The sequence below is a fragment of the Mchenga conophoros genome, linkage group LG4, assembly GCF_057382185.1.
Source record: "Mchenga conophoros isolate Kocher_MC1m ecotype Shallow Benthic linkage group LG4, M_conophoros_male_GT1.1, whole genome shotgun sequence".
Taxonomy (NCBI): Eukaryota; Metazoa; Chordata; class Actinopteri; order Cichliformes; family Cichlidae; genus Mchenga; species Mchenga conophoros.
In genome coordinates this window covers 11,671,323-11,815,501 of record NC_140529.1, presented here as the reverse complement: position 1 = coordinate 11,815,501, position 144,179 = coordinate 11,671,323, and the positions used below count along the sequence as shown (strand labels likewise).

At 41.4% G+C, this 144,179-nt stretch overlaps 1 protein-coding gene across 3 annotated transcripts; it reads left to right on the top strand.

The window, feature by feature from the left end:
- The first annotated feature begins 24,997 nt into the window (after nt 1-24,997).
- On the top strand, nt 24,998-112,479 carry plppr2a (phospholipid phosphatase related 2a). Of its 3 annotated transcripts, none has more exons than XM_085270312.1 (8): nt 24,998-25,433; nt 34,734-34,861; nt 61,435-61,623; nt 96,447-96,567; nt 98,272-98,522; nt 104,923-105,099; nt 107,457-107,584; nt 108,628-112,479. In XM_085270312.1, exons 2-8 carry the CDS (start codon nt 34,769-34,771, stop codon nt 108,734-108,736), a joined length of 1,068 nt encoding a protein of 355 aa, XP_085126438.1. In that variant the 5' UTR covers nt 24,998-25,433; nt 34,734-34,768; the 3' UTR covers nt 108,737-112,479. The 3 variants fall into 3 exon arrangements, with proteins under 3 accessions (XP_085126438.1, XP_085126441.1, XP_085126440.1); XM_085270315.1 differs by having other exon boundaries at nt 107,457-107,600; XM_085270314.1 differs by having other exon boundaries at nt 107,457-107,600; nt 108,338-112,479.
- The last annotated feature ends 31,700 nt before the right edge of the window (nt 112,480-144,179 follow it).

Genomic DNA, 144,179 nt, shown 5'->3' with positions numbered 1-144,179 from the left:
TCAATGATGACACCTATTAGACCTCAGTGGAAGGAAAACAAACCGCAAGCACAAACTTTGTATTCCATATTAATGAGAAGGCAGATTCAAAGAATTATTGATTGCTAAAGAGCAGGCTTGCTCTGAAAGAAACTAAGGGGAAGGGAAGTGATAAAGAGATTGTGCTGTACTACATAGATATTGATTAGCTCGCACCCTGACTCATAAATCAAACATTTAAGCCCTTGCCAGGACCAGGCTCAGCTAAGACAGGTGGAGTGGGAGCAGGTCCACATGCGTTGTGAAGCTGTATAAAAAATTGGTGCTTCTTGGTTTGTAATTCAATGACAGACTTCAGATTTAGTGCTGTCAGGTTAGATCAAACCTTTGCACTGCAAAGGACCTTTGAAGTCAGTGTGCTTAAAAATCCTTGCAAACGTAACATAATTTACCGTCACTGTACTCACTGCTTGTTAAACTGAGAGATCATCCCCAGAGAGCTGCCTCATGAGTCAACGAACCACTTATCTGAAGAGGAATGACTTCAGATCGCCATTACAGTGCGATATGTCCTGAGGTCCTGAGGGAAATTTCTTGAAATTTGGAAATTATTCAAGATTGAACTATTCAGAATTTGGCAATTAAAGGTCCCTGTTAAAGCAGCAGGTTTTGCCTGTCCTTTACACTGAGATGTCCAGTGGAAAAGGCCACGAATCAGGTGTAGAAGTCTTGTTCAACAGGGGTTCATGATGCAACACAGTCCACTAGGATATAGATTAAGTCACAGTACTGTGTTGTCTCAATGTTTGACATATTGCGGAGTTTTCAAGCTAATGGAATAAATATCTATATGAGAATTTTTCTGTAGTAGTTACTGTTGTACATGTCAGGGTCCTGGGTCTGAGCGACCCAGGGTCCCTGAGCAGTTATGGACTTATCTTTTATTTTATGTATTTTTGGTAGTGCTGTCCCTCTTCTCCCTATTTGCAGATATGTGTGTGTGTGGGTGTGTGTGTGTATGGATGCAGGTGTTTCTGCGAACACCTGTTTACAGGCGCCTTCAGGCCTGGTGGCTAGGGGACTGGCTGCAGATCGTGTGTGCCCGCGGGGGTCAGTGTTTAACGGCTGCTTCTATTGTTTTCCTGCAGGAGGAACGTGGAGAGGAAGGACAGATTGTGTTAACTGGGAAACACACACAGGAGTCTTGGGGAGCAAGGGGGATAAATTGTGCATCTATTGTTAACCACGCTGTAAATAAACGCACTGTTTGAATCGGAGAGTCCTACATCTTGGGTCCTCCTTCCCACATCCCCACGGTTTGCCCTGGCAAACCCTGACAGTACATGTGTGTTACTTTACAGACTCGCTATCAGAACTTTGTCACTCTGAGTCAAACGATTTGATACAAAGAACAAAGCACAGCAGAGATCACAGCAATTGCTAAGATCAAGACAAATTAGATCTGTGACACAGAACAATGTCCGTCTAGGCCACTGGTGGAAGAGTCCTGTCTTTGTGACATGTGAAGCACGAGTAATGAAGAGTTGTGCCCATTCGTGAATGAGATGGCACCGCTGGGAGATATTGCTCTGTTTCAATATGACAAGCTCACTGAGAGGCACAAGGTCACTGACAACCCCTGGGGGAACTGCTATCTCCTCATGACGGCAGCTGCAGTGCTATACATGCACAAACACAACACACAAACACACTGCATTGGAGTGAGGGAGTATGAATATGATACCTTATGTGTTATGCTTGAAGGTTAATGAGATGAGAAATGGTTGACAAAGGGTGGATGACTTTTTGTTGGCAGTCTAGCTAATGTTTCACAAGCAGGAAGCAGGCTTACATGATGGGTGTTAAACATTTGAGAACACACATGCTACTTCCTGTGGACACAGAGAAACAGTGAGACGATGCAGTAACATGTAACAGTTAAACATCCCAAAGACATAAAGATCAGGTACTAAAGTACAAGGATGAAGAGGTTTCAAGCATAAAAATGAAGAAGGGGCGAACAGATGTGGATTGAATTCCATGGAGGTTTATGACCCAGGAGAAATCCCTACAGTGAAAGGAACAGAACAGAAAGTCTCTTTGAATCATGCACATGACTCATATTTAGAGCTGCAGCCACTCGGTGGGCTGACACAATATTTCTATGCAATAATATCACTTGAGTATTATAAGAAAAAGACCAGATTAATTACAGTATTTCATTGAGGAACTGTGTGGTTTTTTAAAAAAATAAAATAAAACAACACTGACTATTGTCAGTATATAACTTTTGTGTTTGTTGAGCATGCATTACCAACTTGAATATATTTTGTCCACAGTGACAAGACCTCCTACTCCTCTCTGCAATAATATTCTCCCAAGGACATAACGTTTTTTGGGGGGCTCCAGCTGCCAGTGTTAGTAGGGGAGACCGGGGATAGTTGTAACATGGGTCAGTTGTAACACTTCCAATTTCTCCAATCAGGGCTAAGTTTCAAATGATGTGACTCATCCTGTGCATGCCCAATTCAGTTCTGCTATCACATGTGAAAAATCAGCACATTTTGTCAAACACAGACAATTTAACATGAAAAAAAGTTATTTGTATGCCAAAAAGTAAGTTTTTCTACTTTATTTCAATTTCTAATAGCATTATCTGCTTTGCAGTTAAACTCATCAAACTTAAATTATGTTATTTGTATGTCTATGGGGATATATTCTGTGTAGGTCTTTAGTGCTAATGTTTTAGCCGTTGGCTGTAATGTTAGCTAGTTCATGGCTATAGGAGTCTGGGTCAGTTGTAACAGCAACAGTCTGGGTCAGTTGTAACAATAATGCAGATGTTACAACTTACCACACTATTACTTTAACTTATATTAAACAAGTTGGGGCAACGACATCAGCAGAGAGAGGTTCACTGGTCGCTTTTGTATATGCGGTTAATGCCATTGGCAACACAATTCCTCCACTGTTTGTGTTCCCACACATACATTATGCAGACCTCTGTGTCAGAGATGGACCAGTAGGAAGTACTGGTAGTGGAACTAAATCAGGATGGATGCAAGAAACAGATTTCCTCATCTTTCTGAAGCACTTTGCAAACCACACCAAGGTAAGCCATGATAAAAAGTAATGGAATTGCGATGCTGGTGAACAACTACATTTTTTCAGCTTCATTGTTATGTTCAAAATTGGTGCAAGAGTTGTAGGTTATAATGCCCACTGAGCCAATGAGGCCAAACTCAAGGAAGACCAACCAAAATTAATGAAATATTCAGTTTCAGAAAATTCCATAATTTGTCTTTTTTGGGGGGCTGGAATATGTTCAAAAGCTAGATTTCTGCATTCTGTCACACACACACAGCTACATAAATGGATGTAAGTGCATTCATGTGTTGAATAAAAAAGATTACATGTTAATGTTTTGTTAGTACCCTTATTTCATTGTGTTACATTTCACCCCAGGATATGTTACAACTAACCCAGACTATGGGGTTAATTGTAACATTTCACTCTTCGTGTTTGAGACCATACCATGCAATGGGTAATTGTGCTGCAGAGAAAATAGCTGCACTATTTAATAGCAGAGACATGTAAATACTTTGCATTACATTTTGAATACACTACCTTAAAAGAGCTCCAATTTACAGACAGAAATGTCAAAAATGTTACAACCATCCCCGGTCTCCCCTACTGCGGTACTATACTTAATGACAGACAACATTAGTCATCATTAAGTCATTAAGTCCCTGAATCATTTTACTTTTAACATCTATGCAGGCAGTGGTGTATAAGACTGTGTCAAAAGGGATGCAGTGGCAGACCTTATATTTCTTTTAACAGACCCAAATGCAGACACACAAGACAGGGCCGGGCTTAAACAAAAATCGAGCTGTTTATTAGGCTGGAGTAAATAACAAGCAAGAGCAGGTAGATGCAAAGGCAAAACTTAACTAGAGCTACACTGGGAAAAACTAAATACTAAACTCAAGGGACAAAGAACATCAAAAGAAGATAATGAAAACCTGAAGACGGATTACAGAACATGGAAACCAGGAAACATGGAAGCTAGGGAACTCAACGTGAAGACAATGACAACGAATGACAGAAAACTCACACACTAAATACACAGAGAGGAGACGAAGGGAGTGGCAACACCTGAGGAACACAGCTGAAACAAACGAATGTGATGCCACAGGGGAAGCAACACAGAACGTGGACATGAGACAGTCAAAATAAAACAGGAAACACCGTGAGACGTGGACTTGTACATGAAATTCACACAGGAGGAAAGGCAGACGAGAGAGGGAACACAAGAGAGCATACATGAAAGCACAACACACAGCACAACACTACAACGACGCGACGGGAAGCTGTGAAATGTGTGTTTCTGTTTTATTCTGTTAGTATATTGTCTTTCTTGTGCTTTTATTTGTTTCCAAATTATTATTCCTAGTTTCTGGTCCCTTAGTACCCAGTTATATGAATTTCAGTTTAAGATTACTCAGCTCCCACTGTTGAGACAAGACTGTGGTTATCAGGAAAATTTACTATTACCAATGAAATGGTAATAACATGATACTTGTTTAACCTGATACCCCAATATTACAACATTATAAGCTGTAATTGCAAACGTGAATACTGTTGCACACAGATAAGTATGAATTCAATCTTTAATGGTAAAATTAAAAGGTAAAATAAAAAATTCTATTATTCGCGTTGCTGATTTGAGTTTCTCTATAACTGCTTTTAGAAGTTAATGTGAATTGCAAGGGAAGGAAAATAAATAATGGATTTTTTTGTTGTTGTAGAATTTAAAATCCCTCGCTAGATATTCTACTGTCCATCCATAATGCATCGGACTTTCTGTTGCATATGAAAGCCATTTTTTTTAGCAGGGGAAAGAAAAGAAGGAAAGAAAGGCGGGCACAAGAATTTCACATCTGTATCGCTTACAGGATGGTTGGCGTTTTAAGTTTTTCTGCCTTATCTTCTCCTCGGGGGCTCAAAATGGCCTTTTACTGCTGTCACTTTCTTTTCTCACAGTTGAGGTCTGAAGTGACAGCACAGTTGTGCAAGTGGTGGGAAGGAGTGGGTGTGAAGACTTTGCACATCAGTGGTACACAAGAGATGAGACACAGTATGCTCCTGATTTTCAAAGTAACAAAATAGCAAAACTGCCTTCTGATTTTTATCATGATCATTAGAGGGGCACACACACACACACACACACACACACACACACACACACACACACACACACACACACACACTCCTCGTGCCTATGGTACGACAACTTTTCTCCGTGCCCCTGGTACACTGCGTAGAAGCACTTTGCCACCCACACACACACACACACACACACACACACAGTTTAGGAGGCAGAAATAAATCTCGTGTTTCAGCAGGATCACTCATATCACACACTTTTTTTCAGTATAGCTTTTGTACTCCTTCTTGACAAAGTGAGAACAAATTTGTTCGCCCAGCTGAGCCAGGTCAGTTAGGAAATCAGGGGCAACGCCCCCGTCTTACTGTGGCTTTAATTACCATCTGTGACAGCTAGACTGGTGTTGTTTTTTACTGTGTCTATTTTATTCTCAGTTTGTGGGAAACACAGATTTCTTGAGTGTCACAACATCTTAACTGAACAACACAGTTACAAAACTACAGACCAGGAATGAGGCCAGGTGAGCAGACACGGGTACACAAACAGACGACCTGACAATGAACAAAGGAAGATAGAGGACTCAATTTCACTTAAAGGCAATGAGGGAAGTGGAAACACATGGGAAACACAGCTGACACAAATGAACATGACGCAAAACTAAACACACCGAACATGAAACACAAAACTATCAAAATAAAGCAGGAAGCACTGAGATGTAGACTGACACATGAGCTTGACACAGGAGGAAAGACAAATGAGAGAGTGGAGGAGATAGAGATATGATGGTCTGTTGAAACATGGAATTACACACAGGAAAGGGAGTTAAGACATCTCGACAAGACAACATGGAAATGGAAATGTTTCCTCATAGCTGGCTATTTTTAGAGGAATGTATTATTTTGTTTGTTTGTACCACTTAACACTGAACTATGAATCAAAAAAATCTATTTTAAATCATATATTTAGGCACTTTATACTAGAAGCCTGTCTCAAACATGTAATTTGTTCCCATTTCTTCTGTTGAAACTATTTAAAATGTCAAACATAACACATTTAGACAAGGATAAAATGAATTTTTTTACACCAGTAAAATCGTGGCATATCTCAGTATGATGTGCAGTGTGTCCTTAAAAATTTCACGTGTTTGGACAAGTGGAGGACAAAAGAAGAAGTGTCAGGTCTAAAAAAAAACATCTAAAGCAGGTGAATAATTTCTGAAAGTAATAAATGCCCTTAAACACTAGTAAGGATCTGACACAAAACTTAAGAGATGCATCTCGCTCTTCAGTTGATGCATTTACTGTTCACTGAAGCCTCATCAGAAATGGTCTCAGTGGAAGGATGGCTGTGAAGAAGCAGTTCTTAAGGAAGTGAAACAGGAAGAAAGGGCTAAGGTATACCAAATTTAAACAAGAAGAGGACTGAAAATTCAGTGGCAACAGGTCTTATAGATGGATCCAAATTTGGTTCTGTTTTTAATAAGGTCAGCAAAGAAGTATTACAGTGATTATCTATTGTCAATGGAAAATTGTATTTAGTAGTCAGTATAATCTTTTAGTGATATAAGTTTGCTTATGGTAGGATGCTGTTTGTAGTTATTTGTATTAGGAAATGTTTAACCATGTATACTTAGAAGCATATAATTAATTGTGTAGTGACAGGATGTGTGCACCCCAGGAATGCACCCCCACGTCCTGGGAGCATGAGAGCTCGTACCTTGTCTTATTGCTTTACGGTAGGATTAACGTAGCTATGTCTGTTTTAGTTTAAGTGCTTCTTTACATATAGATGAACTGTTGGACTTTCCAGACCAGCAGGTTAAGGGAAGTTGTTTATGGGGCCACACTCTGACCCCACACACACACATACACACACATACGCTCAATGGAGTATAAAATAAAGACCGGGGCAGTTCTCTCACTGGAGTCTCTTAGAGTGGAGGCTGCCCTTGCTAGCAAGAAGTTCTGTGTGTTTCTCTTCTCTGAGTCTTTACTGAAGAAGTGTTTTAGAACATTTTCCCTAACATCTATAAAACATCATAAAGCGTTACTATCAGCAAACATACTCTCAAAAGCGCCAGTTTGTTGCAGTTTGTGAGTGCGGATCCCACGTAGATTACTTTTTTTTTTTTTAGTGGTGGAAATGGGGTTCAATAATGGTTTAGAGCTGCATTTCAGCCAGTGATTGAGATATTATTAAAACTGATGAAACTATGAACACAGAAAAATATCCTCCGAGTTTGAGCTACCATGCACCTCCATCTGGAAAGTATCTGATTGGCAGCAGCTTCATTTTTCAGCATGACAATGATCCCAAACACACTGTCAATGCAGTGAAAGCATACCTAGATTGGAAAACATGCAATGACCTCCCCAGAGCTCAGGCCTCAGTATTATTAAAGCAGTATGGGATCATTTGACAGAGAACAGACGAAAAGGCAGCCAACATCTAAAGAAGAGAAAAACGTCCTTCAAGAAGTCTGGAGAAGTATTCATGAAGACTACTTAAAGAAATGATAAGAAAGCTGCTTAAGAGAGGTCAGGCTGTGCTGAAGAATAAAGGGGGTCATACCAAATACTGACAGTGAAGCTTGTTATTGTACAAACACAGTTTTTACCTCATACACTGCATTTCCATGTGTGCTTGCACTTGTTTCAATAAATTGCTGGACCTATTTCCTATTTTCTAACAAAGCATAAGAGGATAGCTCAAGATGTTTGCACATTCCTCTGTCTGCTTTGCAAATTAAACCATGCTTGTGGCTTGTGCTATGACACCAAAAAGAAGACATCATAGTGGATCTGTCAGAGTGCAAAGATTAACTTTGAAAAGTAACAAAAGAGCAACAGATCTCTTGCTGTATGACATAGATTGTTATGTTTGGCACAAAAATCAACACAACAGTTTTTTTTGTAGAGAAAGTAATGTTTGAGTGTTTACAAGTAATGGCAGATCATCGTGTCCGCAGTGGATGGAATTTGTCAGACACAGGGGGAGACTGCATAACTGGAAGCCTCCTGCCAGCTGACACCAGAGACCCTTGGGGTGAGGGGCCTGATTCAGATCAATATGCTCTATGTTACAAACTTGCCTGAGGCAGACTCATGTATGACACATCGCGGTACATTCAGGTATTTGCGCTCACACAGAAGTGATCACTCTGTTTTTATCTCAGCCTTTGAGTCTCTTCTGCAGTGTCAGATGTTTTTTTTTTTATTTCTGTGGAGTCGTCATCTTGCAGCACAGATTGTTAGCCATCGTGCGCGGCTCCCTTCAAAGGCCTGCGTGCAGCCTGATGTCAGCGTGACTTACTTCATCATTGGCTCAAATCAGCATCAAAGCCCCATCAAACACGAGGCTGTTGCAGATGGCGGCTGTGTGCTCCGTTGCCTTGTTTGTTTGAGTGGCTCTGTCAAGTACTTGTTAATTAGGAAGAAGGGAAACCCGTGCTTCCCAGCAGGCTGAATGCTGCCCTCAACAGCTTTCAATGATTAACCCCTTCCATCTATCCAAATAACAGATCAGTAAAAGATGATGTTGCTCACTGTTGCACACTATGTGCTGAGCACATTTCTCTCTGTGTGTTTTCATTTGATCCCCTGTGCGCACTCAGACTTTCTCAAAGTACTCCTCAGTGCACATGCTGCCATGCTCGGATGCACTCTCTGTTTGGCTAGAAAGGAAAATGATGTACTGTCTAGAGTTGTCTCAGTTCCTACTATAGTCTGTGCTGAGCTGGGGAGCATCTGTGGGACTAGTAAAGAATGAAAGATATCTGAACAAACATGAACACACTAGTATCAGCATGGCAAACAAACAGTTAGTTACTTAGCCATTAACGATTTGAAGCGAGCAGTCGCTGAGTTAAACTAATGTTAACTTTGAGCCAAATGGTTTTGGCGATAACCACTGGGAATGAAAAATACTTTTAACTGACATATGACAAAGACGGTTACGTACACAAACGGTGCCATTGGTAACTTTATTCCTTGCATCGTCGTCTGAATCATGTAGATGTCAAGTTACCCACGTTACACACACTCTGTGAAAAACTTTACAATCTACTGACCCAACGTAATCCCTAAACAAACAAGCCGTGTTTTTTTTTGTTTGTTTTTTGGGACAATCAATTAAGCGGAAACAGGGTCCAGAGTGACCAAAGGCTGTCGTGTGAGATTTAGTTCCACCCAAGATCTATCCTAACTAAAACTGCTGAAAATGCAGTGCCTTGCAGCTTTGTTTCTGTACAGCGTTCCCATGGAGACACCTGTCCACCAACTACCAAAAGCACCTACAATGGGTACACCAGCAACAGAACTGGACAGTGGATGGGTGGCCTGGTTTTCTTTTTACATCATGTGTCACTGAGGAGGAGATAACAGCAGGTAGAGGACAAGCTTGTGGAGGCAGTTTGACGCTCTGGCTGATGTTCTGGGAAAGCTTTGACAACTTAGCTCCTATCTAGAGATTGTTGCAGATTTCCATATTAATGGTACTCTCTGATGGCACTGTAGTCTGTGCCAATCCCCCAAAATTAACATAGCTGGCAACATGTGTTCATGTGTCCACTGGGGAATGTGGATGGGGGAAATTACAACTTGAACGCTTTTAATGGCTTAATATTAATCAAATTACTATATATCTATATCTACTATAGCCTTTATAGTGAATTTATCTAGTTTGTTAAGGACTACGTGACAACATTACTTCAAGTAGACTGACACCTCAGACGTTAATTAAGTAAAATATGTGTTGCTTAGCTGATATGTAAGCTAAACAGTTCCAGAAAAAAAAATGGTGAAACGTTTATGAATACATTCATCACATGTCCTCATACCTGAAATGTCTCTAGTGAGGTTATCTCGAAAATTAAAACACTTTTGGGGGTTCTCCCTCTAGCCTAACCTAACACTTTAAAAACATGAAACTCATTCTGATTAAGTATCTGTGGGATGGGCTGCAAAAAACAGTCAGGTCCATGGAGGCTTACACTTACACGATCTGGTGCTAACTGAGCTACCCAAGTCATTTTAATGTTTCAATGCCACATTCTAAGCTTACCTTAGCTTAGGAAACATGAGAAAGAAAAAGGTTGATTTATCTGAAAGTGTTGCAGTATGCCAATTTTTAATAGTTGTTGCTCAGTTTAAACACGTAAACATGATAGTTAAAGCGCTGTAGATGGTAGATGAATTTTGTAACTCCTTTATATATTAACTGAGCACAGAAACGGTTCCATCCTTTGTGCAAGTTTAAGTGCAAATGTTTAAATTTGTGTTTACAGCACAAATGCTTCCTTCTTCCCATTAAACTCTTAGCAAGAAAGCAAAAAAGCTTATTTCCCAAAATACTGAGCTTGTGATGACAATTGTGTACAATATCAGTGCTGTGACCAGCCACAGCTGTGGGTGCATGTCCTCTTGGAGAACTTCAAGGGCCTGAAATTACATGGCTCGAGTAAATGTGTCTGCAGAAATCTTTGATTTGAAATGAGTTGATGTTTCAGCTTCAGCTACTGTGCAGCCCCGTTTTGTGTGTGTGGTCTGAGAGTTCTCACACTTAACATGCTCTGGCAGTAAGTCAAAGTGGTGGTGTCAAAACGTATGCAGAAATCGCAGCGTTTATTCTGCCATTATTTAAATGTTGCCATTGTTGCATTTTTCACTTGCACCTCAACTGCTGTGACACGCCACAGCAACTTCAGCTTAGTCCCATTTGTGAAACGCCCTGAAGATAAGAGGCATATGTATAAAGTATAAAGACTTGGACTCAGTGCGTTGCGATGATCTCATGAAGCTCATGAACCCAATTTTTTTTATAAAAGGAAGTCTGCTAAGAGTTGCCCTGTATTTATAGAAAAGAAAACTACAAGATTATGAGACCTACATAGTGAGCAAAGGGATGAATAGAAAATGTCCTGTTTGGAAAGCACTTCCTCTGTTAGACAAACGTAAACTTTCTGGGGGGAAATGGAGTAAACTTTCTGGTAAATCAATTTGCATCTTTGGTGAAAAAAAATGACATCAGTTTGATTTGTGGGAACATATTTTTTTCTGCCTCCACGTTTCCTAAAATAACCACAGTTTTGCTTTGGTCATGAGAAGCTGACCTCAGCAGCACTGCACAAATCTCATATACTAGCCCTTCGCTCACAATCCTCCTAATCCTTTTTCCCCACACTGCTCCTGCTTTTGCTGGATTTGGCTGAAAACCTCCTATGAACTGCAGCTCGGAGACTTTACTGTCATATTACTAACTGCTAGATACACTTTTAACTTTCTTAAAATCGACTTAGAAAAAAATAAGCTATGCAATGGAGCAATATTGATAAGCCAATCAGTAGTGAGCATATTGATTGGCTCCAATTAACCTCCATTTAATGTAAAGTGCGTTTATGAAAGTACAGGTAGTTAAAAGCAGTGTTAAAGATAAAAGTTATGTTTTCGTTGTTGTTGTTTTTTTAACTGCACTTTAAAAAGCTGCCTTGCCTACGTGACTCAGTGTTCAGAGGAAAAATTGTGCACCTAGTTAGCTCAGCAGCCCTTTCTCACTTTCCACAGGACCCTCTCATCTTGCTCACAGCTGTTTCCCAGGCTGTAATCTACTTTGACAAATTACTTTCAATTAAAACATACAAAGACAACAAAGTCTGATTAAAGCAGATTTAATAAGACATCTGCTGCTTGTTTGTGTGAACATGTTTGTAACATATGCGCAGTCACACTGTGGAGACCTCCTTCTAGCTCTTTGGCCTTTTGCTGACTTCTGCTCTGCACTCTGACCCTTTTTTTTTGTTAATGAATGTTTCAAATCCAAGATAAAAAGAACTGGAGTATTTACCACGGGCAAAATCAAACCAACGATTACACTACAAATGAAAAGTGTTTTTTCAGTTCTCACAGCCAGTTAAAATTTTAAAGCCAGACACCCTCAAAACACTTCTATTTACTGCGTCCTAAAATGGTTACAGAATCCATAAATATGCACAAATGTGTCTTTCGTGTACACAGCTACACTTTTTCCCCCAATAATTTGCTTTTGTGGCGGTTACCTTAACTTGGCTCTCTTTTTTGTTAATATATAATACTTCTGAATTGAAGATACCTATAAAAGTGTTTATTATTATACCTGTAAAGCCTGAACCTTGAAATAATTGACAGGAAATACACTTTTTTTTTTAAACTGAAGTGTTTATTGGACCTTTTGGAAAACTTTCAAACAAAAATTGAGTTACAATTTTCCATATATATATGTTTTAATTGTTATCAGTCTTTCCACAACTGGGATTTGTGCAATTTATTGGGGGGAAAAATATTAATCAAATATGATATACTTGACATTACAGCATTATGTTCATTCTTCTCCATCATGTCCAAATCAGCCTGATAAAGTTCCTTAATACATGTGTTATGTATGGCCCAAAATGGCCTCCATACAAGAACGTAGTAAGCTCTAATGTTGACCAACAGGAAATCACCATGCTCACAATGCAATGTGAGCAGTGTGAGCGTTTTTTCCCTCCAAGTCAGACTACTGGCTGAAGACACAACTTCGGCTTGGAATCCAAGAGGTCAGGGTTGTAACCTTATCAGGCCTGGCGTTGTTAGAGGGTGGGTCTCCACACCAGATCCCGGGGCTTCCACTCTCAAGCTCAAACTTCTCCAAATCTTGACCAATTTCCTTTCCTTGGGCACAGAGGGTCTCCAATCCAGTCTTTTTTTTATCCCAGCAGATCCACATGAATCCTACTTAAAACGATTCCTCCCCCAGCATCATCAGATTACCTCAAAAGCTAAACCGGGCCAGGTTAAAAATCCTTTCCTTTAAAATGTGCACTTTTCATCCTGGAGTCTCTAAGGTCAACTGGCTTCCTTACTTAGAAAGCAGTTTGCTAACTGTAGCATGGGAGATGGGTGGTCTCGTAGGTTGTCTTGCATTGAAATCTGCTGCAATGACCCGGTTACTGCGTTCACCAGATATCAACACAATTTCGATCCGCTCCTCACGTGTTAACCTCTTCGACATGTCAATGGCTGTGAACAAAGAGAAACTTGTAAATAACTTATGGAAGAATAAAGTTACATTGAAACCAAGCACACCATTGTTTTTCTTGTGACATCACCAATAAGTTTGATGTGTCACATGGCCCTCTTCCTATTGAAAAAACAAAAGTTGTATCCAAGATGGCCGACTTCTAAATGGCCACCATGGTCACCACCCATCTTGAGGAGTTTGCCCCCTCACATATACTAATGTGCCACAAACAGGACTTTAATATCACCAACCATTCCCATGTTATTACGGTGTATCCATATAAATGGCCCACTCTGTAGAACAAGAATAGACCTCAGCTGCGTAGTTCAGTAATAACAACCGAACACATCATGCTTCCTCTATCGAAGAGTAAGTATAACAGAGAAAAACAGCTGTTTGTTTAATTTTAATATAAATGAAACAAACATTTTTCCATTTTTAAAAGAAAATCTGATGGCAATGGAAAAGCTAAATTCTGAAGTAGACAGATGTGTAAGGTGTCATGTCTAGGTTTGCCCAGGAATTACTGAATTGCTATATCCACCCCTGCAAAGAACACACGGAAACGGCATCTCTGTATTATCGTATGCCAAGCGTTGGGTTGAACTGGAGCATTCAAAGGTATGTCTTCTTTAATCAGGCATCTTCCATTTTCTCGCTACCGAATAAAGCTAATCTTTTGAGCTAAGACGTTGTAAGCTTACAGTTACTCTCCATGGGATCTTTCCCCCCTGCTGAAACAAATCAAAGAACTGCTGAAACCTACACATTAAGAGCGGATGCACAGCAGCACCCACATCCTCAGAAAGAAATGTATGATTTCAGCTAGTTTGCACACATTCATCTGCCCACAAAATAGCCAGAAGGACATCGCATGCTGACACTTTAACCAGCTCAGAGCAAGACCTTGCAGCATGCATAGAAGTTTATATGCATGACACAGATAAGAAGCAATTATGCAACATTGCCTCTCTGTCCTCCCTCTCGGACTGCAGCTCTGTCTTATGCTGTCTGGCAGCATTGCATATTTCTTGTTTAGCCATCATGGGACATGAAGCGCTGGGGTCACACACGCAGATTTTTTTCTACTGTAGCCCATAACAGTCCCTTCTGACTGTCTCTGATCTATGTCCACATAGCTACAGCAGGATGACCAAAACAACAACATATTTAAGGTTAAAACACTTTTCTTATTTACTTCGTGCCTATTATCAAGGATGCCATCCTTCTGTCCTTCTGACTTTCACAGAGTCCCTGGAGAGTGTATGAAAAGAGGGGAGTAAAGGATCAGCGATAGCAGATATACGGGGTCACAATACATGAAAAAGGATTAGCATTCAAGCTCATATATGGTGCAACTCACAGTACAAAACATATTTTTCCTTAGCAACTGGTGGAAACACATGTAATGTGATGTAATGTGACATAATTTAAGAAAGCTCAAAATAACTTGTGATGACAAACATCATGTGGTGATCAAAGTCATTTTAGTCATTTTGATATCGAGGTTGCATCTTAACCCCATACATTACTCTGTGTTTCAGTCAGGTATTGTCATCCTGCAGGAGCATGCTGTCTGCCTGGAATAATAAAATGTCTGACTAAACACAAGTTTTAATCCAATATTTTGACTGCTGTGACAGACAAGGGCAGTGCAGCCTGAGGACAAAATTGGATTTAAATGTAGGTTTTTGCCCAGGCTTCTTCGCTAGTCCCACAACACTAAAACATTCTTTATATAATATGAAATCTTGCAACAGTTTTGTGGTTCTAAGGCCCACACATGATAAATCGGCTGCTTACTAAAAAAAATCTCTAGAAAAGCCAATCCTTAATCTATTTTGCATTAACAGGCAATACGAGTTAGAAATAGGAGAGAGGAGGACTATTTTTGGCTGGAACAAAGCTATTTCTGGCCTCTGCTGAGGCACTTTCTCTAAATAGCCGTCTGCTTTGTGATCCTCAAATCATTTCCTATTTCTGCTTCATTTACATTTCTGCCTTCGTTCCTTTTTTAATCGTGAAGCTTAAATGATCCCACTACTTGGCCCTGAGATCAATAAAATATACAAATGGCTACATCCTTCTGAGTGTGACCCATTTTTTTTTCTTTTAGACTCTTGCTTTAGAAAAGAAAAGATTCTACGAGGTTGCAGAGCTGATCGAGTTGAACAAAATGCAGGTAGGAAGCACACGCTATTTGGTCCTTTTTAGGATGGAGACCTTTAACCCAAAATGACACGCAGAGCTACAAACAAAATCCTATTTTATCTACTTAAAATCTCACAATGTATACAATTATTCAAACCGTCTTTCAAACAAATTCAATATGCGGGTAAACGTTGGTGTCTTTTCTATGATATACTTTGAATGAAATATGGATTTATAAGTTTTTTCAAATCTATTTTAATTATTATTTGCATTTTGCACAGGGTCCCAACTTTTTGAAATTGTGGTTATAATAATTTATAAATGTAAAATTCTAGAATTCAAATGATGAACATAAACAGATTGACAGCTGTAGTAGATTGCCACAGTTGCCTGTGAATAAGCGTAGCTCTTCAAGGTGACTTAAATCAAAGGTCTGTATTCTGGTTATATTCTTATATAAAAGCAACACTGCTGAGCACCTATGTCCGTCTGCAGTATTAGTGACTATTTGTGGAGGAATTTCCCCAAAAAAGCTTTTAATTCTATGAGCTTCTGGCAGGACCCTGAATATAAGAAATTAATGTTAATTTTTTTTGTTTACTCTAGTGCGACTGCAGTATAAACCACCTTAAAACCTTAAACACCTTAAAATGTATAAGGACCAAAACCAGTAGTGGTTCAAAAACTCTTGATATGTTATCTTTACCTGGATCATGCCACACTGGTTATACAGCAATGTGTTATTCTACAATCAGTTAATTTCTACAGTTACAAAAATAAACGTTATCTGGTAGATTTATTGTTTCTTAAATACTATCCACTATTGCACCAGCTTTTCTGGGCTCTGGTTGCACATTCAGCATCCTACCGACTGGGCAGCGTTCCAATGTGAAGATTTATGGTCTCCAGACTGATCATATCTGTGATGCAGGCTTCCCCCCCATAACTGGGTCACCTGATAAGACAGTAATGGGTCTGAGGGACAGAGCCCCTAATAAATTATGCAAAGGGTGAGATGAGACAAGACTGTTGTTACTATAGATGGTGGTTTTGAAAAGCAGCTTGAAAGGTGGTGGTGGTGATGGGGGGATTAAGTGGAAGAGACATATATTTCATAGTGGTTTATGGTAAGTCAGAAAGGAGTTACCTGAAGAGTTACCCGTCTGTGTCCCTCCATGTTCACAAAGCTAACTCAAAGTAAGAAACTCAGTATTCTGAGTTCTACCTTCCAGGCTCCAGCAACGCAGGACTCGTTTTTTCCCCCAGCTTGTCAGCATGGATCTCCATAAACCACTTTAATCGTCATGATGGACAGACAGAGTTTAAGCTAGGGCAGAACTGAAACAGGTGAGGGAGGGCCTTTAAGGTTAGAGCTGGCTGCAAAGCTGAGTGATTCATCGATGTCACTGTGTGAGAAACAGTCAGCTTTCTCATCCCAGAAAATCACACATTAGAGCCAAGCGAGGTGAAGAAGAGGTGATGATGGAGTGGATGGCAGAATGTCACCATGATGGACAGAAACCCACTACGACGTGTTTATTTATTGTTGAACAACACTCATTAATGCATAAAGGAGTCTCTGTATATATCTGGCTGTGTGGAATCATTCATCCCTTCTTCTTTGCCTATATTGCTGGGTGACCAAAAGTAGTGCCAAACTATGGAGGCACTTGGATGAGATGATCTCATATTTTGGCTGAAAGTGACTTGTCCAGCGTGTATCCTTTCTCCTGCCTGGTGCCAAGTGCCCCTCTTAATCCTGGCTGGATAAGCTTTTAAGAAAATGAATTTTTGAATGGTATTTTACATAGTTAGCCACAAATCTCCGGGACTGAGTGGCAGAAATTTGGACTACTCCTTCATTCAAAATTCTTTACTTGTTAGATGTTTAAGGTTTTTCTTGGATGGACTCTGTACTTTAGGGAGTCTCTTGTCTGTGCCAAATATGACCCTTTAACATTCAGAGTGCATTTTGTCAAAGAAAACTGTTAGTACCCCTAACAGCCTCCCAGATCCCATAGCAAAATTACCCCAATTAATTTGATGTTTTTGGCAAACTTTCAGTTGTCTGAAATCTGCTACACTAATATTATATTGACAGTGGCCGTATTTACTTAGTGCATTTTAACTGATATTTGACGACACTGACTGTTGTGCTTGATGGCTTTTTGTCTGTGTTTCTGTGTTGACATGATGTAGTTACGTTTGGACATAATAGCAAAAGAGACAGCCCTGAGCTTATGTCTCTGATTCCTCCAGCAGAGTAGTAAAATCTTGCCAAGAAGCCAAAAAAAAAGAGTTCTGGAGGTTTGCCTGCTTTTTTCTTTCTCACGTACTCACACATACTCTTCTTTTTACACATTCTAGACGATGAAATAGCTTCACAAAGCTGTCCAGCTGAACTATTCCCAGATATTCAAAACTATCAAGCACAAAGGGTTGCATGCAAATTTTAAGGACAAGAAACTCAGACTTGCTATATACAGTATAACCTCACTTCTACTACTACTCTCGCCCCATGAAGTCTGCTACTACCTCTGCTTGACATCTTGGCCTAATAACCCCTATGTGCACTTGCCCGGCCAGCTGTAGCCAGTCATCATTACAAATTAAAAAGCTGTGGGCAGTTCAAGTCTGATAGTGCAGATCTTTTCACTATCAGTAGGACTCACATTCGGAGAATTTTATGGTTTTATGTAACCCTCCACCCATCTACGATGTCACCAACACTTTGAACTGCCAGTGCAAAGTCCCGACACCGCAGGAGCATTTTTAAAGATTCTACCCAGATGGAGTGTGAACAACTATTCCCTTCATCTCTCTCGTCCTCCCACCCATCCTCTCTTGGTCCTCCGCCCCCACCGTTGCATGTCCTACCTAATGAGGCGCTCTGCTTCAGCATGTGGGTGTCTTATCGCAAGTCTCACCAGCCTTGGGCTCCAATCTGGATTTGTTAACACCATCAGACCCTCAGCGCTTCACTCTGCGTCTCTCTCTGCTTTCAGAATCTGAAACGCATATAAACACATAAAACTAAATGCACTAAATGCACCCAATCACACATTTATATATATATATATATATATATATATGTATATATATATATATATACATACACACATTTTTTTTTTCATGGGGTTTCTTTAAATTTCAAAAAATAACAGACAAACAATTACATTTTTTCCAGTTTTGTTTCTGGATCCAACTGTATCTAAGCTGTAAATAGAAGTTAAGCAAAACCCTAGAAGTTGATTCTGTTCATCTGGATGTAAAGTTTTCAGTAGGTAAAACGTTTCGTCACTCATCTAATTGACTTCTTCAGTCTCTTGTGTGACTGTAATGTTTGATATTTTGAGTATTTTAGCATCCTATTTCACAACTGATGGATTATTGACTTTGACATCGGGCGAGGAAGCATTTGGAAAAGTGGCAGTGAGGAAGTCAGAGAGGAACTGGTGGCAGCAGGGATAAGGATGATGACAGTGATGATGATGGGTGGTCGAGTGCCTGGACTTCAGCCACCACTTTTAATAAAAGCAACCTGACTATAGCTATTTGTCTCCTTAACGCTTGGGTCATATCATTCCTGTTTCCTGCCATGGACTGAGCTCTTTGTTGTTAGTGATGTGTCCGCTGAGGATTCATTGCAAATCATGCATGAATGACTTCTTGTTTACTACATGTTTTGAATTGCATATAAAACAGCTACTTTAGATGCAGACTGTTGTTTTATTTTCATTTTATTTATAGGATATGCTGAAATGTTTATATAAAATAATTTATATTCCACATCCTTTGCATAAATACATCACTAGTACATTAGCTATTCTTTTTTCTTCCAAACAAATATTAGTTTGGATATATTACTATAACATATAACGTTACTATAATGATCCATCCATCCATTTGCTTCCGCTTATCCTTTTCAGGGTCGCGGGGGGTGCTGGAGCCTATCCCAGCTGTCATGGGGCTGGATACACCCTGGACAGGTCGCCAGTCTGTCGCAGGGCCAACACACAGGGACAGACAACCATTCGCACTCTCATTCCCTCACACATTCACACCTAGTGGCAATTTGGATTATCCAATTAACCTATCCCCACAAGTTGCATGTCTTTGGACAGTGGGAGGAAGCCGGAGTACCCGGAGTGAACCCACGCAAACACGGGGAGAACATGCAAACTCCACACAGAAAGACCCTGGCCTGATGATGGAATTGAACTCAGGACCTTCTAGCTGTGCGGCAACAGTGCTAACCACCGTGCTGCCCACTATACATATATATGCATATGTCTGTACGTACCCTATCTCCTCCTTAACAGGTGGGCCGATCTAAACAAAACTCATCAAACATGCAGTGATTATTAACATTTATACTTAAAAAAAAATTATTGTCTATTATATAATCCTAATTATTTTGATTTGCATAGATATTATGTTAATTTCATCATCCCCCTGCAAATGAGGTGTTACTTTCTCCTTCATGTGTCACATACAACTTACACGAGCAAAACGGACAGATTTCAATCTAAAATGTACACAGAATAAAAGAAGAATAATGTGTAAATGATGCTGAATCTACAGTATTTAAGATTAAGATTACATTAAGTAAATTAATGTAAATTAGGATCTTAGCCTTTTGTAGTTTTTGGTATAGGAAAGGGATTTACAATAGATTTTCCAAGTATTTTTCAAGCAGTGTTATAGATGTGCTTATAAAAAGCTGTGGCACTAAGGAAAACAACAAAGGTAGATGATAATTATGGGGTTCGTGACTCATTTCACATCACATACAGTCTTCTGAAACAATGTTATTGTTAAAAATATTGATTTTAGAGACTTTAATGTTGACTGGTGGGACTAATAATAGGTTAGATTCTGAGAGGAGCTGTGTGCTGAGCATAATTTAACAAATGTGATTTATTTTCATGCAGGTTTGCTACCTGTCACTTACATTACTTTGCACTGTTATCCATTAAAATGAGCCTGTCACTATCCCTAGCTTGGAGTTGCCTCCATTTACATCTCATTATAGAAAGATTGCTGCTCTACCTTCACGTTCTCTGCTTCGGGACCCCATCTGGTTTGTTCACAATAACATGCATCATTTCCCTCTGTGCCCGAGGGGTTTATAGCATTCCGACATGAACAAGGGACCACTTCAGTTGATCCTGTGTAAAGAGGTGGGGGTGATAATAGCCGACCGCAGCTCAAGAAATCAAATCGCATGAGATGGAATTTATTTTCCAATCACTGTGAAAAGGAAGGAACACCTGCTGTAGGCCCCACCTTGATATTTGCAGAAGCATGCTGTAGTGTTGATGGTTTGTCACTAATGGTGTTTTTTTTTTCAGGCAATGGGACATTTCTTATGACTAACAAGAAGCCATACAGTTCCATGGTAAAACCTCTGATAAGAGGCTATGGTATGAAATGATTATTTTAAGGGAAATCCTTCATATAATTTAAAGAAGACTCTTGAAGAAGCCACTCAGTATCTGTGTGTCAACACTTGAGCTGCTAAACATGCCACAAATCTACTGCATGATGAGTGGTTAATTCAGTTTAATTCTTCTGGATACTTTTTTACAAATATTGGAACAGCTGCTAAATACTGTACTTCCTTATGTTTGTCCAGCTGTGTTTAAGATAAATGTACATTACCAAGCACAAATCAAACTATGCACCAGAATGATATCTACTATTTATTCATGTGTTTAGACTTACAGACTGTCAAAGTTGCCATATTCAAAATAATTAATATACAGATGTGATCTAACTGGTCTGGTTCAAGACTGAGAAACAAAATTAGAGCTTTTTTCTCAGTTTTACTGGAAGAATTAGCACAGGATCAAGTGGGATGAACAGACAAAGGGGGGATAGCGGAGGAATGTGGTCCTTTGTTCTAAGGCTGATTAATGAATTTTCCTTCTCGACCACAGCTGGAGCTCTTGGCATAATGATACAAGGAGGTATTTGGGGGCTTCTGTGCTGGTGAGTTGATGTTTGGGGAGCTGTGCAGGATGATGTTTGTGGTAATAGAGGGATAATGTTTGTCTCTATTCATTTATGTTTAAATGATGGGTGTAAAATGAGTTATTAATGTTATGTAGCCTACTGATGTGCCCCACTTTTCCCCAGTATGTGGCTGGATACTTTAAGCATGGTTGTCTTGTATGAAAAAAGCCATTTGTATCCTTTGAATTATTTTCTTGTAGACATTCATACCACTGTCATATGTGCAGAGAAAATATAAATATATTATATTATCTTTATAAGTATAAAACAAAACATTAAGAACAATCTTGTCAGAATGCAAGTTTCACACCTCTGTTGTTTTAAACGTATTAAGCCCAACTTCTTATTACCTTGTTAGTGAAATTACAGTAGCTTCATTTTTACTACACAAACTCATCAAAGTCTCCAGCATTATTATATAATGTCTTACTGAAACACCGCAGAGCCACCATGGTATTTAGTAAGTGAGTCATTTGTATAAAAAAAATGATAAAGGATAAATGACTGCAACAGCTAGCTACAAGTAATAGATTGACTGGTTGGATAGATGCAAAAACAGATGGTGTTTATCCATTACTAAGAAGATGGATGTAGCTACTGTCACTTCACCTACTGAAAATAAATTTCAAGCCTTGTGTTTGGCATTTTATTGTTTCCATCTTGGTTTATTGAATTCTGAAGTGTTGCAATTCGACAAGAAGATAGAAAGGTTAGTTATCAGCTAAAGCTAGCAACCCTGCTGCTAATCCGCTAATTACAGCTAAGTAACTGCTAATGAAATACCAGAAATCCAGTTACCAAAACTGAAACACAAACTTCAAACCAGGCTGTAACACTTCTTTGATAATTGTGTTGAAAAGAATCTAAAATTCAACCCAACACAACAACCACAATCAAGAGGTCTAGTTCAGTCATTCAGATTAGCTGAGGTAAGGCCTACAGCTAGCAGCCTAACAAAGCAGTCACAGCCATCTTCAGTCATGTATAACTTTAAGACAAAATAATAATATAATATTAACCACAACACAGCAATAAAATTCTGGCAAGGGACCAAAATCAAGCTGTAAACATTTTTAATTCTGCTGTAACAATGGACATTTTAACATGGGAGTTAGTGGGAATTAATTCTATTTTTGAGTTAGCCTCAAGTGGCTATTTGTGGAACTGCAGTTTTGTTTGTTTGTTTGTTTTTTATTTCTGCATTGACTTAACTTTTACCACCAGACTTTGATACTTTAAATTACCATAATGCTTACATAGCTAATTGGTTGCAGCAGTAAGACATATGAATGCAGGCAAGTAGCACACATATAAACTCCAGACGCTTTACTGGATTCTAACTGCAGTGCGCACGAATAAGTAAATGTGCATACAGTATCCTACATCAAACCTGATTCCAATGACTAAATGTGCGTTTTCCTGTGTATGGTTCTGATTGCAATGGTTTCCATGGAAACACCCAATTCATACACAGAAACAGCTCAGTCAATTCTCCTTGAGGTCTGGACCTCTTTCGTTTTTGGCCTTTCCTCTTCTTTCTTTTGCCCTTCTCTATCCTTCACCTTCTCAGACTTCTCTCTCCATCAGTCATGGACATAGTTTAGAATAGAATAGAATAGAATTCAACTTTATTGTCATTGCACATGCACAGGTACAGGGCAACGAAATGCAGTTTGCATCCATCCAGAAGTGCTTAGTGATATAGATATATTACAATATATATTAGCATTAGTTTGTGGGGTTTCCACTGTAAGCTTGGCGTGGGTGAAAGCAGTCAGAGAGGGGGTTGGACAAAGAGAAAGGGAGCAGGGTATATGGGCGGGAGGAGAGTAGACCCATGGGACAGGCATCCAACCTGCTGTAAACCATAATGGCCCCATAACAGGCAGATTTCTCATTTCTAAGATGCTCAGCCCATATCTCATCTACCACTATGACAATCCCACTGAGACCCCTACAAGTCAGGACAGTGCACTCAGCACTGGAGGAGGGGAAGTGAAACCCAGTGATGAGGTAATTTGAAAAGAATGACAGAGAATAGTGATGAATTTCACAAACTGTTAGATTTGATTTCCACATCTACTTGTAGGTAAATAATTGCACAACAGGAAGGTTATTTGATTAGTCCATGCCCATTTGTGGCCTTTATTCTTACTTACTTACAATGCTAACAGTTTCACCAGCACGAGAAACTAAATCACCATTGGGTTACTGGTGTTCTTCGCCTCTTTTTTTGATGGATTGTCAATCCTAAAATAGGTCAGGAGCTGTGTGCATAAAATAAGCCTGCGGGCTGTTAATGCCCCAAAGGTAATGCTATATTAATGAAGACTGGGCATAGCGGAAGCCACTAGGAGCCTACCACACAAAAAGACCTAAGACCTCAACCAAGAGCAACCTTGATTCCTTTTGCACCTCTGAGCTGCAGACACCAACATCCTATTAATGTCTAAGTGGACAAAAGAGTGAAAAAACCTGACTTTTGAAGCTTCTAGCAAAAGGTAATCAGATCTGAGATTTTTAATGCTCATCCAGTGACTTAAAGGGGACCAGCTATACTTATTCCCCCAAAACATATTTTTATTCTTGAAGACCCACCAGCTCTCTCATTCATATTATACAGAAACAGCTGTTTTGGACACTACCAACAAGAAAGCTTGTATTTTTTTGTTATGGTGCCTATGACGCTTATAATATTTGTTGCATTTGAGTAGCGAATGCCAAAGAAATGGCTCTGGAAATTTGTTTTCTTGGCATTCATTTGCTGCTAATAACAACAATATGTTTTTTATTTTGGGAAATTTTAAGATATTTCTGTCTCATCCAAAAGCGATGAGAGTTCTCTGCAACTCTCTTCATTACATTGCCACTGCTGCTCCTGTCTTCAGCTGTCAGTATGGCATTTTCCTGACCCTTTACAGAGAAGCATTGCTTCAGAACTGGTGGGCTTTATGAAGAAGGGGCCGTCAGATGCTTGTTTTGCTGTTTTATTGTCTGTTTCTTTAAAATCTACATGAAATACTGATTGCTAAAAACATTTTGCCAAGCTTGTATTGCATTTCTGTATTTTTTTTCTCTGCATAACAGCAAACTTTCATTCACCTCTGGGGTAAACGTGCACTAGTGTCCAGCCTCGGCTACCAGCTCTGACCTAGATCAATAGCCAGCCATGTATCATTAACCCACATCCAGAGTGTGCTTTGCTGGAGGCATGCAGCTGTGAAACCTTATAAACAAACAAACCCCCCCCCCCCCCCCCCCCACACACACACACACACACATGAGAAACCTTCCTTTCCACTTCCATCCCATTTTTTAAAATCTGTGGAATTCCTTGACCCCTCTTTCCTCTGATGTTCCGGTCAAGTTTGTGTCCTTTACGTGAATGCACAAAGGACAGAACAGTAAAAGGGGAAAAGAAGAGAAACCAAGAATGGATGGAGGGAGTTAGATAAAGGAAGAGATGGATGGATGGAGGGAGAGAGGGAAGGGGAGGGATGGAGAGGCAAAACAAGCTTTGAATACAAATGAGCTGACACACAATGCATGCCCTCCCTTCCTCTCTCTCCTTCTCTCTCTCTCTCTCCCCCTCTCTCATGCTCTAGATCACTGTCTCTCTCTCACACACACTCTTACTTCCTCGAACACATGTGCTTGCACTCTCTCCCTGTCCTCTGTGTCTCCTCATCCGATCAGCGGAGCACAGGAGGTGATTTCTGCCACTTGATTTATTAGTCATCGCTGGTTGTTGGAACAAGCTAATTAAAAGGAGCGTGAGCGTGTGTGTGTGTTTGTGTGTGTGTGCATGTGTATTTGTGTGTGAGATTTAGAGACTGACGCTGCTGCTGCTGCTTCTTCTGCTGCTGTTGCTGCCGTCCCCTTCATCAGCTCTCTCACGCTTTGCTGTGGAGCAGGCGAGAGGAGAGGAGAGAGAAGAGGAAGAAGAGGAAGAGAAGGAGGAGAAAGAGAGAAGGGGCAGACACCTGGGTGGAAGGACATTTTCACACCACTTCCCCTCATCATCTCTTCTGACATGGCCACTGCTTAGGAATCTGGTGCCGTGGCAACCGTCAGATCCAAGGTAAGGAGGGAGGGGGAGTGGTGAATGAAGAGGCAGACGGGGAGGCTTTCCTCTCCTCGCTCCCATGCCGGGATGATTTGAACAGCATGCCTGCCCGGGATGCTGTAACGGAGCAGCCGCTGTTGGATTTTCTGCACCCTAACCGGTCAAAGACCCGCTGTTACGTGCTTCTTCTAAGAGTCGTGTGAATGTGGGGGGAGTGTCTCTCGGTGGTATTCCCCAAACAGAAGCCCTAATTATTGAGCACCGGGCAAATCCTATTATGGTTTTACTCTCACCCTTTTACTTTGTTCTTTTAATAGTATAAGGGATTGCCCCTTAGTCAAAGGAGTGGGATGTTTGCTGTTTGTTTGTGACTCAACTCAGGTGTCAGGATAGGTGCATTGTTCACACATAGCCTCTATGTGTGGAAGAAGCGTGCTGAGTAGGACTGTGCATGCAATCTGAACTGCAAGTGAGTGGTTTGACAATTGCAGGACAAAAAATAAATAAATCTCAACACACTGAACACACACAAAAGCGAGCTGAGGTATTCGACAGTTTGCTCTGATCGCATGTTCTGGCACCTGACTCCATGCAAATGGTCCAAAACAGTGTCCAAAATACAGAGTAATACTCTGCTGACAAAGTCTTGGATATTTCGTTTGCAGCTCGTGTATATCTTTGGCTGTGGTGCAGACATGAAATAGAGGAACGGGTGACTGACAGTTGGTATTTTAACGCTGCATTGCTGCTGCACATCCTCTCATGTTACCGCTGCACAAATGTGGATTTTTGCATAAAAAGACATGCAAGAGCATGCTTTGGTAAAGCAGGAGTGAGCATGATCCAGATTGTTTTACCCAATTAGCTTTTGTGTGTGTGTGTAATAGAGAGAGAGGTTGTGTCTAAGTGTGTGCTTACATGCACAGGGATGTCCTGGGGCAGGGTGGTGGACTGCAGAGGCAAAAGAGAGGACATATGGCTGCCTGGGTCTCTACTCTTTGACGGGAGTCCTCAGAGCAGCAGACGATTCAAATGTCCTGCTCCCCCTGAAGTGCAGGCGTGTGTGTGTGCTTGCTAGTGTTAATTCAACTTTCCCCTCTGCTGCTCCCTTTGCTTCTCTCATCTCCACCATTTTGATTTCAGTTCTCTCATGTTTTATATTCCGATGGGTGTATTGCTGGTGTGTGTGGCTATGCAACAAAGTCTCTTTGTCTCTGGTCTGTTTTGGGAGTTTCTCACCATCATTGTGTCTGCTGACAGGTTGATTTCATTTTCTCTAATTGATAGATGGACTATTCGATTAGGCCCCTTTTCACATGGACCTTTTAAACAACCAGCTGGACCGCTTCTCACTTTCATGCACTCACTCTGCTATACAGAAACAGATTTTAACCAGCATTTCTAAATGACTGCCACAGGCTCACTTTTTCAAGAACGTAAGTAATTGCAGTTCGAGGTGGATCAGTTATGTATGACCTGCTGATTGCAGTTATCTAAGAACTAAGAAGTCATTGACACTTTTTTTCCCTCCAAAACTGCATCAGGGTATAAGATCTTCTTTTCCTCTCTCTCCAAACAAATCTCAATATAAAGGGCTCCACTTTGCTGGAGAAAAAGGATATAAATTGCAGTATATCCTGTTTATCTGTTGCCAGGTTCAGACTGCACAATACCAGCCCAATTTTGGTCAATTCAAGTTACGCAGGACATCAGTTCAAGAACTGTAAAATTGAGTAGACAGCCTGCATCATAAATTGCCAAGTCCTACCCACTGGTATCTTTTAAGGGGTCAAGCATGATTGCTTGGGGAGCAAAAGACGATTTTATGTCTCTATAATGCTCTAATCTGACTTGGTGATTATCATGACAATAATATTGTGTAGTCTGAGCCCAGTATACTACAACATGCCAGCATTTCTTTGTAATTATACCTTCAAAATGCCAGTGGTGGTAATGTTACTATGCTGCTGTCTCCAGCTTTTTTATTTCAAGTAGTGCTGACCAAGTTCTGACCACAAGGCATCTCCAGTCGCTACATAATTGCATGAAATCTTCACAGAATCATTTGTATCTCTGTTAGTCTGTCAAATGCACATTACATTTATTAATCCAGAATCACCCTTTGGGCCACTGATTCAAAAAATTCTTAAATACGTGTTCTGACTCAACTTTTTCCCATTTCATCAAAGGATACACTCGAGTTTATATCACTTCCCTGCTTTCAGTTAACACACTGCATGGACTGTGAGGATCAAACTTCTGCTTGCAATCATCAAAATCATCAAAATCTTTTGGTCTCCCAAAGGGAAATATCCACCTCTTAGCCTGACCGATCAAGAGACTGCATAATCTTAATGCACACAGAGCTCTTTCAAGGTGGTGGAGTGCTCCCCTTCACAGGCCCCTGAAGCAGACACTGGTGTAGTGCGGATCCGAATGGTCCCAAGCCTTATCAAATCAAGCTATTGGTATCGGTTCCAATAAAGCCTGAAGCCAGAGCTCTGTAATAGAGATGGCACGATACCACTTTTTTATGTCCGATACCGATATCATAAATTTGGATATCTGCCGATACCGATATGAATCCAATATAGTGTTTTTTAATCAACAAAACTGTTTTTTTTAAATATCTTGCTGCATTTTGTATAAGTTCATACTCAAGTTTAAAACAACAACTACACTAAAGCTATTCTGTTATACCTGTATGTAAAAAAAAAATTTCATAGTTCAGCAATACTGATCAATCTAATAAACTTAAACCTACACCATCCTCCCTATTCTGGTATTTTAAAGAGTACTTAGCGTAAATATTAAGCAACCTAACTAATAGGATTCCAACTCCCAGCAACCACAAAAATAAATAAATAAAAAATAGGGAACCACCCCTCACGCTCCACCTCGTGATGCTTAATCGACGTAATCAACCTTAATTTGATGCAGTGTGGAAAAAAATGCACAGAAATCAATTATTTTTCAATATATTAAAATATTAAATAGATTCAACATCTTTCTTCAACAAAATTGCAGACTGCACAGATGGTACATTCCCAAAGGAAAAAGTACTATAGCTTACTAGGGTATATTAGACTTACTATATACAGTAATTGACTTCTATTCATTTTACATCAAATTAAAACTTTGGGTGTCAGATAATTATTTATTAAAAGCTAGACATTTTAAATGAGAATAAGAAAGAAAAGTATGTCTTTGTGCCCCCTTTTCCCTGTTAATGCCCTATCGGCCCCCCTGGCTAAACTTTGCTAGATCCGCCCCTGCACAGTTACCAGCGTGAGCTACATAGAAAAAGATCCTGGTGTAGAAAGTAATATTAAATAAATTCTAACAACAGCTTATCAAGCTTAAATGTGCTGCTGTTGTTTATCCGCTGGTTTCCTCTTTCTGGTGCAAAGTGGGCCAGAAACAAACAAGAGAGACGGACTCGCGACAGAAAAGCCGATCTGATCATTAAGCAGTTTCATGATTGAAGTAGCAGCAAGAAGAGGCAGTCGCTCCATATATCGTTTGTTAAGCTTAACGCAGGAATGCTTTACAAACATTCAGAGATGGACTTACACACTTGCTTTACTTCTCTCGGCGATAACTTTGTCGGAGATGAAATGCCGGGTTGCTAGCGAAGGTCCGGCATGCCACAGCCACTCTATCACGTGATGCATACTGCTCCGACGTGCTAACGTTCTGAGGCGAGTTACGGTGTGTTGCAAGTTTTGTGAGGTGCTTTCGTGATATTTAATGGATCGGATTACATTTTTTATTTTTCTCCGATATCCGATCCAGTAATTTAGGTCAGTATCAGACCGATACCGATATGTAATATCGGATCGGTCCATCTCTACTCTGTAAGCTGAGGCAGTTAAAGAATTGAGAACAAGGAGGGTGGGGCACGTAAACGAGAATGAACAGTTTGCAGAACTGGGGGGCAGGCACGTGCAGAGGGGGGGGGGGGGGCTAGAGGGGCTTGAGCACCCGCCCCTTTCCTGATGGGTGCCCAAAGTGCCCTTTTGTTGAGGCAACTTTTTTTTTTTTAATTATTATTATTATTATTTTTAATGTGTGTGTGTGTGCGTGCGGAGTCCTGTCTGTGCCCCTCAACAATAATATTTAACTATTAATCACAGTTTTGCTAAATAAAAGGATCTGGCTTGCATCAGTCACATGATCACATTTAACCAATGATCGCCCTTGACGGCAGAACGCGCTGGTTACGAGCCGGGAACGAGCTCACAAAGAGCACGCGCATTTTTAGCGGTCCGGAGCTGTAGGAGAAACACAAGTTAACTCAGAGTCACAGACTGATGCTACAAAACCAGTAAGTAGGTGTACAGCGTACACTGTAGTGTATAGCACACAGGAGTATTAGCTTATTACGTACACGTTGGTAAGCTGTCTTGTTGCAGCTGACGAACTGAAACAAGGGGTTATATTTCACTAAAAACGATCTAATATGCATGTCCACATAATTATGCATTATTATAATATTTTAAAAAACACACGCTGTATTTTAAAGAACATACATTAAGAAGCAGATTATATTAGATTTATATTTTAAATAAGACAAAATTTGGATGTTACAGCAGTAACATTATTGTATCTCTACAGTTTAAAAATGTAATAAGCTTTGCCCTGCACAGAGTGGATAGTGAAACAAATGGAATCATCATAATGACATTATTTCATATTTATTACTTCCCCCTCCTCATTGCTTTATTATTGTAGCTCTAGTAATAAATAATAATGTAAGGATTCTGGATCAGCACCGTGATGCCCATAGTATATACAGTATTCTGAAGAAGGTCTAAAATGTCACTGTGTGTGCGTGCATGTGTGTGTTTTATTTAGATGGATTTTTAAAAAAAAATATTACTCATGATATAACATTGTCCAGACATGGCTGGTAAGGACATGAGGAGGAAACAGTAGGAGCTGTGTGAGGCTACTAAAGGCAGGGCTATAACATTTTTCTGTCATCATTTAGATTAAGTGCAAGAGTTGTTAGGTGTGGATAATTAGATTATAGTTTATTGCAATAGCAAGTTGTGCCTTGTTCTCAGATGGACAGCAAGTGGAGAGTGATATATGAAATGATGGGATGGAAGGAAGAAGAGAAGCAAAGAGTGATTCACAGGCAGAGCCTAAATTATTTCTCACAGTTTTTTGTTGCCTTATGGTTCCAAGCCCTGTCACCAATCTTTGCATTTTGTTATTATCTCATGATACTTGTTTAATCAGCTACCATCTCTCCTATGGACTTTTTAATGTCTACAGTCTCAGCACAGCCCTGCCCTCCAGCACTATCAGCAGCAGGAGCAGCAACCCCTCAACAGCAACATTGTACTGTGGCTGTAGCTCAGGTGGCAGAGCAGGTCAGCCACTAATCAGAAGGTCGGTGGTTCGATCCCAGGCTGCCTCCTGGCTGCATGCCAAATAGCCTTGGGCAAGATACTAACCCCGTGTTTGCCTACTGGTGGTGGTCAGAGGGCCCGGTGGCGCCAGTGTCCGGCAGCCTCGCCTCTGTCAGTGCGCCCCAGGATGGCTGTGGCTACAATGTAGCTGTCATCGCCTGTGTGTGAATGACTGAATGTATTGTAAAGCGCTTTGGGGTCCTTAAGGACTAGAAAAGCGCTATCCAAATGCAGGCCATTTACCATGTACCCATCAGGTAAAACATCGGCGACGTTTGCTTTGCCTTGTTGCCCATATTAGATTCTTGATGAATGTGTGTTGTTGTTATTCAGCCTGCTTCAATGTGCCCCTTTTTAACTTTGAGCACCCGCCCCTTTAAACCTCTCTGCACGGCCCTGCTGGGGGGAACCTATATAGATGGCAAAAGGAAGGAGCGTGTTTGGAGGCGTGGTCCCGCTCCTAAAATTCAGATACATAATCTCCAATTAATGATGTAAATACAGATCTATCCAGGGCCTCCCCCTCTTTTACCCTGTGACAGCTGGGATAAGCTTCAGCCTGACTGGATACTGAATTGAATAAGCGGTTGAGAAAACGGATGGATGGATAATGTGAATATAGTAAGTCATTAGCTTTGCATGGCTTGGGATGATCTGATACATTTTACATACATTCATACATTCTAATTAATGTTGCTGCACTATTTTTTTGTGTCAGAATATCTAAAGCTGTGAGATTTATGCAAAAAGGCTGCAGATTCTTCGAATAACCTGCACAGCACTGATTAATGCTCTTGACCTGATGCAAGGACAGTAAGACTAAAAAGATCCATGTCAGCCTCTGGCTCTGTTTTTGTGCTGCATGCTGAGCAGCGGACAGATTTTCCCATACTAATTAGGCTGCAAACCTGCCACCCAAATCAGCACTTGGAGAACACTTCTGAGAAAAAATATAATAGCGATATCAAATGGGATGGCTCAGAAGTTTGCTTATACCCCAAAGGAACGTGACAGGTTTTATTATTCCCGTTCTTGATGTCCCACTTATTAGATATTAATCATTAAAAGCTTCTCCGCCTCGTCATTGGCCACCTGAGTAGTTTCTCCCAGGACTACATCTACAGGAAATCTGCTACCGCCAACTCACTTTTCCACCCGGTGGCCAAACTGTAGGAGAGAGTCTCATTGTGCTGCCTCCCACCACGGAAATGAAACACAAAGTAACACTTCCCATCAGCCTCCAGAGGAGAAGTAACAGGAACGATTCTTCCCTCTATTTCTGTTTCTCTCTCTTCTCCTCCTCACTGCTGGTTTCCATTACCTGGGGCTTCTGCTTGTTCACCCTGACAGTTACTTTTTTTTGGACAAGTATCACATACCCACAGCTGTACAGACACACACAACCAAACAACCAACCGTCTCTAAAAGCAGTCTTGGTTGGCACATTGCGTTGTTCTGGGGGCTGCTAAGAGCTTGGCTTCATGCCTTATTCATCCCTCAGGCCTATTCTTTCCACCAGTGCAGAAGAATTTAGGAGGAGGAAAGCTGTCCGGCACCTAACACACTACTCACCAACAGGATAGAGGTCAATCTGATAACTTCTGGGCAAAAAAACAAAACAAAGAAGAAAATCTTTTATTTCTTACTGCTTGTCTTCTCTCATCTACTGTCTGTGTATTTTATGTGTGTTTAAAGTGAACTTGACAACAGGAAATTTCAGGGTCTATATCAAGCCTGTGACATTTTTAGAAACGATAATGTCATAAAACCAGAAAGACAACACTAACTGTAGCTGAGCACTCCTACTCACTTTGGATGTGACAACAGAAATCAGACTGTACATGCTGCTGGCACGTACAATCTCACAATCCTTGTCTTTTTGTGTTTTTTACACAAAGATTTTTCCCTTCTGTCCTCATTTTTCTTGAAATGTGTGTCACTGTATTTTCCCTAATAAAGACACAGATAGATTGTAGATTGTGGGATATGTTACAGTGACACTGGGGAAAACTGGTTTCAGACAATGGCATGACTAAAATTATTGTGAATGTTTGCAGTGAACTTGCAATGTTGTTGGATTTGAATGGGTGTTAGGACATGGTCTGCTCATTCACAGTCAGGAGAAGGTGCTAAAACTGCAACAAGACAGAGTCAGTCTGTTTAATTCTCATTAAACAGAAATGAAAATATAGTCCAGCCAGAAGCTCATAGACCTGAAACAGAAATTCAGAAATTCCTCTGCAAAGAGTGAAGTAGTTGCTGCAGGACAACAATTTAACTGCAAGATGACATAGGTGCTCTGCAGCCTTGCGTTTATATGGGAATATAACAAAAATACAACCAATTTGCAGCTAGTGTAGTCAAGTTTCCTGTTGCAAAGAGAAAGATCAAATACTAGTTGCCCTCATTGCACAGGTTGACTCCGAAGAATTGCATAGTGTTGGCAATCTGTCTGTGGTTAGAAATTAGAAGGCAGTTATTTGCAAATGTTCCCAAATTGCAGTCAGTCTAAGCTGGCTATGATTGTGATTCTGTCCACTTGCAATCCAAAGTGGTTGCTCAACTACTTGCAGTTGATTGCTGAATGGAAAAAAAAACAACCAAAAAAGGAATAGTTCAACAATTGTGTAAAACCTCCTTACAACCCAGTGCTGGCAAAACCTACTATTCACACTATTCACAGCTCTATGATTTCTGCAGTCTCTACAAACAAAAGAAACACATCCAAATACACTATATGTTCTTCCCAGAAATTAAATTGTTTACACTCATTAAATCGCGATCTTGAATAAACTGTATTGTCTGGGTAATGTTGTCTGTCTCTACAACTAGCTTTGGTGGGCTGTTGTGGCTTTATGCCAATATTGTACCAGCTATGCATTTGAAACAGTATTTCTGGGATTTTATTACATAAAATTCCTGGGACATGTGTAGACCACTCTGTTGTGCAGTTAGTTCAATTAAATTTTATTTATATAGTTCCAGTTTATAACAGCAAAAATCTGCAGGTGATATAAATAGAAGACACTCAACAATATTAGATAGAAAACCCCAACGAGTGTTTAATGACAAAGGGAAGGAAGAAATCCCCTTAAACAGACAGAGACAGCAGAACCAGGCTAAGGGACGGGCAGTCCTCTCCCATGAGGGGAAAGAGATAAGGGGAAAAACACGAGGACAGAGAGATAAGGAACTCTTCTCAAAACTCTAGGAACCACAACTAAGCCTGAAGTGTGAGAGCCAAGTGCTCTATTAGAATAATAAGGTACTACAAGGTCTTTAAGATATGATTATTCAGGACGTGTGGAAAGATTTTACATTCAATCCTAAATTTAACAGGGAGCCAATGAAGATAATTTAACATGGGAGAAATATGATCTCTAACTTCTTAGACAAATGAGCAAAATCATCAAAAATGACCTATTCTGAGAAAATCTTTGTGTGTTTCTCACTCTTATATATATTAAATCTTTAGATTTTGTGCAAATAGTATGAATGAAATGTATGACAGCACGCTTTTCCCTTTTTAAATTCAGACTGCAATAATGCAAAATAATATTTACTCACAGTCAGTGGCAGAACGTCAGTAAAAGGAAGACAAATGAATACATTTATTTAAAAAATCGAATGTAAATGATGGCTCACAGCATGGCTGGTGAGCTCATTAGAGTAGGTGTACTAATGTTAGGGCTTTGGGTACAATCTGCTCTTAGAGTTTGCAACAAAATAACAATAGAAGCATATGAAATAACAGCAAAAAAAAGACATCAAAGAAAGCTTCAGATCTATCCAAAGCTCGTTTGTCCTGAATGGATTTTACTTAATCTTGCACTCTGGGCATGACCTCAGGGCTGGCAAGCACACTCATCTGACTTACTCTCTCTCTCTCTTTCAGGATAAGGTGGTAGAAAGTTGGGCCTGTTCAGGGGGATGTTCAAAGAAACAAAGAGAGGGATGGCCGTGGAGGAGAAGCCGGGCGTGAAGAGCAGCAGCTCCATCGTTCCCTGCTTTCTGTTTGTGGAGGTAAGCAGTATGGACATGCTGATGTATGGCTTGCAGTTTCTGCACTAATCCTGTGTTACACTAGGAAGGAAAACGGTTTTCAATAGAACTGATGAAATCACCAGAAAACTCCTCACCTCACTTTGCAGATCATGCAAAAAGCTTGACCAAATCTCCTGTTTCATGCTGACTCCAGGTTTATCTCTGAGATTGCCCATCGTGTTAGCGAGGAGAGACCTGAGAAGTGACTCACTATTTAACGCCCAGCTTTAAGCGCTTTCATCTCTTTACATCCCTACAGGCTCAGCCTCAGCGGTAACATTTTTTCAGGCTCTCAACAGTGGAGTTTGGGACAGCTCAGCAAATTGCTGACATTCTCACTTTGTGTCACGCGCTCTGCTCTGTTCCAGCACCAGGGGAAGTGGTGGCTTGGTAAAGTGGCTACAGTTGTTCTGTGGCATGCTGAGGTTTTTTCCAGAACATTTGTGAACTGCATGATTCATCGAGGTAGTTGTGGATGTCACAGCAGAGACATAGTGGATTTTCAGCTGATGTACTGCAGGATTTAGGTTTGGGCACACCAAAGGTCATTTTCTGTGGCAGGCTGAAAATTTTCAGAAAAACACGCTAACATGCATGGACACACACACCGCTACATCCCTTGTGGAAAGGGTGCTCTACATTGTTTGTGAGAACAGTCAGACAGATGACTCAGAGGGCTGTGGAAGTCCCAGAGCTTTCACCCATTTGAAACTGAGGTGGTGAAAAGCACAAACTGGTGAGGTAATCAGACGATCTGCAATCTAATTAGACAAAGCTAGTGGTCCTGAAGCTCATTGGCTTCAGCTAAGCCAACCATCAGCTTTTTAGGGAGCAGTCTTTGCAGTTAAAGCATTGTTCTGTTACAGATAAGAGAAGCTGTTTTCACCATTGCTTTCCAGGTGCAACCACAGCATCCTTTTGGATTTAAACATTAGGATTCTGTTTAGTGTTGACAATACATGTGCAGCGCACAGTGTATGTGCTGGATATAATTTGCACTTTATCTGCAGATGGGTCTCATTAAAGGAAACTTTGAACTAGGTGAAGTTTTTGAAATGAAATGCACCTCTCTAGAGGACACGGCAGAGTCGAAGAGTGAAGAAAACACAAAAACAGACATGAGACAAAACACAGTATGTGAGGTGAAAAAGACTGACAGTTGCTGTTTTTCCAAAAACAAGTTATGTCTTGTTTTGCCTGCTGATTTCTGTCAAAATTCATCCTTTCCTGCAGACATAACTCAGTCAGATCTAAACACACCCTTATGATGCACATTTTCAATTCAATGTGACAGTGTAATACAGTACTAGTACATCTCAGAAAATTAGAATAGCACAAAAGGGTTTGCTCCTTATAATTGAATTCAAAAATTAAACTTTATCACATTCTATACATGCACTGCATGTAAAGTGAAATATCACTTTATGTGTGAAATAAGTGAACTCATAATCCCAGTATGTTAGAATATTTCAGTATCTCATAAAATCAACCAAAAAAGGATTTGCAATGCAGAAATGTCCAATTTTTGAAATGCTTGTTCATCCATACACTCAATGGGTGTGTTAGAGATCTGTTGTTTTCCTTTCTTCAGCTGTTAGTGCATTCATTGTTTTATATGTGGATGCAAGAGTAAGAAATAAAGGGGGATCCTGGTGTCCTTTTGCTGCCCTTTATCTGAACAGCTCAGCAAATTTGCGCTGTGCACCTACTGTACCAAACTGTTTCAAAGGGGGACCTGAATAATGTAGTTACACTAGCCAACTCCTTCATCAGGCTACCAATGAAACACTGGTGTCTTTGGTTATAATACACTCTAAAAGCTCTCCATTAGGCCACTCCGCCATATGCCTCCCACACACTGGTGCTCAGCCCTCAGGTCTCAGTCAATTCCCTTACTAACTCTTCATCTATGTGTGTCTGTATGTGTATGATTGCACTGTGATAGAGAAGCCTGGCAAGTAATCGAGTTGAAAGAAAGGAGGCCAGCAGCTGTTACCTGTAGAGGCAGAGTAGTGAAAAAAAGGGTTTCTTTGGCATGGGAGAGAAGCTTAAGGCTTCTAAAGCTATTATTTTATATTTATATATATCAAATTAAGCAACGTTTAAACAATAGAATGATTTAAATCTTGTATGGCACAGCTGCAAAGTTATGAGCTATTAGCCAAATTCATTACTGCATTGAAAATTACAATACTGGTGGAGCACTAATGAGGGACAGCAAACGGATTGTTTGCTAAGTCCTGCCTCCATCTAAATTCTTGAACTGTTAATTCTGTATTTAAGAATAACTGGCTCCCCATTTATGGCAACTATTGGTAGCAGAATTAATCCACCGCTGTAAGCTAGCTAATTAAGCTAACACTGTAATATTAAACAGGACTCATTTTGACACACATGTGAAATACTATATTGTAGATGTGCACCATTTAACATAACTTGAAATATAATAAACTAATGAAGACAATTTAATCATGTGGTCTTTTCACTGTGTTAGTAATGATTGGTCACTGATGCAGGGAGCATAGTATAGCTAGCAGTCTTGGGGAAGCAATTTTGAATTGGTACTTTTCTATACTCCTAGTTACTTCACTCAGACATCCTGTGCTTAAGTAGAAGTACAGATACTAGTGTTAAAACATACTCCAGTAAAAGCTGAAGTACTGAGTTAACTTCTATTCGAGTAAAAGTGTCAAACGTGTCAAACCGAAAGTAATGAGCCTGTTTTAAAAATGAAAGTAGAAATATTTGTTTAAAAATGTAGGAAGTAAAAGTAAAAAGTTGTCAGAAAAATAAATACTCAAGTAAAGTACAGATGCCTGAAAATTCTAACTAAGTACAGTTCGTTACCTCCCACCTCTGTTAAACATACTGTTTTAGGCTACTAATACATGGCACCTGCTTTTTCTTTTAATTCTCTTTATTTTCGTCTTTCGATTGTTGATTCTCTATTTGTCTTCACAGTTTTCTTACTTTACTTGTAGCCAGTTGAGTTTGCCCAGATTTACTTTTCTGCCAGAATGAGAGCTGTTTGTTTGTCTTCTCCATGACTGAGCATGGGTAAAGAAAGAATCCAATTGAGTTTTGGGATGGATATGAATTTCTTTGTCTATAATTGCAAAACAGGGCACAGGCCTTGGAGGAGAATGTGTTTTCTAAAAATCCTTCTTGTTTTGTTAATTTTCCGTCTGTTTAATGTTTTAGAATTTTTCCCCTGGATTCACTGAGCTTCATTATGTCTAAAGCATATTGAAAAAGTACACAGAAAATAACTGCATGTATGTATTTGTGGTTGTCAAGCTACAAACAGACTTTTGTTATTTGGAAAAGAAGTTTGGGGATTTTTTTCCTTCTTTTGACTAGATTGATGTGTTTTGTTTGATGATGATCTTTCTGTAAAATGGCAATGGGAATGACATGGCAGTGGATAATCTACTAAAACATTCATCCCTGATAAATGGTAATACTAGATGCAGAAATACTCTAGAGATAAATAGTGTTTACAAGTCATTCTACAGTTAGACATACCCTTACAACAGACTTATATTGATGCAAGTTGGAAATCACAGCACTGAGTCACTGTATAAACTGGGTTGTCTCATTACTGATACTGTTGCTAAGCAGACAGAAAACATCACAGAGCTTTTTTTTCTCTCCCACTGCTTTTTAAGGGTCGAATTTCTTTTGAGGCATCAAAGTTGGTTGTTTTTTTTGCAGAACAGTGGTTTTCTAACTCTTACGTCTAAAATATGGCATTAGAAGGTGCCTTCTAAGCAAGCAAGGAAAAAAAAACTTACCAGAGTTTTCTTGCCCAAACTTCCATATATTATGACAGCTGCCTGTGTGGTTTAAATTCAAAGACACAGCTACAATAACAAACCCATTGTTAGTTCAAAGAGTCCAAGTTACATTCATAATTTTACCTGGATGTTTTCCATGCATTCAAGTTCCCAACCCTGGAGCTTCTCACTGTAAATTGACAGTGTTAACTATTGAGCCTCTACACTGCCTTAAATAACATTACATTATTGATTGTGAGGTGCTTTAGCAGTTTATGTTGCAGGGGATGATTCTTGGAGATGACTGCATATTCTGTGATTGTCAAGGGTTTGTGTTGCTACTTCTCTGGATACTACAAGCTGCCTATAGCATTTAGTAATGTGACATGGACATGCAAATGAAATCAACAGACACTACAGATTTCAACGGCTCTTAGCCAATCAAGAGGTACGAGCATGCTTCCAGAGACAACGGCCAACTGTGACTGAAAGGATAAATTCAAACAGGAAGAATTCTTGATGACAGAATGTAATTTGAAATGCAAGGACAGACCTCACTCTTACTTTGGTAGGTTTTAATTCATGTTTATTCTTAGTTGTCACTGGGCAACTGCTGCTCGCCATGCTTACCTTCACAGGATACTACTGCCATCCTGTATCCCAGTTTATTCCAGTTCATGGTGAATTTAATTCCTGTCTGAAACTGAAGAAAAAAAAGAAAGAAAGAAAAGACAACAAATAAATTCTTAATCAATTACTTCAAAAATAATGAATGATAATGATTACCAGCCATGGTGAGTAACCACAATTATTGCTACAGTGCCTAATCTGCTTACTGACCCATAGGAAGCAGTGTGAGCAAACTACAGTTACTATTTCACAAATAGGTTTCCAGGAGTTGTTTGGCTGGTTAGTTGGGAAGTAGTAGTTACTCACTAACCAGTCATAGAAAAATGGATAAACAGAAATACTGAGGCCTTTGATAAATGAACAGAAACTTGTAGCTTTAAAAAGCATTTTCAGATTGGATTTAGCTAACTAACACACCATTGAGAAAGGGCTTGCTATGGGCAAAGTAAAAGTTCTTTAATACCAGAAATATTTTTTGCTTTTACACCTACTGCTTCCTAAAGGCAACAAAGAAGAATTCATGTTTAAGGCACTTCCCCATTGTTTTCACTTTTCAGACTGTCCAGCTTTTATATTGTCAAACAAACAAAAGACTGTGGTTTAACAGAGTTCTTCTGGATGTCATAATATGGGAGTTGGATGCGCAGATCAACTATTACATTGAAACCATCAGTTTGGTATTGTATAGCTCTAACCTGTCATCGCACAGACATGGGACCTCTAAGGTTGCCCTGTCGTATCATCAGGAACAAGCAGCAGAGATTTTCAAATCTCAGGGTTACAGGATGGGGCGTGCAACCCTGAGCAATAATTAAGCACCTTATGCGTTACAGTGGGGCAAACCAGTGTAGTGAGGAAGCCATGGGGGTGTGTTATTAGTGTGAAGCATGTTTAGACTGGGTAACATCCACATTGATGCCAGCACCTGAGGATTCCTGGCAGAGCACTGCCCTGTAATGTGCCAATCAGTGTTATTTATTTCTGCTGGCAGTAGTTGTAATGTTGTTGCTAAGTGATGTATATTTTTAAATTGCATAAATGAAGAATGTTAATAATTTCTCACTGTCCTGCAGTAGGAACAGGTTTGACAATACCTATCAAACATGTCCCTCCACATCTTTAGTGTGTGTGTGTGTGTGTGTGTGTGTGTGTGTGTGTGTGTGTGTGTGTGTGTGACAGTGATCCATACCAAGCCAGAAGGACCTGCTCTTTTATTGAGCCCTACACACCTCATCAGCAGTTACCATGGAAACCAATCAGCCAGACTCATTCTCCGTCTGTGCTCTTTTTCTTCTGACTCCTTTCATCCTCTGTGCCCTAATCACAAGTCACAACCTTTTCTATCAGTGCTACCCACTCAGCCATCTTGTTCTGTGTGTCTATTCTATCCCCTCCATTTTGCTCTGTCATTTCCCATTTTTCAGTGTGATTCCCTCCCTGCTAGCACTTATCTTTGGTCTCTGGTTCTGGCAGGATTTCTCCCAGCCATTCACAGCAGCACAGATATCAACATCACCTTTCATTAATTTCAAATTAATCCTGTTTTACCGTGTTCAATTCTATCTTATCGTCTCTGCTCCTAATCTAATCCCATTCTGTAAAGGCTGGAGATAAGAACTGTTTTAACCTTTGTTACCTAAATATCATATTTAAAAATATATTCTGTGGACATTTTTTCTATTTGTTATCTGATAGGTGATACTTTCTCTACCTCTGCACCTCAAAAAATAGTCTTTGCCATTCGGAGAGACACCAGCAAATTTGCTGTTTAAACAAAACTTTTGTTCAATGCTAATCTACTGTGTGGTTCAGTGTAGAGGTGTTTTCGATTGTGAAGAACAGCTGATTACTCTTATCTAAACCAGTGGAGCACCAGATATAAAGTCACATTCTGCCAGTTTAAATGCTTTTTACAGGTCTCCTCACAAGTTGAACTAAACTGTTCAGTCTGACTTCTGACATTAAAATGTGGTTGCTGTGTTAAAAACGTACCTTTTGCCTTTTCATGCTGCTATTATTTAGGACAGCTAATTGTATAATTTGTCCTTTTGGGGTGTAGGAGTCAAAAAACAGAAGTGTTCAAAGGCCAAAGTAGTTTTGAGCCTTAAATCCTGAGCCTTAAAACTATGATTGTGCATTTCCTTGAGACTAATAAAAACAGAAATAAGATGTCCAAATACTCTAACCCATATCATGGCAATAAAATAAGCTGTGTAACTACTGCTTACATAAAAACCAAGAGGATAAGTAGCAGCCAGACACTGCTAATTAAATGCACTTGATTAACTGATTATCAGCAAGTGGGAGCTCCTCAATAAAAGCAGACATATTGGCAGTTTGCTGGTCTGGAGCACTCAGGTGTTTGTGAGAACAATGCCACAACCTACCTGGGAATGGATGCCCCAAATTCACCCCAAGTTCATACTGTGCAAAGAAATTGTGAAAAACCCAAGAGCTGTGTGTCAGACATGTTAGCATGTTAAGTGTTAAAATCCACGACAATTTAGTTAAAAAATTTATGACAAGTATGACTTGTTTGAAAGGATTGGTAGGAGAAATTCTCCTCTCTTCAAGAATAAAATGACAGCACTGTGAAGTTTGCCAAGCTGCATCTCAACTAACCACAAGACTTAGGGAATGATGTCTGCTGGCCAGACAAGCCTAATGTGACGATGTTTGATCATAACACACAGCAACACATTTGGTGAAAACCAAAACATGGCATATCAGCACAAACACCTCAAGCCAGCTGTCCAAGCATGGTGATGCAGGGGGGAAGATTTGAGCTTGTTTTCAGGCCATAGAACCTGGCACCTTACACTCACTGAGTCAACCATGAACTCCTCTGTAGAGTCAAATGTGACAGCTAAAGCTTGGCCAAAACTGCTCATGCTATAGGACAATGATTCCAATCACAGCAGCAAATCTGCAACAGAGTGGATGAAAAAAAGAAAGAATCATGGCTCCACAATGTCCCAATCAAAAATCCAGACTTTAACTCCACTGAAATGCTGGAGTACAGCTGTGCATAAATTAATGCCTCGATGGACTGAGGCAATACTGTAAAGAAGTCATTTTCATGCCCTTGTTAAGGTTAAAATTAGGATGTTAGCCATAGTTAAGATTTACCATGAAGGCAGGTAGCTGTTCTTTAACTCGGAGCTTGCATGCATTTCTCCAATGTGTCGCACATCAGCTTTTATGCACTTCCAGTTTTGATAGTGTGGGTGCCACAATTAAACTGAACCAAATATGACTAACTCACATCTCGATCATCCCTGAACTCCTTTGCTTAAAAAAATTAAATGAGAGGCAATGGGTTACATCTTGCACATCAATCTCATTGTTTTTGTAGATCTGTGGAAAAATTTTCACATTTTTGAAAGTAAACCTTCATTTCTGTGGTATATATACATCCGTTCCTTTGGTGTTGCCTCTCAGTCTGATGATTTACAGGCAAAAATGTCTCCACCAGAGGGCACTGCTGTAACACAGCTAAAGCTTTCCTGCAAAATGCAGCATTAACTATTTGAACTTTGATCTTTCACATAGTTTTTATTACTCAGTTTTCTCTCTTAATTCACTTTGACACACAGCACATAAAAACAAAAAAACTCTTGAATGTGTCACACACACGCACACACACATCGGTCTCAGAAGCCTCATTAACACCAGAGTGACATGCAGAGATTAGACAGAGAACACTTCAGCATCACATCAGTGTCTTGAGCTGCCTCCTCAGCTGCTATAAATAGGCCAGAGTGTTTAATGGTGGATAGCTGATAGCTTACCAAGTCACACGAAGTCTCCCGGTGTAGCCAACCACATCTCTTCCCCACGCAATCAAACCTTTGCATGCACACAAGGTCAAATGTATGGAGAATGAGATAGACAGTCAATAGCCAGAAATACTGAGCTAACTGTTAAATCCGCTCAAACAAAGGCAAACGCTGACCCACAAAACAGATGCTGTAATGCTGTATCTTGGGTGTGATCAAGCGAATCATACTAGATGACTTCTTTTATAGTCCATCTGGTTAACTCTATAAGTAGAACTCACAGCACAATGCTGTGCTCTAGCTTTAATTTCTTTTATTTTTTGTGCAAGTTCGGTGGCTTAGCTGTAGTTGAATGAGTGTCTTATATGACATATAGATTGTTCTGAGACCTTAGCTAGTAAAACTGAATGTGTTATTGCCTTATATGACTGACAGATTCACCAGGTTAGACAATGCTATTTTGACAGTGAATGTAATAAAGATGATATGAAAAGACCAGCAGAAGGTTATGGTTTGTTGGCAGAGCAATTTAGAGCTGCTTGATTTTTGTGTCACCGTGTCTGTTTAAAGCTCTGTGCTGTGAGGTTACCTAACCTGTATATATTAAATCAAAAATCTCTTCAAAATGTCACAATAACAACCAGGATTTTCCCTTAAAGGACAGATCTGGTGTTGCATGTTGTATCTGTATTCAGAGAAGATAATGATAGACAGTACAGGCTTTAGTTTGAAATCTATGTGTTTATGGGAATCGGCTCAGTGACAGATTAATAAGACAAACATTGTCAGGATGCAGCTACAATTTTTAGAGAATAAGCAGTAGGTGATATTCATGACATTTGTTGACAATGAAGAAAAATCTCAAAAGATGCATTTTGTTGAGTGATCACTTGTGGCTGATCCAAAAGCAAGCCAAAACTCGACAACACTAAAAATGCTTTATGGTGTGGTTGTTAACCTATTTCACTGTGAAAGATTCAATGTTTGAGACCGGGAGGAGACATAAACCCAGTCTCAGAGGGTGACAAGCTAGTGTACTCCTAGTGTTTGTCCCGAGATGATACGAAATAAATGTGAGGGTTAAGGCAGGAATAGAATGCCAAACCAAACATCTGGATCTATCTGCATTGGTAACCCCTTGGGAAATAGGTGAGCAGCCACGTCTTTTGAAGCATTTTTATAATAGAGTTGTAACTCAAAAGCTCAAAAGGGACTGATCATACTGCTGACTACTAGAACTTTATGTCTCAGTTTGGGAAGTGAAACTCTAGTATTTCAGTCTGTTACTAATATTACTAGTGTGTCTGTCCATTGCACTCATACAGTTTATGATTGCAGACTGCTAACTAAGTTAGCTACTTTTAGCTGAAAATATTAGCTTCACCCCGTGAGTAGATTGTCGGTTGCAGTCAACTGAATTCTGTTTTTCTACTCCTCCCAATTGAAGTGCATAGTCCTAGATAAAGTTGGCTACTGTAGGACAAACAACTCTGAGTGCAGGCTAACAGTCCAGTGTTGACCTGAGCTGTCAATATGTGTCCACATTGATTTACTCTGTTGGAGGCTGTAAAACTTTGTGAAAGCTGCCCGATTGTTGAGGATAGTCTGAACTTTTCTCTCAGTAAAGCGCTGCTGTTTTGCTGACGCTAGCTGCTGTCAACTAGCAACTAACAGCAGCTGTTAGCAGCTGTTAGTTGCTGTTAGTTGTCGTTAGCTGGCATTAGTAAAAGTTTGTTTGAAGTTGATCTAAGATTGTAGGACTTGGACTCTTAGAAAATAAACTTTGATACAATATGAGACACAGTACAGTTTGATTCGAACTGTTTACCACAGGGGAAAATTACATTTTTAGCTCACGTTAGGCTAACATTAGCTGACATAACAATAACTTATAATTTACCAGCTGCTCTTTTTTAGCAAGCTGTCTGGAGACGGGAGGGTCACTTCTCTAATCTTTTGGCAATAAGTGATTGTAATTGTGTTATGCATTTTTTCCAGTGTCAGAGCCCCAGTGTCATATTTTGAGGCCAAATTAACTCAAATTAAAATTTCCCTCCTAAGAGTTATATTCACCTCCACATTTAACTTGGTCTCAGTCACATACTTACAATACAGTTAGGGGGAATGGCGATGCCTATTCACATTTTTTCCTATTAAATGAACTCAAAACGTAAGTGAAATTTATACGTATTTATTTATAGATATTTCAGTCTCCAAGAATCATCAAAGCAGGAACCAAAATGTTATACTAGTCCATAAACCAGTGGCTGGCAATATGGTAGCTACATCCACCTTTTATTTACAGTTTGTGCTCTGGTTGAAATAATGCATGGTAAATTTAGCAATAAAAAATATTCTGATGAGTCATCAAAAAAGAAGGTAAACCAGCTACTGTAGTCGGAGTGAGTAATACATAGACTGCACACTGTATAACTTGGCAGACAAGGAGTTAGGAGCTTGCGGCAGATTGTGGGCTGGTAATAGCTGTTTTGCTGCAGTGTAATCTCTATATTTTGTATACACAAGGTTTCCCCGTGGAGATACATGCACTGCAGAGGTGGATTTCTTGCTGCACCAACGGCATGCAAAGAGGTGGATCCCCAGCAGCATGCATGGTTGTACATGCACAGTGTTATCTATTAAAAGACTCCTACAAGGCAGTTTACATGGTGACTGGTATGCAGTGAAATAAGAGCACTAGGAGAGGTGTTTTCTTTTTAAAGTGTGAAAAAGAGGGCTGGATTGGAGGATGATTAAAGCAGTGCTTGCTCCTCTCATCTCTTTTTTACTGATCCCATTGGACTCCTTTTCCTTCAGCCCTTTTTTTTTTTTTACAGCAGAATGTACAAAAGCTCCCACTCTTGTATTCTCTTCACATCTGTCCTAACCCTACCTGCCCATAAACAAACGCACACACATACTCACTCGAAGATGGACTGAAACTCTCTGGGCGGCCCTCTCCATCACCAGCTCACCTCTTCGTCCTGCTCTTACATTCACACGCACTATTTCAGTCTGCTCCCATCATCTTCCCACCCTCTCTCGTTCCCTGAACACCTGTTTTTCTCCTTCCTCTATTTTTCCTTTCGTCTTCTGGGACTTGCTAAATGCACCGTTAGTTCTTTCTTTTTCCAGCTCCCATTGCTCCACATTTTTCACTCTTGATCACTCTGCCTAAACTTTTCAAATTTGTACTCTCGTTCTCATTCAGCTGCAAAAACCTGACAAAGCAGGGCCATTTACTCTGCTTACAATGCCTATTTGTCACATTGGAATATTTGTATAGATTAGGTGCTCAAGGCAGCTCGAACTATTATTGCTTTAATATAGCTGTTTGTCATCATTTGAGCAAAATATCAAGAGAGTACTGGTGCATGGTACAGAGTAAGGGAGGAGGAGACAGCAAATGTATTTTCCTGTCTGTCCATCCAGGTATCTGTATGAAAGATAATATTACAACCAAATCAGATGACACACTGGATCAATCTGCACCAAACTTAGATATAGTCTCAGAAAATTTTATGGAGCAATGCTGGGCAGACCATGTTCAGACAGAATCGATAAGAGACAGTTTGGCAGAAGCTGCTGAATCATTAGTTGTTAGTGGTGAGGTTTAGTGACTCGCTTCAACTGTTGCTTTCACAGATACAACACAATTACACAAGACTGAGACACCGTTTTGACATAGGCACTAAATGAAGCTGCAGATGAGTTTCAATTTTAAGTTCTTGACATGAATTTTGAAATAGGAGACAAAGTTCTTATTGTTACCTACAGTGAACCTTAAATCAAAGTCACTCCAAGAAGCACTATGATATAATATAATAATGTTGGTGTGCTGGTGTTGTCACCAGTCCCTGGGGAGGACCTAAAAACTCTGGTAACCTTTTTAGGTTTTCCAGATATGCAGACACTGACTTCTTGAGGTCAACTTGTCCTCCATTTCGGTGGCTGATAATCACGGTGACAGTGTAAGTTCAAGTGAATAAGGCTCCAATCATGCATCCAGCTGTGGGTAGGGAAAAGCTTGTATTCCCCAACTGTTTGTGATTGCTTTGGTTGCTAGCATATTGCTGTGGTAGTGACGAACTTGTGTGCAAACACTGACCAGCTACTCTCCGAGCTGGTGTGAAATCATGAAAAGTGCAGCAGACAGCAGAAATGGACACTGCTTTCAAAGTAAACATTTTGCTTTTATTTAAACACACATTGGCTGCAACACTTAGGAACATGTACTTTATTCAAATTTTACCACCACTGGCTGGCAAGTATTTGCAGACAAACATGATTGTTTTTTCAGGAACTGATCCCTTTAGTTGTGGTGAAAGGAACTCTTAATGCTTCTGGAAGAATGGTCAGAAATTCCCATAAACAGACTCCTAAACCTTGTGTAAAGTCTTCCACTGAGAGATGAAGCTGTCACAGCTGCAAAGGATAGACCGACATCATAATAGACCCCATGGATTAAAAATGGGATGTCACTCAAGTTCATATGTGTGTGAAGGCAAACAAGCACATATTTTAAGACATAATGAAGCTGCTGATCAGATGAAGGTGGTATCAGTAGAAATGTCTGTGTTACACAGACATTAATGAACCTTGATTAATATTTAGACCTGCTACTTCTCCTCAGCCATCAGCCTTACTTCAGCGGATACACCAGCAGTTCTGGGTGTTGATGGATTTTTTTCCCGTTATTGATATTACTTCTGGCAAGAAGTGCATTCAAGTTTATCAGAGTTTTTAAGTAAAGAAATTAATCTTCCTGCTGTCTTCAAACAGGGATGCCTTGCCTTCTTTGCCCAGCTGTTACTTTTCAAAATGAGTAGCATTATCCAAAAAGCTGTTGTAATTGTTGAAATATAGAGCTGTTGGGGCAGCATGGTGGCGCAGTGGTTAGCACTGTTGCCTTACCACAAGAAAGTCCTAAATTCAATTCCACCACCCTGTTAGTGTGGGTTCTCTTTGGCTTCCTCCCATAGTCCAAAGACATGCAGTTAGCTAGGCTAGGTTAATTGAAGAATCTAAATTGAGTGCAAATGGTTGTCTGTCTCTATGTGCTAGCCCTGCGGCAGACTGGTGACCTGCCCAGGGTGTACCCTGCCTCTCATCCTATGGTAGCTGGGCACGGCTCCAGCCCCCATGAATTGGATAAGTGGAAGAGAATGGATGGTACAAATATTAATGTAACAAATTGTTTATGCTTCACAAATCATCATGCACCATGCTGTATGCCCAGCTAAATGGAGTTAATTGTGGATGGTTAGCTGTTCTGTCCTGCATTTAGTGTGAATAGGATTCCTCTCACTCCGACTCTAACAGTGTGTAGTGGACCAGGTGCGAGCCCAGACTATTGTTCTAAAACTATAATGTGTAAACTGGTGATGTACTAAAACAAAAGTAAAGTTGTGGAGCGGTTAGCTTAGAAGAACTGCAGAGTCAGATCGTAAATGTCTGTTTCGAACCTCTTCAACACTTTAGGGCAGTAACATACAGTTTGTTTGCCAACTAAAAGAAGAAAAGTAAATTTCATCCTTTTGTCTCCGTGCAGGCAAACTTTTACAAACCTGAGCCCTTCATTCGTGAACAGTTCTAGCCACAAGGCTTTTTAACAGTGTTGATATATAACAGGGTATACTGCACCAAATAAACTGGGTTTTTATTGTTTTCTCCCCCTTCTAGTTCCCTTAATGCCACTCTCAGCAGAAAGCCTCTATTGTATTTAGAATGACAGATTAGAATCAGCACAGACCGCTGAGCCATGAAGTTAGCAGCGGCTGCCTGTTAGCTTCCAGTTCACATAAAATAACACATATTAGGATGACATGATGGAAATCATCCGATGCGTAGAGCTAGGGTCATGGCCTTTCTTTTATTTAATCAAAGGCTGAGAGGAGAACCAAAGAAATGGAAGTGGGAGGGCGGCGTGTGGGTGGTGTTGGTGGTTGCACTGGCAACGTATTGGCTAGTAGGTGGTGTTTGGCTTCAAACCTAGGTGGTGAAACAAGCTCCAAATCCCAGTAAAAGAATTCAAGTTTACAGTCTTTGTGGGGTTTTTTTTGTTTTGTTTTGTTTTTTTTTCTGGAATGTGCAGCAGAGGAAACCAGATACACCAGTTGCTCAATAATTTATCACATTTTCTGTTCTGTGCAGTTTGTCATGGTGTGAAGCTCCTCTGCTTCAACACCGAAGAGCGTTACCGTTGAGCACCGTAGACGTGTTTTTGTGGCGTTCGCGGCAGAGCAGCAAAGCCGAAGCGCTGCTGCAGGTCTGACAAAAGCACATAGAGCTTACACATGTACACCCCAGTGAGACTTTGTTGTCGTGTTTCATATTTTCAACAAGGTGGCTGCTTTTTATGCTGACAGCACTGGGGATTTGAGACTATGAGATGGATTCCACAAAAAAAACCCAAAAACACCTGAGTAGAAATGATACTTTTAAAAGACAAACAGTGAAAAAGAAAATAGAGCAGAGGTGGAGGCAGCAAGGTAATTTTGCTGCACCCCCAAGCTTTGCACCTGTTCCCCAGCACCCAGTCTGTGTTCTTTCACCATCATTGTCCAAACTCCTCTTTCAACTCTCTTTCCTGTTCCATTGTTTTTCAATCCCCTGCTACCCCCGCTACTCTTCTGGGCTTCCGCCTCTTCCTCCAGGACTCCTGACATGCTGGCCAGGTGCAGTGTAGCGTGTGTTGATGCAGGCCTCTTAATGGATAGCATGTGTCTGATGGTGGACTCCTGTGCCTCTCCTGAGCTTCTGCTCTAAATCCTCCATCTGTAAAACACAAAACTGCTCTTTTAGGTAACACAGCTTTAACAGCATTCAGGGAGACACGTGGACCTCCAGAGAAAGAGAGGGAAGGAGAACAACACAGGAAAGACAAGCTTTGATCGTGACCCTCGTTAGAGCGCTGTGGCTTTTACTTACACTGTGGAGACGTGGAAGTGCAAATCTTAACATTTATCAATCCTATCAGTCTGAACAACTAAACATTTTATTGGTAATCAAATCCGAGGCATTCTCTGGTTTACACTTTTTGTTAAATCTATCTGATTGATTTACAACCTTAACAGAAAGAGGGCAGCATGCTTCCAGCAAAAACGTCATTGCTGCGATGCGATTACGGAAACGAAGCACTCACTGATGTGGATGCAAGGAGCTGAAAGTGTACTCTTTAAATTCATACTATCACTAATGTAAACCTGCCATTTATGTCATATTTCTGCATTAATTCTGAAGTATTTCCAACAATACAAGTATTAATGTACAGTACTGTGCAGAAGTCTTGAGTCTCCCATCATTTCATTATATTTTGCTTCCAAGGAACCCGATATTCTTGCAAAAAATTTAAAGTAAGCTGGACGAGTGCAGGAGAAACGTAGTGGCAGTGTAAGACTGAATTTGATTTTTTTTTGTTTCAAACCATTGTCAATCATGTCTGTATTTATGGAGCAAGTCAGAAGTGTGAAATAAAAGTGTGTAGCTTCAGTGACACTTCAGTGAAGTGTCACTGAAGCTGGTTCAGAAATGTTGAAGGGTGACAGTCAAAAAGTCATTACTAAGGTAGGAAAACAGAAAGAAAAGGCTGAAGTATACCAACTTACACAAGAACTATACTCAAAAATCAGTGGCAGCAGGTCTGATGGAGTGATGAATCCAAATTTTAAATGTTTTATTCAAACCGTTGTTGAACAAAGAAGTAGGAAAGAGATACAACAATGAGTAACTACACCCATCTGTGAAATCACAGTGGAGGCTGTGTCATGGTTTGAGGCTACATTTCAGCCAGTGGTGTTTCAGAACGAGGTGAAAATGATGAAATTATCAATGCAGAAAAATACTGTCACATTTTGATCCGCCATGCAATACTATCAGGCTTCATGTTTCAGCATGACAATGATCTCTAACATGCTGTCAAGTCATTCAAAGTCAAAGCATCAATGGAACAACATACACTGGAACAAACTGGACTCCCCAGAGAAGATTTGAGAACTACTTCAAAAGACTACTTAAAGAAATTACAAGATAGCTTGCCTACCTTTGTGTACCTTTGAAAAATTAATTATTTAAATGTATGTTTAAGGATGATTTCAAGTCAGGAAAATCCCAGGCCACAATGTATGGTTGAAACAGTTTTTTAGTGCTAAATTATTCCTATTTATATTTATTATTACAATATCATGATGATATGATGTATTACTAAACATATAATGTAAGATGTGTATTTCTATCTATCTGATAGATGTCTATCAGTGCCTCAGTGTGATGAATTTCCAGAACAAGAATGACTCAAAAATGTAAAAAACAAAAAATCAAACGTATTCACGTGCCTTTAGTAACATTTTCATGCACAGCCATCCATAAATCAGTGAACAATCCTGATATAAAACCACCAAACTAACCAAATCAATGTAGAAAAAAGAAACAAGCAAATAAAAACACTTATTTTCTCAAAGTTTGAGAAACTGGCGTAATGGGTTTTGAAGAGATGGACATTATTGAAAATATAAAATACAATTTATTGGTCTTATTGGCCACAATTGAAGCCAAATTTACCCTTTTTCTGACACCTTTTAATACAGCACTTTATTCTATGAAGGTGACCACTTTATCCGCCTTCCATCTACACCTATGACCAGCTTAAATTACCATTTGAAATACATTTCTTTGGACCGTGAGTGAAACCCAGATCATGCTGAGAGAACCCACGCAGACAGAGGGAGAGCACAGAAACGGCACACAGAAAGCCTCTATCTGACCAGATGGTTTTAACCAGGAAACTCCTTGTTCTTAGGCAACAGTGATAACCACTGCTTTATACAACTGTGGGTTCTTGTACATTTTCTGTCACACAGTCCATGTTATAATTCATTAAGGATTGACTGCAAACATGTGCTCATGTCGACTTTTAGTGCTTAAGTGGAAGTACAAATAGCACGGTCAACAATATTATTATGATATTAATCACATTTTCTGAATGAACTATAGTGAAACATTGCAAGACAGTGCAAAAGAATTAACATCAATATTAGTTGGTTCACTGACATTAAAACAGCTAACTAGTAATTAATTTTAATATAGTTTCTTTAATTTTGCCTCAGTTTTCTATAGTAGCTCGCTGCTGGTAAAAATAAAACAAATAAAACACAAAAAATCAGTCAATATTTCCGCTTATTATCTAAAAATTTCAAATAAATCAATGGTTTAAGCAGCAAGTCAAGTTTTTGAGAGCCTGAATTCTTTGACCTATGAATGGGAAAACGCAGTTAATTCATTTTTTTCAGTGTAAGCTTCCATACATGATAAGATGGTAAGCTTTGAGTTGCTAGCAAAAGTCTCACAGCATCCCTGGCCTGTGAGTTAATATTTGCTTGTTAAAGGCGCAGCTCATAATGACTCCATATGTCATCTGAATTTGATCCATTGGATAGATAAAAAATATGGTTGCAGTAGTAGATGTTTACATTAGTCTGAGCTCCAACCTAAGAAAGTCTTTAGTTTTGCTTTTGGAAAAAGAGAACCTAAAAGACGTTTTCCACTTAACAACATGAGGGTAGATTTGCAGATAAGGTGCCATGTTAGAATTCCTTTTTATTATTTTTAATGAGCTAGACGGCTATGTTGGATTTGCTCAGCCTGCTCTACCTAGCAGGTAGAGTATAAAGGCGCACCCCTGTGGCTTTTTAAAATGAACTGCTAATAAATACAGGAGCGCTGTGGCGTGTCCATGGCAGCCTCAGAAAACAATAAAAGCTGTGGAAATAAGAGAATTGAGGTGTTACTGCACATTTCACCACTTTATGTTTATTAATAATAAAAGTGGCAAAGTGTTGTGATATCTATGATGTCTATACATAATCTGCTCAAAAAAAGCTGAGAACATCCAAACTCAAATCTCAACTGTAAAAATATAAAGACAACTTTCTATTTAAGATCGAGTTCATCAACTCTGAGCAGTGTTGTCTCTTCCTGTTTATAGAAAAAAAACTGGATATGTGGGATGTTGCTGTGTATTTCACACCGGTTAAATGAAGGAGGGGAAAGTGGTCATATTTTTGGATCTGAGCTCGCTGTGGTGGGTCCTTCACATGCCGTTGGCTGTTGCTGTTCCCTGGACTTGTTCCTGAAATGCTTTCCAGTTATTTGTGCCGTGTTTTCAGACGTCTTGATGTCACTGCTGATGTAAACCCTTCTTGCCTCGTGGCATCGCAGCCACTAGAAGTGGGCACAGTCTGTCAGTTCATCAGCTGATATGAAATATTCATCAAAAAGCTGTGTATGTTGGTGGAGAAGTGGAAGAACTGATACCAAGGTGGGGTGGGGTGCATTTTTGACAGGTAAAATGTTTCATCTCTGTCAGGGACAGGAAAAGGAGTGTCTGGGTATCTGAGCCATGTTTTATCCTTTAAAAGCAGCAGGGAGCATGGAGCAGTTTAAAGAGAAACACACTGCGACGTTTCCATTGTCAGACACACTGATATCAGGTAGAACAGGATATTCATCTGAGAAAAGGGCAACAGCTCATCCTGTGGTGCCATCGGGAATGTGACAATGCTCACAGAGGGAGCACATACTGAATACTGTGCCCTTTTAGTGAATGATGATGTGCAAGATGAGAAATATTTTCCTGCCTTGATTTGTGTGCTGTGAGGTCTTAAGGCTTTTAAGTCTTGCCAAGGGAGAGACTGTAATACTTAAAGTTGTCTTTTCCTTATCAGTCATGCAGCCAGTGTGTTACCCAATCTGCTATTTTGCTCTGGACTGCCAACTATAACTAATGGAAAAAGATATATAAAGCTTTACACATTTGTTTGTGAGGTTTTTAATAATCTGAATATATAAATAGTAATATATATCAATAAGGAGAGCTCATTACAATAAAATAAATAGGAATTTTTGCAATACAGAATTCAGTTATGCTATTTGGCAATCAGACTCTGATGGGCCATCACAGCAGACAGAATCCCAGCAGTGATAGGAATTAGATCAGGACCCCCTGCAGTCTAGATGGCAGTGGTGGTGAAGATAGGATACAGGCTGAGTACTTGGGTGATGCAGAGATGAGGAGGTGGTTTGCATGCTGGATGAAAGAGGATCAGTGCAATTTAAAATACGCAATATGCAGCAGGTTGATTGGCTTGGACAAAGTGGACAGAAAGGTGATTGGACTAAAGCAATTCTGTTTTACAGGGAAGGATAAAGGATAGACTAGCAGCCAAAAACCTGGGAAAACAGGGAGATAAGTGAACACAGTCCTTCTTTATTGAATTTTACACATAACCATCAAATATAAATATATATGTACTGTATATATTTGGCAGAATTGTTAGAGTTCACCTTAAAAGCACGGAACCAGCTGTTAAGTATAGTCCACAACCTTGAGGTTGGGTCTTTGGGAAAACCATTCCAGATGTTTTTAAGCAAACTGCCTTTGCAAAGGAGTCAGTTGATGCTTGTCTCAAGGGTGAGGTGTTCCAGGCATGTCCTACCAGGAGGAGGCCCTAGGGTAGACACAGGATGTGCTGGTGTTCCTCTGGTTAAGCTGGTGAGGGTGGCCGGGGAGAGGGAGGTCTGGGTGTCCCAGTTTAGGCTAAACCCCTGTGACCCACCCCTGAATGGAAAAAAAATGAATGGATGGAAGGATTGATGGATGCTTTTAAAGCAAACTTTGGACCACTAGTGACTGATGTGAATTAAGACATTCATGTTGGTCATTGAATTAATCTGACAGTTGTGAAGTTTTGACTTTTTATGCCACTAAAGTATCTCAGTATCTACAATTTAGATTTGCATTAAATTTTGCATTTGATATTAGTCTTTCCCAAAGTAGTGACTTTGTTCTTCCCAAAACTTTTCCACCAGTGGCACCATTACACTGACACTTTTGGTTTTGCAGGCATTTTGCATTTGGTTTTGGTTTAGACAGCGACTCCTTCATCAGCTCCTGTTATATTTGGTGACATTCTTTCAACCTTAAGAAGAACATTTTCTGTTGCTAGAATTGTGAACTTTCAGCTTTGCAACCTGACATCAGTGATATTCTCCTTTATACCAGAAGCCAGCTGAACATCAGAAACTCAGTTTTTACTGGAAGATATCATCTGAAAAAGACATCTACCTCATGACAAAGAACTCTGTTGAGCTTGAGTTATTTCCGTACTTAAAGATGAAAAATAGGCAGCTCTAATTTGGAGCAGTGAATAAAGACATACATTATGTAAACTTGCTTCAGAAATATTTTTATGTAAATTTAACACACACAACTGTATTTAAAGTGTATGTTGCTGCAATTGTAGCGGAGTAAATGTGGAATTATTCTTGTTTTAATGTGATGATACAAAAGTAAGGGTACCCGAGGTTTTAGATATATGAATTAAATTATTGTTCATTGCCTTTTTATTCTTAACAGATCAGACATGCAGGGCAGATAAGCCCTCTTCTTATCACTGACAAGCACTTTTCATACTCACAGAAATCAATGATTCAAAACTTATTTCCTGCATGTTTTTTTTAAATCAGGAAATGAAGCTCGTTAAAAATATCCTGATACCTAAAATAATGAAGTGAGTTTTATGTCTTAATGAGATGTAGTCTCCTAACGCCTTCATAATATGACAGCCAAAAAGCATATTTCGAAAATGCTGAGGCTCAGAGGGAGATGATGACATCTTTAGAAGCTTGGGAATAGAAGAAGACACTCGTCAGTCTTCACCCTCTTTTTGCGACTGTAACAGGCAGCCACACATTGCTTTTTGACAGCTCCAGACTTGAACTGTCTTAATGTGACCTTTCATCTTGACAAGCCACGGATCTTTTGTGCTGCTGATCTGCCCTTCCATCTCCAGACAAAAATAGGTCAGAGCAGGGCAGGTTTCTAACTCTGCCTGTCCCTTTTTTCTGTTAATAGCTGCTCTCTTTTGGACGAGGTCAATAAAGAAAAAAGGAAAGACAGGTACACAGCAGAGTGGAGAGAAGAATGTGAAGGAGTGCCAAGAGGAGGGTAGGACAGAGAGTTGCCAGGGTGTGAATAAACTGCCACAAGTCACATTGCAGTTAACAGCAAACCATCATGAGAGTAGCGGCTTAATCTGCACTGGCAAATATAAAAAACGTTCTTATGTTAAGTACGATGAAAGTGACTCAAGACTATTTCCCCCCCTTTAATAGCTTCAAAAACAAGTTTTATGGTGTACTTGATTCCATGTTGTCTTTTCTGAAGGAGTGGTATCGCCACACATCTATTCACTTATTAGTTATTTTGCATTCTGAGAATAAAAAAACCACAAGTTAAATTAAAGGAACAGTCAGTGGGGTTTTTTTATTTTTGTTTTTTTAACTTTAAAAAAGAATATTGAACTCATAAAAATACATGATTAGTGTGCAATTGCATCTTGCATACAAATACTTAGGAGCGGACACTGTTTTTTTGAAGCTGCCATGTGGCCCCACCATCTTGAATACAGTGGCCAAGATGGAAAGCACCATTCCATCTAATCACATTTTACATTTATGGCTATAGACCGGCCACATACATAAGAGAATGCAGCAGCGTACGTGTGCTGTGGAGACAAATTTTTATTCATATCTGCACCTTCAGACTCAAGATTGCTCATACTTGTGATCATACATATGAGAAGGGATCCCCTTCTCACCAAAGAAGTTAAAATATGAAGGAAAGACACAACTTAACAGCCATCTGGATTAAAAATCATCCTCTTCCTCCTCACGCTAAACATAATCTCCTAAACTGGAATCAATGCTCTTAAACACAAAAAACTGCATAAACATGCTTATTTATTCCTGAAATTGTTGCAATTACCTATTCTCAGCAAATTTGATGGTCCTCTCTTCTAGGCACCTGACAACAAAACCACAAACTAAACCACAACAATAGCTGGTTATAAGCTAACATTATGCCAGCTAATGTTTGGCTCGAGTGTCCTAAAAATTACACTTTCAATCTGATAAACAGTTTGATTATATTTTTAAATTGATGAGAGTTTATTCGCTACGTGCCTGAGTCCAGCAATGTTAGATCCACTTAAAAGAAAACTTGACTGACATCGGCTAATAGCAGCTAATGCTAGCTGGCAGCAGCTAACAGTGGCTAACAACAGAAACAACAGGAGTTACATTATGTGGTACATTCTTAATTTAATTCAATGTTTCTGATCTCTATTGCTGAGTAAAAAATATTTGTCCTATAACAGCTGCCATAGATAACATAATGCACTTGAATTAGAATGTGTAAAAAACAGAATTTAGTTGACTGCAATCTACAATCTATTAACATCTAGTGGTGAAATTCTACACACTGTATCTTTAAAGTTAAAAAGTGCTATAAATTAAGTTTGAAAACTTGAGAACCCTGAGTTAAAAAGTTGAAGTTGGAATGCTAAGAATAAAGTATAGGTTTATGGACAATAAAGGTGAAAGTCATGATCAAGGTTATATTGATCATTTTACGAACAATAATCTGTTAGGTGTTATTAACTGTGAGCCCAATGCGCTACTAAATTATTGATGTTCCATTTTAATGAATATTAATATAATAATGTTCTATTTATTCTGTAAAGTAAATAAAATATTCTCTGTTCTCGATTCATGTGGCTGTAATACTCATTTGTAGTGTTTTTTTGGTTCCTGGTTTGATTTAGAAAGAGCTCATATTTAAAGATGACTCTAAAAATAAGCTCTTCATCTATTGGCTGGAGATGCAGATTTGCCGGTCAACAACTATGAACTCCGACATATGGGAGCTTGAGGCAAAATCTTCAGCAGACGCACATTCTCTAATATTTTTCCAGCGCATAGAAGTGGAAATAAAGGAGACATGGTATGCTGTGCTCTGTGCTCAACTATGCATAAGTATGATCATGATTTTAACGTGGCGTTGTGACTTAAAAGTGTTTCTTCCTAGAAGTGTGAGTCACAGTCAGTCACAATACGTTGGGAAAATGCAGGGGAGGAGCGCTACACCATCAAACAGGAAAACAAGGGAAGGCTTTATGAGTCACACATTTAGAACACCTCCTCTCACCCAAAGCAAACCCAACAAACAGCTCCCATCAAGCGTGTGTGCAAGATACACAAACACATAAAATACAAACATAAACCGCTACTACAATAATTTATAAACCACAAAGTGAAGCGTAAGTTCAACACAAATCTGTACAAACACTTTTTTGTATTTTATAATTCTGGTGTTTCAGTTATGACAACTGCAGCTAGTCAAAAAACAAAACGAGGGAGGCACAAATGAAGGGTGTTTATACAAATAAAAATCCTTTATATTTGTGCCCCTATGTATATTTGCATATAATATAAATACATGCACCCTTCTATATATAAATTCAGGACATATGTAAAGTGCATGCCAGACGTATATGTGTAGATGTTGATATACACTGACATGTGTAAACATGTGTACATGTATGTGAGGTAAAATTTGCCAATGATGAATGGTGAATAAGGATCTGTGCTTCATCTTACCATAACATTCATATATTTTCAGGCACTAATACAACTTATTTTATATACTTACCCAGGTTACAGTTCTAAGATAGATATAGGCCTTAAGTGTTGACTTTTCTTCTAGGAATTACATCCATTTTAAGGGACGGTCTTTTTTCAGAGGCTCAAATGTAATCGGACAATTCTAGCAAAAGCTGTTTCCCGTACTTGGAGGTAAAAGGTCTGCAGTTGATTTCCAAGTGTAGCATTTGGATTTCGGAAACAGTTTCAGTGGAACTCTCAATGTGTGTGAAATGGGCAATTCTGCCCATACTTCAAAAATAAAACAAATCCATCACAGAGAAAGTGGAAACATGAGAGTTCATTCGGTTCTAGTTCATTCTGAAAATATAGTGAGCTGGTCAGCTCTACAGGCATAAAAAGGCCTGGATATCTGTGGAAGAGACCAGTGGTAGATGATTGCCTGATGCTTTTGATGCCCTTCACAAGAACCATTTTCAGGAGGTAGATGTATCATTACAAGTCCATCAAAGAAAGAAAGAAAGAAAGAAAGAAAGAAAGAAAGAAAGAAAGAAAGAAAGAAAGAAAATGTAAAAAGCAAGAAAAGTTCCGAAACAGCATTCATTGGATCAATGACTATGAATGCAACAGAATTATAGGGAAAAAAATATATGGAGAAGGTTTGGAATGGGTCATGATTCAACGCTCACAACATCATCTGTAAAACCTGTGTGAAACATTGTGATGTATGGGCAAGCATGACTTCCAGTGGCACTGAGTAACCTGTGCTTATTGATGATGTGACAGAAGACCGAAACATCAAGTGTGCATAGCTTTCGTTTCAGTAAAGCAGACTGCACACCTCTCAGTACAGACATCATGGGTTCGAATGAAATGTTGTCATCAGACTTGCCAAGCTTTTTGTGACCACACAAAAATACACCAACTACACATGTGCCTATAGATGGAACACCTACTCATCTGCAGTATTTCTAGCTGTCCATGTCTGACTAAATTAGAGTATAATCAAGGTTTAATAGCCAACACAACAAGGGTGAATACAGCCCATGGTCCTCCTGTCTTAGCCAAGTTGAAAACATACAGTCCCAGCTGCCATCAAATGGAGTTAATAAGCTTTCCCACCATTTCCCATTGTCTGTGATCCGTGTTAGAATCTCAGTTGATGATTTTCCAGGTAATAGGAATTTTCTTCAGCAAAGGTGAAATAAACAATTTGGTTCAATTCAGTTTTATTTCTATAGCACCAAATCATAACAACAGTTGCCTCAAGGCACTTTACATTGTAAGGTAAGGACCCGACAGCAATAAACAGCAAACAGAGAAAACTCCAACAGTTAGATAACCCCTGATGAGCAAGCACTTTGGCAACAGTGGGAAGGAAAAACTCCCTTTTAACAAGAAGAAAGCTTTGGCAGAACCAGGCTAAGAGAGGGCGAAGCCACCTGCCGCAACGGAGTTGAGTGGAGGAAGACAGGACAAAGACACTGTGGAAGAGAGCCAGACATTAACAATAACTTGCCGTTATTTATTGACTTCACATTTAAGCCAGCTTGTTGTTGTGTTTTTGATGATGCCAACAAGGAAAATGCAGATTGCCCTCTGGTGGTCAAATAACGTAACATCAAAATCCATAACACATGTCAAGGGTGTTTCTACGATCTTTATTTTGTACATTGTCAGTTATTAGCTGTTATAAATGCTGATACAGATGGATTGGCCAGCAGCTAATATCAGTCAACAATACTGGTCCACAATATTGGTAAATTGGTGAGGCTTTAATTACTACAAATCGTAATCAATTTTGCTGCCTTTGATCTGCTGCATTTGTGAATCTGCAGATCTGAGGAGTGCACTCTCATTTGGGACTTGTGTTAGAGAAATCTCCTCCTTGTTTCCTTCTGAAAACTGCAAAAACAAGCTGTGAGTACCAATCAGGGTTCGTGACGCTGCTCACTAGGTTGGAATTTCATTTCAAGTTGGCGCACTGCTTGCATGTGTCAGCTTGAAATGGCACATGGAAGCATTCTCTGATCACTTTGAAATCAAAGTGATCAGAGAAAACAAAGTAGAAAGCAGTGCACAAATGAATTCTAAAATGGACACGCAGAGGGAAAAAGAGTTTTTTGAAAACTTAAAAAGCCATCAAGTTACATCAGAAAATGAAATGAAATTGATTAAATTTTGCATGATATCAACTAAACTTTTTAGCGGGGATAGCAGCTGATAGTCAGAGTGTCTGCAGAAACTTCAGTCTCTGTGCACGTGATGAGGCCACACACACTCACGTATTCCACACTGACACACACATGTGCACGCAGCATCTACAAATACACCCACAGCTCAACTGTAGTAGATTTCATGAGTGCCAGCAGCATGAAGGCTGCCTCCCCCTTCCTCTCCCTCACATTTCACTTCCTCTCTCCTTCTCTCTCTCTATCACTCTTTCTCTCTCCATTGCTTTCTCACTCTCTCCTTCTCTTGCTCACTCTCTATGCAATTCTTTGTCTTTTTTCTGCTTGCGGTGTTGGGAATCCTCTTTTATCCTGTTTTGTTTTTTTTCCCCTTCTTTGAATCTTTGTTTCCATCTCTTGATGAGAGAAGTCTCCTGCAGATTTGGCTCTTTTATTTCTTGTCTTCTCATCTTTCTCTCTCTCTCTCGCCATGTCTCCTGGTTCCAAACACTGAACCTCTCACTCTGCCTCTCTCTGGATCCGGCATTTCCTATGCATCTCCCCGCTGCTGAGGGGTACAGGGACTCGTCTCTCCCCTCTTTCTCTCCCGCTCCCACTCCGGCTCCTCCACCTCTACCTCCTCTGCTTCACCTCTCGTCCTCTCGCTTCCTAACGGAGGGATAATGTTCTATTTCCAGCTGGTGATCATGGCTGGGACGGTGCTGCTGGCTTACTACTTTGAGTACACGGACACCTTCCCCGTGCACATCCAGGGCTTCTTCTGTTACGACAAGACCTTCTCTAAGCCCTACCCTGGTCCGGATGATACCAGCAAGATCCCTCCGGTGCTCATCTACTCGCTCGTCACAGCCATCCCTACCCTCACGGTAAGAGTTCTAATTATTTATTCATTTCTAAGTATGGAAGTAAAGCTTGGCAGATATGGAAGGGGGTGGGTAGTTAAGAAATTCAAGAGATAATCATGCAAGTGGGTTTGCATCTCCCGTGCTCTGAAAAAGCAGAGTGGGGGAAAATGATGCGTTAGAAAGATGGAAGTTATCAAAGTTGAGATTGTGTATTAGATTTGCTCTGTCTTTAGATGCTGCGAAAGTGCATAAGAATCTCCTACTTCTGGTGTTTGGTAGTTCTCATGATGAATCATCTGTTGTGCGCGTGTGTGTGTGTTTGTGTGTTGCACCACTGTCGATAGTGTGCAGATTGGTAAGCTGCATAGAGGTAACCCCCTCCGCCCTCTGTTCTTGACAAGCGGATGCAAGTGTGTGTTTGTATGTGTGTGAAGAGTACAAAAAAAACTGAGGAAACCATCAGCTCGGACCACACAGAGATGTGATAGGAAGAGGCAGACAGGTCATTAGAGAGAGAGAAAGAGAGCATCAGAGGAAGAGAGACAAACAACACAGAAAGCAATAAAAACGAAGCGAGGTAAAAGTTGGAGTTGAGACAGAGCAGTGATGGCAGGCAACAGATGCTGTTCTTCAAAAACAAAACAAAAAAACCCTGAAGTAATAGGTGAGAAAAAGACACATGAGCACGACGGAGAGTAATTTTTTAAGAGGGGGTGTGTGCTATTATTTTTGTACTGTATTCATGTATGTTTGCACATGCATGAATGCTTGTGCATGTGTGTGCGTGTGAGGTTAGCTGTTGAGCCTCAAGTGAGATAGGAGGCATTGAGCCTGAAATGTGTAACACCTGACCCTGAGTGCAGAAAAAAACCCGAACAGCTTAAATCCCCAGCACACCACGAGAAAGAAAGAAAGAAAGAAAAAAGAAAGAAAGAAAATAAACAGCACATACAGAAACCAACCAGCATCCACAATACAAAGCACACAAATAACCTGAGCAGATTACATGCACAGACAAAAACCACAGCCTGCACTCAGTGCAAAGACAAGAATACTCCACAACTGGAGCACCAAACAATCGCAGATGATGAGGTTTTCTGTGCAGCAGTTCATTGCCAGAAGAAAGACTGTGGGCTGTTATAATGTGGTACCGCTGTGTACAGTTTGTCTCGCAGCCACAATACACAGTGATTTTTTTTTTCTAATTGTGAGCTGTTAGCAACCACAGCAGACAAAACAATACGCGTAAGTAATTTAATGGATTCAGAAAGTATTTATATTCACAACTAAGTGATAAAGTTGATTTATTTGGTAGGAATATAATAAAAGAGAGAAGAAAATGTACAAATGTACAAGTTTGTATGTCTTCTTTTATGAAAGTGTTTGTTTTCTCACATTTGGATGAAACAGCATTTATTTTTTATAAATGCTGTTTCATTTCATTCATAAATGGGGATTGGATTGTAGGGCTGTGTGTGCATAGGGCATGTTTGTTGGGTTCTTCTTTTGTCTTCCATTTGTACAGTTTCCTCACTTTTTCAATATTTTAAGGACATGCTGCACTCCATGCTGTTTTCAGCTAATATGGTAACTCTTTGTGAATCACCTTGTTGGTGCAAAAGTACTATTTCTTTATTTTAAACTGTGGTACTGTTTGCATTTTTATAAATTCAAAATAAGAAATCAGAACAAATTATGTGTTTCTGTGAAAGGCTGCTTGCGGTTTTTGATACGGGTGACACAGGCGGTTGTCTGGGGCGGCAAAAAAAAAAAATTGCTCTTATTCATGCTGCCCCAACATCAGCCAGCGCATACTGGGAATGGCATAGGCACCGATCGGTTTTCTATCGCCCATTTGCTGGGAGTAAGGGCGCCCTCCGTTTGCGAGGTGCGCCTGCTGCTTGCGGCACAGGGAGGAGAGGGCGGGGCGGCGGGGGATTCTCTGGCTGGCTGGAGCTGCATCTAATAACCAACTCGCAAAATAAAACAAAATAAAAACAAACCAACAAACACGAAAACACCAGACATTATGATACAGACTTATAATTTGCACCGTTGTTTTTTCTAAATTCTATGCGCGAAAAGTGAGCGCGAGAGCCCTCAGTGCGCCTGCTCGCTGCTGTGCTGAAGTCAAAATAAACTTTATTGTCATCTCCGCTACATACAGTACAGTATACAGAGAGACGAGACTACGAGGCTCCAGTTACAGCAGTGCAAGTAAACAAACAATAAATATAAGAAGAGTAAGAAAATAAATATACACTTTAGGACTAGGGGTAAACGGATCAATAACAATTTAAAATTTAAAATTTACAGTTTGATGATTTAAAGTTTCACACACGACCTGTCGAAAGGGGAGGGTGCCCGGCTGCTTCCAAAAAGAGCACATTTCAATCCTAATGTTGTAAATCCAAGCCCATTATGTATTCATGATTTGAATCCTGGGTTGTGCAAAATCCCAGAAATACACCTTAGACAAAGTGAATCTGTGAATTAAGGTGTAGGTGTATTAGGTTATGTTGTGGTGATCCTCGGGTTGGGGGATGGGTGTTCGACTGGAGTGCAAAATTAGAGGGAGGGAGTGTTCGCCCAGGGTGCCAAACAGGCTAGGACTGCCACTGCTGCTTGTAACAATGGGCCTAAGTCTGTTCTGTGCAGACACAACACTGATTCATCCACTGAGTTAGGAGCTTTTTTATGCTTGAATGATGGCTTAAGAAACTGGACTGGACTGAAGATGAGTGGGAAAAGCAGCCAATGTCCAAATAAAATTTTCGAAATTTTTCAGAAAGACCACTTAAAAATGACAAGAAAGTCTGTCTCATAAAGAAATAGGGCTGGCTCAGGATAGGACTTAGCAGAAAATTGTACGTGTTATTTAGTGCTAAGTAACTCACTAATACCCACACAGCAGGACATATTATTTTGTGGATAATTTAATTTCTCTTGAGTTGGATTATCCACAGAGACCTTTAAATCTGCCCTAACTCAGGGTAAATTACTCGGGATGTTGAACTGGGTCAGAGCACATTACTTACACCAGCTAGTCTGCCCTAACCTGTGCTGACAGAGGCCTTGGTATGTGTAACAAGCACCAAAGAAAATCACAGCAGTAACTCCCTGAGATAGTGGCAGTCTGGTGTAAACGTGCGTTGCCATTTTTTAATTATATTCAGTTATTGTGCATATTCTTTGATTTGAATGTAGAATGAATCTCTACTGAATGTAGTAGAGATATAGAGTATTAGAGCATCGTACAATAATACTGCTACTGCAGGAACTAATTACACTTTAGAATGTGGACTTAATTACTTGTACTGACCATGTAAATGAGACCTTGTCTGGCTGAGCCATTGAAGGTAATAGGCATCCAGTGTATTTGGGTCAGTGCCAGTCCTCCAAGCCCAACAGAGGGCAGTCTAGCACTCAATCGGCTCCCAGTGTGGCTCCCAACATTTAATTAAAATCATCAATCATTTTTTGAAGGTTTTAGCACAAAGACCCAGTCCACTGTGTGGAGACCAAAGCATAAGAAGAGGTACAAGGCAGGTTTCCGCCTCAGTAACATTAAGGTGAACCTTTTTATAACTTACACTAAAGGTGGGAAGAACTAATAAAGAAGGGGTTATGTTTTTCTATAGTTTCTTTAGATTATTTCCAAAAGCACTGAGCATGGGTGAGATCCATCTTTTCAGTAATAAAAAAAGTCAAAATTTGTTACACCTATAAGTTTATGAAATCTAATACAGTCCACAACAGGCCTATAATTAGGGATGGAATTTGAGAACCGGTTCTTTTAGAAAACCAGTTCCTATTAGTCCAATTTCTTGGAATTGTTAATCTGCCTGTTAAGATAACCCAACAATATGAGCGGACATTTAGGGTAATTTAGGTAAGATCTTTTATAATCTGTAAAGATTTTAAAATTCATATGCGTCCAGGTCACATTCATCTTTCCATGGGAGCAAACTTGCCTTCTTTCTCAAGCATACTGTAGTTGGGTGATATCGCAGCCACTTTCAGGGAGTACTGAATAACTGGTCAATTATTTCTTCAAACTATCTTTGCATCTCCACATGGAGACAATGTAATTATCCCCCACTAACCTCCCACCCGGTAAGCACTGCCAATTTACTGTTAGCTTCTGTTGCTATGCATGAGCAAATTTCCAAATGCGCTGTAATTTTTTCAAACAATGGCCATGGCTCATCTTAATTACTAAGCAAAGTTTTGAGTCACACTTGATTTCTTTATATTTCAGAGGAATGTTGTTGTACTTGTTTTTTGTTTGTTTGTTTGTTTGTTTGTTTGTTGAGTCACTTAACACCACCCTATGACTCATTCAAGCATAAATGGTCATCTCAAGGAACCCAAGGACCAGTGTTACGGCTACACACAACAGACAACTTAGCAAAGAGGTATTAAATTTCCCACATGTGGGACTAATAAAGGTTATCTTATTAGCTGAAAAATTGGCATATTTCAGGTTGGTGTGCAGCGTGTCCTGCACAAGTGTGTGTGTGTGTGTGGGGGGGGGGGGAGGCAGGAATATAGCACATGAACAGTCTGGAAGTCATGTCCTTAAGAAACAGGGAAAAGCCAGCAAAACCTGACATAAAACCTGAGAGATGCATTTGAAATTTTATGTTTAAACTGTCAGTGAACAGGGAAGATGAGGAGTGAAGAACAACATGAGTGACTACAGCCATCATTAAAAAAACGGTGGAGGTTCTGTCATGGTTTGGGGCTCCGTTTCACTCAGTGGTGTTGGAGATGTCATCAAAATTGATGAAATTACACAGAAAACTACTTTAGGTTGAATCCACTATGGAATATACTTTATTGTCTGATTGACAATGGAATTATTTTTGTGCTGGACAATGAACCCCAAAACATACCTGGATAGAAAAACACACAATGGAACACTATCAGTCATGGATTGGCCTCCCCAGAACCAATCCATGAGTCAGTAGATACTCAACATAATTGAAGCAGTGTGGGATCATCTTGACAGAGGACATAAGAAAAAGGCAGCAACATCCAAAGAAGAGCTTTGAATGTCCTTCAAGAAGCCTGGAGAATTATTCCTGAAGATTACTTAAAGAAATGACAAGAAAGTTGCCTCAGACAGTTCAGGCTATGTTGAAGAATGGTGGTCATACCAAAAGTTGACTTTCAAGCTTGTTGGGTGACTCAATACACTCATGTATTTCAGACCCAGCAACACGCTCAGACAGAAACTGGTTCACCCGAAAGACAAAACGCCAAAACACAAACTTAACAATGTGGTGTATGCTGTACAGTGCAGCGAGGAATGCCCAGACCTCTACATTGGAGAGACCAAACAGCCACTTCACAAGCGCATGGCACAACACAGAAGAGCCACCTCCACAGGACAAGACTCAGCAGTCCATCTGCATCTTAAGGATAAAGGACACTCTTTCGAGGATGCCAATGTTCACATTTTGGACAGAGAGGACAGATGATTTGAAAGAGGAGTGAAAGAAGCCATCTATGTCCACTGTGAGTGACCATCTTTGGACAGAGGCGGGGGTTTACGACACCAACTCTCTGCCATCTATAATCCAGTTTTGAGATCCCTTCCCAAACGCCTTAACGCCCACTCACATCCTGGGCCATCTGACCTCAGGAATTCGCATGATAAGGTGGGGCCAGGTTTCACAATGAACACACCCGAAACTCTGGCTGATTGGGACCCATGCCCAGTTTCCCACCTTGGCTCAGGCGATTAGAGGATCATCAGGGGGTCCTTTTGTCCCTCTGTGGGGGGTTACTCCCACTAGGCTTATATCTGGGACTCTCCACCATTTGACCTTAGAACTGAAGAAGCTTCTCGGATGAGAGGTGAAACGTCTTCAAGCAACTTAAAGAAGTCCAGACGCTTTTCTTTGCAAGCTCCTTTGACTACGATGACCTGGATGACTGAGAACCTTCACAGACATATTTAGGAATAATTCTTGCAACCATATCAATGCAAAAAGCACCTAAAACACTGCAGCAAGTCAATCACTTATTTGTAATCAAAATGATCATGTTTTACTTAAGGAAAACACATATTGTGATAATCCATATGCCTTTTTATTGATACACTAGTTGCACATAAATGCTGTCAGCATTTATCAAAAGACCACTGTTGTATCTGGAATAACAGTAAGAATTCTCTGTATAAACGCACACTTTAGTTTGGTTCATTTTAAGGACATCTTGGAAGTTTGCCTAATGGAGCTTGTAAGCCAGTTAATCTTAGGATAAATAAACTTATCCTGCAAAGATTCAGTCTGACAGTTTGCGCACAAATGTGTGTTCATTCTCTGTAAATCCACCCTTTGATCAGCTTCATTTTTGTCTTTTTCTCTCTCTGTTGCACAGCCGTTTTCCACGACCGTCCACATTTCTCACTCCACTACATCCCATCCACATTGACCTTTTTGCCTTCGTGTTCTATTTATTACCATTCATCTCTTTTCTATGCTATTTAGGATTTTCTGTGTTTTTTCTTTTTATTTATTCAGAAATATCCTGTTTGTAACTAGAACAGCATAATAGTACTAAATATTTTTTCCCCACCTTTCACCATCCTGGGTACTGTGACATTGCTTCCACTCATCAACACCCTTCCTTCCATTTGTAAATCTTTACCCTTTATCCTTCCTGACCGCTCTTCTCTTCTGTGTTTGTCTCACCTGCCAATTAACACATTTTCACACCTGATGGGATTTCTCACCTCACTGCCATTAAAATCTGTGGCTAGACTGATAAGCATAGAGATCTTACAGAAAATGATCAAAATTGTGCTCATCTGTCCCACTTCCCACTCTTTACCTCTGATGAAGAGGAGAATAAGTCTTTTATGTGACTGCAGTCACACTGAGTTAAAAGGCACACACGGAGATGAATGCTTTGCTTAATAAATCTGAAAAAACGTCACCTTTCAGCTACGCTGTGTTCTGACAGAATCAAGGAGAGGTCCACAGAACATTCAAGGCCTTGTTAAATCCATATGTAGTTGAACTCAGTTTATTCAAATAAAACCAAGTTTCATCTCCACTCACTCACCTCTTCCACCATCTTAGAAATATGGTATCTAACCAGATTCTTACTCTGGATGGCATTACCTTGGCCTCCAGTAACGCTGTGAGGAACCTTGGAGTCATTTTTGACCAGGACATGTCCTTCAACGCACATATTAAACAAATATGTAAGACTGCGTTCTTCCATTTGCGCAACATCTCTAAAATGAGAAATATCCTGTCTCAGAGTGATGCTGAAAAACTAGTTCATGCATTTATTACTTCCAGGCTGGACTACTGTAATTTATTATTATCAGGAAGTCCTAAAAACTCCCTGAAAAGCCTTCAGCTAATCCAAAATGCTGCAGCAAGAGTCCTGACAGGGACTAGAAAGAGAGAGCATATTTCTCCTGTTTTGGCTTCCCTTCATTGGCTTCCTGTTAAGTCCAGAATTGAATTCAAAATCCTGCTCCTCACATACAAGGCCTTAAATAATCAGGCCCCATCTTATCTTAATGACCTTATAGTACCATATCACCCTATTAGAGCACTTCGCTCTCACTCTGCAGGCCTACTTGTTGTTCCTAGAGTATTTAAAAGCAGAATGGGAGGCAAAGCCTTCAGTTTTCAGGCCCCTCTTCTGTGGAACCAGCTTCCAGTTTGGATTCAGGAGACAGACACTATCTCTACTTTTAAGATTAGGCTTAAAACTTTCCTTTTTGTTAAAGCATATAGTTAGGGCTGGACCAGGTGACCCTGAATCCTCCCTTAGTTATGCTGCAATAGACATAGGCTGCCAGGGGATTCCCATGATGCATTGAGTTTTTCCTTTCCAGTCACCTTTCTCACTCACTATGTGTTAACAGACCTCTCTGCATTGAATCATATCTGTTATTAATCTCTGTCTCTCTTCCACAGCATGTCTTTTATCCTGTCTTCCTTCTCTCACCCCAACCGGTCGCAGCAGATGGCCCCGCCCCTCCCTGAGCCTGGTTCTGCCGGAGGTTTCTTCCTGTTAAAAGGGAGTTTTTCCTTCCCACTGTCGCCAAAGTGCTTGCTCATAGGGGGTCATATGATTGTTGGGTTTTTCTCTGTATCTATGAAGCACCTTGAGGCGACTTTTGTTGTGATTTGGCGCTATATAAATAAAATTGAATTGAATTGAATTGAATTCCACTGGAAAAATTACTATTTCAAAAATAGGTTTCTAATAATAATAATACAAGCATTATAGAGATGTCTTTCACTGCAAAGTCAAAAGGTGGAGGCTGGCCTGTCCCACTGTCCCAAGGTCCAGCAGAAAATTGAAAGAAAGAAAAAAATCAACTTATGCTAAAAATAATTTATTAACATGGACTCTCTTCTTGGATTCAAACCACTATCTACTGACTGAAAGTCCTGTTTTAGCTTTTCAGCCATAACAGCTTCCTCCTGGTTTAGTTTAACTTTATGCTTCCTCCCTAACTTCCTGAAGTCTTCCTGTCAGAATGCCCAAATACCCATCTTCCCCCAGTGGCAAACAATCCTAGAAAATTATGTTGAAGACAGTGGTAATCTTAGCTATGTTAAAGGTAAAGTGCTAAAGTTCAATCAAGTCTGACGGTAACATTAACTTAACCTTGGTGCATCGATAATAAACCGATGTTTTCAATTTAGTTAAAGTACTCTATAAATATATTGATTGTATAGCACTTTTCTACTCTTAAATGAGCACTCAAAGCACTTTTATTACAAGCCTACCTAATTACACACACATACTTTTTTCCCATACCTAAGCACTCTGTCTAACACACAGTTCAGTGGATACATCTTGGAGTTCAGTATCTTGCCCAAGGATACTTTAACATCCAGACTGCAAGAGCTGAAAAGCAAACCAGCAACTTTCTGGGAGACGATGTCCCTACCTACCTGCTGAGCCACAGCCTCCCCAAAAGTGCTAGGTATTTCACAGGTTTCAAAGCAGTACTAACAGGGATGGAGCTTTGAGGTCCGAACAGGTGAAGCTGAATGATTTACCTAACCTCTCTTAGAGATGTCTTGCCTGCTTCTTCCTCCTCCATTAAACCTCACTGTGCATCACTGACACAAACTACGACCTCATGTTGACGACCCCACAAAACAGTTCACCTTCATTTTAAATTGTGCCCACAGGATGAGTGCCCATTTTCCAGACTTTCACTCTACCTTAAGCTTTTGCTTTTTAGTCTTCCCTGTTGTTTTTCTTCTTTAGCATCTCTCCTTTATGTTTTCATACACGGGCCCACGAGCACACGGTCTGGTTTTGTATGCTGCTAAGCCAGGTTAATAAGACAGATGGCAGGGTGGGCTCCATGCGGCAGAGGAGTGGCATCGATTTCTGTGACACTGGCTGCCATGAGAGCATATGTCACACGGGCGAAGGTTTCAACTTCTGTTCCTTAGCTTGTGATGACAAGAGCAAGGAGATAAAATGTTCAAATAATAATAGAAGAGGTGATGTTAATGCAGGGAGAGACATCTGATATTGAGGCTGCTACCAGAAGGGAAAATACACGTAAAAAAAAGCAACTTTAAGAAAAAGAAACTGATAAGGATTCTATTCATGGAAAGAAGCCGTTTGTGCTGTTTTCTTCCGTACACATTAAAGACTCTCTATCTTTTCTATCTATCTGTGATGCTGGAATCCATACAGAAGGCTAATTTACCACAGTCTGCACAGTTCCCATTCTGCCTGGCATGCAGTCACAGCTCTCATCTGACTCCTCATGGTGATTATCACCTTAGGAGGGTGATTGCATCAACATACCATTTTAATCATCAACTCACATCTCCTCGTTCCGTCCATCACCTTCTCTTTTCTCCACCAGTTTCTCTGTGTCTTCATAAGTCTGCAGTTTGTACTTTACCGTTTTCCTTTATGGCCCTGGGCGGTTATTGCATCAACCTGATTGCCTATGCAGTGAACAGGGCGAGAAAGATAAAGTTCATGCCTTCCTAGTGCTTTCAGCTAAAGTCACCCATTCCTGTGAAATGAGATTAGACTGAACAGTGGTTGTCATTTCTGCTTCTTAGCTTTGATCCATTTTTACTCAGGCGAAAGCAGAGACACCTCAGGGGTCCTGCTTGGCTGGTGGACTGCCATGCTTCAGTCAACACCTCAGAGGTCTCTGACAAATGCTGGTGCCCAATCTGCATTCACAACAGGGGTGCATACTGGTTCGCTACTGTCTATTCTTACATCTCTACATGGGTACATTGGTCCAAGGCTTAGGTTTTCTTTTTAGCATCTAACTCACACTCACGCTTAATCACAGTAATAATGCTTCTTTTTAAAACAGCATTTTTAAAAAACTCTCCAGATGTACACTTTTGGACAGTTTAAGAAATATTTTCTGTCATGTGTGCACTGACTATGGCGGTGTAGACAGAGAGCAGAGATCTATTTGTTTGCAGAAAATAACGAATACAAGGAATTGCAACGGCTTCAAATAAAATCAGGGTGTTTCAAGAACCTTCGCTGTTTCCCCCTCTGTCTTGTTTCAGTGTTATTTCTTGTTCTGTTTTCTTTTATTTGTCATCTGAAATGTGTTTTTATCTCTGTTTTTTTTTTGTTTTTTTTTTTTGTTTTTTTTAAAATGACATCAGAAACAGCAGTATGCGACATTACGTGATGGCAGAGCTTCAGTTCATCCTTTGTCTTTTTTTTTTTTTTTTTTTTTTTTTTTTTTTTTAATAAATAGGACAGGGGGAATGAATGAGAGAAAGAGGGGGAGAGAAAGAAAGAAAGCCAAAGGGGAGAAGAGACGGTGAGAAGGGGGGGGAAGAGAGAGAGAAAAAAAAAAAAAGAACTCCTGGGTCACCTGTATGGAGAAAAAAAACAAACAAACAAAAAAAACAAACAGAGGAGACAGCAAACAACAAAGAGCAACATAATAATAGAGAAAACAAAGCACCATCACAATAAACTAGCTAGTCATAGATATCAGTATTTACTAAATAATAAACGATATTGTGCAGCACGCAAGATAGACAGCGCACAGTGTGCTTTGAGGTAGCAGCCAAGAAAGCTTTAGTCCGCGTCTGTGAATACCCATGTGTGCATACCTGTGTGGATCAGCATGCTTGCATTCCAAAGGTTTCTCCATGTAATGATCTGCTAGGGAGTGTGGGGGGGCCACAGCCCCGTCCTCCAGGGTGTGAAGCGGGTATGGAGGAGATCAAAACTCCAGACATCCAGAGGCCCCCAGAACACAAGAGACCATGGAAGACCAACAGAGGGGCAGCCGCGCCACTGTTCCAGTAAGAGCTGAGGAGAGTCCCAGATGAGGGCTCACCCAGCAGCCGCGGAGCAGAAGTCAGGGGGAGTTGCAGTGACGCGCCCGTGAGCTCCACCGGCCCCCAGCTGCGCCTGAGTGACCGAGCCCCAGGCCGAGAGGCCGGGGGCACCCCACCTCCAAAGGGGCCCGAGCGAGCCCCAGGCCCCAGGCCCCGACAAGCGGCCGCCAAGGAGTGAGCCGGTGTGTACCCGGACGCCCACCCCCAGACACAAAGAACCACCAACACACCGACACCTGAGGGAGTCCGCCACCGGCAGGGGAAGTGGTGGTGGGTGGAGATAGGCCTCCAAACCTTGGAGGGCCTGAGGTGTCCCCAGAGAGGTGGCGTCTGATACCCAACCTGACATATAGACACAGACATACAGGCACACACAGACGCAAACATCCATTCCCACCCTCATGCTCTCATATGCACTCACTCCACACTCAACCAACGTGGAGACAGACATAAAGAGACGCTGTACACACAATCACACTCCCCAAGCGTACTCTACAAACCGGGTCTAGGTACCCTTGTCCCTGGAGGGGGGAATTGCACCCAGACCCAGGTGGTGTTACCCTTTTCCCTGCGGTGGGGAGAGGCAGACCACCCCGACTCCGCAGCAGCAGGGAGGCCCCACACCCCAGACCGCAGTCGGACAGCCAACTCCTCCTACTAGCCCTCCCGCTCCAGCAGGCCGCAGAGAATGGGGGTGGGAGAAGACTCCAAACCTCCCTCCACCCGCTCATTGTAGTGTTGATGCATATGTGTTCTAAGGTGCAATTAAAACCCAGGAGGGCATGGAGCTACCTGCCATGGAGCAGCAGGTAAGCGCATAGTCCCTCCTGCTAGCCCTCAATGACTAAGTGTATTTAAAATTGAGAGGTGGGCAACAACGTCAGGGGTGAGGTATACACCCTGATGGTAATTTGGACTCCGTGATTGTGCCCACCCCCAAGATCCTATATGTATGTGTAATGAGAGTGTGAATAATGTGAATGTCTAAGTTGTGGGATAAAATTGAGGCAGAGGCAGCCAGAAGGGGACAGGGGGGGGGGGGGGGGGGGGTAGCCTCCTCTGCACCCTGGTGACATACCCCCACTCCAAGGCCCTGCATATGTGGGTGGTTGTGGAGGAGCGGGAAGAGGGAGGCAGCTGGAGATGGGGAGGGAAGGAAGGGAGGGGTAGGTAACCCCTCCCTGGGGCCAGCTCCCCCGCTGACCCCAGTAGGCACTCCCATCCTCTGCGACCCACCAGGGAAGGGGGGCCCAGGCCCATCAGACCGGGGCCCAGTGCAGTAGCGCCCTCCGGCTCCACAGAGCCCTGGACAGTCCACCCAACCCCACCACAGAGAAAACTGCACCCACCCCACCATCCACACATCTTCCAGACTACATAAGACGGTAAACGCCCAGGCTGAGATCTTCCTCCACCTCTCCTGTATCTCCCCCTCCCGCAGAGAGTTCCTGAAGAGAAGAAAGCTCCTGCAAGATGTGACCATCCCCCCCACCAGATGAAGAGCCCCCCAGGCGGCTCGACGCACCGGCGGCACCCTGCTCCAGGGCCGGGCCCCCATGCACCCACCCGCCCACAACCCCGGCAACACACCAACCAGGACCCAAGCCCCCGAGGCCCGGCCCGGGCCCCAGCCCAGAGACGGAGCGCCCCCAGAACCTCACGCCCATCCCGGACCCACCCAGGGGCAGCCAGGTTGCCAGGTCAGTAACCCACGTCCGTCAGCACAGACCCTCCCCTAGCCCTGCTGCACGCAGCCGCGAGGAAACAGTCACCTGAGAGCCAACAGAGCCCCCAACCGGACGTGACCGCTACCCCGGGTTGAGCCCCCCAAGGAAGATGCCTCCGGGGAACCCCCCGACGCCCTAAGCCTGTCCCTACCCCCTCACCAATCACAACAGTGAAGGCGGGACCAAACTATGACCCCCCACCCCCACTAGGTGATGGAGCTGATAAAAGGGGCCCAGAGCAATTGATCTAATGTGGTGGCAGAGGCTGTGTCAAGACTAATGTAATCTAATAGATAATTTCTATATTGGTTAGAATTAAGATTATTTTTATTTTTCCAGTTCATGAGGACTGTTTTCTTGGCTATGCATAGGGCAGTGAAGATCATATGGGCTATATTCTTTTCTGAAGTGACATTATCTAAGCTGCCCAGTAGACACACTAAGGGGGAAGTTGGAATGTTACATTTCAGACACTTTGATAAGTCTTCACATATCTCGCGCCAAAACTTTTGCACTGGTGGACAGAACCAAAGAGCGTGGATGTAATTGTCTGGTGTATTGCCTTGACAGTGTGAGCAGTTGTTGGAAGATGTAAAGCCCATCTTGAACATCCGATGACCTGTATAGTGCACTCTATGAAGTATTTTGTATTGTATTAATTGCAGACTGGGATTTTTAATTAATTTGAAAGTTTTTAAGCAAATCTGAGACCAGAAGTTTTGGTCTAGGTTGACTGATAAATCTGCTTCCCACTTTGCAGTAGGAAGGGATATTGATTCATCTAATTTAGAAAGTGTTCTGTATATTTTAGATAATAATTTGGGGGATTTAAGAGTAAAAAAATGTGCCGCACTTAGTGGTGTTTGTAATTCAACTTGACTGAGGTTAAATTTCTTTTTTACTATGGATTTAATTTGTTGATATTCTAAAAACCTTGTCTTGTTGATCCCATATTGTTCAACTAGTCTGTCAAATGGAATAAATTCTGTTCCCTCTAATATATGTTCTAAGTATTTAATTCCTTTACAACTCCATTCTGGGAAATTAATCATATTATTGTTTTGTAATATGTCAGGGTTATTCCAGATAGGTGTACGTTTGCATGGGATTAATGAAGACTCCGTTATTTTTAGAAACTCCCACCATGCTGTTAGAGAAAAGCTGATGTTGATACTTTTAAAGCATTCATGTCTTTTGATGTTTGAGCTAATAAATGGTAGGTCTGAAATCTCTAGATCCTTGCATAGTGCCTGTTCAACATCTAGCCAGGGCTCAACTAAGAAGGTATGTTTTAACCATTCTGAGATGAACTGAAGCCTGTTGGCTACGAAGTATTGGTGAAAATTAGGCAGATCTAATCCTCCTCTATCCTTGGTTCTTTGTAGCGTTTTTAAGCTGATACGCGGGGGTTTATCTTTCCAAAGGAATTTGGAAATATATGAATCCAGAGATCTGAACCAATCTTGTGATGGTTTGTTAGGGATCATCAAAAATAAGTAATTTATTTTTGGCAAGATCATCATTTTTATAGTGGCGACCCTTCCCATGAGTGATATGGGTAAAGATTTCCATCTAGTCAGATCGCCTTCTACTTTCTTTAGAAGTGGGATGTGGTTTAGTTTAGTTAAGTCTGAAAGCTTAGGAGAGATATTAATACCTAAATATTTAATATTTCCGGATTGCAGTGGGGCAGAGGAAGAATTATGGAAGGAGCAGTTAATGGGGAGAACTGTAGATTTTGGCCAGTTAATTGAATAATCTGAAACTCTTGAAAACCAGTTTATTAAAGTAATTACCTCAGAGAGGTTGGTTTGTGTGTTTTGCAGAAAAAGCAACACATCATCCGCATAGAGACTGATTTTATGTTCTATGTTCTTACATGTTATGCCCTTAATTGTTGTAGCCTGTCTAAATGCTGCTGCTAGAGGTTCGATAAAAATTGCAAAAAGTGAAGGGGAGAGTGGGCATCCCTGTCTGGTGCCCCTCAGGAGACAGAAGCTGGAGGATGTCTGGTCATTTGTTCTGATACGAGCCGTTGGGGAATTGTATAATATTCTTATCCAGTTTATGAAAGAGTTTCCAAAACCAAATTTGTGTAAAGTTGCGAATAAAAATTTCCAATTAACTCTGTCAAATGCTTTTTCTGCATCTAGAGATAATATTATGGTTTCGATGTTTTTATCATATGAGTAGTCTATTAAATTAAGTAATCTACGAGTGTTTGTTGAGGAGTGCCGACCTTTTATGAAACCAGTTTGGTCAGGATGAATTAAGAGGGGGGTCATTTTCTCTAATCTCTTTGAGAGAGCTTTGCAGATTATTTTAAGGTCTACATTTAAAAGAGAAATTGGACGATAGCTTGAGGGAAATAAAGGGTCTTTGCCTGGTTTTAGCAGGAGACTAATGTTGGCAGAATTCATATTTGGTGGTAGTCTGCCCTTTTCCTCGATTTCCTGCAACATGCTGTGGAATACTGGTGCCAAAATTGTCCAGAATTCTTTGTAGAATTCTGCAGGGAAGCCGTCTGGACCTGGAGCCTTATTATTGGGCATACTTATCAGGGCTTCCTGGAGTTCACCTGGCGTCAGTGGCGAATCCAGTTCCATTGCTTGACTGTCTAGTAATTTTGGAAGAGTTACGTTGTCAAGAAACAGATCAATTTCATTTTTAGATGGGTTTATTTGTGGTGAGTATAAAGTTTCATAGAAATCCCTAAAAATGTTGTTTATTCTTCCAGGATCATATATTGTGTTCCCCGATAAATCTTTAGCAGCACATATAGTTATTTTTTCTTTATTTATTTTTAGCTGGTTAGCTAGAAATCGACCTGATTTGTTACTGTGTTCAAAATTCTGCAAGCGAAGTCTTTGTATAAGGAATTGTGTTTTTTTATTAATAGTTTCATTTAATTCTAGTTTTGTTTTGCATATTTTGTTCAATGTTTCCTGATCTTTGTGGGAAGCGTAGGCTTCTTCTAGTGATTTGATGTTTTTTTCTAATTCCTGAATATTTTTGTTTTCTTCTTTCTTTTTGAAAGAAATTATTTTACCTCTCATCACAGCTTTCCCTGCTTCCCATAGAACAGAAGCAGATATTCCGGGAGTGTCATTAAAGTCTAAATATGAAGTCCATTCCTTTTTAAAGTATTTAATAAAGTCTTCATCTTTAAGTAGTGATATATTAAATCTCCAGTTTTTACTTGGCGTAGTATTATTCTTGTGCATTAGTGTTAAAGATACAGTTTAGTATTTGTGTTTTGCTTCCTGTTTTACTTTGAAGACTGGTTTTCTTTCATATCCTGTTGTTTTGTTGTCTGTCTCTGTCTTCCCCTGATCTCCTGTTTGTTTTCACTGTGTTCTTTCTTCTTGACCAATTACTACAAAATGTATTTACAGTCTTTCCTTTTTTCAGTCTGGTTTGCTCCTGTCTGTGCCTTCATATTTTTTACATGGTTTTAGTTGGACTTTTTTGTATTTAAAGTGGAACTTTGATCCACCACAATAAAGCCTCACCTTTTGTTTAATATTCAGCCTGAAGTGTAGGTCCTCTATCCAACACTCAGGACAGTGAAAGAAGGAAGAAATTACAAACGGTATAGCGTTGTAAAAAAACCCCAAAAACAATTAGATGCTAATTAGAAACGGTATCGATATTAACAGTTCTGTTTTAACCTCCTGTGGTTGACACTAAACTTTAGTCAGGACATAGGGTTAGGGTTGACCCCTCCACTCACTAGCAGCTGAACACATTAACGGTAATTGAGATTGAAAACATTAAAAAATATTTTATCAGGTATTTCAGTAAAACTCCAGTTTCAACAACGCTTTAGTACTAAACGGTTACCATAAATGTTAACCTGGCAAGTGCACATATTATCTATTAGCAATTATTTGACACATATAAATCCAGCCTCAAGCTAGTGTACTGGTTCTAGTGCCCTTCCCAACCCTGGATAAATGGGCTCATCAGGAAGAGCATCCAGCGTAAAAAACTGTGCCAAATCAGACATCAGTAGATCCAAATGATGTGGCGACGCCTCGGGAAATAATGGAGCAGATGAAAATATGTTTATCCAATAGCCATCAACATTAGCCATCTGCTAAGCTATTGTTAAGGTAGCAGCTATGGGTAATAATAAAACAATAATGTCAATGTAGGAGCTTGGTAGCTAACATTTTCAGTCCTGCCCATTTGAAATAATGATAGTGTTCATTTAACAGTGTGAAATAATTATTTGTAAATAAATGTTTCTCTGAAAGTCCCAGACTGAAGCTGAGTAAAGTCTACTAGTTGGCAACTACATGGAAACCGTGGTAGCCGACCTTACCATCTCTATGTTTAATGAAGTAATGGTTTCAAATCATCAGTAGTGCAGCACTACATCAGACAAATTAAAAATAACTCTCTATATTATTGTCTGTGTTGTTATAATCTTTGCATGTAATTTTTTTTTTTTTTTACATATTTTTATATCAAAAATAGCCTTGAAGATTTTTCTTGGTATTTGTTTTAAGTTTGTATTCCTACCAATAGTTAACTCTATGAATTATAATATTATGACATAAATTGCTTAACTAATGAAACAAGCATAGATTCTCATTCATTTCCAAAAGTCTAAAACCTGAAACTGGGTTGACAGTATTTCCAAATGTCTCCATTTAAGAAGTTATAAACTGTTTTAGTGATGCTTGTAATACTTATATGTTTCTAAGGAAAAATGCAGTAGTGTGGATTAATACTCACACAAGTTCTCTGTGAAAAATGATTCTGGCTAAAGGCAGCAAGCAGAGGCATACGTTCTGTAAGGAAATGTGTCTCAAAGTTGTCCTGTTTTCCATCGTCACTATCTTATCTAAAAATGGGGAAAAGGGTTTGAAGGTTCTCAAATTATTATATTACTATTAAATATTTACTTTTAAAGAACATATTGGTTTCCAATAAATGTTTTTTCACCCTAAAATTGTAAATACTGCGTGCCATCGCAGCAAACTGAAATTTGTTGCATGCTGATTTTACATGACATGATGATTTCTGAGCTGCATGCTTCTGTTCAGTATATACTGTACCAGGTATATCTGTGAAGGTTCTCAGTCATCCAGGTCATCGTAGTCAAAGGAGCTTGCAAAGAAAAGCGTCTGGACTTCTTTAAGTTGCTTGAAGACGTTTCACCTCTCATCCGAGAAGCTTCTTCAGTTCTAAGGTCAAATATAAACCTAGTGGGAGTAACCCCCCACAGAGGGACAAAAGGACCCCTGATGATCCTCTAATCGCCTGAGCCAAGTTGTGAAAATGGGTGTGGGTCCCAATCAGCCAGAGTTTCGGGTGAGCTCATTGTGAAACCTGGCCCCACCTTATCATGCGAATTCCTGAGGTCAGATGGCCCAGGATGTGAGTGAGCGTTAAGGCGTCTGGGGAGGGAACTCAAAACTGGATTATAGATGGCAGAGAGTTGGTGTCGTAAACCCCCGCCTCTGTTCAAAGATGGTCGCTCACAGTGGACATAGATGGCTTCTTTCACTCCTCTTTCAAATCATCTGTCCTCTCTGTCCAAAATGTGAACATTGGCATCCTCGAAAGAGTGTCCTTTATCCTTAAGATGCAGATGGACTGCTGAGTCTTGTCCTGTGGAGGTGGCTCTTCTATGTTGTGCCATGCGCTTGTGAAGTGGCTGTTTGGTCTCTCCAATGTAGAGGTCTGGGCATTCCTCGCTGCACTGTACAGCATACACCACATTGTTAAGTTTGTGTTTTGGAGTTTTGTCTTTCGGGCGAACCAGTTTTTGTCTGAGCGTGTTGCTGGGTCTGAAATGCACCGGGATGTCATGCTTGGAGAGTACTACTGTATACTTATTTGAAAAAGGAAGCTTGTGTATCTGATTGCACGACCAGCCACAAACACTTTCTCACACTGATACCATTGTTATTCTGTACCGCTCATATGAAGCTGAAACCACCAGTTAGCTTAAGCTAGCATCAAAAACAGCTAATCACTGTATCTAAAGATAATAGAATCCACCTGCAAAGCTTATTAGCTTATTTGTTTACAGTATAAAAGCATTACTGTAAGTAATATATTCAATTTGATTCAATTCAGTTTTATTTATCTAGCAAATTACATCAATAGTCACCTCAAGGCATTTTATATTGGAAGGTAAAGAGTCTAAAATATTAAAAAGAAACCCCAACGATCATATGACTCCCTATGAGCATGCAGGCAAAAGTGGGAAGGAAAAACTCCTTTTTAACAGGAAGGAACAGGCTCAGGTTATATAATTTTATTCACTTTAATAATGATTTTAATGATTATTTATTTAAATAAAATGTGGGAAAGGCATCTTTGACCCATGTATATATATATAAGTGTCCATGCTCACGTGCAGTGATGGGAATAACAGCGTTACAAGTAACAGCGCTACTAACGGCATTACTTTTTTCAGTATTGAGTAATCTAACTAATTACTTTTTCTATCGTTACAACGCCGTTACTGTTACTAACAAGAAAATGCGGTCCGTTACTATTTTTCAACAAACAGACGGTTGAAGCTGTCTTCAGCTTACCGCATCTTATATCAGTAGCTGTCAGTAATCTGGGCACTACAGCTTTAAGCAGCTGCGCGCGCTCCCGCGGACTGCAATCACTTTCTGGTAGACAAGCACTTTTTGGCACAACACCTGGAGCTAAGGGGGAAAACAATCAAATCAGCGCTGCCGTTTGACTGAGGAAGAATAAAGTCGTGGTAAGCAAATCACATGACCACTTCAAGATGACAAAGCAACAAGGTGATATATACCAGTTTTTAAATTGTGTTGATAGGCCACGTAAAACCAGAGTCATGATAAACAATATATATGTGTTTTTTTTCCTCAATAGTTTCGTCACGTTTACTGTCGAAGGACAGCACAGCGAGCACTCTCTGCTTATGAGCAAAAAATAAAAAAACTAAACAAAAAACAGCCTGTTCGTGTTGATGGAAAAATGTAACATGTCGACCAATCAAAATTGATATGGCAATGTGACATTTGGTTGTTTAGGAAGAGGGGGAAGTTTTAGGAGTGTGTGAGAGAGAGAGAGAGAGAGAGAGAGAGAGAGAGAGAGAGAGAGAGAGAGAGAAACAGCAGAAAGAGAGAGAGAGCGAGTTTTGAGATGTGAGAGATTTGTGATGTTTAGCGTGTTTGGAGTGTTGTTTTGTGTAGTTAGTGTGTAGTTAGTGGGTAGTTTTGTGTCGTGTGTCAGAACAATGAGGTGACTGCTGTCTTCAGGTAAAAAACAGGATGAGCGAGACACCTGCTGCTGTCAGACCTGCAGGTATCAGGCTGTGATTTTCTCCTTTATAGTGGACAGAAATTATTTTTTGGGAGTGGCACAAATAATTTGTGTGGCATCTTATTTAATGCCGAACAGCTGATTGTTCTGTAAATAGTTTGAAATGGGTTTTTTTTAAGGGTAAAAGGTAAATGGCTGCAAATAACTTTGTTGTCCGCAAAACTTGTGCATAGGATTTTAAAATTGACAATTTATATTTGCATCTAAAGTTATGAAATATGATTCAATAAACATGTTTGTGGTTGTTACAGTAAAAAATATAACTTTTTCTACTCAGATTTTATATTTTTTTTGTCTGATTTTAGATCAGTTGTGTTACTACAGTATGTCAAAATGAAAACATAACTGTAAATTCAGACACGTGAGGTTGTGCTGAAAAGGATGATACCAAACGAAGCAAAGTAAATAGTTTTTAAAGGTGAAATATAGAGGAAACATCAAACGTAGTCAAAAATGGCCAATTATACCCTGGGCCCCAGAGGGTTAAACATTCTTTTAAAGTAACGCAATAATTACTTTTCAAGTAATTAATTATTTTTAGAATATTGTAACTCAGTTACTAACTCAGTTACTTTTTTGAAGAAGTAACTAGTAACTTGGAGCAGCAGCTGCTCTACTCTGAGCCCCTCCTTGATGGCCGAACTTCTCACCCTAGGGCCTCCAGCTTGCACTGGAACGGTTCGCAGCCGAGGTGAAGCAGCGGGAATGAGGATCAGCACCTCCAAATCTGAGGCCATGGTTCTCAGCCGGAAAAGGGTGGAATGCCCACTCCGGGTCGGGGATGAGTTCCTGCCCCAAGTGGAGGAGTTCAAGTATCTCGGGGTCTTGTTCGCGAGTGATGGGAGAAGGGAGCCGAAGATCGACAGACGGATTGGGGTTGCAGCTGCAGTAATGCAGACGCTGCACCGGTCCGTCTTGTTGAAGAGGGAGCTGAGTGTAAAAGCGAAGCTCTCAATTTACCGGTCGATCTACGTCCCTACCCTCACCTATGGCCACGAGCTGTGGGTAGTGACCGAAAGAACGAGATCGCGGATACAAGCGGCAGAAATGAGCTTCCTCCGAAGGGTGGCTGGCCTCTCCCTTAGAGATAGGGTGAGAAGTTCGGCCATCCGGGAGGGGCTCAGAGTAGAGCAGCTGCTGCTCCACATCGAAAGGAGCCAGCTGAGGTGGTTCGGGCATCTGACAAGGATGCCCCCTGGGCGCCTCCTGGGTGAGGTGTTCCAGGCATGTCCCACCGGGAGGAGGCCCCGGGGCAGACCCAGGACACGCTGGAGAAATTATATCTCTCGGCTGGCCTGGGAACGCCTTGGTGTTCCCCCGGATGAGCTGGAGGAGGTGGCTGGGGAGAGGGAGGTCTGGGCCTCTTTGCTTAGGCTGCTGCCCCCGCGACCCGGCCTCGGATAAAGCGGATGAAGATGGATGGATGGATAACTAGTAACTATAATTAATTACTTTTTTAAAGTAACTTGCCCAACACTGCTCACATGTGTAGTAGGCCTACACATCTACAGGCTGACATCTGTTCCCATTTTGCTACATATGGGGAATATTTTCCATGAAATTTCTGTTACTCAAATCCAAGTTCTGTCATCGGATGTGCATCCAGGTGGCTCATTGTAAATAAACAATGTCCCAGCAAAGATGTGAAGTGTGAAAGAAACAGAATGATAGATAACGATGAGATATAAAGCAGCCATAGGTCCCACTGATACATATTTTAAGGGATGTTACCGAGCAGAGAAAAGTGGGGTGTGAAATTGAACAAGATAAAAATAGAGAAGGGAAAAGTAAGAAATGTATAACCTACTTTTTTCTTTCAGTTTAAAAAAACTAAGGTAAAGGAAGAGGAAAGAAGAGATTAAAGGGAAAGAAGGGGATTAGTGATGCTGCTACGCAATGATGAAGCGATTGTGCTTATGTAAGAAGGAAGAAGGATTGCTTTGATGCAAGCAGGCAGGGTTTGACTTTCTGGACGGATACCAAGCAGGATAACAGTGGCTGTGATGTTGAATTTTTCCTAGTAGAAGAAGGGCATCACTCTGTTTATTAGGTTGTATGATGTGTGTTGACGTGTATGCTTGATAGGCTCCATTTTTGTAGAAGCCTTAGCATTTGTGTAAAGTGCCCCTTGGCCTTGTATGTCTATTCATCCATAAATGAGATCATGTTCTTTTCTCAGTTGTTATTCTTCATCATATCTTATCAGTGTTTATGAAGTCTCTGATCTATAGACTCGTCCAGTCTGTATTTACAGAGACCAGGAGTCTCGTGTTAGTACCCACCCCTCACAGTCAAAGTCCTGGTGAGATCCACATGATCTTGATCTGCTCAGACAGGTGCCGTGTCTTTAACATCCATTAGCCCAGATCTCATCTATACACTGCATCGCATTACTTTACACATGAATGACTTTCCCAATCTTGTCAGAAGCATTAAGTCTCATGGCTGCAGAGCTGCGTTTCATCAATGTGGATCTGCAGTTGGTCCATGCAATGCAAGAATTGCAGCATGCCTTCATTAAATTAAGCCACAGACATGAACTGAATATCTCCCAACAAAGGTTTTCAGCTATACAATATGTGAGTGATTGTGTCTTGAGACATAGAGATACACAGAACTACTGGTACATTAAGGATAACTGTTAAGGCCATGGGGTTGTGTTGTGTTTTGAATTTTTAGATAACTTGAACATGACGATCACTTCACTGTCCTCAGTCACCAGATCTCAGTCCAATAGGCATTTTTGGGATGTGCTGGAACTGGAGATTCTTATTATGGATGTGTAGTCGAATGACACTGTCATGTCAGTATGCACCGTGTCTGTGTCGATATGTTGAATCTTTGCTTTGAAGAATTAAGATAGCTCTGAAGGCAAAAGGGGTCCAACCTAAAACTAATGAGGTGTAACTAATGAAATGACCAGTGAGTGCACTTTGGGGTTGTTTCCTGTTTTGCTTGGTCTTGTTTAGGGTTTCACTTCCTCTGTGTCTGATTGGCTCCTGTTTCCTATCCCCAACTACTCTAGTTGGTGTGTATAAATAGCCCTGCCTTTCTCTTTGAATTTTGTGCTTCACTTTTTCCTCCCATGTGTTCCCTTTCCTCATGCTTCTTGTCTGTGTATTTTGGATGTTTGCTTTTTAGAGTTTTACACCTTTATGCTTTGTTTGTTCTGGACTTAAGGTTTAAATAAAGCCTGAGGTTTTTGTTCTGTTTTTATTTTATGGTCCACCTTAAAACATTTCAGTCATTTAAACATGACAATTTAAACATCTGCAGCAACAAAATTGTACATACACATTACATACAATCTTTGAATAATATTGACAGAGGATATTTTTCTTGCTTTTCTAAGTTGAACTTTCTGGGGGCTTTATCCTAACTTCTCTCATCTTTATATTGTTGAAAGCTATACAGTACTTATTTTCAATAAAAAACACATATGGAGATGCATGTCCAGCAAAAAAGAAATCAGAAACTTTCTTAAAATTCACATTCATTTACAGTAATTTCCACTAGATAAAAATAAGCCAGGACAAAAAAGAACTATATATAACATCACGGTTGTGATCCTGAGAGGGTGCCTAAAGCTAAGTGCTGACTCAATCATTTGAGAATAGCAAAATCCTGAAGAAGAAATTAAAGGCAGCTAGTGTATTTTAAGATTTCCACGCACCAGAAAGTGGCAGAAATGCAAACTGTAATCAATTGTTCATGGGGAATAACTAATAGCTCTACACCCAGAATTATGCTTTAACCAAAGAGGGTCACTAAAATCTGTACATGGATTTTACTCCCAAATGACTAAGCTTTAGCTCAAATACACTCAAATATTGCACAATACCCTCCAGCTATATTGCACCATGGCCAATTTTAAGAAATACCCAGAACACTCCCCACCCCACCCATCCCTCTCATACAGAAACAAAAAAGAAAAGCAAAAGAAAGAAAATGTTAAAAACAAAGGAGCTTGGCCCTAATCCAGCTTTTCATATGGATCAAAAACAGTGTTGGTTTATATTGCACTTAATGATAGTCCTGCAAGGGTGGATTAATTCTGGACTATATTCGTGTATCGTGTCTTTTTCTAATCACTGCCTCTCAAATTCAGTAGAAAAGTTCACAGAGTGAACACAGGCACTTAGGAAAAGACAAACACAGAGCTCAGAGTATCCAGCTACACTTGCACTGCAGTATTTAATAACCTGATAGCAAATGCTGTTGTAGATCTACTGCGGTGAAACTACAGTTTAATGAATGTGGACTACAAAAAGTGAGCCTTTCATATGTCTCTGTGTGTGCTCTTGTCGCCTTGTTTCACAGGCTGTAGAAACATGGGACAAATCAGCAGCGCATTCCTGGGGCTTCAAATACCGCTATTTCAAAGACTTTGGTGTGTCACATTTATGCAAGAGGTCCTTTGACATTGGCATGTGACACAGTGGGTTATGGCTGTAGTGAGATGGGTCTGTCACTTCCAGCTTGTCAGAAGAACCCCTTGGTGTCACATTTCAACATACTGGATAGAGTCATTTTTCACTCTGCAGAGTTATTGTTGTGAAGGAGAATATTTTAGCCCACACGCCAACCTTTTCCTGCACCCACCGACTAGTTTTAAGTACCCGAACCTAACCAAGTACCTTTGGTGCTAAACTAAACCAGTAAGTGAAGAAAAAAACAAACACAAAAAAACACCAAGTGAAAATTAATCACTAACTAACAAAGTGCAAAACACCCATGCAGTGCGAACTTCTTTCATATTGCATCACATCACAAAAGAATGACCTTACTGGACTTAAGACCAAGTGTATCATGTTGTTCAGACAAATGGAAAACACTACAATGGGTCAAATGTGTTCACCAGCAGGTGAAATTAACCTAAGCCCTTAACACCTAGTCGATCATATTTGATAAATGAGTGCTTCTACACTATCAGTTTGATTTTTGATTTTTTTTTTGCCCCAGAAACACCTAAATAAATTGCACAATACATTTTTAAGCAATAAGCTGCCAATAAATAAATATAAACCTATAATAATTGGCAGATTTAGCCAATATAATACAAATTTAAACTCATATATGTGGAGTAATACCTTTTTATTTGTCATAAGATTTTATAAACACTCCATTTTCAAGAAATGTGACTTTTCTGGCACTTATTTAACAGTTCAGGGTTTAAAGGGTTAACAATGTAGACTAGAAATGTGTCTTTGATCATTTTACTATTAAACAGATTCTAGCAATGACGACTTAATAAATACTGATACATTTTGTGTGAATACTCAGAGCCTAACATGAGTCTTATTTTCATCTGTCCCTTTAGTTTGAGTTTTCTGTTTTTGCCACCTTATTTGATCACTAACACACCAAAGTCAGCTGTCTGCAGAGAGGAATCCTAATGGAAGTAATCTGTATCTTGCTGCTAAGCAGCAGGTCCTGGCTGTTTTCTAGATGCCTGATTTGGCCCTCACAGCTTCATGTCATTATTCTAGAAGATGCTAAAATGTCTGGCTGTTGTTCTCATATATGCTCTCTGAAATTCACTCTTTCATACACTAAAAGGGAAAAAAAAAAGATGAAGCTGGTTTTGTTTAACACGGCTTTGAAGGAAACTGCTGGATTGTGTATCCTGACTTCTTTTCCTCCTTCTTCTGAATGAACATGTTCAGTGTGAAATTGCTAATTACAAAGCTAGATATAAAATAACGCACATGGGTGTGAAATGTATTTATCTAAAATGTTATTTCTTTCCGCTCTCCTCTTCTTTAATAATGTTGCTCTAATCCTCCCTGCTTTCTTGTTGCTTTCTTTATTCTCCAACTCCCACCGCTTGTCTGTCATCTCCACAATCCTCTTCATTCATCTCGTGGCTCAGAGTAAAACGTCCCCGCTTATTGCCTCATAATAGACACACGTTCATAAAAAGGGCCAGTCTGAATACACACTTGCATTTTACTAATACCCACAAATTGAGATTTGATTACTTACACACACACACACACACACACACACACACACACACACACACACACACACACACACACACACACACACACACACACACACACACACAGAGCCAAATCCTCCAGCCTCCTTGTGAGGACAAAAATGGGCTGTGTAGTCATGATGCCGATTGTTAATCACATCTCACGTCTGTATTAATGTTTCATTCCTCGACTCATCTCTAGTTTTGCATCATGTGACCAATGCAACTGCCTGTCACTCACCTTTACGTACTGATTTTGCAGTTCGCTGAAGCAACAAAGTCGCACGTCCTTGGTTTCCGAATGCTTCACACTACCTCCGCTTTGTCATCGCGCACGCTTGATGAGCAGCTTAATTTCAAGGAATTATTATCCTGTTGTCTCTAAATTGCAGTGACAGCCTCATCATATTTAACCGTGAGTCCTTGAAGGAGCAGTCGGGACAGAGGCAGGGAGCCAGAGTGCATTCTGCCGCAGCCGAGAGAGATGATTTAAAAATGTTGGTTGAAATAATGCGCTTCATGATTCACACGGATGCCATCAATGCATGAATAATGTATTCCTGCATTACTAACCCTAACCCCATTAACTTTCTACCTTCAGCACAGCACCCCCTCTTCTTTCTTCACTCATAAACTCATCTTCTCTTTTGCTCCTGCTGCTTCTGAGAGCAGGGATTTGTTTTGCAAAGTGAGGCAGCATAAAACATTTCACACACTCTACACAAAAAAATTTATTCTTGGCTCTCATATAACATGAGACAACAATTTTGATTAAAAGGCAGCCAAAAATATAAAAATCATTAATCATTAAGAAAAACATATTTTGTATAAACCGATTGTATACCAGTCAAGTAAATTTCATTTGGCCAGAGTCAGTTAAAGTTTTACAGTGTACTTATGTAACAAAATTACACTGAAAATTTACATCTAATCAGATTACTTAAAGTCAGTGTTATAAGATTTTATCAACATTTAGGGTATAAATGTTGAAAGGTACAGATGAGTTTTAACGTTGTAGTTAGTCACAGTTTATTGGTGTAGTTGGGTACTTTTTTCCCCCCACTGCTGATGGCTGTTTCCTGCTTTATTAATACTAGACAAAGACATTTACAGGTTATTTTTGAGTCTAAAAGCAACTTAAATCATCTCATCGAAACACCAGGGGATCTAAATGTAACGTTAAATCCATAAATTAACATTATTATATTTTAAATTTTTGTCTTATTAAGGGTTTATCTGTTCAAAACTCCCAGCCTGGTGCGTGTTTTCACTAACAAGGTGTATTCATGTAAACCTAATATTTTCACTTACACCCACTCAGTAAACACTGTCTTGTTCAGATTGGTTGGTTTATAAATAAGTAAGTCTGTAAGTCACGACAGAGTAACTGAACAGAAAATCATGAGACTCCCTCACAGTATACACATGTGTAATTGCACATTAATAATATTACCATATCATGCCTATTCTGTGATAAAGACCGTCATGCTTGATCAGCACAGGTGGGTGTTATTGTTGTGCTACTTTGTACTTTATAAAAATGTAGAGCTGTTAAATCCTGTTAATCTCTGTCATGGGTGACTTTCCAGAGCAACACCAGACAATTCACACGCACTGTTTGCGTTACACTTTACTGTTTAACTTTACTGTAAAAGGCACATGCTATTCCAATAATGGGCTCAACTTGAAGCAATATAACAACATACAAAGTAAGTAAGACTTGAAAACAGATGCTTTAATGCTTTAACACAGAATCTATTTAGACGTTTGCAGAACAATCCCATGGAAAAGTAAACTCACTTTTTTTCTTGCTTTAAATCAATTAGGTTGAAGATTAACTAATGTAATAATTTAACTAATTGAATGTAATTTCCAAGTGGACATACTTTATAAACCTTTTAATTTTCTAATTTAAAATTTTACTTGATTTAGGCACGGTCTGTAAAGCCTGTTACTCGAGGCACACTGTGAGACCGATAGGAGGTAAATCTCTGCAAGCATATCAATTTTGTCAACTAAGAGGTTCTCTTGGGAGGATTATGTCAGCTGGACAATAGGGGCAGGATGGACAGTGCTAGAAGCAGTGAGGAGTTGGGAATGTTGAGTGTGGGGTTTTGTAAAGCCTTAAAAATAAAGGCTTTTTGGGGTTATAGTGCTGTTAAATGCTTCTAAAATGCCTGCCACCCACTCCTCCACATCTATGCCCCAGGTAAAGTGTTAAAAAGCGCTATTATCTCATATTTTGTGGCGTACCCAGGCTTAAATGCTCTGCAGACAAGCTGTCCCTGTGGAAATAGACGCTATCCTGCCTTTTAATTGCCCCCTAAATGCTTGTCCAGAGTCTCATACTACCCATAACATCTCTGATTTGAAGCTTCTGATTAATCCCCCCGTAGCTTTGATTTCATGCTTATATTAGTGTTTAGATGGTTGCCATGGGAAACCCAGTGGGGCCGTGTGCCTCTAATGAAAGAAATCACTTGGCTGGGCATGCACTTCACAGCACTGCTGCTGTCACGGCTGCACAGCAGTCGTGTGGTGAATTGAGAAAAGGATCCAAGATGCAGGCACTGACTGGGGTGCGAGTGAAAATTTATTTGCAGAGGTGATAAAGTGACAAAACAGGAAGAGCAGAGCGGGGAGTAAACAAACCTAAACTGGGAAAACTAAAGAACAAAACTTAAACCAGACACTCACGGGAGGAGGAGCGAAATGCACAAAGAGAGATGGCAGAGAGACGCAGAATAAATACCAGGTAACAGAATAATGCAGACTGACATGGAGTTAAACAGACGACACGACAGAGAGCACAGGAAAACACAGGGCTTAAATACACGGGGAGTAATCAGGGAATGGGCCACAGGAGGGAGACACAGCTGGGAGCAATAAGGCTAACGAGACAGGGGAGAGGTAAAACTGAACACACTGACATGAGACATGAACTTTCAGAATAAAACAGGAAACTAACAGACACAGAGAACCAGACCGGACACTGAACTTGACAGGCAGACTCATGAGCAGACACAATAACACCATGGACAGACAGAGGGAACACAGAGAAGTGGAAGCAGGCAGGCAAAGAACAGAAACCTAACAAATGGCAAAATCACAACAGAATACACACTCTGAATGAACAAAAGCATAAGGAACACAAAACACTGAGTCCTCAGACTCAGGACCATGACAGTACCCCCCCCCCCCTCAAGGGCTGGCACCAGACAGCCCAACAGAAACACAAAAACGGACCAAAGCCAAAAAAAACCCCCACGAACCAAAAAACAGAAAACGACCCGAACAGGGCGGGCGGTGGGGGTCCAGGACGGAGGGACATAGTCCGAAAAGGCCCAGACGGACAAGGTCAGGGGGCCGACCCGGAGGCCAAAACAGTTCAGTTCCGGGGGCCGACCGCGTGAAAGGCAGCAGCAGTGGGGCAGGTCCGGAGGCTGGCCACGCAGTAGGCAGTGGTGTGGAAACAGTTCTGGGGGCCGACCGTGCAGACGGCAACAGCGGCGTGGAAACAGCTCTGGGGGCCGACCGTGCGGACGGCAACAGCGGTGTGGAAACAAGTCCGGAGGCCGGCCACGTGGAAGGTAGTGGCGGCGTTCAGGAGGGCGTTCAGGAGGGCGTCCACAGTGGCGGAGATGCCCAACAAGCGGCCTGGCAGATGACCGACGATGTGGAGGTGGTAGTAGGGGACCTGAAGGCTGCGTGGCCCCTGCAGCCCCAGGCGAAGCGGAGGCTGGACCAGACGAGGCGGAGGCGGAGGCTGGACCAGACGAAGCTGATGAGGATGATGAGGATGCGGAGGCTGGACCAGGCGAGGCTGAAGCAGAAGCGGAGGCTGGACCAGGCGAGGCTGATGAGTATGCTGGAGCCGGACCAGGCGAGGCTGATGAGGAGGCTGAAGCAGTGGCTGGACCAGACGAAGCAGCTGATGAGGAGGCTGAAGCAGTGGCTGGACCAGACGAAGCAGCTGATGAGGAGGCTGAAGCAGTGGCTGGACCAGACGAAGCAGCTGATGAGGAGGCTGAAGCAGTGGCTGGACCAGACGAAGCAGCTGATGAGGAGGCTGAAGCAGTGGCTGGACCAGACGAAGCAGCTGATGAGGATGAAGCAGTGGCTGGACCAGACGAAGCAGCTGATGAGGATGAAGCAGTGGCTGGACCAGACGAAGCAGCTGATGAGGATGAAGCAGTGGCTGGACCAGACGAAGCAGCTGATGAGGATGAAGCAGTGCCTGGACCAGACGAAGCAGCTGATGAGGATGAAGCAGTGCCTGGACCAGACGAAGCAGCTGATGAGGATGAAGCAGTGGCTGGACCAGACGAAGCAGCTGATGAGGATGAAGCAGTGGCTGGACCAGACGAAGCAGCTGATGAGGATGAAGCAGTGCCTGGACCAGACGAAGCAGCTGATGAGGATGCTGAGGCTGGACCAGACGAAGCAGCTGATGAGGAAGCAGATGCTGGACCAGGCGATGCTGAAGCGGATGCTGGACCAGGCGATGCTGAAGCGGATGCTGGACCAGGCGATGCTGAAGCGGATGCTGGACCAGATGCTGGACCAGGCGATGCTGAAGCAGATGCTGGACCAGGCGATGCTGATGAGGAAGCGGAAGCTGGACCAGGCGAGGGTGATGAGACTGCAGCTGAGGGCTGGACGGGCTCCTCAGGCCCCCCAACTGACGAGGCAGAAGGCTGGACGGGCTCCTCGGGCCCCTCAGCTGACGAGGCAGATGGCTGGACGGGCTCCTCGGGCCCCCCAGCTGACGAGGCAGATGGCTGGACGGGCTCCTCGGGCCCCCCAGCTGACGAGGCAGATGGCTAGACGGGCTCCTCGGGCCCCCCAGCTGACGAGGCAGAAAGCTGGACGGGCTCCTCGGGCCCCCCAGCAAAAACAGTCTCAGAACCAGTGGGCACTAAAGCCCCTGGCACACACAGGACAGAACCAGCAGGTGCGGAGACCTCTGGCAGAGACAGAAAAGAACCAGCAGGCACACGGGCCTCTGGCAGGGACGCAACAGAACCAGCAGGCGCACGGGCCTCTGGCAGGGACGCAACAGAACCAGCAGGCGCACGGGCCTCTGGCAGGGACAGAACAGAACCAGCAGGCGCACGGGCCTCTGGCAAACACATGGCAGACTGCAGCTGCACAGAGCATTGGGTCTGCTCAGGCAGCGACGGCCGGGTGTGGTCCTCAGCTGGCTTCTTAACCGCCAGGGGTCCTGAGTCTGCTGGGGGCTGAGACCCAGCCTCTGGGGAGGCCCTGGGGCGAGTAACAGTCTCTAAATTAGCCAGTTTCTGAGAAACTAGAGTGGTTTTAATGCATTTGTCTCTCCGCTCAAAATGGGTGCTAGGAACGAGATTCAAAATGGGTGGCACAGACACAGCCTCCAGTATGGAGGGAACGGGTGATCGGGCTAATGGCATAGATGCAGGCTGGGCTAATGAACTGGCTAAAGGCTGATGTACTGGTTGAAGTGAGACTGGAGTTGGTGGTGGAGTGGATGAAACACAGTCAGCTACTGTTATGGATGTTTTGAAAATGCCAACTTGTGAGAGGTCAGTTACCACGAAGGTAGGTAAACGCCGTGTACTGTCTTTACCCTCCCCATGAACGGCCCCAGAAAACACAGTCCCAGAAGCACCAGCGTCCTTAAAACTCACCACAGCTGGTCGCACAGGAGTCCCTGAATCCGGCTGTGGGGTGAAGCGTCGGTGGCGCGAATGTTTCCTCCCCACCGCTGACGGCTCCGACAGGCAGGGAAAAACCTCTGGGGGGTCGGGCCGTGAAACCTCCGGTGGGTGAATCTGAGACGGATGCTTTGTGGCGGTCGTAGTCCATTGTTGCTGGGCACAATTGGCTACTTCCCGAGCTTGCACCGCTTCCTGGGCTTTATGCAGCTCAGCGATTAAGTCTGTAAATCCCCGGACCTGGTGGAGATAGGGATTTCCGGCCAGGATTGCCTCAACGGCATTTATCCCCACAACTTTCGCTCGTGCATTGGAGGTGTGGGTTACCCAGTCCACCAGGCGTAGGGCACGTGTGAGGTCGCTCTCCCCGGCCAAGACCGCTGGATCCATCTTGTGGTCGTGTCGTACTGTCACGGCTGCACAGCAGTCGTGTGGTGAATTGAGAAAAGGATCCAAGATGCAGGCACTGACTGGGGTGCGAGTGAAAATTTATTTGCAGAGGTGATAAAGTGACAAAACAGGAAGAGCAGAGCGGGGAGTAAACAAACCTAAACTGGGAAAACTAAAGAACAAAACTTAAACCAGACACTCACGGGAGGAGGAGCGAAATGCACAAAGAGAGATGGCAGAGAGACGCAGAATGAATACCAGGTAACAGAATAATGCAGACTGACATGGAGTTAAACAGACGACACGACAGAGAGCACAGGAAAACACAGGGCTTAAATACACGGGGAGTAATCAGGGAATGGGCCACAGGAGGGAGACACAGCTGGGAGCAATAAGGCTAACGAGACAGGGGAGAGGTAAAACTGAACACACTGACATGAGACATGAACTTTCAGAATAAAACAGGAAACTAACAGACACAGAGAACCAGACCGGACACTGAACTTGACAGGCAGACTCATGAGCAGACACAATAACACCATGGACAGACAGAGGGAACACAGAGAAGTGGAAGCAGGCAGGCAAAGAACAGAAACCTAAAAAATGGCAAAATCACAACAGAATACACACTCTGAATGAACAAAAGCATAAGGAACACAAAACACTGAGTCCTCAGACTCAGGACCATGACAGCTGCACTGGCTGGCTCCCTGCATGCTTTTAACTCTTTCAGCTTGGCTGGTCCCTCATGGAAATTTATCAAACCTGACTGAAACGCGATCATTTTCTGCATCTCTCATCTTTCTTTCTTTCATTTTCTCCTGCTCCGTTTCCTTTTACAGAAGTGCTTCAGATATTGCCACTGTGAATGTAAATGGTGAATTATATTAAGCATGGAAAGAGTAAGAGCAAGGCTCATGAATCTGTGGAACACAATCAGTGTCAATGTCGGTCCCACTTCTGTCACAGTCTGCATGCATATTGTCAGGATGATGAAGGATATATCTGCCATAGGTGGTTACTCAGGGCTCTGTTGCAGTGTGTGCTATAGTCTTTGAGTGGAGTAGGCTCTCATACAGATGAGCCTCACAGTTGCAGCCCATTAAGGGATCATCAGTCTGGAAAGCCACCACTGTTCAGACTCGCTGGGAGCGAATTGAACAAAGTCATCTGACCAGACTCTCTGCTCCAAGCCTGATGCTCATCACAAAAACAGCAATAAAACTGTGAGCACCCAGCAACGATGACTGCTATTTTTCGCTCACAGAATGTGCAGCACTGTACTGAGGTTACAGCTCTATGGCACTACAGCCAGAGAGCTCACACTTAATTAAAGAGATGATAACTAAAGTGTGTAATTAGCTATTTTCGCACAGTGGGTTCTGAGATCATAAGTAATGTTTGGAGCCGCAATACTGTCATGGCTAAATCCTTTGTAGAGCTATGTCATGTTTATAGCTGAAGATAAACAAATCCTGAGCTCATTGTCATTCTGCAGTGAACAGTCTATGGAGTTTATGAGTTGTTCAATTGTAACATATAATATGATCGCTTCTATTCCTGCCACTCCATTCCTGCCATGCCATTAAAACCACTGAGAGGTTAAGTGAACCTAATTGATTATTGCGTTGCAATGTAATGTTCTGAAACCTTGGTGCCTTGCATGCTTGTGGATATTATTTACCATTGCTGTCAGCACCTTCTAATGGTGGCTGCATCCCCTATCAGGACAACATGGCACATCATACCACAAAACCACACCGGAAGAACAAGAGGAACACAAAAAATAAAGAAAAAATAAAATAAAACCAGGTAGTAACTTTGACTCACTAACTACAGGGATCACAATGGAGTCATGCACAAATGGCATGCTTAAACTTGGTCTATGCACACACAACCCCCAGTACTATTGGTGCACCTAGAAATGGTATTTGGAGTGTATTTTTTAAAAAATTATAGTGATATTATACAAAACAATTTTTGAAGATTTACCAAAACATAATGTGAAGATGTGTCTGTAGATGGCCTGGTCAATCTATGTTCCAGTCCTCTCCTTTATATGTATATATCTGAATTACCCCTAAAAGAATAACACTGTATAAAAGCAGCAGAAATTAGCTTCTTCTGAAGGGCTTAGCCTTCTAGGTAGCATGCAAGTTATTCTGAAGGGGCTAGAGCTGCTACTCTATATTGAATGAAGCCAGCTGAGGTGGTTTTATGTCTAGGATCCGTCCTGTGACAAAGGCAACCGAGGAGGTTGCTTTTGGCTCCCATGTGGTTATCTCTGCTTAGACTGCCGCCGCTGTGATCTGGACCACAATGAAAAGTAGAGGATGGATGGATGGATGGAACCATGGCTACTATGTTTTTTGTGTGTTTCCAGATTCTTGTTGGAGAGCTGTGCGCCTTCTTCACCAAGGCAGAGGGAACCCAGGAGAAGACCATTGTGACTGCAGACTGCTGCTACTTCAACCCCTTACTGAGACGCATAATACGCTTCTTGGGTGAGCATGCTGTAGTGTCTTCCACAGTCCCTTTTTCAGGCTTTTGAAGTGACACATCTAAATCTTTCTAACCATTTTCATATATAAACTGTGGACAGTGTCAGGTCACGATTCCTCCAAAAGGATGGAAGCTCGGTGCAGTGTGCAGGTAGCTGGAGTTGTAACAAACACTTAATGAATTCTCTTTACCTGTTGTATTCTGACACTGACTTGTTTAAACATCACATAGACTTTGAGGTACTGGGCAATGCTTAGTCATTTTCAACAAAGTAATGTATTACTTTTCTTAAAAGTGCAAAATATTCACAGCACTTCACTTGGTCCACATTTTGCGGCGTGTGACCATTAGTAACAAAGGCACCAAGCACTGGGCATGGTGGTGGCAGGATCATGCTGTGGGGATGTTTTTAAGCAGCAGGAACTGAGAACTAGTCAGGGTTGAGGGAAAGATGAACATGGAGTGCAGCAATGTTCAGAGACGTCCATGATGATATACAGCTCCAGAGCACTCTTGGCTTCAGGACTGGGGTGAAGGTTCATTTTCCAACAGGACAACTACCCTAAGCACACAGCCACTGGGTGTATTTTTTCTATTTTTTTCGGTAGTTCTGCAAAGAAGAAACTGCCCTAAAAACAGGTATGCCATGCTTGTAGCATCACATTCCAAAAGACTTGAGACTGTAATTGCTGTATAATATAATGGAACAAGGCTTTACATGACACAATGTGGAACAAGTGAAGCACTGTGAGAACATTCTGGATGAACTTTAATCTACTTTGTTACTTAATTACTCAGCATTGAAAAACAACCTAAAGAGAGTTTAAAGTGATTTCCACAGTTCTACTTGTTCATGTTCTACTATAGAAACATGAACAGGTAGAAATTAATGCTACAATGCTGCAAGACTGACTGCTCATCACTGCTTTCGTTACCTGGGCAAGACTAAACTCTGGCTGCTGGGCTGGGGTCAGCATGCAGTAAGATTTAACGTCACTTTGGGTTCTTGGCTAGCTATTTGTTTGATGGTAAATGGTAATGGGCTCGTTCATATATAGGGTATCCACTCAGCGTGCAGATAACTTGTAACACAAGTAATGACTTTAATGTAACCGTAATATAATTACTGAATTTAGTGCAGTAACACATTACTTTGGGATGTGTTGGACCCAGCACTGCTCGATGGCAGGCTTTAATCTGTTTATTTGTTTTTTTTAACATTGGGGCTCTCACTTACAGGCATCCTCAGTCTATAAATAAGTGCTTCATAAGTGTGTAATTGAATGATGAAAAATAAAAGAGAATAAAAAGTACCATTTAACATTATGAAAGAAATTGCTGAACTGGAAAAACCTGACCTGCTGTTTGTCAGCCACAGCTGGCACATGAAGCTGTTAATTGGATGATCAAATGTGGCATAATGTTTGAGGTAGATTGCTCAGGATCCTGGCAGTAAGGCTCCCATGAATATTAAGAAGCCTACCAATCTGCATCTTGAGCTGAATCAGCTGAGGAGGAGGATTCTGTTGCAATTTCACACATAATAATGTGTTGGGGCTCTTTGAAGTAGAAGCATTTACTACTTTTATCACCTGGTGACGTGTGTCTCTTTCAAAATCTATATTTTCTTTTAATAAAAATAAAATATATGCTTGCTTATTAACTTTTCCACAATTCCCCCTTCTCTACACTCTTGTCCTGTCCAGGTGTTTATGCCTTTGGTCTATTCACCACGACCATTTTCGCCAATGCCGGCCAGGTAGTGACAGGAAACCAGACGCCTCACTTCCTGTCTGCCTGCCGACCAAACTACACAGCATTAGGCTGCCAGTCCACGATGCAGTACATCACAGAGCGACGGGCCTGCACAGGCAACCCACTGATTGTTATGTCTGCACGTAAATCCTTCCCATCTAAGGATGCAGCACTCAGCGTCTACTCAGCAGTGTACACAGTGGTAGGTTGGACAAAACTGGAGGTGATATTGCTACTGTAAAGATTTAAGACTTAACGGGAGTTTCAGATGTGTTCTAGCAATTGAAGCCCACCTGCTGTCTTTACTGTGTTATTTCAGGCCCATGCCAAACTTTCTGTTTTTAGTGAACACCATTGCCACTAGATCTCAGATTAGGATGAAATCAAAGAAGACCATCACATATTAAAGAATGCAGTCATTTGAAAAGGAAAGTTACATAGGGTCCTGTGGAAAACGGCAATAAAATGGCTTGTTGAATTGCTTTTAGCATCCATAACTTGAAATTAGAGATGGACCGATCCGATATTACGTATCGGTATCGGTCCGATACTGACCTAAATTACTGGATCGGATATCGGAGAAAAATACAAAATGTAATCCGATCCATTAAATATCATGAAAGCACCTCACAAAACTTGCAACACACCGTAACTCACCTCAGAACGTTAGCACGTCGGAGCAGTATGCATCATGTGATAGAGCGGCTGTGGCATGCGGGACCTGTCGGTGGTCTGGATAGCATTTGGAGCTTCGCTAGCAACCCGGCATGTCATCTCCGACAAAGTTATCCCCGAGAGAAGTAAAGCAAGTGTGTAAGTCCATCTCTGAATGTTTGTAAAGCATTCCTGCGTTAAGCTTAACAAGCGACTGCCTCTTCTTGCTGCTACTTCAATCATGAAACTGCTTAATGATCAGCTGATCTGCTTTTCTGTCGCGAGTGAGTCCGTCTCTCTGGTTTGTTTTTGGCCCACTTTGCACCAGAAAGAGGAAACCAGTGGCTGAACAACAGCAGCACGTTTAAGCTTGATAAGCTGTTGTTAGAATTTATTTAATATTACTTTCTACTCGAGGATCTTTTTCTACGTAGCTGACGGCTGGTAACTGTGCAGGGGCGGATCTAGCAAAGTTTAGCCAGGGGGGCCGATAGGGCATTAACAGGGAAAAGGGGGCACAAAGACATACTTTTCTTTCTTATTCTCATTTAAAATGTCTAGCTTTTAATAAATAATTATCTGACACCCAAAGTTTTAATTTGATGTAAAATGAATAGAAGTCAATTACTGTATATAGTATATAGTGACTATTAAGTCTAATATATATACCCTAGTAAGCTATAGTACTTTTTCCTTTGGAAAGGTACCATCTGTGCAGTCTGCACTTTTGTTGAAGAAAGATGTTGAATCTATTTAATATTTCTTGAAAAAAAAATTGATTTCTGTGCCTTTTTTTTCACACTGCATCAAATTAAAGTTGATTACGTCGATTAAGCATCATGAGGTGGAGTGTGAGGGGTGGTTCCCTATTTTTTATTTATTTATTTTTGTTGTTGCTGGGAGTTGGAACCCTATTAGTTAGGTTGCTTAATATTTACGCTAAGTACTCTTTAAAATACCAGAATAGGGAGGATGGTGTAGGTTTAAGTTTATTAGATTGATCAGTATTGCTGAACTATGAAATTTTTTTTTTTTGCATACAGGTATAACAGAATAGCTTTAGTGTAGTTGTTGTTTTAAACTTGAGTATGAACTTATACAAAATGCAGCAAGATATTAAAAAAAACAGTTTTGTTGATTAAAAAACACTATATCGGATTCATATCGGTATCGGCAGATATCCAAATTTATGATATCGGTATCGGTATCGGACATAAAAAAGTGGTATCGTGCCATCTCTACTTGAAATAAGTGTTTTCTTTTCTTCTTTAGGACTTTGCTTAAGTTCTTTGAGGTTTGTGGGCACTCATTTATGCACCACTCTGTTATAGTCCTGCTACAAGTTTTCACTTGGGTTGAGGTCTGGACTTTGACTCGGTCAAAGTCGAGTGCTCATCTATCTATCTATCTATCTATCTATCTATCTATTAGGGGTGCAACGATACACAAAATTCACGGTTCGGTTCGGTTCGATACTTTGGTGTCACGGTTCGATATTTTTTCGATACAAAAAAAATGTTCATGCCTTTTTAATTTGTCATTTATTAAAATTATAAATATATATTTTAACTCAAAAGTACAGTTTTTAAATTTAACCCTAACCCTTGTGCGTGTTTTTTATTTTGACAGCGAATGCGCACCTGCGGACCACTTATGTGCAGCCCTGGTTATTTAGCTCGTCATATTGCAGCCACAGAAATTATTTTGTCCATGAAACCATAAAGCTGCACTTTCTTTTTGCCTTATAGTCTGATTTGTCATAACTTCTCCGTTTTGTGGTAAGCTTTTCTTTGGCTGTCACTTCTTCACCCTGACCTGTCTTATTTGGCTCAGCAGAACTAAAATATATATCCTGCTGCTTTTACACACGCACTCACATAAGCTCAGCGATTCTCTGCGCGATCAACCTCTCACATGTTTAAGCTTGCTGCGGGAGATTTCACTTGTCATGTTTGCATAGTAAGCTAACGATTAATAAGACGATGCCAGAGGAATTGGTGCACAAATTATCATCACTCACAGATCAGTGCTGTCGCTCTCTATACACAGTTCGCGCGATTGCAAAGTGAAAGCAAAAAACAAGCGCAAATTCAAACACGATTTCAATATGTCACATATTGACAGTGGCTCACCGATGCCAATGATATAATTACCCAGCTAAATTTCTGAAAGAATGCAAAAGCATTGACATATATTTTTCCTTCCTACAATAGCCCGACGGGCAGGGCAGAGATAGATTTTGGTAGCCCGACTGGAAAAATCGCTAGCCCCAGGACGTCGGGCTAGCGATATTGCGAGCCCTGTATCTGATTGAGGAATCACTCATCTTTGGAAAAGAGAGTTTTTTACAGAGAAATGTCTCTTTCCAAAATAAAAGCTATACTATCCGCTTCTTCTGGGCTATATTCTCAGCAGCATAAGGAGAATCATGTGCTAACAGCTGTCTAAATGACTCGGCTAAAGTTAGTAGCATGCTTGTTGTTTTTGTCTTTGCACTAGGATGATGTCGGCGTAAATGTGCAGTCATATTCGTTGTGTTCTCACTAGTGCTTTCAGGTTAATCTCGTTGAAATGACCTTAACGCCACAACACGGCAAATCTCCGTTAACGAGCTACCGCCGATCGCCCCGTGCATGGGGCTAGACGGCCAACACGTTAACGAGCTTACTGCGCTAACACACTAGTTCCCACTAGGGTTGCCAACCGTCCCTTAAAAAACGGAATCGTCCCGTATTTAGAAACAAAAGTACACGTCCCGTATTGAGCTAATAAGGGACGCACTTTGTCCCGTAATACAGTGAGAATCAAAAGTAGTCTATAACTTTTAATGGAATTAACACTTTGTTTGAAAACATAATTCCCAGCCCCTCTCCTGCTTTGTGACCAATGAGCTGACAGCACACTTATGACAATTCGAGTATGACAAGTCAGATTACCGCTCATCTCATTGGTTGAGGAAAGGTCGCTTACGGAGAAAATACCGGAAGACAACCGATGACCACAACAACAAGCATGGCCAACAGGGAAACAAACGCCGACACTGCGGTGCAAGTCTCGGACGGCACACTGTGCGTCCATAAAATGAAGGTTATAACAGAAAATCTGTCGCTCGCTCTCTCTGTCTTTCACTCACACAGACACACCACCATCAACTTTGCTAAATTGCTAATGAAAAACATTGATCAGGCAGCTGTGATTGAGCAGCAATGTAAATCCAACTATTTTCACGGTTGTTGTGGTCGTGATAATTTTGTGATGCCACATGGAAAAGGCTCGGATGAGCTTTCCAAAGTTCTACAAGTTGTGCCTCCATCGCTTGTGTCCAGATCACACGCTGCACAGCTGTGCTGCAACGTCTTTTTCACCGACGTTTACGTGTTTGCGCGTGAGCAGCTGCGGTGACACCCTCACGAGCGATTGATGATCGGGAGCTGGTCGTGAGGTGTTAATCGCTTCTCGTTACCCCACGTATACTACACGACGCACGATGAAGGCCAAAATCGGGCTGATCACCAAATCGGTCGCACGACTCAAAAATCGGCTCAAAATGGGCCAAAAATCGCACAGTGTAAGCCCAGCATTAGAGCAGCAATGTTTGTTCGCTCAAAGAAAGAAAAAAAAAAAGGCTGCAAAAGTACAGGGAGGAATGGGAAAAGGAAAACACCTGGCTGGAAAAGTGCACTATAAAGCGCACTGCACTGTGTGCTGGCGCACTTTTTCCATAGGCATGCTTCTATTGGTGGGCACATGAAGAACATGAGGGGCGTGAAAGCTCGGGGAACCCTTTACCAATTTTTTGTCCGCCAGGCCATGGCAGAAGCAGATATGGTATGTAAACAGTGGTTTGTTTTTTTTAAACCCTCTGGTTAAGGTTAATATGGGCATGTGCAGTGAATATCAGGGCTATGTGGCCAGAAGTGTAATAATATAATTTATTTTGTGTAATAAACAACTGCAAGGATAGATGATTACAACAAATAGATCACTAATACATAAAAGTAATACATAGATGAATAATGATGATGAGTTAAGATGCGTAATCATGGGAACAAGTGGGTTTACAAACAGGAGCAGCTGATTAGCTTTAGAAAAGCTGAAATAATACCTCAACTGAAGCCAACTGTACTAAATGCACTAAATGTGCACTGTTACAAGAATATTTTTCGTTCTATTGCTTTCTATTAATTTATATAATTTTAAGTTAAGCAGGACAGAGTTCTTTTAAAGAAAGATTTACTTATATTCTCAAAAGTTAAGCATGACAGGCTTCTGTTTAAGAAAGAGACCTGTTTTACTGTGTTAATGTTGTCATTTTGAGCTAAAAATAAATGGCTAAATGATCATTTGTTTCCCATATGGTCATATCACAAAGAATATGCATCTGCTTAAATCAAGTTCAAGTCAAATGGTTAAAAAATAATTTCACACACAAAAAAAGAGCTACCACACTGGGAAGGGTGAAGACAACTGGGTTGCCCGGCCATGGCCACGAGGTGTCCCTTATTTATTTTTCAGGGAGTTGGCAACCCTAGTTCCCACCCATGTAATTGAGCATTGCATGGCACATCCAACATACTGTTTTACTTTAGTCCATGACTCGCTTACCTTCAGGGTCATACGTCACATGAAAACCAAAATAATTCCAAACGCCAGATCTGATTGAGGTTGGGGGAGGTCCATGTTGCAAGGAGAGCTTAACTTCTGTCTTGCTAGCTTGCCCTGCGCTCTTCCTTCTGACTATGCTGTCTGTGTTGAGCGCTCAGTGGATCTGCGCTCGACAGTGCAGCCTAGGCGGAGTAGTCGAACGCAGATTCACTGAGCGCTCAACACAGACAGCATCGTCAGAAGGAAAATTGATAAAATAAATTACAAATGTTGTATTGTTCGATACATATGCGTACCGAACCGAAAGCACTGTATCGAACGGTTCAATATCGATACGAATATCGTTGCACCCCTACTAACTATCTATCTATCTATCTATCTATCTATCTATCTATCTATCTATCTATCTATCTATCTATCTATCTATCTATCTCTCTCACTCACACGTGGCTGCACGGCACTAACGCGTTAAAGAGCTAACCACAGCCTTGCAGCCCCACGCACCAGGCTATCCGCGATAACTCGCTAATGGAGATTTGCCACTTTAATGCAGTTATGGAGTTAAGGTCATTTTAACAAGATTAACGCTGACAGCACTAATATAAATTTAACCTTTTTACCTTTTACCACTCACATTTAAGCAAAACAAGGATGTATGCAAGTAAACAGACCTTAACAAACACATTTGCAGAAATGCTGCCTTCAGTTAAAAAGGCACCACCTACCAATTATTTCAACACTGATTAGTTTGTTTCTACCAGTTTGTATTTGTCATTTGTAAACAATCATTACCACGCTGAACAAGAAATAACACTGGCTGTTATTTGATGTAATCAAGTGGATACTTATGCTGATTTCTGCCACCTCAAAAATTTGATTTGTGTTTAGCCTGAACAAAATTTCAGATTATATATTTCCTCCCTTTGTCGAAACAGTTAACAGGTACTTTAACTTTAAAGGTGGCATAATATGCTCACTTTTATCTCAGTATTTTTATTCTTGTAACTTATCCTATGCTATGCCACTTAGTGCAGTTCCTCAGTTCACCTGCTTTATGCTCCATTCCCTTTTAAGCTAACTTTCTTATGATTAGTTCCCCTTATGATTAGGTAAATGCTGTGTTTAATATGACCATCCACTAGTGTAGCTGAATATATAATGAGAGAAAGTAAGGACAAGCTACATAGGTCCACTTTAACCAGCCAATTACAGGAAGAAAATCTCTTGTACGTCTTATTACCTGGTTTAAAATAGTGATGTATCTTATGCACTTGCATGCTCTTTGTGGCTTTCTGTGTTTGTTGCACCCTACTGTGCGCTCCCTCCCTTATGCTTCTTTGCAGATGTACGTGACACTGGTGTTCAAAACCAAAGGCACGCGGCTCACCAAGCCCACTATCAGCCTCACGCTGCTTTGTCTCGCCATGCTAGTCGGTGTGGTCAGAGTGGCTGAGTACCGCAACCACTGGGCTGATGTCCTGGCGGGATTCTTCACTGGGGGAGCCATCGCTGTGTTTTTGGTGAGGAGAGAATAGAAGGAGCAGAGAGACAGGCAGACAAATAGATTAAAAAAGAAAGACATGTTCTCAGTTTTTTAAGCGCTCCATCTTTGCATGTAAAGACGAGCTTACTTGCCCCTGAGAGCACTGTGAAAACAGCTGTGTAATGTCTCATATGGTAATTTATTATCTTTCTTCATAATCTAAAACAATGTGTCTTAGAAAAATGTCCTGTTAGGTGCTTTTAATTATGAAAAAAGACAAAAACGGTCATTAATGGGCTACATATCAATCAGATGATTAAAGACCACATTAATATCTCAACAGATTAAATGACATTCGGAAATAGGTTTACATGCAATTTTAATATGCTGCACCACAGTAGCAGAAGTCAAGCAACCATTTTTTTAAACCACACCCCTTTTTGTTACTGTTACTATACCTGGCGAGCTTTACATTTTCATGGCATGAGTCATGCTTTGGTTGGTTCTAACTTTCCCGCTATAGTATCTGGTTTTGTTTTGACCAATTGCTTTGGTCCACTATAACAGTTTCCCAATGCAAGTACCACAATAATAAATTACTCAAGACATTTTCTTTGCCTAACTGATAAAGAAATACTGAAAAATAACCTTAATCTGACTATAAAATTGTTTTAAGTGAATTTCTAGGTTACTCCTTAAAATAACTGTAACATTTAAACAGGTAACAAAATGTTTTGTATAATTCATTGAATCAAAGTTGAGAGTCTCAATTTCAATTGTACACAGAGTGTTTCATTTCAAACCTATTATAGTGGCATAGAGACCCCAAATTATGAAAAATCATGTAACTGAAAGTTGCAGACCTAACAGTAGTTAGCGGTGCCTGATAATGTTTTGCAGTTTACACCCACTCATCATGAGCATGAATGCCATGGTAACTTTGGACTCCTAATTATTTCTTTGATATATTCTTTTTCTAGGATACTCTTTAATGACTTTAAAAAGCAAGAATTGGGTGCAAATGTTTGACTTTATTTTGGATTTTTTCTAATCTAATGTAATGCAATACAACCAGCAGCAAAACAACCCCAGATTATGATGCTACCTCAACCATGCCTGAGGCTTGGTGGAGTGTTCTTAGTAGGGGTGGACGATATAAACGATATACGATAGAAACGATATAAATTTGGCCAACAATAGAGATTTTGACTATATAGCTCTATCGCGATAGCGCATGTTGATGATGTCATCAAGCTGCGCCTGTTTTGGTCGAAAGCATCCTGCTATGCGATTGCATTTGTCCCTAATCACCAGAATCCCTCACATTAACTTTTATCGAGTGGAAAGAAAGTTGGCGTTCATCCTCCAGCTTCACTGTGCTAATGTTATGCTAACATAGCTGTGTCGCTAGCAATCAGGTAACACAACATTATATACCAGGTAGTCCAACTTAAGTAACCCTGCAAACGCCACTGCTGTTTACTTTAGCTGAACATAAAACCTTTCTTCAGGAGTGTTAGGTTTTGCCATGTGGGCAGCAGCATGTCTCAGTTGAGCTTGACAGTGCCACCTTTGGAGCAGGGCCTTCTTTCTTGGTTAGCACTGTCTTAGTCCATGGCTGTGAAAAAAACCACATCACTTTGGACAGTGACACTGGTGTTCCAGCAGTTTCCAGGTCATGCCTTGGAACCTTGGTGGTTCCTTGGTTGTTCCTGAATATCCTAACATATTTCTTCTCAGCTGAGGGTGACAGTTGGGTTTTCTGGTGGGGAAAAATCCAAATAACTTGCATTTACATAGAAATATTTGAACTGATGGTGCAGTTGTTGAGACCTTCCCAACTTGTGTAAATCTGTAATTCTCATTCTTAGATTTTCACGTGGACTTTCCCATTCTGAGTATCGAGTAATCCAGAGAGTACTGTCAAATTCTTTTTATGTTGAGTTGAAAAGTTGTAGAACCAGTTGTAGTCAATCATGATCACTAATGAGAGGTTAATATGCCGTGACCATGTCAAGTTAAAAGACAAGAACCTTTCGTACCACATATTAGAAGATTTAAGTGAATGTATGTCGATATCTGAGTATGTTTGAGTACTTTTGACCCCGTGTGGATTGGAGAACAATATTTAAACTTGTCCATTAAAGATGTACACTGGAAAAAGAACAGTTCAAAGTTTTTATCCAAAGCCCAAAATAACTTTAACATTCATGCTCTTTGATAATTCGGTCCTTTTTTCCCCCAAAGCCCTTGTAAACCATTTTGCCACACAGGAAAATCCACTAAGCTGTTACTGAACAATCTGATTAGGTGTTGAATTTGACAAATGGTCAATTTCTCTCATGTGTCTCATTCTGGTCCCAGTTAACTCTTTATGTTGGTTTCTATCATCAGGTGACTTGTGTGATTAACAACTTCCAACAGCTGCAGCCCGGTCTTCCTCCACCGCGACCCCAACGTCCCGAGTCAATGCTGGGCATGCCGATGGTGACACTGCCCTCCGTGGAGAGTCCACTCGAAAAGTTAAGTGGCCCTCAGGTAAGGGGCGGGGGTGGGTGTGAGGCACAACTGTGCTCACAGAAGGGCTGAGATACACACCCCTTGTCTCTTAACTGAATCCGTGACCTTCCTTTTGTTCCTCAAAAAAGAACAAATTCAAACATGCATGCTCCAAGCCCACCCGCACGCCCAGTCCTAGCAAAACACCCAAGTGAATCCTTTAAATCTCTGCGCACGCGAGGCTTGTTGTACCCTGATAAGAACGCATGTGAGATTTGTTCTAGTGGTGTGAAATGAGCCACGGTTATGTTTCAGTCAGAGGATGGAACAAATTCTAGTGTGAATGTTTGCTTTGGAAAGAGGTGCTGCTTACTCCTAAAAATCCCACAGTGTTACAAATTTTCACGTTATCTGGTTTATAGAGAGAGCCACTTGTGTCTTTGAGGTGAATCAGCAGTTTGGCTGACACACTCCAACTGTTATTTACCATTTGGATATAATGCAGAGCACTTGGCTGAAGGGAAACTGTGAAGTCAGCAGAGGCTAAAAGAAAATAGTCTTAGCTGTGGAAGCGATCCCCTCAAGTTATATCTGCTCTCCGAAAGCGCTGCATTTTCTAAAGCGATTCTCTCAGGGGTGAAGCATTTAGAAAAATATCGTGCGTCCTCTGTGGTCTCTCACTGTCTCTAACCCTCACCTGACTGCCTTGTTTTCCTCTGTCTCCCACCTTGCCTCTCTCCTTTCAATCTGCTCCCTTGTCCCTCACTCTCCTTCAGCATCTTGCACTCTCCTCCTCCTCCCCACCTTACAACACCTACGTCCAACCATTCTAACCAGCTTTGAATATTTTTTACCCAACGTTGTCACCCCCCCCCCCCCCCCCAACACTATCTCCACCATCTGTTGCCTTATTTCTGTTTTTTGCTCTGTCGAACATCTGTTCTGTCCTCCACTCATCCCTGTACATTGCTCTTGATTATTCTTTTCTTCACTTTTCTCTCTCTTCCTCCGCCTCCTCTCTGCCCCGTCCTCCTCTCTCTTTCTCACTCCTCTCTTTCCCCTGCAGACTCCGCGGGGATCTCCGTTCACAGAGATCACATGACCATCAGCCCTATCGGTTCCCCGCCACCCCCGATGTCCTCATACCGTCTCGCTCCATTTCCAGCGAAGTCTAGACCAGTCGGAGCAGCACTCACCACAATGCGCCGCCCATCCGGCTGGGCGGTACACAACATTGCACCGCTCCTATTCCACGCAGGTCTAGACCCCCCACCCCTCCTAATACATGATACACAGCACACACATCCCCCGTTGCCCTCTCAACCCCCGGGGAACCGATAGGCAAACTCTTCAAAGACTTTCTCTTTGTTGGAATACCAGTAAAGTAAAGCTCTGATCAATAAGTACAGAGTCAGGTACATCTTTTTTTTCTTTCCTTTTTTTTTCATGTTGAAAAATGTAACTAATTTTTTTATATGTATATAAACTCAATCACATGAAGCTCACTTTCATCAGCAGTGGTTTGCTCTGTTACAAAAACGAAATCAAACGGTGACCACTGAGAATGTCCGCTGCTTCTTTTTCTCCAACCGTACGAGCGCACGCCTGTTTGAGGAAAGAACCCGAAAGGTGATGGTGAGCTCTCAGGACGCGGCTTTGACGTGCGCCGTGTTGGACCAAAGAAACCCACCTGAGGAAATGTGTGCTGCTGAGATTTACCCGTACAAAACATCCTTTTAGCAAGCCATATGAACACACAAACAAACACACTTGCTCTCCTTATTTCATCCCATGCACGTGCACACAGACACACGCATAAGCACCCACCAGGGTTGAGTAGCAGTGCCCTAGTCAGCTTCGCATGAGGTTTCCCAGGATCAAAGGATCCGTTTCTTATCCTTCAGCAGAAGCACCAGACAAAAGCAAACAGGATGAAGGTACAGACATCTTCACTTGGCTATCAACTTTGTGTTTTCCGTCGCTCTCAGATGGTTGCAATTTTGCCAAAACCTAATGTGAAACAGAAACACACATTGGATGAGACAAACCCAAGCTCCCGAATGCAGGTGGCACAACAGTGAGCCAAATTAAGTGCATCACATTCAGGAGCAAATATTTGTTTTTTGCTTGTTTTTTTTTTTCGTATTCTTTTGCAAAGAGGAGCCTTCATACAGGACACTTCTCTGTGATGCCAACTGACTTTTAAAAAAAATGTCTCTTTCATTTAACTGTGGAACAGCATCGCTCATCCCGAAGTGGCGTCTCCTTTGGCTGCGTCGTGTAATTACTGTGATTTATTTCTGAGATTTTATTGATATATTGATTTACTGACGTTTGTGTATATACGGCGTGGTTGCCATAAGCGCTCCGTGTGGCGTGACAGTTTTGCTGATTTTGATTTGCACACTCCCTCACGATCCACTTTTGTCTTTTGTTCTCTTCATTTGCCTTTGTTTGCTTTTCCTTTCTTTACAAATACATTTTGTTTTTTACATTCTCCATTTATCTCTCTACTCTGTGGTGTCTGTATCTAGGCTAATATGCCATCACTGTGCTGTGAAATGTTTCCCTCTGCTGGACAAACAAACACACACACACACACACACACAAACACACACACACAAGCACAGACACACAAAGCACAGAAGACCTCGTTTTACAGACGTAAACTCTAACATATTTGAAAGCACGCACATGCACAAGCACACTTATACCCCCTACTTGTTACTGTACTTTCCTTCTCCTCTTCCCCACTTTCTAACACCGAACCTGTAAGATATTGTACATAGCTCTTTTTTCTATTGAGAGTGTGATTTTTACACGAGCATCACCAAGACTCTGTGTGGCGATTGAAGGAAAATCTTGTTTTTGTTACAATGATGGAGAATTCGAGCAGACGTGCTGAACCACTCTGAACCATCAGTTGGAAAGTACTCAGATGACTCACTTTTTGTTTCAATTTGCTGCGTCTGTCTGTTGGACTGAATAAAGCTGGATTGGAAAAGTCATTTTACTCTGACATCAGACACTATGTGATCCTGACTTTCTGAGTTTTATTAGGCCATTTTCACTTTCCTTTTTTCATGCTTTGATCATCCATCCATCCTCTACTTTTCAGTTGTGATCGGGCAAGAGTGAGGTTACATCCCAGACAGGTCAACAGTTTATAGTGGGGCCATAAATTTAAAGCATAGATATCTAAACACCCTAAGAGATCTATTTTTCCTTTTTCAAGGCAATAGGTCAAGCTGTGAACACACATTTCACAAATTATTGCATTCTAGTTAGCACTAATATTTTATCTAACAGCTTTCACATCCAACTTAACAGATTAAGAGCTTTAATTTGATGAATGGTGTAATATTAATGATGAATGGGCATATTTTCTATTTTGGTTCTACTATGCTCTACTATGATCACCAGCCAGCTGCTAACTTTGTTTGTCTGCTGTCTACTTGGACCAGTTTTACAGTTACCAGAGGTTTCCCCACTGAAGGGAGCTTACTGCTCTTAAGTCTTAATTATCTGGCATAAAGTGAGACTCATTCATGATACCAGCAGATCAGCTGATCCTCATGCTATTCCACATTAGCTGATCCGACTTATGCTATTTGAGTTGGTGTAGCCTGTCTGCAGTTAATGCACTTCTGCAAGCTGCTTTGCAACCCACCTTGATCACTACCCCTTCTCGAATGCTCTATCTGACTTCATCAATGTCATGTCTATTGTGTAATAAAGCCGCAAGGTCCCAGAAAAGAATAATTGTTGCAGATGGAAAGGCATGTATCGCTTTTGGTTCCCCATTCATGTGGATGTAAGATAAAGATGGCCCAATTTTCTGATGATAGGCCTGTGTTGTAAATATGTGCCTCTCTGGCTAATCATTAGCATTATAACATTAGTGATAATACGCCATCAGACTGCGTGACAACAACTAAATCCTCCATCAGCCTACATATCTTTACGTTTTTTGTTAACCTTCCTTACGAACGCTCCACTCACACTCTATGTGGCTGTCATAGGTATCATTTTGGAAATTAAAACAAAAAGAACATAACTTCTCTTCATTTTATTTTTTTTTAATTGTGCTCAGCTAAATAAAAATGACCATCTTTTGGAGATCCAAATCTAGCACCCAGTAGATTTTATTTTTCATTATAGCTTCTACTTAACCAAAAGCATGTGTTTGACCATTGAGAATATGTGCTAAACTACCCTTATATAGTTCCCTGATGGATGCTAAGCTTCATTATCATCAGCATCTTGTACTTGTGAGAGGTTTGATTTCACTGAAAAAACAAATAAATAAATAATCAAAACTGTGACATTTTGATGGCTCAGAGAGCCAGGGCTACTTATACCACATAGTGTACCTGCAACTTTGTGAAGCTGAGTCAGACATGTGACCTTTGCTGCATGATGGCCCTTTGTTTCATGTGTTTCCTCATTTCTTTCCAGTCTTCAATGTCCCAGTGAAGCAGAAATGCCTTAAGATAATCTTGATGACAAAATGTAACGAAAGTGTTTTCTAAGCAGTGACTGGCTGTAATTTCATTTGCAAGTGCGAATTTGTCATTTGTCCAAATTCTCTGTGAATCCTCTGTGATCCAAAATGCACAAATGAGACACAATCAAACATGAAAGGTAAACACGCCCGCCACGAAGACTCGGATTCTCCACCGGCTCGACTGCCGTCGCCGCAGCTTTACTTTCCTGTAAAGTCTTCGGTAACACATGTTTAAAAATCAAACAACAAACACGCTGCAGTTGACTGACATGTGAATAAAAAGCACCAGTCTCCTTCAGATCTGCTACTCAGAGGCAGGACCGTGTTTCCTTTGATCTTGATGCAGCAAACCCTCTGTTTTTGTAAAGATTTGTGTGATGAGAACAATAAATGGATATTGAAATAAGAAAAGCTGTCTGTGTCAGTCTGCACTTCTTGTTTTGCTGTTGTGTTCTCAGAGTGATTGGCGGTGATTTTGTGTGTCAGAGCTGCTGCATTTGTTTTGCATGTGAACAGGATGCTTTTTTTGACTTGAGGAAAGGAAGCGGGGAGAAAAGGCTGCCAAGTCACACAAAAACTGGACGAAAAAATCAGCATCAGCAGGTCTTATGGAGTGATAGCTCCAAATTTTACATTTTTGGTTAAAAAGGTTATCAATATATAAAGAGGAGGTCAGGAGAAAGTTAGAACAGTGAACTGCCATGTAAAACACAGTGGAGACTGTCATGGTTTGAGACTGCATTTCATTTCGTTTTGTTGGGAAAAAGTGATAACGTCAGGGCTTTTTAGAAAGCCTTCTGTCCCCTTCTTTGTATTTTATAAATGCAGCTCAACTCCTAAAGTATCTTCTGATCTCCTGACATGGAGCCAAAGTATCACTGATTAAAAGAAAAAACTAATAACAAAAGGTACAGATTCATTTAAAATGATTAGTCACAACTTACTACATTATTATTCCCATTCCTTTCCCATATACACATGGTGTATATCTCCAGATGACAAATTCTTTACAAATGTGTCAGTACAGCAATGAAAAAAGTCCCACATCCAACATTCTACTTGACAGAAAGTACTTAGCAGTATTACCAGCAGCATGTCTCTATGTTCATTATCATTAAAAATCATGTTACTGGATCGTTAACTCTACATAACCTAGGCCCTTTGTCTCTTGATAAGTCTCACTGGGTGTCAGAAGTTTAAACATTAGAACAGAAAAAATGTTCTTTTATGCTTTTAAAGTTTTAAAGTGAAGTAGTTGTTTAAATGTAATCAAAATGAGAGAAGTTTTAAGGTAATTTTTCTCGACTTTAATTTTTTTAAACATAAAATCTTACTACCTAAAGTTACTTTTGAATAAATGTATGAAATCAGTTGCAGACAGGGTGCCCTATGTCTCTCTAAAATGTCTAGCTGCTGAGTTGTAAGTTAAAGTAACATTAAAGTGTCACGAAGCAGACCTGCAGTAGTTGGCTAATTTCCACCTCCATCTGTTCCATAGGGAACTCATCCTGCTTTATTCGTGGCCTCTACTAGAGTGGCTTTGCATACTTCACAGCTCAAAATAACCCTTATTTATCTCGAGCTGATGCAGCCACACACCTCATCCACTGTCTGAAACATGCTGTTTTAGCTTCTCTTCCATTAAGACCACCTTTAAGCTAGCATCGGGCACCCCTCCTAACAGGGTTAGGCTATCCACTTTCATTGACATTTATAAAGCCAGGAGTAGAGAAAAAGCCTTAAAGTATGGCTCATAGGGATTACTCGCACATACACTGACCTCATTGAACCCTTGGCCATCTTTCTTATGAACCAGCACCGTAACAGAATATATATGGCACGATCTGATGAGATATCCGCGCGTTGGTGTTGTTCCTACATCATCATTGATCCAGGATCATCAACAATGCAACTGATCAATGCTTTAGGTTAGCAGGAGCCAAGACATTAGATAATGCTGTTAAAACTTTCACAAGCGAACCAACACGAATAATGTAAATCTGACTAACATGACATCATTATGTTGTATAAATGAACAAATAAAACAATTGAAATGCTGATAATTTGTTCCAGAAAGGAGTTTTAGATAAACAAAGCCTTTTTTATCCTTTTGTTTTTTGCTTTCTATCCCCACTTTGCAAGGCTATGACATCACAAAATGTGATTGGCCAATTGCAACATTATTATGATGCAGGAACTCCAACACAAGGATATCAGATATATTGCATTTAAGAAAGATATTAAGAGAATCACTGGCATATATGAGTAATTCAGAGGCTGTGATGTTCAGACTTGTTTTTACGCATCAAGCTCCAGAAACTATTCACAGTCTTCCACTTAATAATGACATCATCAGGGGACATGCTGTTCCAACTGTTCTCACAGGCTGCTCCGCATGACTGCTGAACTGTTAAGTCTGCAAAGTGTTCTTTTAAACCTACAGCACAACTTTTAAAATATTCGAAAAAAAGAAACCGAAAACAAATACATACATAGTCTCATTCGGCATAAATTCCCAGTCTGTTTAAAGCTGTGTGACACGGCAGGCTCAGTACTGCCATCATGTGGGGTAAAGCGTTCCTTTCCAACACACACCTGAGATGGAGCTCAATGATTGTGAAGGGGAATTATAATCTTTTAGCCCAGTTATTTTCAGAGTTTTATTTAAAATATGTTCAAATGAATCAATTAAATATGAATGAAAGGAAGTTAAACTACGGTGTCACGCATGCTGGGAATGACCACATGAAAGAAAACCATATGAAACTTTAAATTCAAAAAAATTTAAAAGTATGCTTTTTCTCATTTTCTTTTTAACAACACTTGACTGGCCACTCTCAAGGGGTGCATGCGTTTGCGGGTTAAATCCACACGATGGCGTTGTACATCACAGACATGTAAATATTAAGGGAGGGAGCACAAAGTCGGCTCCAACAAAGCATTCATCCTCCAGACGTGAAGAGACATCTCAAGCTGTGTCATGAAATAAGATAAGATAAGATAAGATAAGATAGAACTTTATTAATCCCTCGGGTGGGTTCCTCTGGGAAATTCGACTTCCAAAAAAAGCACAGCAACGACCGAAGTTACAGTTACAGAACTGTTATATATATATATATATACACACACACACACACACACATATATAAATACAGAGACAAATATAAATAAAATATACAAAGGGGATAAATAGAATAAATAGGAATAAAAAATAAAAATACAAGTGAATTGCACATTTCAAGTATTGAGTCTATTGCACTGTTGACTATTTACAAAAAGTATTGCACAAGGTATTGTACAGTGAGGTGCAGAGGCACTGCAGCTTAGTTGTTCCCCCCTCCTTTGTCCTCCTGTTTCCCCTCCCTCTCCCCTCCAGAGAGGAGTTAAACAGTCTGATGGCGTGTGGGACAAAGGAGTTTTTAAGTCTGTTAGTTCTTGTCTTGGGGAGAAGCAACCTGTCACTGAACAGACTCTTCTGATTGTTTATGGCCGTGTGCAGAGGATGCCCAGCATTGTCCATAATGTCCATCAGTTTCTTTAATGTCCTTTTCTCTGCCACTGTCACCAGAGTGTCCAGCTTCATGCCGACCACAGAGCTAGCCCTCCTGATCAGTTTCTCCAGCCTGGATGAGTCCCTCTTTGCTGTGCTGCTCCCCCAGCACACCACAGCATAGAAAAGTACTCCAGCAACCACTGACTGGTAAAACATCCTCAGGAGCTTCCTGCAGATGTTAAAAGACCTCAGCCTCCTGAGGAAGTACAGTCGGCTTTGGGCTTTTTTATACAGGTGCTCTGTGTTGCATGACCAGTCCAGTTTATTGTCCACCCACAGCCCGAGGTACTTGTACTTGTTGACCACCTCCACCTCCTCCCCCTCTATCTGAACTGGCAGTGGACCTTCTCTGGACCTCCCGAAGTCCACAACCAGTTCCTTAGTCTTTGAGGTGTTGAGTTGCAGGTGGTTTGTGTGACTCCATGCGACAAAGTTCCTCACCAGACTTCTGTACTCCTCTTCCTGATCATCCCAGATACACCCCATGATGGCCGTGTCATCTGCAAACTTCTGAATATGGCATAATTCAGAGTTGTAGCAGAAGTCAGAGGTGTACAGGGTGAAGAGAAGAGGGGACAGCACAGTTCCCTGTGGTGCTCCTGTGCTGCTGACCACTGTGTCAGACGTGATGTCCTTCAGCCTGACGTACTGTGGTCTGTCGGTGAGGTAGTCGAATGAAAGGAACAATCAAAGTTTCTAATGAGAAGATCTGCACCTGTGCACGCTAATGAGTTATAATGGCATCCATTTCCTTAATGTCACAGATAATGGTAAGTACTGCTTATACGTAAGCGTCTGCGCGCTCTGCCACTCTGCACGTGTGATTTGCACAGCGAGTGGCTCTTTTTTGACAGATTTTTTTTCTTTTTCTTTTTTTCTTTTTGGAGGGAAATTCGGGCCCTGAAACATGGAACACTATCCACGGAAAGCTGATCAAAGAAACCTTACAGTACAGCTGACGCTAATTGCAACCAGCTCAATTCTCCAGACTTTTAGAGAGATGCACCTGCAATTCCTAAAAAATAAATAAATATATATATTTTTAACTGCCTGACTGAATGTAAATGACTACCAAACATCCCAGTAAGAGAGGTTCAAAGGATGGTGCCGTTTCCTGGTGAAATCCCACCTGCAGCATCTTTCTGTCTCTTTTTTTTCTTGCCCATACAGGCCTCATTAGTGTGGGCAGCACAACTCCTTCTGTTAGTTTGCTGGGAATTTTAATTCCACTGTCTTCTTCTCTGCATTCCTATCGCAAAGCTTTTCTTGTAATTTTTGGTAATTTTATTTTCAACCAGAAAGCTCTTTTGGGTTTGAAGGTAAACGTGATTGGGGTGACCAAACGCTTTAATACCAATTCGGAGCAGAGAGGGTTTTGCATGCTGGGGATGAGTGCGCAAAAAATATGACTGCAGAATGTGCACTAAGAGATTTCTTAGAGAGAAATCATGTCATTTTTGTCTTCTTCTTCTTTTGCATAAGTGGAAAAGAAATACACTGAAGCAGTGACTGTCCTTGTTATTGTTTCCAGGAGTCTGATGATTTATGCTTATGATCCTGATAGATACAATCAACATCTTTCAATTCAACAGAGAGAAAATATATTAAAAATTCAAGGCTGAAGCCGTCTAACTGATTTATGCTTCGCAAATATGCATGACGTGGAGAGGCAAAGGTGAAAACACAACTGATCCTTTATCTCCTTCCCGAGTCAGTAGACCGGACAGTCAAGTTGCATATGGGCAAATGTGGACCATTTGCTCAGGAGATGATATCAAGTGAAGGTTAATCAATATTTATTGAGTAATTTAGTGAATTTAGGTGACCCATCACTAAACCTTAAATGATCTCTATTTTTAGCCTGTCGGGCTTCAGATTTATGCACATGTGTGAGCAGTGTGCACAAGGCTGAGAGATCTTCAAGTTTTTCTCTTTCCAAACCAACAAACAGCAAAAAAACACAACCACACTATGCATCACATCTTCTACATAATGGGAGAAAGTGTAGATCTTTAACCCTATTATGCCCTTTTTATCATATTTGATACATGAGTTTCTGAGACCTCTATCTCATCAACATGATCAGTACTTGCCATAATTTCAAAATGTTATGGACAAAACTTTTTTTTTTGTCTTTTGTTGTTACAAAAAGTTGCACAAAATGCCCAATGTATCGAAATGCGATGCAAAAAAATATAATAAATATATAATAATGGGTCTTACAGGGTTAAATATTTGCAAACATAAATATATATTTAAATATTTGCTGCCCATTTAGACACTTATTATCTTGCATTCAATGACAAGAATACAGGTACCAGTCATTTTTGAAAGATCAATTGCTTCTTAACACAAAGCAATCACATGGAAGAAGCCCAACACTTCTAGGCATGAAGATATGGTCAACTTGGCCTCCTAAAGTTCAAACTGAGCATCAGAATGGATAAAAAAGGTGATTTAAGTGACTTTGGACTTGGCGTGGCTGTTGGTGCTAGATTTGGTCTGAGTATGTTAGAAACTGCAGATCTGCTTCTCAACACAACCATCTCTTGGGTTTACAGACAATAGTCTGTAAAGAAAATATCCAGTGAGCAACAGTTCTCCGATGCCAGAGGAGAATGGCCTCAACTCAATAACCACTCATTACCACCTAAGTATGCAGAAGATGATCTCACAATGCACTGAAGTCAAAGTAGATGGGCTACAACAGCAGAAGACCACAGCAGGTACTTCTCCTGCCACCTAAGAAGAGAAAACTGAGGCTACAACAACTATCACCAAAAACTGGTTCAGGCTGCTTCTACTGAGCATTGTTTAGAGACCACAGGCACATGTATACAACCGCTGTGAGTCAGAAGACTCACAAATTCCATCTGCTTTTATATTTTCTTAAATATTTAAATGAAAAAAGTGCACAAACCTCAGAGTATCGGACAACATGTTACTGTTGAGAGGTTGTTCTCCAATACTGTGCTGGACCTTACACAGCCATTCATATCATATGATACACGAGTTGTATAAAGTCCAACCACATCTTCAGCTCACTGCTGGATTATTTGTCACTACAGGAAGTAACAAGCCTTCTGAAATGGTTGCCTTCATGTAATGAGTTGCTACTTTTAGCCAGGAAATCCGGTCCTGATTTTAATAAAGTTACGTTATGAATGAATTTTACATTGTTGCAAACATTTCAGCATGACTCTTTATGGCAGGGACTTCAAATCAAGCTGTGTGTCTTCTGTACGATACCACAAGTTCTTTTGACATCTTTCCACTTGGAATTTAAATGTTCCATGCACTAAACAATATTTGTTTGTTTTTTCTTGAATAAACTTTCTATTATCCAGGTTTATGCAGCGAATGCATTTCAAGCAGGTTTTATTTTATTTATTTATTTTATTTCCAAAACTATAAACAGAATAATTTTACAACTGAGTAAATAAAATAATATCTTCACAATAATTATTTCAGTCTTTTGCTTTTTATTTCGTTGTGTGTTTGAGTGTGTTTAAAGTGTTGCCGTGGAACCTGATTTGAATTCTCACTCCTGTAGTTTTGATTACAGCAGGGCGAGCAAGCGAGCAGGCAGAGGAGAGGCACCACACAAAATCTATAACAAGCAGACGATGGGGGCATTCCCACTCGAATCTCAAATTCCGTCCCACTCCACGTTGTCTCCCATCTGCCGGGATATGGGGCCTGTTTCTAAAAGCGGGTGCTGTAGGTTCGGGGCATCAGTTTCCCCCTGACAGTTTGAAGGTGAGGCACAGTCAGCTGAGCTGCTCCACTGAGGAAGTTGCACATGTCATCATCGTGGTTAAGTGGAGGAGAGGAGGAGAGACAAGCCGGATGAGTCATGATGGAACAGAGGGAGACGTGGAAGGGAGGGAGGGGAGAGAAAGTGAGAGTGTGGGTATATGTGTGTGAGTGTGTGTGTGTGTGTGTGGTGCTGTATTGAATTTCTATAGAAAATAAGCCACAGAGCAGGTGTAGAGAAACTTATTAAGTTCCTGCTTCTCAATCCTCAGTCTCTTCTTTTATTTATGTATGAAAAATAATGCACAGAGGCGGGCACACTCATGCTGAACACACACACACACACACACGCACTGATACCAGATGTCAGCTCAATATTAATTTAGTTAAATTATAATTGTTCAGGCAGAACTACAGGCTGACACAATGAAATTACACATAACTGTGAGGTATTGATTTTGTGTTATGTGCAGAGGGTGTGAAATAAATTGAAAGTATTACTACAGCATTGAGCAAAGTGTGCAGCGCCGACAGGAACATAATGTATACACTTAAATCCTCCCTCTAACATGACTAGCAATTACAGATGCCCGGTGAAAAGCAGGAAGATTCAATCAAGCAAAGTTGAGACTCATATCCAGCGGTGGAGTGGGGTTAATTAGTATACTTGGCTTTAACCAACCATTCAGGATGTTGGAGGGGTGGAGGGGGAAGGGGTTGAAGGATTATGTTTGTTTAGATACACGGACACAGTGTCCGCAGATAATGTCTTCATTAAGTATTGATGCTGCTGCACACAGCACACAGATAAACCCCGTATCTCCTCCAGCGTACATGCGGCATTTCCTCCACCTTCGACGCCTCCTCCTCTCATGCCCGTCTCCCGCCGTCTCTCCTGCTTTATCTGAACATCCGAGAAAATGTGTAACCACCCCCCCAACACACATCCCCCAAAACACACACACACATGCACACCCACGCATGCATGCACACACCTCCATAAGCCCCGTGCTTTTTCACACCTGCACCTCCTCTCTCCCACTCATCCCCCCGTCTCATTCACTCCCTTTCTGTTTCTTTGACTTGAATATAAGCGCAAGGTACACACTAAGCCTCCCCCCAGACCCATTCACCCCATCTTCAACCCTCCACCCACCTCTTGCCCGGCACACACACACACACACGCAGCCCCTTCACTCCTTGCATTATCTTTCCCGGAAATTGCATTTCCAGCACAGCCAGGGCCCCATTATGAAGAGGGAGCGACATGCTGTAACCTTTTTAAAAAGCCATTAGTGATGCACCTGCCCCTCCCCCCTTCCACCCCCCACCCCACACACACACCCGCATCCCTCACTCACAACCAGCCACCCTTCTAGACCCCACCAACCCCTTGCAATTCATAAGTACACCCGCTAACCCACCCACCCCTCCCTCGTTTCACCCTTCCTGACCCCTCCCCACTCTTATGGCAGCTTGTAATGTTATTAGGCCGTTTCTACAGCCATTACCCGGCCAGCTCCCCACTCCCCAGCTGAACGTGGAGCAGATGCAGAGGGAGCAGCACAGGGCAATCGGAGCAGTGATAAGTGTGCAGAGGGTCAGGAGGGTTTTGTTGAGAGCGGATGGATGGATGGATGGATGGATGGATGGATGGATGGATGGATGGATGGATGGATGGATGGATGGATGGATGGGGAAACACATAAAATGAACACATGCAGTAGAGGCAAAAAACCAGCTAGGAATGTGAACGAGAGGCGTGGTGGTTGGAGTTCAATCGATGAGGGTAAACAGTGGACTGTCTCGCCGTCCCTCGTCTCTGCTCCCTCTTTCAGCCCCCCTTATCTAAATACAAATAGTCACTGTACGGACAGACCTGGGTATCACACTGCGCGTGCACGAATGTAAACAGACGTGGAATAATCCACACACACCACAGCAGCAGCAGTAGCAGCAGCAGCAGCAGCAGCAGCGGCTCAATACACAGTCGGCAGTGAGCCTGTTGGAGGAGCTCTATTGTTGTTGCACTGTCATGTAGTGTTGTAGTTGTGGACCACACTGGCTGCATTATCGTCCTATTAGAATGCAGAGACGAGCCAAGGGGGGCAGTAAAGTGGGAGAGTGGAGTGCTATGGAGCAGTGGAGAGAGAGAGAGAGAGAGAGAGGGCTGAGACAAGCCAGGCACACAGACAGACACTAAATCCAATTGCATGGGCAGGTTCCAGGAAGCAGATAGTGAAAGATAGGGGAGGAAAAGGAGGAGGAGGAGATGAAGGAAAAACTCTTTTTTCCTCCCCCTCTTCTTCTTCTTTTTCTGTGCAGCACACATCAGAGTCTGCAAGCTCTAATGCAGCAGCTTGTAGCTTAACTGTACTGTACAAGCCTACACAATACAGCTTCAGCAGCACGGCTCAGCCCACCGACTGACTGTCAATGTGATGGAGGTGCCGTGCTATGCCGAGGCATCGGAGGGAAACCCAGAGGACACAAATCCATAAAACAAGCTACTGTATATTTCATGCTTTCTGCCCACTTCATAAAAGCCCACTATCACGCAGGAGGATGCTCATTAAAGTCATTATTGGCAGGGTGGCGGCGCTACGCGGGCTGATGGTACGAGGTGACTGCAGTGAATGTTTATAATAATGCAGAAGTCTATATATTCACACTGTTAATGTGATGCTAATGCTTGGCAACGCATCGATTAGAAGTGCATGAGATGCTGAAGAAGGTTTAAATGATGGCCGGAGCTGGCAGTAAGGTTTGTAATCCTCCTACACACAAGTCCCCTGGGCCCACTGGATGGTTAAAGGGCTTGATACACTTCACCACTGTAAGTCAGAGATGGAAGCCTACTTCATTATTTCATGCTCATACTTTATCTATCTATCTATCTATCTATCTATCTATCTATCTATCTATCTATCTATCTATCTATCTATCTATCTATCTATCTATCTATCTATCTATCTATCTATCTATCTATCTATCTATCTATTCTTTCTGAATCTTAATCATTTATAACCACACCATACATACATGTCAGTGGAAAATCTGCCTGCTAATGTTCCCTCGGGACTCAATGGAGACCAAAAACTGAGCTAAAAGGATGTTTTGTATGTTCAGACAGCACTCTGGCCACCACCTCCCCTTTCACCTTTTCATGTTGGATGTCCTTTACTTCAGACTCAACCTATTGTGACACGTGTACAGCCGAATGCAACACCACCGACTCCCTGGAGAGAATTTAATAACAAGTAGTAGCAACACTGATCCTTCCGACATTAGAGAGAAGACTTTTTCAGTAGCACCTGTCAGTGCGGGTTTTAAAAGACTGATGTCGCCCCGTGGTCCCAAAGGTTAAGCCTATGTGGACATGCTTCAGATATGCAGTCAAATTTTTTGTTTTCTTTGTAATTTACAACATAAGGAAACATCTATTATGTATATCTATTAATTAGGGGTTTTATTTGGGGGGGGGGGGGGGGGTCAATTTTTTTCAATCCAGTATGATGTTCATGCTGTAAATTATGATCCTATTTAGAGTAAAATAGATCATGAAGCTGGGCATGCTTTAGGGCGTCGCCACTTTGTGATTAACAAGTTGTTTTTAAAACGAGAGCGTAACGTCTCTGGCTTCTCAAGGGATGTCCGCACAGGAGGTGATTCGCTTGTCGCACATCACTTTTTAGCTGAAGGGTTGGTTGTTGGTAGCAGACATTGCAGGTTCTAGTTGCCTAGGAAACCATCTAATGTATATAGCACAGTCTATGCTTACAAACAAGGACAAAACACATCTTGGGTGGCTCCCAGAGACAGTTGAAATTTCCTAGACACAGGTAGCCCTCTGAATTGCTGTTGGAAGTTACACAATAGAGCACATAAGTGGGCTACCTTCAGACAGAGCAATCAAATCGCCCAGGTTTCATGCTAAGCTATACTCTGTTTCTGAAATGAACACGGACAGCTTGAGACACCACAGACAAGCAGCCGTTCTGTTGTATTTCTTTGGAATCCAGAGGCCATTTGAGTACAGTGAACCCATTGTTATAGACAGACAGGGATAGATAGATAGATAGATAGATAGATAGATAGATAGATAGATAGATAGATAGATAGATAGATAGATAGATAGATAGATAGATAGATAGATAGATAGATAGATAGATAGATAGATAGATAGATAGATAGATAGATAGATAGATAGATAGATAGATAGATAGATAGATAGATAGATCGATCGATCGATCTCGGATCTCTAACTATATATTCAACAGTACAATACAACAATACAAAGACATCCTCAGGGGTTTTCATTCTGCCCTTCTCTGTAAAACAAGAAGGGATGGAGCCTGTGTAGTCAGTGGCCCTCAGGCCATGGAGTGAACTGCCTCAGGCTAGCTGAGTCACTTTCAATTTTCAAATATTTTCTTTAAAATGCCTGATAAAGTTTTACTTTAAATCATATTTTATCCATTCTATCTATCCACAAGCTTCCCTTTCCCCGCTTTTATCTGTTGCTCTTTCTCCACCAGTATCTTCTCTTCTCTTCTCTTCTCTTCTCTTCTCTTCTCTTCTCTTCTCTTCTCTTCTCTTCTCTTCTCTTCTCTTCTCTTCTCTTCTCTTCTCTTCTCTTCTCTTCTCTTCTCTTCTCTTCTCTCCAGATACTGACACCAAATCCCACAACAGACGCCTTGCTGATCGATAGCATGACATCATCAGGCATGGACATCATCAGTGGGCTGTGGGCGAGGTGCTGACCTGAGCGCACACACATTACACACATCCTCACACATAGAGCAGGCCCCGAGGGACCGAGCCATGCTCAGCTTCCTTATATCCCAGCCCATATAGCCCCTCCCTCCCTGCCATCGCTACACTGCCTCTGCCTCTGTTGCTACTGCTGTAGTAAATCTGACTGATGACAGGCCCAGGACCTTTTTCACACACACGTAAACACATGGACATACAGCAAGCTAATAGACAATAAGGACATTTCCCTTGAGTGAGCTGTTGAGAGTAGGCGAGGCTGACGAGTGTGAGCACAGACAAGACAAAGCGCTCTGAGACTGCAGCTGTCACACGTGCACTTTTTCACCCTATTAATCAGGGTAAATGAAAAACAAGCATATCATAAGCCCAACTGTGTGCGGTCCAGTAGCAAAAACCCTTTCATCTCGAGCCCTGACTGACTGGAAGAGTGATTGATTGGCAGACCTGGTTATTGTAAGACTAGACGTGAACAATAAAAGTACATGCATTTTTACATCGGGCCTACTTGTCTGGAGCTGTCACCGGGTTTTACAAGCAGCTGATAGATTCCATTCTGAAGGTGGACAACCAGGATCAAAGAGCAGAGGAGGAGTCAATATCCATAAAACTGAAAACACCTCCCAGTCTCCTTAAGACAGCTGCAAATGAGAAAATCGGTCAGAGTTTATGGGTGCGGGGCTTGGCAGTGCATGTCAGCTTTTGGACAGACAGACTGACATGGATAGACAAGAAAATGGAGAGGGCTGGGCAGAGATAGCCAGCAACTGCTTTTTTTCTTCTAGCAAAGTAGAAACATCTGTAAAATGTTCCAAAGATCGGGTCATTTGTGTGGACTGTAGGTTGCCTCTGGCGTTGTAAGTTGTGTGGAAGCTTGGCTTGTCATCCATCTGAAGGATAAGGGCTTCAGTCTTGGAACAATCTAGTCTGACATCCCAGACGCCTATAAAAATATTTAAAGCGACACAGCTTTAAATGACATAGCAAATGACAGTGTAAAATAATTTGGACACGCGAGGTGCCACTTATATCGAAAGAACTCCAGGAAGAGAACGAGGGCAACACTTCAGCTCCGACACACAATTTCACCTAAAATACACCCGACTATCTGACATCTATTGAAATAATTACAAGGTACAGACAGGTCTGTATTTGTTTATACAAAAACTATGTTATAAATATGAGGAAAAAACTCAATTTTATTTACATAGCAGTCACCTCAAGGCACTTTAGGTTGTAAGGCAAAGACACTACAATAATAGAAAGAAAACCCCAACAATCAGATGACCTCTTGGGGGCAGTGAGAAGGAAAAACTCCCTTTTAACAGGAAGACACCTTCCACATAACCAGGCTCAGGGAGGAGCAGCCATCTGTTGAGGATCAAGGGAGGGAGACAGGACAAAAGACACGCTGTGGGGGGATTAATAACAACTAATGCACATGCAAAGTGGTGTATAAATATACAGAGAGTGAAGAAAAAAACACTCAGTGCAACAAAACTAAGGGCAGGTTTCAGGATCACCTGATCAAGCCCTAACTATAAGCTCCATCAAAAAGGAAACCTTGAAGTCTAATCTTAAAATAGCAGTTATTATTTTTTTTATCCTTAATGTAGTTCATACATTAGTGCACCTAACAAAGCTGCACATACTCACTGAGAAACAACACACGTGTACACGGTGTCTACGGACAAAACAAACATACGTGCATACACGTGGATGTATGCACGTATAAAAGAAAGCCCCAAAACACAGGTCTGCAGTGTCAACTGCACAAACAATAAAACACATGTAAGAAAACAGAGGAAACCGTCTCCATGCACACACATAAATATTACATGTGTCCGTGCATTCATAGCAGAGAAATCCCTTTGCAAAAGTATGCCTTGCATTAAAAAACAGCACATTTGAATTTATTCCTTTTCATATGTTTATATTTGATGTAGTATTTAACTATGTTGTAACTACATCTACAGAGAGCGAGAGAGAGACTTCCTTCTTTTCTCTCCAAGCTTAGCCTCATGCGTTGGTCCCCACTCTATTACAAAAAATATATTTATTTTTAATAACCTTTTACGATGTAATTTTCCAAAGAAATACGATGCCGTAACTTATCTCTTTGCAATATGCTTCGGCATTACAGTTTTTCTCAAATGCTAAAACACATTTCACAAACGTTACCACCAGGTCCCCCAATGTCCACACACACCACCCTTCTCTAAAGCTACATAAACACAACCACACCTTCCCACTGCAAAACTCAAACTCCCACACCAAGAGAGCAGCTCGAAGCTGTCAAAACTGTAAACACTATACACAGCATTACACACTACAGCAAAACAATTGAAAACACAATGCTCAATTTGTGAGAAGGTTCTTTGTTTCATAACTGCCAATGCATATTTTAGAAACTATACAGTAACGGATCGTCGTAGATCTCTGCAGAGGATTAGGCATTTAGATTTGTGAGTTTCATATGAGTAGTATAAATCTATAGAAAATCCTGCATGTACGTACACTACTGTAACACAACTCAATGCAAAAACAGAATCTATTGCACACAACAGTAATCTTGAAAACATGAACAGGGTGTGAAGTTTTTTTATTTACGTTATTCACACCACACACACACCACAATCACTGTGCGGCATCATGTCGCTGAGCTGTTGCTCGCATCTCGTCCGTAATGATGGTGCGAGGTTGTCTTGCTCTCCCTCCTGGACCTTCTCCTCTCCCATGTTGGCCTTCTCCCCTTCCTCGTTGGTTGCTCCTCTTCCTCCTCTCATTTGAACTCCTCTTCCTCATTGGCCTGCTCCTCTTCTTCCAGGGCCAGCTCTTCTCCCTCCTCTGCATCAAATTCCTCTTCCCCTGACTCTGCCTTCATCCATTGTGTTTGTTTGGAATCTTCAGCATACTGTGCACTCTGAACTTGCTTTTACATGTGGGTACAGCATTAGCAACAAGTGTCTTCAATTTTGAGTCATTGTGTGTAGTGAATGACGCCAGGTGTGTTCCCTGTGTTCAAAGATTGGTGACTGTGGCAAGCATTTTGCATCACATGGGCTTTCATTTGAGGATATGAGCAGAGTTGTTTTGCAACATGTGTTTTAGCAAGGAAAAATGTGTTTAGATTTATGAGTACAGAGGGTTGTGTTTTGTGAATTGTGTCTTCATGTGACATGTGTTTATGGTACTGGAATATGGTGGCTACATTTAGTAAATGTGTTTAGACTACTGGTCATTTGGGTTACAGGATTGGCTTTTGTGTTTTGACATTTGAGAAAAACTGTAATACGACCATCATGTAATCACAGCCAAGTTAGAGTACAGTAATTTAAAAATAGCTTGTGATTTATTTCCATTCCTTAAACAAATCGTCATAAAGTGTTTGTGGAAACAAGCAAGGAAGAAGGGGAGGGGGAAAAATCTTATTTGACCGGCAATTCATTCATTTTCAAAGCTATTTTCAGTGAGCAAAATATAAAGTGTTCCACAGCTCATTTGAAATTATATTCAAATATGTTTCTGCCAACCAGGAAATGTATTCATTACATGTCTGCGCCTGGCCTATTTTTCAAACCACATTTTCACTTGTCTGAGTCGAGGTGCCACTTGGATGTAATGGACAATTCAGAAACTGTTCTGTGAAGATTGTTTTTTTTTTCCCTCCTTTTTGGATTTGATTGGATAAGTCCCCTTTTGAATCACGCAATCATTGGTCATGTTTGTTGATATTGTTTGGCTGTGTCAGTACCCGACTGAGCAGACTGGACACCAACTGTCACTGTTTGCATTCAAAATATTTACCAACCACATGGTCATAAACCTCACACTTTGATCATAATGCATTTGGGCAAAATTCAAGCTCGAATGAATCTTTCTTACAACTCCTAAAGGATATGCAAATCATACTATTTGAGTTTTTTATGGCAGATACAAGAATCAAGAAACTTTCCTTCTGGGATTTAGCAGCGCCAGAGCGTGTTTTTTTTTTCTTCACAGTGATGTGATGTGACAGGCAAGGTGTCGGTTTACGTCTCATTTGAGGCTCTTTTGCCCTGCTGATTTGGTTGATTTGGAAACCCCGAGTGTGAACATGAATGTTTGTCTGTCATGGTGTCTTAGCCGTGGTATAAACATATGTCCTGTTAAGGGAGACTAGTCATTCTCATCCTTCCCCACCAAACACCAGATGTCCGTGGAGGCTGTGTGTTTGGTCAGTCATCGTCTTTATTTAGCCCAAAATGAGTCATCAAAAATTGTTTAGTCCATCTGATTTGGTCCGGATTCAGACCAAGATGGACATCTGTTTTGGACCACGCTTTGCCTGAAGAAATATCATTCAAAAGTTTTCATTTGAACAGTTATGAGTTTGAAGAAAAACACATGCAGACATTCAAGGGGAGCAGTAGGACATACACGGTTATGCATCTTAAAGATGCAACCTGAATCTGTTTGCTGATAAACTGTTAAAAGGGTGTACTGCAAGCTCACCGTGTGACACACAGTATAGGAATGGATGGAAGTCCTTGCACGTGGAGTGGAGTGCGTTGTGTCTCCCCCAAATGGCCATAGCTTGGTTGTGCTGGAGGTTTCTTCCTGTAAAAAGGGAGTTTTTCCTTCCCACTGTTGCCAAATTATTGCTCACAGGGTGTTATGTGATTGTTGGGTTTTTCTCTGTATTATTGTAGGGTCTTTACCTTATAGTATGAAGTGCATTGAATTGAATTGAATTGAATTGAATTGAATTGAATTGAATTGAATTGAATTGAATTGAATCGAATTGAATCAAATTGAATTAAATTGTGTTGCAATCTGACGATCAGATTGCAGAAATTATCAAATTTCATTTTAGCATTTAGAAACACACCAGTCAGCCAAAACATTCTGACCACTGGCAGATGCCCTTAATAACACTGATCATCTCTTCATCATGGCACCTGTTAGTAGGTAGGATATATTAGGAAGCATGTGAACATTCTATCCTTAAAGTTGTGTTACAAGCAGGAAAATGGGAAGCATAAGAATTTGAGTGAGTCTGACATGGACCAAACTGTGATGGTTAGATGATGGAGTCAGAGCATCTCCAACACTGCAGCTCCTGTGGGGGTGTTCCTGGTTTGCATGTGCATTAGTATCTATCAAAAACGGTCCAAGGAAGGAACAGTCATGAACCAGTGACAGAGTCATGGAAAACCAAGACTCATAAGATAAGATAAGATAAGATAAGATAAGATAAGATAAGATAAGATAAGATAAGATAAGATAAGATAAGATAAGATAAGATAAGATAAAACTTTATTAATCCCTCGGGTGGGTTCCTCTGGGAAATTCGGTCATGCATGCAAGTGGGTAACGAGCTAAAATTGCTAACAAAATTAATAGAAACTTCTCAGAATACACAGTGCTTCACAGTTTGTTGTGTATGTGTACAAGGATGCACTATGGGAAAAAGGCAAGCTGGTGGAGGCAGTGCGATGGTTAATGTTCTGCTGGAAAACCTTGGGTCAACACCACCAAACTGAGCATTGTTACAGAACATGAACACCCTTTCATGGAAACAGTATTAACTGATGGCTGTGGCCTCTTTCAGCAGGATAATGGACCCTGCTACAAAGCAAAAATGGTTCAGGAATGGTTTGAGGAGCACAATCAGCATCCGTGGAATGTGCTGGACTAACAAGTCCAATCCTCGTAACTTACAGGACTTAGAGAGTCTTTTGCTAATATCTTGATGCAGATACCACATCACACTTTCAGGGGTTTAGAGGAGTCCATGGCTGGATGGGTCAGGGTCTTTTGTCAGCAAAAGGGGGACCAACACAGTATTAGACAGGTGATCATAATGTTATGCCTGATCAGTCTACATCAACACAGAGTGCCAATATTACTCACTGGATTGAGCAGAGGCCTGGTGTTTAGCCCACCCTGGGCCATTTACTGAATATAGCCCTTTCCCCCACTTGCCATATATTAATCTTATTAGTCTTACAGTAAGCTGGACTGTCTCTGTCTTCTTAGCCTGAGGACAAGTAGTGTATTTTTACTCAAATCAGTAAAGGATTTTTTTTTATTGCACACCTTGATTGTTTATTTTTGATAATTTATCTAAATTCCAAGAAAAGGGACACACCTCTTACAAGAATTAATAAAAGCCTTTCTGCCCTACAAGTTTATTTATTCCCATTTCTGGGCTCCATACTTTCTCCTCCATCTGTCTGGAGTAGTCACCAATCCTCACTGAGGCCTTCCCCAAACCGCAGTCTCAGTGCCAGACCTTCACTCACTCCATCCTCCACTCTCTTCCAATAAACATTGTCTAATCACATTTGAGGTGTGGTCTCTGCTACTGAATAGATACTTTTAGTGACACAAATAGGGAATGGAATAGTGCTTTGGATAAAATGGGGTCACATCAACCCTTCACACAATGCATTTCAAATAATTTTAGCCCTGTTATATGTTCGCAGTTGTTTGTGGGATCATATTTACAGTGCAATAAATAATTAAAAGTGCTCAGACTCAAAAGTGATCTTTATCTAGCCAGAGAGTGTACAGCTGTACGAAAGCGACGACACAGTCATAATGTTGAAGTGAGCCCAGTGCTCAGCGGGCTGAAACATGAAAAGTGAAAAGACTTTTAAAGGTTGCACAGAAAGACATTCCTTTATGTGTGAATGTGCTCGGAAAGTGATGGATGAAAAGAAGTTTCTGTCTTCCCCTTTTACTCTTAAGCCAAATTTCACATATACACGAAAGTAAACATGAAGCTCTGACCTTAAATGCAATCGTCTAAACTACTAACAAAGCATGGCTTCCAATGCCAATAAGCATTTTATACTACTTTTTTTTTTTTAATTGGTTTAGTGGGGTTTTTGCTCACAACTAGCTCATCCTTTGTGTATTTTCCTGATGCTTTTCAGAGTGTCAGCTCAGTGTCTCTGTCCTGTGTTTCTTTTTTTATTTTATTGGATTTAGGGAAGTTTACCCTCAAGCAACCCCGCTCTAACTTGTTTTCCCGGATGTTACATTTGCCAAATGCAGTGATTAGTCCTCATCCTGAAAGCCTTCTGCCTTCTAACAGTAAACGTCGAACAATCTGTTTGATAATGCAACAACACTGAAGTGCACAGCAGGCATGCAGCAGCACAACAACAATGTTGTGTTGCAGCATTATTTACTGAGATACTCCTATGTGCAATGTGTAAATGAGCTATTCACTAGCAGGACTATTCTACAGATTACCATCCAATATGTATTAATGAACCTCGGAAGGCCTTATAGTTTAAAATCTAATGCCAGTTTACTAGTTCTCTACAGCTAATATAAGTTGCCAGGGAAAGTTCTCATTTCATTCAGGAAAACTGACTGTTACTGGTAAGATATGAGTAGCTGCTTTTCCCTGGTTCTGTCTGAACGCTATTAATGGTTTCGATATTAAATCTGCCACCTTTGTCACTGTATTGCCAGTGCGAGAATGGAAAGCACGTCACGCAAGGCAACATCAACTAATAAGGGCAAGGACCTAGAAAAGAGTCTAGCTGAGGCAGGCTTTGTGTTGGTATGTGGGATGTGTTGTGTTCAGAGCCTCTGGTCAGAGTGACTGTATCTCTCGATGTAGCACGGTGCCATTTCAGCCTGTCACCTACAGCCTGCTGCAGGACCAGATGAGACCAGGCAGTGGAAGCGAGGGGAAAGCAGCGGGGTTTATCACACCTCTCCGCCAGCCCGGCTCCGTGGGCTCCCCATGTGTCTTTACATGTACAGTAGCGTGGAATGCATGTGCCTTTCACTTTAATCTCCCTTGTCACTTGAAGCCCCCGGGGGCACACTTTGAGGATGGAAAGAATTCTATTCCCGGTCTGTCTCCTGTATGGGGGCTCCTTTTCTCTCCCCGTCCCTCCCACCTGCCATCCCAGATTCTGGCACAGGGGTGCGACTGATCGCATGTTTGCCTCACTTACTCAGATATTGCACATTCAAGGGGTTGTGCAACAGAGCGACTTGGGCCTATTGCACCGGTGCCTCCCCCGCGCGCATGAATGTGTGCATTTGGAGCGACTTGAGCTTGACTTTGAGTCCCTGTGACCCACCGCCTCCTCCTTCTCCTTCTCCTCACACACCCTCCCCTTTCCATAGCAGGTGGCGCCACTGGCAGAGGGGCAGAGAGAGGGCTTTGATTCCTAAGCCAGTAGGGCTCAGTGCATATTCAAACTAGGGCCTTTTGTTTGTGTTGCTGCGAGGCCCGAGTCAGGCTTGCATGCAGAGAATACAAATCAGACCTTTGACAGGAGCAGTTAACCTGCCGCTAAATATAGCTGCCCTGGGTCTGAAAGAGAGGGAGAGAGATGGAGAGAGCACATAGGGCAGGAGTGATGTAGACACCAAGCAAAGGGAGCGATGTGGTTGGAGTCGGGGTGGAACATATAGAAGAAGGGAAGCCTTCCTTTCTTTCTTTTTTCGCTCTCTTGCTATCACACTTTCCCATCCTTTAGTTTTACTGCACTAAAGAGAATATGGTGGGGAAAAGTGTACCCAGGCATGTGTGCTGAGCAATGCATTGACGTATGCAAAAGCCAGTGTGATGTGTGCGTTGAAAGAGAGAATAAATAAAATAAAAAAAACACACACACACAGGCCGAGAGTGGGGAGCACAGTGGGGAGAGTGGCAAATGAAAGATAGGGAGAGTCTGTTTAATAAAGCAGCAATCTTGAGGGAGTGAGGGAAAGGGAGAGAGAGAGAGAAGGAGAGGGAATGAGAAATGTGCTCATACCACGGGGATCTGAGCAGACTGCAAAAGAGTGGGGGGGGGGGGGGCGGATTGGGGGGACAGAGGAAAGACAGAGAGAAGAAATTAGAGAGCCAAAGAGACTGGAAACAGGCAGGAAACAGGACTTACAACTCAGCTGTCCTGTCTGGGCTCCTCACACAGCCGCTGATGGCTTCAGATCCTGGAAAACCACCACCTCACCAAGGCTGGGGGCCAATCTCAAGCTCAGTAAATAGGGGACCCAAAAAACTGTGCAAACCCCCATTACTACAGAAAAACTTTGATTACCTACAGTATGCACGGGATAGGAAATCGAACCGCTTTGTGATTGACAGGCAGCATGCAGCAATATTATGTAATGCTACAGCCCTATCAGCCGCAGAGTGATGGATGGTCAGATATGATGCGTGTGCATGTTCACGCGTGCTGTTCCTGCCAGGCCCCTTCTTTGGAGAAAAGCAAACCTGCCTCTCGGTGTCAGCCCAGTAAAAACCCTGCATCCTGATGCTCTTTGACAAATAATAAAACCGTGATGAATGGGTGGCGCAGTCCCACAATGTGCCCACCTCGTCAGCGATACTGAGCTATTATGCAATGATGGAGCAACACCACTTCCACACCCTCCACCAGACTACTACTACTACTACTGCTGCTGCTGCTGCTGCTGCTGCTGCTGGAGTATACTACCTCTACTTCCACTGCTACCCGGGGAGTTGAGCTGTGTAATCCCCCGGCGGATAAGGCGAGGTTTGGGAAGATTTGAGAAGCAGAGATCCTGCTGAAGCTGCCAGTCTTCTTGCTGTGGAAATTCAACGGCTGGAAATCCCATGGGATTGGATTAGGATGGATATAGAGCCAGTCACTGAGAAGTTGCTGTCAGGGAGCTGCAATGCTCACAGTAGGCCATAGTACACACACACACTCATGTGTGTGTGTGTTTGTGTGTGTATACAGATTGTGCTTGTGCTTTTGAATGGGCAGGCAGTGACTTCCTTCTCTTGTGCATCTATCCATCAGCTCGTGTTATATGCTGCTGCTGAGGAAGTAGACAATTTTAAAGGAACAGGAGGACAAAAAAAGATTTTTGATGGGGCCTGATTTTGGGCACAATGATGATTTTTTTTCTCTCTTTTTGGGGTACAAAAGAAGACGGGGTGCGGAATTAATAAAAAAAAAATGTCCATCACTCCGGCCAGAATTTAAATGCGGGACCATCTGTAATTTTGAAAAGTTAATTAGCCTAACGCGCAACGCGGTCATGTTCAGGGCAAACGGCTCCAAAGCGGAGCTCTCCAGGCAGCCTGCCACTGCCTAATGAGTGTCTCCCGGTGTGCAGGTTTATCATTTGAACACTTTGGTGAAGGTTACATTTGAATAATTTCCAAGCCTTAGTTAGAGACTATTGTTTAATGCGCTTGTTATAGCCTAATGGAATTAAGACACTGAGACAAAGGAGGGAAAAAAGCTGCACTGAGTCCGGTGAGCAAAGAATGCGGACGAGTTAATACACTCTGCTTTTACAGTCACGAATTATTATCATCATTATTGTAATATTATTATTATTATTATCATCGTCGTCGTAATTAGACCTACGCCGATTCTTCCCCCGACAGTGTGTGAGCTGTCATTACATGCTGATCAGCGTGCATCACCATGACCGCGATGTATGTGCGCGTGCGCGCGTGCGCGCGTGCGCGGGGCTTGAATCTGTTCCTTCTCTGTGAATCCTGAATCGTTGAGTCGCCTCCGCCGCGCCCCTTTGACCACGCTTGATTCGCAACAATGGGAGAACAGGAGAGAGAGAGGGGGGAGTGAGAGAGGGAGAGAGAGAGAGATGAGGGCAGAAGCAGAGCCAGAGATTCCAGGATCTAAAGGGAGGATAAAGGGTGGAGAGTGTCTGCCTCTCGGATCTCTCTTCTTCTTTTTCCCCTCTCCTCTTTTACCTTCATTTTTCCCCTCCCTCGAACAAGGGTGAGGCTTTTTCTGGATGGAAGGAGAAAGAGAGAGTTAGAAAGGGGGGCGTTTCCCCCTCCTCTCTTCAGTGTGATTTCCAGATATCGCCAATACACTGCCGTCGACTTGAGTGCATGAGGGGGGAATTGACAGACTTCCAACAATGGGGTGAGTATGGAATAAATCCTCCAGAGATGATGCTGCTGCTGCTGCCACCGCTGCTGCCGCCGCTGCTGCCATTCTTCTCATAATCCGTTTGACATAAATGCTGTGTAATAGAATTAATGCAGAGCCGTTAAGTCACGCAGAAAATGTGTGGCCAATATGGCTACAGTGCACTATGAAAAGCTGTCAGTTTCGTCAGGTGGGTTTATTCAAATCACTGACCATCGTTACAGAGCAGACTGTCCATTAAAAGAGAGAGGGGGGAATAAAAGGGGATGGGGTGGAGGAGGAAGAAAAAGCGCTCTGTGTAGTGTAATCGCAGCACAAAGCCAACACCAGTGTCATGAAACAGCGCTTTAAGACCATTCCCCTTCTCTTTATTCCCTTCATTCATACATTCATTCATTCCTCGCGCGCGATTTTCCAACTTGCTCCCGTGCTTTTTCCCCACTCCCTATTTTTTTTCTTCTAATTCCTCTTCACAGACTTTAGTAAGACTAATTTTTTTTTTAAGAGTTGGACGTGACTTTGCTTGTTGCCTGTAATTTTGCAATGACTTCACTTCGTGTTCAAAGTGAACAGCCTGCACTACAATGCAGATGTGAATAACTTTATTTTCTCCGCCAAATAAAGCTTAGAACTAAGGAAAATGTGGAAACAATGCAACACCACATCATGACACTCTTTCTTTTGCCCTGATAAATCCGAAAGTCATCACCGTCACAGTTTGTGTGTCCGTGAATGTTAAGCATCATTTAATGTTTGCAACACCAAGCTGATGTATTTGTGGATCTACTCCGAACTCTTCGGGCCTTTCTTCATTTGACATTCTCTTTTATGTTTTTTGCAGCAATCCAGCATAAGTTTTCTGTCAGTATCCATGCAGGCTAAACAGCCTGCGCTTTAAAAAACCCACATTTGTAAGGCAGGAGCTGCTCTCTCGCGCGAGGGCTCAGCATAATGTGATGGACCTCTTCAGATGATTTGGTTTCGGCTCACTTCAGTGACATGTTCGTGCTTTCTCTCCTCGGCGTGTCCATGTCTTCTTTCTGTGAGTTGTGCAGTGAACAGTTATGTCCGATCCCGCCTGTAACTTGCAATCAGTTGAATTTCAACTGTTGGCTTTTTATTTGTTTGTTTGTTTGTTTGTTTGTTTGTTTGTTTGTGTAATTTTGCAGCTTTTGGTTCGTGGCGGCATGTGACGGCGTGATGTGCACCTGTTCACGCGTGCATCTGTGTGGTATAGAGAAAGAACATCCATTTGAATGAGTGTATGCGTGCCCGTGTGTGTGTGTGTGTGTGTGTGTGTGTGTGTGTGTGTGTGTGTGTGTGTGTGTGTGTGTGTGTGTGTGTGTGTCTGCAAGCCCCCCTGCCTCCCTCACAGTGTGCATGTGCTCAGCCCCTCAGGCACATTGGCAAGCATGAACTCCCTGAACTCAATCCTTGTCCATTAAATTCCTATTGATCAAGCAGCAGAGAGAGACATAAAGTTCCATCTCCTCGGTTTTCATGTGGGCTCGGCTTGGAGCTAGCTGTCTGTCTTTTAGGCTTGCTGGCCCCCCTATGAAGACGAGAAGGTGGAAGGGGGTGGTGGTGAGATGGGGGGAGGGGGTGGAGTAGGAGGAGGAAATACAAAAAGATTGGTCGAAGCCTTGGGAATCCATTAAGGGAGATGGATGAAGAGAGGAAACAGGAATGAGCTAATAGTTGATTACTAAATTGTTGTTAGTGCTTGGACAAAGGTCATGTGCGTGTGCGCGAGTGTGTGGGTGTACATGTGATTATATGTGCATGTGTGTGTCTGACTTTTTGTGCGCGCGCGCACACACAGACACACACGCACTAATCAGTTTGCTCGTATAGCGGTGCTTTAGCGCACTTGCACGGGTGCGTTCATATGAACGCGTGTGTGTCTGAAGACTTCCATTTAATAACGCAGCAAAGCGGCAAGCGTCTACCCACTGGGAGCTGTCCTTGGTTCTGATCAGTGGCCGTATATACTGCTCCTCTCCGCCCCCCCCCCCCCCCCCCCCGGAAGAAAAACCCCACTCACACATGTACACACGCACACACTCCTATCCCCCACCTACTCCCTCCCCAGTCCTGTTCCCTTCCTCCGCCCTGTTGATTGACATCCCAATGCTCTCCTTTTGGCTCGCTAAAGGCTGAGCGCGAGTGCGCGCATACACATGTGTGCACTTCGGTTTTAGTGTTGACTAGTGGAGGTTGTGTTTTTCGGGCGGTTGGGGGGGGGGGGGGGATCTGGGCCCACAGGGCCTTGAGCAGAGAGGATGCTGGGTAGAAAATGTGTGTGTGTGTGTGGGGGGGGGGGGGTGCAAATAGTGAGAGAAGGAAAACAAAACATCTGTGTGGTAATTGGGCTCCCCTCAGTATTGTAACGCATACATTGACATCTGTTTGATAATTGGCTACCCTGGCTCCTCGGCGTGTGTCATGCTAAATGCCGGTTTGGTGGAAAACGAGAGAAAAGAAAGAAATGAGGAGAGTGTGTGTGTGTGTGTGTGTGTGTGTGTGTGTGTGTGTGTGTGTGTGTGTGTGTGTGTGTGTGTGTGTTCACATGGATTCGCCAATGGGAGTGGGGCGGGGGTGAGGGATGCTTAGATTTGTTGGTATTGTAAAAGCTCCACAGGTATCTTGCGCGCACATTTATCGCCACTGTGTCTCTCATGAAAAAAAGAGGCTCGCGCTTGCGGCACGCACGTCTGGGAAGAGGAGGTGTGCACGAGTTCACAGCCTGCATTTAGCCCAACAGATCAAAAAATATAAGTGCTAAGTGTCAAGTGATTGTTTACTCTTGTGCTCAGCCTCTGGGTTTTTTTTTTTTTTTTGCTATAGCGCGCCGATTTGAGCCACATAGCCGGGGAGCGATATTAGCTGCTTCCGCAATTTGTTCAGAGCTTTGGAGGGGAGAGGCCGTCAAATTGCATAGATAAATATGCTGAATAATTGATGCGGCGCATAGTGGGGAGCTGTTTGGGAGCACACCAGAGATTGCCGGTGATGCCTGTGCAGCCTCGCAGACAGTCTGTCTTGTTTCAGACACAGCCTGGCGTTCTATCCTCGCAGGGTCCAAACACTACAACACTCGCTCTTATTGCGGCGTGCGCTCAGATCTTCTCAATCAATCCCCAATCTGCGGTTCTTTATTTTTAAAGGGTTTGTGATCGGAATCTTTTACACCACCCTGTAGCTCTCGGCGCTCACAAGGAACTACTTATATCAATAGAATTAACGTTTAAAAGCCCTTTCACCAGTCCATCATCAGATGTGAAGGTTTAAGCTGTTGCTTAAAAAAAACTAATACCAAGTAATACCTTATAATACCTGCCTGTTTCTTTTTTTAATCCTGCAGATCTATACAAGAGTGTCACAGCTTATAATAACGCCTGGAGAATTAATTTGGGGATTTCTCTTAGATGACGCTTGGGAAGTGGTGGACTGAATCAGGGGAGAGCGGCTGGACAGGCCACCGGGACAGTTAAGAGCTAAGATGTTAAGTCCTACAGGAACTGAGATGTAGGGGAGTTGCTCTTCCTCGCTCCATCTCCTCCCTTAATGCTGTCTAATGTGAGAGCTTATGGCGAGTGGAAGAGGAAGAAAGAGTTGTAAAGACACAGGGATTTGAGATCTCAGGGCCTTGGAACCACAGGGGTACTATCAGGCTACAACCTCCTATGAGGAATTCTAACTCTTTTTTTTTTTTTAAAGCAGCCTTTTTTCTCTTGCTCACTCTCTCTCTCTGTCTTTCTGCCTTTTCATCCTTCCTCCCCACCCTCCCCACCTCCACCCTTTGAAAAAAAGTGTGGTATTTCACATGCAGAGGTGTTTAGAATAATAGCAGGAATCACTCCTTTCATGTAAGTCTCTTTTCAGTGCAGAGGAGCGCACGTCGGTGTTCTCCACCGTTTGATTCCGGGGCCTTGAAGATGCGAGGGCAGAGGGATGTGAAGACTGCTTATCTCTCTTCCCTGACACAGCCAATCATGTTGTAGAATGACAGTCCGAACCCAGCTGATATCACCCCCCCGCCCCTCCCCCCACAAACCCACCCCACCCTTCTCTCTTTCTCTGTCTTTTCTCTCTCACACACACACACACACACACACACACACACACACACACACACACACACACACAAACCTCTCTCTCTATCCATTTCTTCTCCCTCTCTTTCTCTTGAAATTGCTCACACGTCTCCTTTTTTGTTTTTTTCCTTCCTTGACATTTATCATATATATATATATATATATATATATATATATATATATATATATATATATATATATATATATACTCGTCGTTTCCCTACAAAGCCTCCTCTTCCATACATTTTTTCCTTTTCTCCTGATTTCTCTTACATGTGCAGCACGGGGTGAGGTGGGGTGGAGGAGGTGACGGCGGGGGGGGGACTCGAGCTCGCAGCACTGCGGGGGCAGCCCTCACTCCCTCAGATGCAAGCGTGCGACTGTAGCGTTTGCTGATAAAACACGGGGGACAGGGGATGGCTAAAGCTACATCTCCCACTTCCTCACTCGCACACAGTCAGAGGTTCCAAGAGGTGAACAGAATAAAGAAAAAAAAAAAAGAGAGAAAAAAGGGGAGGGGGACTTTATTGCGCCCCAGTGTGCGGTGACAAAATGACTATTCATGCGAGCACGGCAGTCCATCACATTCTCGCTCTTATTTCTTTCATTGCTCGCCTGCTGCTGGCTGTAGATACGGTTTGGTGTTTGCGGGAGAAACGGCGAGTAAGTGGAGGGAGTGTTTACGACGCTGGAAACAAGAGTAGTTTCATTGTCGCACCGTGGCTGACACCGCTAAAACACAAGACGTATTCACGGCAATTAGCGAGGACTTGTGCGCGACGTGGAGCGGGCATCTTGAGCAGAGCGTTCACTCTCGGTTCAGATGATGATCTGAACGCATCCACTCCCTGTTTTTTTGTTTTGTTTTGTTTTGTTTGAATTCCTGTTTCGTTCCTCAGTAGCTTCCTAATAATCCTCTCACTTTAAAGAAAACTTTAATGTGATCGTGATGCGCCCATAGACGAAGACGATGTTTCCACAAGCAGTTGACGCTTTTGGTCATAATTTCAGTGATTTTTTTTAAAGTAAAAAACAATAACAATCATTTACAGATTTCCTGTTTTTCTTTGTCATCTGTTAATGTGGAGGTTTTATAATATCATGTAGGGTTTTGGCATTTTCCGCTTTTGCCTTTTTATTTGTACCATTTTTATGATATTTTGCGAATAATGTGCAGATGAATGATTGATTAAAAAAACTGTTGCGGTCGCAATTATTTTCTGAATCAATCCCATAAGAATTGTGTTTGCTCTCTCTTCCTTTCTTCTTCTTCTTCCTCTTCTTCTTTTCCTTTTGCAGGACCTGGACAGTTCATGAAAACGCTTATGAAATCCCCACCCTTCCCTCCAGCTCTCTCCTGCCGTATAACGTCGAACAGGGACAGAGGGGGTGGGTTAGGGATGCGAGGTGAGAGCATAAGAGGAGAGAAGGTGGAGGGAAGAGCGGTGGCGTGACCGTTTGCTCCCGTCTCGACCACGGGTATTCTTGGGTTGATAATACAGATGTCGATGTTATTGCTTGAGAATACGCGTAGCTGAGCGGAAGCCATCATCGTCATCATCACCATCATGTGCAGTGATAAAACATTTCTCCTCCTGATGTGAAGAGCACCTGTGGTGATGGCAGTCCTCTTTCCGAAGTCCCGTTCGAGGTCCTCAGACTCTCTACCCAGCATCCTCTCGGCCTCTGCAGGAAGTAAGATCCTTCCAAGCGTGCATCACACACCTTTTTAGCTTGGATTGTTCATCCGCTTGACAGATGCCCTTATCAGAGTGCGTGGTGAAGAGGGGAATCCAATAAGTGCACATGGCAGAGGGGTTTGTAGAAGGGGGGAGTGTTGATGTTTCGGTGGGAGGGAGGCTGGGCCCCCGACGGCAGGAAGACACGACTCTGCACGACAGGACAGAAGGTCCAGCAGTCGCACTAGCTCCTGTGGCTCACTGTGTATAAGGTCACAGTCAAAGAGCAAATCCAATATCCAGACAGGCTGGCGGGCAGACGGGCGGGCAAACAGGCTGGCGGGCAGGTAGGGGCACGGGCAGGAACGCATTTAGAAAGTCAGAGATAAATCTCAGTCTACTCTCAGCTGTTCTGCAAGCTGCCTGGAGGAGGGTGGGTGGAGAAGCAGACAGAAGAACAGAAACAGGGGCTATAAGACAGGCAAACACGGGAACAACCTTCACATGCAATATCTGTGATTCAAATATCTGATGAAAGGAAGGTAACATGTACATTTACGTTCTCGTGCTCAGGTTCTGGCCCTAAATAAAGTTCACTTACAGCTTTACTAAACAAACGACTCCACGACTCCACTCCACTCATCTAGTTATTTGTAATATATAGTTTCAGGCTTTTATAGAAAACAGTGCAGTGTTCAGTGCTCCAGTATGACTCTTTGAACTGTTCATTTTCTAAGAAAATGGGAGGGCAGGGAACATGTTAGTCATGACATGACATGCAGCATTTTATTTGGATTTGGATTCAAAAGCAAATGTGGTATTTTTTATTTTTTTACAACTAAATTTTATATAAAGTACATTATTGCAAACAAGTAATACAGTAACTACATATTGTTGTTATATTAAAAACACTAATACAATATAAAAAAGTGTAACAATTGCAAGGCCATGTATGTATATATACAGTAAAACTATAAATAAGTTACTAAATCCATGAAACACACACACACTTTATATATTTATATATTTTTTCAATATATAGATACAAAAGTTACTATCCATTAAAAAAAACATGGCAGAGAGCAGTTTTGCATAGACAGATTAATACAGACATACAGGTCTGTCTGTTTACTGCAGTGTGTGAGACCAGCAGCTCTTTAGCTTTAATCTCTGCAGAGCCTATAGTGGGCGACGTCGTCGTTTGCATTTATACTTGTGTGCTGCGTCTGCATCGTTTTGCCATTCGTGTCTGAAAGTGAGCTGATCATGTTGGACTTGGAGCTAAAAAAAATATTGAAGCGCAGATTGTCAGAGCTATGAAAACAAGAAAACAGCATATGTCTACACTGGCAGAATACGAGCTATTGTGTTAGCATGGTGAGCAAACTAAATACAATTATAGCCACCACCACCCAACCCCCCCAGACTCACTAACACACACACACACATATACACACACACACTCTCTCTATTACATTTTGTTTCATAGAGGCCTCATTATGTATTTAAGCAGCATACTACCAAGAAGACGAGTCACAGTTGTTGCCGTGTGCTTTGTTGAAATGTGTACTTACATCCCTGGGAAGGTCTCAGAAAATGGCATAGTTAATAGCATTAGATCATGCAATTACATGACAACCATGACTATAGATTTAGCACAGGATTGTAAATCAATCTTTAGTGTTGGGAAGGTAATTTCTGAAATATAGGTTACAGTTTACTATCTTATTAAAAATGTAAGGAATTAACTTATTTCAAGTCTTTCACAAAAGTCATGTAAATTATTACATTTGGTTACTTTTTGATTACTTTTAATGTTTTAACTGGACAAAAAGCAGAAAAGTCCTCTGAAGACTCTATTTTCAGGTTTAGGGCTTTTATAGAGCTTTTTTAAATTTCCTAAGTAAATTAATGTTGAATTTTCGGCACATAAAGGTTACCTGCTGTGGAGTGGTTTGTCAATTGTAGGCCTAACAGACTCAGGCTGCCAGGAGCAAACTGCATGGGTTTGACTGGCTGATAACAGGTGGTGAAAATCGAAACAATGTATCAAAAACAATGCTGAAAATTAGCTTTTCTATAATGTACCAAAGTCATCCTGCCTACACCTTTTTCCTTATTTAACTTGATTTTTTTACAGTTACTCTGCAGGTAAATTTCATGCATTGCATACATTTACTTTTAAAAATCGCACACAATTTACGTTACATTACATGTTACTGTAAGTAGCACACTACCAGTGTACACTGCTTATCACACACTGCTTATAAGGCGATATCATTTGCAGTCAGTAATTTCAAAAAAATCAGCTAATTCTACGATCACGCTGCATAATTCTAAAGCTGTGTGAACTTTATTTTTTATATTTTTCAAGTACATCCATAGAACAATTTCAACCAGGTTATATATACTTATATATCTATGTATAAGGAGACGATACATCTCTGCTTTCACTAAGCAGAGTAAAAATCCATGACTTTATGCTTTGCCGTGCAATTGTGACCTTAACCACATAAGTCCTTCCACCAGCCTCTGCTTCAACTCACTAATCGAGTCATGTTTGTGGGGTTGAAATGTTGGTTAAGTAATCTCATGAAAATGCTATCCCCTTAATATCTTTTTAGTGATTTACTTGCCCCAGCTCTGGTGCCATGTGGGGTGGTCAGATTGTCAGTTTCCCCCCACTCCAGTCTAGTTTGCAGGGCATTGGATCATATTAGTGTTATTGTAATGGGATGTAATAAGATTATTCAAATCCCTCTATTTCACAGTGGGCGAATGTGATGCTGGGGCTCATCCATGTAAAGGGCCCTTTGACAGAAACTGTGTCTCTGTGCTAAACCCTGGAAATTCCCAGCCAAGAGGATTCTCCATGCCACTCCCCAGAGACACCACTCATATCAGTGCCACTGTCTGTCTGTCACTGTGCACGGGTGTGTGCGTGTGTGTGTGTGTGTGTGTGTGTGTGTGTGTGTGTGTGGGTGTGTGTGTGTGTGTGTGCATGCATGTGTAAGATTGCAATTTTTCAGTCTCTTCTTCCACACAGCAATTAAAGATCCAATTGATTTCCCTGCCTACACTGATTACCTGCTTCACTAGTTTGGTTTTTCTATGATATCTGATTAAACAGGGAGCTGGAACAATAACGTGTACACCTTACCTTTAAATACAATGCCTTCAAAAGGAAAAAGAAAAACATTTATTTATTAACAGAATAAATAATTATCCACAGAAAATTTATGGCAGGAATTTTGTTAGCAGTTAACTATTTAAGTACTTTTAATTCTCTAGCTTCTTAAAGGCCAAGATGTCTTTGTTTCATACGGTAGGAAATACTTTAGAAATATTGAATTTG

Bases quoted from the DNA above. Each gene is read 5' to 3' on its own strand.
- plppr2a (XM_085270312.1), top strand. From the start codon at position 34,769: ATGTTCAAAGAAACAAAGAGAGGGATGGCCGTGGAGGAGAAGCCGGGC. The intron at 96,568-98,271 runs GTGAGCATGCTG...TGTCCTGTCCAG, and splicing joins ACGCATAATACGCTTCTTGG to GTGTTTATGCCTTTGGTCTA. The intron at 107,585-108,627 runs GTTAAGTGGCCC...TTTCCCCTGCAG, and splicing joins GTGGAGAGTCCACTCGAAAA to ACTCCGCGGGGATCTCCGTT.